Source organism: Coregonus clupeaformis, chromosome 26 (assembly GCF_020615455.1).
Source record: "Coregonus clupeaformis isolate EN_2021a chromosome 26, ASM2061545v1, whole genome shotgun sequence".
NCBI classification, from domain to species: domain Eukaryota; kingdom Metazoa; phylum Chordata; class Actinopteri; order Salmoniformes; family Salmonidae; genus Coregonus; species Coregonus clupeaformis.
This window is the reverse complement of record NC_059217.1, coordinates 18,782,835-18,925,648: the sequence shown is the minus strand read 5'-3', so window position 1 is coordinate 18,925,648 and position 142,814 is coordinate 18,782,835. Positions and strand designations below refer to the sequence as shown.

The following is a 142,814-nucleotide window of genomic DNA, read 5'->3' as shown; positions in this document are numbered from 1 at the left end:
GCAAATAAAATATCGGTGATCTGTTCTCAATCGTGTAAAAATGTTCTGTAAAACAGGTGAGTTAACTAAAGTGAGAGAAATTACGTTAAACGTTCAATCGCTAATAATGTAGGCGAAGGGAATGTCAATGAAAACATCATCATGCACTGACATTTGGGTTGCTTATTCCAGTATGCATGATTATTGCACGATGCAATGCCATTGCGTGTCCTTTTGTTGGACGATTGATTGCCTTTGTGCATATCTAATATCTGGCATTGTAAATCTGACAGACAGTCCGCAACAGTTATACATTTGTCCACCCTACCCCGTTTATTGCAAATTGATTACACATGCTTTGTCTGACTGCAGCCGGTTTCTTCTTCCTATTCCCCACCTTGATTTTTAATTATCAACATTTCTACTGGGTAAGTGGAACTATTATTGGAACAATTTCACTGTGACTGTAATTCCATCTATTAGAAACGGGTCTTATTTCTAGTATGGAATATTAACTAAGAAAAAGTACAATAGGCTAGCCTATTGTAGCCAGTGATTCTAGCTGACTAAACTCAACTGCATGGTGAAGGAGGAAGTCGTTCTAGACCAGTACCCGACGGTCAAGGTCCAGTTGTGGATTCATCACGTGCAGCTGTGGAAACAGTAGCGCGCTGACAGTTACTCTCTTGTGATCTATGTGAACATAACTGGTACCATAGAACCGTATTCGAGCAGCTGGCCAATTACGCAAGCCTTTAGTTCTGGTTAATAAAGATTAGCTGACAGTCAGAAGTTCTATGAACTAGAGGCAGGAGGATCAGGCCAGGGTGAGTGCTGGGCAGGATATTTGGTTCCTTAAATTGTCTCCTTTTCTTTACCACAAGCAGTTGAAGGTACTGGATAGGTTTTCAATGTGATCATGGAGAGGACACAAGAAGAGCTACTTAACACTATTGAGATCCACAATGTGAATATCCCAACGGCTGTGGCATCTGTCTTCTGCCCTGTCTTTCAGGTACACATGGCAGTGGCAGGTAAAAATGACTTTGCAGTTCTCAACACCGGGCGGAAAATGCCTCTCCTCGGGCTAGGAACATGGAAGAGCGAACCTGGCAAGGTAGGTGCCTCACACGTGATTGATTAACCATTAATCTTTTGGATGAATTATTTATCCCAACTAATTTAGTGTAGTATCATTATGGGCTTGCTGATGGGGTCTTTAACAATGATTGTCTTCTTGGGTTGTGCTGTATTCCAGGTGAAACAAGCAGTGGTGTGGGCCTTGCAGGCTGGCTACCGTCACATCGACTGTGCTGCCATCTATGGCAACGAGGTGGAGATCGGAGAGGCTCTACAGGAGACGCTTGGCCCTGACAAAGTAAGCCAACACCAAGAAACATGATAGCTCTGGTCCAGGGCGTTACATGCGGCTTGAGTCGTCTTCTTCTTCTTCAATGGTTGTTGAAGAAGGCTCAAGCAAACACTTAACGCCCTGGCCCAGAGTTAGGAGAATGGTATCTAAGGCTTATCAATGTAGATACCATAGACATCATCGGCAGATACTGAGAAGGACAGAGATGTGCTAGTCCACGGCGGCCGCTGATTGGCTGAATACCCGGGGCGCGAGGTGGTTGGAGTTGTCAACAAAGCAGCATGACAGAAATATGATGCCAAGTTTTTGAACTACCGGTAGTTTCTTTGAGAATATATATATATATATATATATATATATATATATATATATATATATATATATATATATATATATATATATATTAGGGCTGTCAAAAATAGCGCGTTAACGACGTTAATTAGTTGTTTGCTGTTAATTACGTCAATTTTTTTAACGCATTTCACGCATGCGCAGTGTGACAAATTATTCAGGTCAGGAAAGTGGTTGGGAGCTAGAGGCGAGATGGAGCAAGGTGAGCAAAGTGGGCCTATTGACGGATTCAAATATAAAAAGAATGATGATGGTACAGTTAACAAGTACAAGGTTATTTGCAAGATTTGTAAGAAGGAGTTTCAATTTCACGGAGCTGTTCAAGCTTGAAGTACCATGTCAACGCTCAAACATGCGTTTGCTGGGCCGTCAGATTCAGCAAGTGGTTTGCGCCAGACCACGCTGAATGTTTGCAGGCAATTAACAAAATCAACCTCAGATAATTTGACCAACACAATAGCAAAATGGATTGCAAAGGATTGTAGACCCATTAGCATTGTAGAAGACTCAGGTTTCCTTGATGTTTTGCAAGTGGCGTCTCAAGACTCATTCTATAAGCCACCGTCAAGAGCCAAAGACAAATATTATGGTGTGTAGTATGTTTCAGCTTGATTTAAAACACCATTATTTGGCTGTGTTAATAAACAGACATAATATGAAAATTATGTATCTGTGTCCTGTTATTTATCTTTTGGTATGCATTTCAGAAAAAAAATGGTTAGGATTCAGGTGTAATTGCAAATAGTGATTAATCATGATTAATCCACTGAAAATTCTGATTAATTTGATTAAAAATTTTAATCATTTGACAGCCCAAATATATATATATATATATATATATATATATATATATATATATATATATATATATATATATAAAACGATGTGTGCATTTGAACAACAGGATAAATACACCTATTTTAGATTTGCATGTCAAAAACTGAATGACCACTGCAGCACATGCTGCCACTGTTTTCAACAGATTAGATTATACTATTTAGAACGAGCAGTATTCAGACCCCGGAAAGTATTCAGACCCCTTGACTTTTTCCACATTTTGTTACGTTACAGCCTTATGGGCTCCCGAGTGGCGCAGTGGTCTAAGGCACTGCATCTCAGTGCTTGAGGCGTCACTACAGACCCCCTGGTTCGATTCCAGGCTGTATCACAACCGGCCGTGATTGGGAGTCCCATAGGGCGGCGCACAATTGGCCCAGCGTCGTCCGGGTTTGACCGGTGTAGGCCGTCATTGTAAATAAGAATTTGTTCTTAACTGACTTGCCTAGTTAAATAAAGGTAACACAATACCCCATAATGACAAAGCAAACACAGGTTTTTAGAAATGTTTGCACATTTATTAAAAGTACAAAACTGAAATCACATTTACATATGTATTCAGACCCTTTACTCAGTAACTTTGTTGAAGCACCTTTCGCAGTGATTACAGCCTCGAGTCTTCTTGGGCATGACGCTACAAGCTTGGCACACCTGTATTTGGGGAGTTTCTCCCATTCTTCTCTGCAGATCCTCTCAAGCTCTGTCAGGTTGGATGAGGAGCGTCGCTGCACAGCTATTGTCAGGTCTCTCCAGAGATTTTCGATCAGGTTCAAGTCCGGGCTCTGGCTGGGCCACACAAGGACATTCAGAGACTTGTACCGAAGCCACTCCTGCGTTGTCTTGGTTGTGTGCTTACGGTCATTGTCCAGTTGGAAGGTGAACTTTCGACCCCAGTCTGAGGTCCTGAGCGCTCTGGAGCAGGTTTTCATCAAGGATCTCTCTGTACTTTGCTCCGTTCATCTTTCCCTCGATCATGACTAGTCTCCCAGTCCCTGCCGCTGAAAAACATCCCCACAGCATGATGCTGCCACCACCATGCTTCAGGGATGGTGCCAGGTTTCCTCCAGATGTGACACTTGGCATTCTGGCCAGTGTTCAATCTTGGTTTCATCAGACCAGAGAATCTTGTTTCTCATGGTCTGAGAATCTTTCGATTCCTTTTTGGCAAACTCCAAGCGGGCTGTCATGTGCATTTTACTGAGGAGTGGCTTCCGTCTGGCCACTCTACCATAAAGGCCTGATTGGTGGAGTGCTGCAGAGATTGTTGTCCTTCTGGAAGGTTCTCCCATCTCCACAGAGGAACTCTGGGACTCTGTCAGAAGGACCATCAGGTTTTTGGTCACCTCCCTTACCAAGGCCCTTCTCCCCCGATTGCTCAGTTTGGCCAGGCGGCCAGCTCCGGGAAGAGTCTTGGTGGTTCCAAACTTCTTCCATTTTAAGAATGATGGAGGCCACTGTGTTCTTGGGGACCTTCAATGCTGCAGACATTTTTTGGTACCCTTCCCCAGATCTGTGCCTCGACACAATCCTGTCTCTGAGGTCTACGGACAATTCGTTCGACCTCGTGGCTTGGTTTTTGGTCTGACATACACTGTCAACTGTGGGACCTTATACAGACAGGTGTGTGCCTTTCCAAATCATGTCCAATCAATTGAATTTACCACAGGTGGACTCTAATCAAGTTGTAGAAACATCTGAAGGATGGTCAATGGAAACAGGATGCACCTGAGCTCAATTTCGAGTCTCATAGCAAAGGGTCTGATTACTTATGTAAATAAAGTATTTCTGTTTTGAATTTTTAATACATTTGCAAAAATGTCTGAACTGTTTTTGCTTTATCATTATGGGGTTTTGTGTGTACATTGCTGAGATATAAAAATAAAAAAAATCCATTTTAGAATAAGAATGTAATGTAACTAAATGTGGAAAAGGTCAAGGGGTCTGAATAATTCCCGAAGGCACTGTGTGTGTGTGTGTGTGTGTGTGTATATATATATATATATATATATATATTATACAAACAGTACCAGTCAAAAGTTTGGACACACTTACTCATTCAAGGGTTTTTCTTTATTTTTACTATTTTCTACATTGTAGAATAATAGTGAAGACATCCAAAACTATGAAATGACACATGGAATCATGTAGTAACCAACAAAGTGTTAAACAAATCGAAATATATTTTATATTTGAGATTCTTCAAATAGCCACCCTTTGCCTTTGACAGCTTTGCATTCTCTCAACCAGCTTCACCTGGAATGCTTTTCCAACAGTCTTGAAGGAGTTCCCACATATGCTGAGCACTTGTTGGCTGCTTTTCCTTCACTCTGCCGTCCGACTCATTCCAAACCATCTCAATTGGGTTGAGGTCGGGGGATTGTGGAGGCCAGATCATCTGATGCAGCACTCCATCGCTCTCCTTCTTGGTAAAATAGCCCTTACACAGCCTGGAGGTGTGTTGGGTCATTGTCCTGTTGAAAACAAATGATAGTGGGACTAAGCCCAAACCAGATGGGATGGCATATCACTGCAGAATGCTGTGGTAGCCATGCTGGTTAAGTGTGCCTTGAATTCTAAATAAATCATAGACCGTGTCACCAGCAAAGCACCCCCACACCATAACACCACCTCAGTGGTGCTTTACGGTGGGAACTACACATGCAGAGATCATCCGTTCACCCACACCGCGTCTCACAAAGACACGGTGGTTGCAACCAAAAATCTCAAATTCGGACTCCAGACCAAAGGACAAATTTCCACTGGTCTAATGTCTATTGCTCGTGTTTCTTGGCCCAAGCAGGTCTCTTCTTCTTATTGGTGTCCTTTAGTAGGGGTTTCTTTGCAGCAATTCGACCATGAAGGCCTGATTCACACAGTCTCCTCTGAACAGTTGATGTTGAGATGTGTCTGTTACTTGAACTCTGCAAAATATTTATTTGGGCTGCAATTTCTGAGGCTGGTAACTCTGAACTTATCCTAACTCTGGGTCTTCCATTCCTGTGGCAGGCCTCATGAGAGCCAGTTTCATCATAGCGCTTGATGGTTTTTGCGACTGCACTTGAAGAAACGTTCAAAGTTCTTGAAATGTTCCGTATTGACTGACCTGCATGTCTTAAAGTAATGATGGATTGTCGTTTCTCCTTGCTTATTTGAGCTGTTCTTGGCATAATATGGACTTGGTCTTTTACCAAATAGGGCTATCTTCTGTATACCACCCATACCTTGTCACAACACAACTGATTGGCTGAAACGCATTAAGAAGGAAAGAAATTCCACAAATTAACTTTTAAGAAGGCACACCTGTTAACTGAAATGCATTCCAGGTGACTACCTCATGAAGCTGGTTGAGAGAATTCCAAGAGTGTGCAACGCTGTCATCAAGGCAAAGGGTGGCTATTTGAAATAAAATGTATTTTGATTTGTTTAACACTTTTTTGGTTACTACATGATTTCATGTGTTATTTCATACTTTTGATGTCTTCACTATTATTCTACAATGTAAAAATAAAGAAAAACCCTTGAATGAGTAGGTGTGTCCAAACTTTTGACTGGTAGTGTATATATAGATAGATAGATACAGTTGAGATCGGAAGTTTACATACACTTAGGTTGGAGTCATTAAAACTCATTTTTCAACCACTCCACAAATTTCTTGTTAACAAACTATAGTTTTGGCAAGTCGGTTAGGACATCTACTTTGTGCATGACACAAGTAATTTTTCCAACAAATGTTTACAGACAGATTATTTCACTTATTCACTGTATCACAATTCCAGTGGGTCAGAAGTTTACATACACTAAGTTGACTGTGCCTTTAAACAGCTTGTAAAATTCCAGAAAATGATGTCATGGCTTTAGAAGCTTATGATAGGCTAATTGACATCATTTGAGTCAATTGGAGGTGTACCTGTGGATGTATTTCAAGGCCTACCTTCAAACTCAGTGCCTCTTTGCTTGACATCATGGGAAAATCAAAAGAAATCAGCCAAGACCTCAGAAAAAGAATTGTAGACCTCCACAAGTCTGGTTCATCCTTGGGAGCAATTTCCAAATGCCTGAAGGTACCACGTTCATCTGTACAAACAATAGTATGCAAGTATAAACACCATGGGACCACGCAGCCGTCATACCGCTCAGGAAGGAGACGCATTCTGTCTCCTAGAGATGAACGTACTTTGGTGCAAAAAGTGCAAATCAATCCCAGAACAACAGCAAAGGACCTTGATGCTGGAGGAAACTGGTACAGAAGTATCTATATCCACAGTAAAACAAGTCCTATATCGACATAACCTGAAAGGCCGCTCAGCAAGGAAGAAGCCACTGCTCCAAAACCGCCATAAAAAAGCCAGACTACAGTTTGCAACTGCACATGGGGACAAAGATCGTACTTTTTGGAGAAATGTCCTCTTGTCTGATGAAACCAAAATAGAACTGTTTGGCCATAATGACCATCGTTATGTTTGGAGGAAAAAGGGGGTTGCTTGCAAGCCGAAGAACACCATCCCAACCGTGAAGCACGGGGGTGGCAGCATCATGCTGTCGGGGTGCTTTTCTGCAGGAGGGACTGGTGCACTAAACAAAATAGATGTCATCATGAAGAAGGAAAATTATGTGGATATATTGAAGCAACATCTCAAGACATCAGTCAGGAAGTTAAAGCTTGGTCGCAAATGGGTCTTCCAAATGGACAATGACCCCAAGCATACTTCCAAAGTTGTGGCAAAATGGCTTAAGGACAACAAAGTCAAGGTATTGGAGTGGCCATCACAAAGCCCTGACCTCAATCGTATAGAACATTTGTGGGCAGAACTGAAAAAGCGTGTGCGAGCAAGGAGGCCTAAAAACCTGACTCAGTTACACCAGCTCTGTCAGGAGGAATGGGCCAAATTCACCCAACTTATTGTGGGACGCTTGTGGAAGGCTACCCGAACCATTTGACCCAAGTTAAACAATTTAAAGGCAATGCTACCAAATAATAATTGAGTGTATGTAAACTTCTGACCCACTGGGAATGTGATGAAATAAATAAAAGCTGAAATGAATCATTCTCTCTACTAATATTCTGATATTTCACATTCTTAAAATAAAGTGGTGATCCTAACTGACCTAAGACAGGGAATTCTTACTAGGATTAAATGTCAGGAATTGTGAAAAACTGAGTTTAAATGTATTTGGCTAAGGTGTATGTAAACTTCCGACTTCAACTGTATGTGTATGTATATATATATATTTGACTTGTGTCAGACATGTTATCCATTGTGCCACTAGCTCGCTGATGGGGTCAAGTAAAGGTGTGTGTGTGTGTGTGTGTTTCTTTGTTTACACCTGTCTCTGTATACAGGCCCTGAGGCGAGAGGATGTGTTTATCACCTCTAAGCTGTGGAACACACAGCATCACCCGGAGGATGTGGAGCCCGCTCTGCTGAAGACACTGAAGGAGCTGAGGCTGGAGTACCTGGATCTCTACCTCATCCACTGGCCCTATGCCTTCCAGTGAGTAGCTTCCATCATGGGTTCTGGAGAGGCATAATAACTAGCCTTAGTGAACATGATACAGCAAATAAATGTATAGAATTGCCAGACACCAGCAGAATTTCCTTTTAAATTAATTTCAATTTGGGTATTAAACTTGCTATAAGAATGTTTACAATGATCAATTCACATTAGTGTAACTGTATGGGCATCCTATACTGTTCAATGTTAACATTTTGCCCGTTCTTCCCCTTTCCCACAGACAAGGTGACGCTCCTTTCCCCAAGTCAGAGGACGGCACCCTGCTGTATGACGACATCGACTACAAGCTGACTTGGGCTGCCATGGAGAAGCTGGTGGGGAAGGGCATGATCAGGGCTATCGGCCTGTCCAACTTCAACAGCAAACAGATAGACGACGTGCTGTCTGTAGCCAACATCAAACCCACTGTGCTTCAGGTAAGGAGGAGATATGTTGTTCTGACTGTGCGTACATTATACCTAGCTACCAGGATTTCCGTTATGAAAATGTGGCGCCGGTCATTTGACCAGCTGCATTTTAATTTACCGGACAGTTGAGATATGTACCAGACCCATATACATTGGGTGTGTAACCTGATTAGGGTGTCCACCCACGGTGCACAGAATGACAGAAATTTCATTTATATTATGGTAATTCATCTTAACAGAAAATGCAAGTCGAGGATGCAATGAGGTGTGTCCTTACTGCACATTTTGAAGATAGTATAACTGTCCATATTTACTTTTCCTCAGCCAACAAGATGAGTAACGAACAGCAAAATCACTATCCTATGCTTAGGCGGAGCGCGACTTTCAAGTTTGGGGAAGCAAATGTCACCATAAAAATGCACCTTTTGCAGACTTATGTAAGATCGCCTACTATTCGTGATGTGTAGATTGGATAATCATAATTTAGGCTAATAATATAACTCAATCACTTGCAAAAAGACCGTTCAATTCATGGCTGAGCGCGTATAGTGTAGAGGCCTGAGCTATATCATACTTTTCTTCTTTGTTTGCATGGAAAAAACACATTTCATGCAATTTTACTACACTTTATATGACTGGAGACAGAATCTTTTTTAATATGACAAATTACAGGGTAGCCTACTCCGCCGACACTGACAAACAATCAATAAAAACGACGTCCATATAGGCCTACGAGAAGGGGAGACAGAAATAGAATATGACGTCCATCAAAACTGAAGGAGGATATGATTGTCCAAAAACAAACTTTTAAGTGGCACTGACCCAACAATGATAAAGAGTGAGTATGCGCAGTGCACACTCACCGGGGATTTGGCCGATGCTCTCCGCTAGTGTCATTAAGATAGGTTATAGGCCTACTGTTGTTCGCTCAATTAAGTTGAGAATTTTGATAACTAAAAGACAGAAGTATTTTCATTGTCTTCTCTTTGCAGCAATATCCATTTACTTTCCAAACTGTCTGGCTCCCGGACAATGAAAGAAAAATGGAAAACAAAAGAACATGAGAGAAATAGGCTACTGGTTTCAATTGCATATGGAAGTCTATATAGAATAATTGCCTCCACAGATATGGTACGATTTTGCCTAGGCTACATTGAAGCAAGGTAAAACATGCCTCATAACATTTTGTAAAACATTCAGGTTTCCAACTATTTAAGTAGCTATATGTTTTCAAAATGCATACTGCCACCAGCTCATTGCAAAGTGGTGTGATGCGCTGATGAAGCCTGCCTTCCGTTGCCTATGCATTTGAATGGTGAATGGGAAGAACGCTTCAATTACCGGTTGAGAAATACAAATATTAGCTCTTTTTAATCGTGGCCCAAAAACTATTTTGTACACATGATTGCATTTAGAATGGTTGCGCAATGATTGGGCTGACAGATGTTCTGCTTAAAGGCTCTGTATCTGTATGCTGTGCGTGTGATAAATAAGATGCATAACGAATAAACACGAGACAATTTAATTCCACAAAATTATGCAAATTAACCCATAGACCGATAAGCATGACCGGTCAAATGTATTTCCATCAACTGGTATTCCCATCAATGAATATGCTAAAAAGCATTATTTTATTGATTATTTTTTATTTATCGGCTTTTCTATTTTTTTAAAGGCCAAAAGCCGGCTATCAGCTAATGGAAACCCTCCAAGCTGAAGATCAATTGAGAAACTATTTAAAAGGTTTACAAGCTAGCTAGGAGTCGAACCTAGAATGTTCTGATCCGTAGTCAGGTGCGTTATCCATTGCGCCACTTGCCCACTGAAAGGGGTGGTGTTTGTTTTTGGTCTCTTTGTCACTACCACAACCAGTCTTCTCACAGTCCATCTCTCCTCCAATATCCTTTGTATACAACCCTCCCGTCTCTTCCTGTCCCTGTCAGAAATACAGCAAGTGTTTGTTTGTTGACGGTTAAATATTAGAACATATTTACATTTACATTTTAGTCATTTAGCAGACGCTCTTATCCAGAGCGACTTACTGTTAGTGAGTGCATACATTTATTTTTTAATTTTTCATACTGGCCCCCCGTAGGAATCGAACCCACAACCCTGGCGTTGCAAACGCCATGCTCTACCAACTGAGCTACATCCCTGCCGGCCATTCCCTCCCCTACCCTGGACCAATTGTGCGCCGCCCCATGGGTCTCCCGGTCCCGGCCGGCTACGACAGAGCCTGGATTCGAACCAGGATCTCTAGTGGCACAGCTAGCACTGCGATGCAGTGCCTTAGACCACTGCGCCACTCTGTTTTTGTTTAGTTTGGTTTGAGTTTTGCTAGCTGGGGGGGTCTTGATATGTGGCATGTGCTGTGTGTACATTATTCCTCCTTGCCTAAAGATCAGTTGGTAAAATATTGAAAAAGTTTCATCGCTAGCCAGGAGTCAAACCTAGAATCTTCTGATCCGTAGTCATCCATTGCTAGCCCGCTGACAGTTGTGGTTTATGTTTCTGTTTTTCAGGTGGAAAGTCATCCGTATCTGGCTCAGGTGGAGTTGCTGCGACACTGCCGGGACAGGGGCCTGGTGATGACGGCGTACAGTCCACTGGGGTCACCGGATCGGGCATGGAAGCATCCTGACGAGCCTGTCCTCCTGGACGAACCAGCCATCAACACCCTGGCCAGGAAGTACAACAAGTCCCCAGCACAAATCATCATTAGGTGAGTAATGTTATATAATGTTCTAGCCTAGTACTCTTTACTCAATGATAACCCAGCATCCCCATGTCATATCAAATGCCAGAAATAAAGACCCCAGTAATACATTGATTATCTATGGAATATAAACTGATATTATGTCATGAGCCTATCAGCAGGATATTGATGCCGTGTGTTCCACAACTTAAGAGGTGATCAACACATCCTCTCGCGTCTGTACAGTGAAATGGGTGTAAAATAAATACACAAACACAAACAAACACCTTGCCTTGAGCCAATCAGCGGGCTAGTGGCACAATGGTTAACAATGCGTCTGACTACAGATAAGAAGATTCTAGATTTGAATCCTGGTTAACTCGTAACTTTTTTCAACAATATCCCAATTTCTCTTTAGGTAGGCAGGATAAATATACCAGTATGATCTATCAAGACCTCCCGATTTTAGCACAATAATTCATAAAATAAATTCATAAAACACTCATATGGTCTAGTAATCAGATCTTGCTTTTCATGTAACCTATTTGGTCTCTCAAACCAAACAATGTACATCATGTCTCTTTGCTAGATGGCAGACGCAGCGAGGAGTGGTGACGATCCCCAAAAGTGTGACAGAGTCTCGGATCAAAGAGAATATCCAGGTGGATTATTGTGTTATAGTATTCTGTTTGATGACGATCTATAATTGTAAATTGCTGCACAATTAAGTCTACTACTGCAAGAAACCAAAACTCTTACTACTACTATTCCTACCCATCATAACTGTTTTCATAAGTCCCATCGTGCAATCCTGTAATATGATTTATTAGACTACCGAGTGGACTCGTAATCTAAAATGTGTGTGTATCCTCAGGTGTTTGATTTTACCCTTGAAGCAGAAGAGATGAAGTGTATAACGGCATTGAACAAAGGCTGGCGCTACATTGTACCAACCATCACAGTGAGTGGTTTTAGAGCTCCCTCTACTGGTATATTTGTGTACAATGAATGTGAGACCAGAGAATGTCATTGGAATTCTATGGGTTATGTGATGGCCAGCTCACAATGGTTAAATGTTTCATAGAGAGCTAATACTATATCTGTTGTATGTAATCAGTTGAAGAAAGTAACCAAAATGCAGTGTCTCTGTTGATATTTCACTATAGCAGTTGTCATTGGGCTAGTGGCACAAGGGATTACGCATCTGACTACGGATCAGAAGATTCTATGTCAGACTCCTGGCTAGCTCGTGACTGTTTTCCAATTGTTGTTGCAGGTTGATGGGATGCCCGTCCCCAGGGATGCCGGACATCCACACTACCCCTTCATTGACCCCTACTGAGTAAATCCCCAAATTGCTGCCCACTTTTGTGCCTTGGGAACCCCCTCCCCTTCCAAGGCTGTGTCCCAATTCGATGAAATGGCTTCCTTTCGTCACAATCCTGTGTAGACAACTGATGTCTTTTTTTAGGGGAAAGAAGGTTGGTAGAAAAAGTCCAGCTCCTGTCAGATCAGTTGTCATGGTGGTGTGGTGACAGGGAAAGAGTGCTTTATGAGAGTACTAGGACATAGCATCTGTGTGCTTCGTAAATAAAAATGTTTTGTTACTGCCCTTGTGAGTGATTTGTTATTTGATTTGCTGATTGGTAATTAAAATGCATCTTTACTTGAAGGGAAAACCAGTCTAAACAGTGTAAACACTAAACTGACCTGCTTTCTGACTCAGGCTGCACAAAAGCACTGACTTGAAATGTTTATGGAAATGCAGTGTTATAAATCATTATACAGCTGTGTTTTGTAATGTATTTAACCCATCGTTCACCATGCCCAGTACCTATAGTTGAAGTCGGAAGTTTACACACACCTTAGCCAAATACATTTAAACTCAGTTTTTTCACAATTCCTGACATTTAATCCTAGTAAAAAATTCCCTGTCTTAGGTCAGTTAGGATCACCACTTTATTTTAAGAATGTGAAATGTCAGAATAATAGGAGAGAGATTTATTTCAGCTTTTATTTATTTCATCACGTTCCCAATGGGTCAGAAGTTTACATACACACAATTAGTATTTGGTAGCATTTAAATTGTTTAACTTGGGTAAAACTTTTCAGGTAGCCATCCACAAGCTTCCCACAATAAGTTGGGTGAATTTGGCCCATTCCTCCTGACAGAGCTGGTGTAACTGAGTCAGGTTTGTAGGCCTCCTTGCTCAAACACACTTTTTCAGTTCTGCCCACAAATGTTCTATAGGATTGAGGTCAGTGCTTTGTGATGGCCACTCCAATACCTTGACTTTGTTGTCCTTAAGCCATTTTGCCACAACTTTGGAAGTATGCTTGGGGTCATTGTCCATTTGGAAGACCCATTTGCGACCAAGCTTTAACTTCCTGACTGATGTCTTGAGATGTTGCTTCAATATATCCACATAGTTTTCCATTCCTCATGATGACATCTATTTTGTTAAGTGCACCAGTCCCTCCTGCAGCAAAGCACCCCCACAACATGATGCTGCCACCTCCGTGCTTCATGGTTGGGATGGTGTTCTTCGGCTTGCAAGCCCCCCTTTTTCCTCCAAACATAAAGATGCAACGTTATGGCCAAACAGTTCTATTTTTGTTTCCTCAGACCAGAGGACATTTCTCCAAAAAGTACGATCTTTGTCCCCATGTGCAGTTGCAAACCGTAGTCTGGCTTTTTTTATGGCGGTTTTGGAGCAGTGGCTTCTTCCTTGCTGAGCGGCCTTTCAGGTTATGTCGATGTAGGACTCGTTTTACTGTGGATATAGATACTTTTGTACCTGTTTCCTCCAGCATCTTCACAAGGTCCTTTTCTGTTGTTCTGGGATTTATTTGCACTTTTTGCACCAAAGTACGTTCATCTCTAGGAGACAGAACGCATCTCCTTCCTGAGCGGTATGACGGCTGTGTGGTCCCATGGTGTTTATACTTGCATACTATTGTTTGTACAGATGAACGTGGTACCGTCAGGCGTTTGGAAATTGCTCCCAAGGATGAACCAGACTTGTGGAGGTCTTGGCTGATTTCTTTTGATTTTCCCAAGATGTCAAGCAAAGAGGTAGGTAGGCCATGAAATACATCCACAGATACACCTCCAATTGACTCAAATGATGTCAATTAGCCTATCAGAAGCTTCTAAAGACATTACATCATTTTCTGGAATTTTCCAAGCTGTTTAAAGGCACAGTCAACTTAGTGTATGTAAACTTCTGACCCACTGTAATTGTGATACAGTGAATTATAAGTGAAATAATCTGTCTGTAAACAATTGTTGGAAAAATTACTTGTGTCATGCACAAAGTAGATGTCCTAACTGACTTGCCAAAACTATAGTTTGTTAACAAGACATTTGTGGAGTGGTTGAAAAACGAGTGTATGTAAACGTACGACTTCAACTGTACATCCCACCAGCTCAACATAGTACAGAACACTATTTAGAGACTAGTATACAGCTGCAGCAGTTTTATGCTCTTGTCCCAGACAAGACTATATCCCAGCTAGACAAAGAAATATCCTGTTGGGGATATCCTGTTGCACACCACAAACCCGGACCACCTGGATGGAAAGAAGGATTCTGATTATGAGTTGTTTTGGTTGATTTTATTAATTATTGTGCTAGGTGGGAAGCTTTTTATATAAATGTTGCACTTTCAAAGGTACATGTTGATTATTGCTGTCTACCTAAAGACCAGTTCGGAAGTGAAATGTATGAGCTAGCCAGGAGTCGAACCTAGAATGTTCTGATCTGTAGTCAGCCACGTAGAATTACGTTGTCAGGGGGCGCCAAGGACTAGCCCTGTAAAAGTCCCATGGGGAGGGGGGAAATTCACACGTTTTAAACAGTCGGCTACATGCAATGGATTGATTTAGCAGTTGAATGGCATTCTTTCAGATGATTTAAGAACGTTACATTGTATCATGTTACTTTCCCTTTAATATTTTCTCCCGCGTTTAATCAAGTTGAAAGTTCAACGGAAGTGTACACGGTGTCAGCAAACGCGCCAACAAAGAATAGTGAAAGAAAGAACAGGCACTTACCCTGACATTTTCCTGGAAAATCTGTGTTCATTTAGTTAGCGACACTACGCTGTATGCTCAGTCAGTCACGTAACTAACATGACAGAGGAAACAGCAGCTGCTTCAAGCTCAGGAAGGTGAGACATTTTGTATGATATTTGTTTGTGTGCCTTCGCCTAGGTCTCGCCTATCCCTCTCTGCTGTGTTAGCTAGAAGCTAGTTAACTTGTTTTAATTGATAACTAATTAGTTACAGTATCTAGCTAATCACCAGTGTCTTTAAGCCGTTGTGTACTAACTAGCTGCCGATATAGTTAGCCGAAACTTGTAGCTAATGTTCCCATTCAAAAACAATGCAACTAACTACAAGACGTTCCGCTCCAACTAAGGCCACCCAACTAACTACTTAGGGTGCGTTCGTACCTAGTAAGTTAGACAACGTTAGCTTGGATGTTTGACTGCGTTGTGAAGTCAGTACGCTCAGATCAACCCTACTCCTCGACCAGAGCGCACTCTGGCACTCCAGATTGAATTTACGAACACACTAAATTAGCCCAATTGATGTGATTCGTGGATGGTTAACCTTAGCTAGCTAGCTAATTGTCGTTAACTGCGTTACACTATCCTTGTTTTAGCTAACGTTAATTATCAGCTACCTCAAATTGGACGTGACGATCTGTTACACATGCTAGGTAATGTTAATTTTCGTTGCCAACGTTCTCTAATTAGCTAACTTGGCTAGTTAACCCGAACTGGTTACCTAATTGGCTGCGTTGCTAATTGGCTAGTGAACTAGCTAGCAAAGCATGAAGCAATTCGTCTACTGCCTGGTACTCAAGAAATGCACGTGCTCGCTGGAGTGACATAGCAATGATGCTAACTAGGAACATTTTCCAAAGCTTTCTTTAGCTAAACAACGAACGCCACTTTTAGCTATCCAGCTCACCAGTTGTTCAACTCAACTTTGTTAATTGTCTCAAGTCTTCTTCTTCAATTAGGTTTAACGGCGGTTGGCATCCAATTTGTTGCATTACCGCCACCTACTAGACTGGAGTACAACTCCCTTATCTTTCCTTGAAAAATAAAATAAAACAAAGAAATATCCTACCGTCTAACACTACACTCACAACTTCAAAACTACTACTAATAATTAACCCCACCCTTCTCAACTATTTAAATATACTCACTCCTACCTCATGCCCTCAACCTGAAAGGATGGGACACCACCACTAAACACTCCCTGTAACTCTTACATTGACATTTTAGTCATTTACAAGACGCTCTTATCCAGAGCGACTTACAGTTAGTGAATGCATACATGTGTTATCTTTTGTTTTATTTGTTTAATTTTTTTCATACTGGCCCCCCGTGGGAAACAAACCCACATCCCTGCCGGCCAAACCCTCCCCTACCTTGGACTACGCTGGACCAATTGTGCGCCGCCCATGGGTCTCCCGGTCGCGGCTGGCTGCGACAGAGTCTGGACTCGAACCAGGATCTCTAGTGGCACAGCTAGCACTGCGATGCAGTGCCTTAGACCAAGTCTCGCACAACCAAATATCTCTGCAGCTGCCACCACAACCTCAATTTTCTTCGATTTGCATTCCATCCCTGCAGTACAATTAATAACCATTGCTATAAATGCTAAAAACCCAATCTTACTGAAACATATATCACTTGCTTGCCTATCCCACTGTACTGGTATATCTCCTACTCTCACCACTCCTCCGCCTTGACCCCTCTTCCTCAACTTTCTTCACTGCCTCCGCATATGACAACTTCTTCTCTACTCTTACCCTGGAAACCTCAACCTGCTTCTCTGGCACTGGACATGTCTGATAATTGTCTCAAGTCAAGACACGTCGAACACTTTAACGTTACCTGGATGGCTCCTATCTCCGAAAAGCAACACTTCCATTCGAAGCAGGGTAGAAGAATGGTCACTCCCATGCTGAGATTACTTGGGGGGTGCGTTGGGTCTATTGACAGTAAAATAATAAGGTTATGTTGTTCGAAGGACACTTTCACCCCTCCTGCACCGGAAAAGGTTTAACCCTAGCTGCATGACCTCTGCTAAACTATTTAGCGTTCACACTGAGTTTACCTAGAAGTTACTTTGACTAGACAATATTTTGTAGTCTTGTCTATAATTGACTGCAGGTGTCACTGTTTCAGCATGGATGAAAAGCCTGGGTCATCAAGTGCTGTGGCAGCAGACGGGTGAGGAACTGCACTTTTTGATTTAGTTGGTTTGAATTTATACAGATTTTATGACTGGGTTCGTCTTGTACCTTTTAGTCTTAACTCCACTGATAATTCATGCAATAGGTTTGTTTGAGTCTAGTACAACATTTTTATTGTAGCTGTCCTGTCTGTACCACAGCTCTGTCGATGTGATGGCGGAGGCAAAGAAGCTGATCGGTGCTGGGAACAGGCACCTGGTGATGGGGGATGTCGTTTCTGCAGTCCACGTGTTCCAGGAGGCTTGTGGCATACTGTGAGTACTGAGAACAAATGGCTTGGATCCAGGGCAGTCACCAAAGTTTCATAACATTCAGGGCTCAGTCCTGAAGACAAGGGGCTGAGGGGTTTGTGGGTCTGAGGAAAAAAGGGCATTTTCAAAAAAAATATTTTACATTTTAGTCATTTAGCAGACGCTCTTATCCAGAGCGACTTACAGTTAGTAAATGCATATATTTTTATACTGGCCCCCCGTGGGAATCGAACCCACAACCCTGGCGTTGCAAACGCCATGCTCTATCAACTGAGCTACATCCCTGCCGGCCATTCCCTCCCCTACCCTGGACGACGCTGGGCCAATTGTGCGCCGCCCATGAGTCTCCCGGTCGCGGCCGGCTACTTCATTTTTACTCTGACATTTACATACTGAGATCAATAAAACAAATGACCCATGTCTTAAATGCAGCCAATAGCATAGGCCAATGAGAAGAGTGGATACACAGATCTTAGGCCTATTCAAACAGATTCTTCCCGCAATTGTATTTTGAAATATTGCCAAATAGTTTCTAGCCGCTGCCTGCTGTTCGTTGACAGCCACAACTCAACAATCAGCTGTTTTATATTTGCCATGCAGGCCAGGCGGCCCATTTGTGATTCTTGACTGTAGACTAGGCCTATGTGCTCATAATGTGACAAAACACAATCTACAGCATTTAAATACAAAAATAAGCTATTGATTCTCTGTGGCTCTTATGCTGGTGTAGTATTTTCAATGATTTCATTTCTTTATAGAGACAGGAGTAGCCTAATTATATAATTTTTTAAATAAAATAATCTATCAGCAAGTAGCCTAGCCTACAATTACGAAAATAAATTCAATAAGTTAATGAAGCCAATAATGGTTCCAGCTATATTGTTATTGAAACGATGTAGGCCTTTTTGAACAATGCAAAAATGTCAAATGACTTGAGGGCTATGGGAAAAGTGTACAAATGTGTATTTGCATCAGTAGGCTGACTGACTGAAATGCATCAGAAAAGTATCAAAGTTCTGGAAAAGATCAGGCAAGCTCATCAGGTAGGCTATAGGCCTTGTGTGTGTGTGTGTGTGTGTGTGTGGAGAATGTATGCATTGCTTTCAATTGCTAGAATGATCATGAGCACTCACCTCAACTTATCTAATATTTCCCAGCCTAATTCTAACCAAATATCGAAACGGAGATTCAGTGAAATCCAAAATGTCCCTTGCTTGTCTCAAAGCAGCGCAATGACGCTGTCCCAATGAAAACGGTGCTGGAATTATCAGTTGACCACACATGGCAATTGCTTTACGTTTATTATAACCAGTGGTGTAGTGGTATTATTATTATTTTGTTTGCCTACCAGAGCACTATTATTATTAAGCCATCATTCTGAATGAAAGTTGGTACCAACTTCTATAAAATCATTTTAGAATATAGGCTACATCATCCAAGTTGCATGATTGCTTATGCCTACACATACTGTAAGTGGCTAATGGAAATGTTATATTTAAATCCTAAAACACCAAATTAGACCTACGTTATTATAAATGAGGCCATCACTGTCAGTCGTGAATGATAATTCTTCATGTTGTACAGGTGAAACGTCCATGCTGCATGCATGCCAATCATTTGATCCCAATCAGTTTCATGGGAATATGCATTTCGATCTTCTTGGATGATGGAAGTAAGGGTAGCTAACCAGCCAAACTAATCCACTTTTAGAGCAGATGAAGTTAAACACAGCCACCGCATGAGAAAGAAAATGCAACATTTCAGCACAATCATCCTAAATAAGAATAAGAAATTACATGGTGTTTTTGGTATAACTGTAGCCTGACATGATCATGCTATTATATTCGGGTTGTTGTGTAGAATGCTAATTCAGCTCCATTCTGAGACGTGGCAGAGCATCGCTCCGCTCTGCACCGGCAGCACTACAACCCTGTCTATAATGGTTGGATGACTTCGGGAGTTTCACGTAACCACAGCTCTATGAACTAAGTGGGGCATTCAGTTGACTACACATTTTTTTTTTTACACCATTGCAGCAGCACAAAAGATTTGGGGCTGACCCAAAATCATTCGGGGCTAAAGCCCTCGACAACCAGGTCCTGGTGATGTCCATGCTTGGATTGACTGTGGATTTGTAATGTTATGAGGGTCATGTATTGTATTGATTGTGGATTTCTGATGTTACAAGGATCATTTTAATGAATGTAATTATTTTGTTCTTTACCTGACCTCAACCAGTACTGTTAATCTGACATCGCTTGTCCTTCAGGGCTGAGCGGTATGGGGACACTGCAGATGAGTGTGGAGAGGCCTTCTTCCTGTGTGGGAAGTCTCTACTGGAGCTTGCCAGGTAAGTGGAAGTGTGATACTGTTACTGTATGCGTCTTTTGACACATTCTGTACCTGTGTTCAGTTTGCAGTTAAACTTTAGAATAATTGCTTTTATAATTGTATGGTCATTTAGCAGACCTTTATCCAAAGTGACTGGAAGAACTGTTGAGAATGAGTGACTTGTGTATTCAGTATACATGGGGTATGTATGTGGCCCATGTGGGAATCAAACCCACAACCCTGCTGCTGCCAGCACCAAGCTCTGAGTTATGAATATTTGAGTGGTGTTTCAGGGTGGAGAACACTGTCCTTGGTAATGCTCTTGAGGGAGTCCCTGAGGAGTCCTCTGAGGAGGGAGGAGAGGGAGAGAAGCCGGACAACTCAAAGTTTGAGAGTGCCGACAACTTGGACGGTGAGTAGTAGCCCATCTTAACCTGACCACCACTGTTTATGGCTGTTTGTCACTTAACTCCTAGCTAGCTAGTACAATTGACTTGTGCTGGAGCAAAAACTAACAATTGTTTATTTTTTCATTGACGTTAGTAGTAGGTGTATTCAATATGATATCAAGAAATGACAAGCCCCCTGTCAATGGGCTTATCTGACAGGGGAAGCGGGAATGACACGTTCATCCCCGTCAGCTCTGTTCAGTGAGGAAAAGGGCTGGTTCATGCTATGGTCACAGATTGAGAATTTATTTTGACATACTCTTTTTATAGCATATTGTGGAGAACAATATAACTCAAGTTTTCATGCCCCATGTATCTCTGGTGTAGACAAAACAAGGGACGAGCTTCGAATGCAGGTTTATGATGCGATGGCAGAGAAAAAAACGACTAATGGAGAGGACGGCAAAGCTGAGCCAAATGAGAAAGGGAAGAGTGAATCTGAGGCAGTGGCAGAGGGGAAGAAGGAAACCATGGCAAAGGAAGAGGGTGCTGCCAAATCTCCTGCCAAGAATGGGCATGATGAGAAGTCTGAGCCTCCTGTGAATGGGGTGGAGGAGACTCCTTTTGCTCCTGAAGATGAAGCTAGAAAAGAGGAAGCTGTAAAGGAGATTGGCGTGAAGACTTCTGAAGAGCAGAATGGAGAGGAGGCTGCGGAGGAGAAGATGGAGGAAGAGGGTGAAGGTCAACTTATGTCCTGTGTAGGAATCTGTTTGGGTGCACCACGTGGATTGGGACTGGAGGACCATAAGAATGGACGTCACACAAATGGTGGTTGAACCTGCAGTAGGGCTGTAAAGGGATTGCAACTGAAGTCTCATTTCTCTTGCTAATGGAAGTTTTAAGCTGCACTGTTGGGAACGGCCACTGTCACATTATTACTAAAGGCACAAGCTTTTCCTCTCCCACTTGTCTTTCCTAGTGAACTATCACTCTCTGGTTATATACAGTTAGTCTTTGGTTATCCTGATGTGTAGGACTGCTGCAGCTTAGGCTTACTGAATTCTCTTGGCCTCCACTCTTAGATGATGATGATGACGACGATGAAGGGGAAGGCACTGCTGAAGACAAAGTAAGTTATCCTTTTTTTTTTTTTTTATGTCCCTTTGTCACATTGAACTTATTTCGTATGAAAATATTACTTGAACTTCTAACCTTGTTTGCATCTTCCCATCTCTTGTAGGAGAGTGAAGACGAGGAAGTGGGGAACCTGCAACTGGCTTGGGAGATGCTGGAGGTTGCCAAGGTCATCTACAAAAGGTAAACACTGCCTCTTAGTGCTCCCTGTAGAACGCTACCATCACAAACTTTGTTTTGGGTATACATGATTCCAATGGACTACCTTTCACCTGTTTCCCTCTCCTTATCCAAACAGAAAGGAGAACCAGGAGGACCAGTTGATGGCTGCTCAGGCCTATCTGAAGTTGGGAGAAGTTGGCGCAGAATCTGGTATGATCTCCATGTACTGTTTCTTGCAAAATGTTTTGCTACGGCTTGCCCTACTGAACACACATAGTTATGTTGACTTTATACTCCATCCCATTTCTGATCACCTTCCCCCTCTCTCAGGTGTTAGACCCTTGCACCACACACTACAGATGTTTGTAGTTGTGTTCACTTCATATTCATGTGGCCTTCCCTCTTCTAGGTAACTACCCTGCAGCTGTGGAGGACTTCCAGGACTGCCTGTCCCTGCAGCTGAAGCACTTGCCCCCCCACAGCCGCCTGCTGGCCGAGACCCACTACCAGCTGGGCATGACCTACTGCTACACAGGCCAGTACAGCCAGGCCATCCAGCACTACAGCAGCTCTGTCAAAGTCATCGAGAGCCGCCTGGGTAAGGTGGATAAATATAATGATATGTGCCACATATCTATGCATTTTAGTATTTGAACCCCCAACCTAGCCGTTGCTAGCGCCATGTTACCAATTTGGCCATACAGGATGGGTGGAGGGAGCGGGGTCAAGGGGACTCCCCTCTGACCTTCTCCAATGGTTTTTAAGAAGGAGAGAGGACGTGACGAGTATGCAATTGAGATTCTCCCTAAGTTCTAAGGAACTGTCCAGCCCTTATCGAAGCAGATTCGGCATACTCTCCCAGCTGAGTCGGTCAACAAAGGAGCCAAAATAATCTATTTTACAGACGGCCGCTGTTCAGATCTCTTGTAGCTTACCAGCAACAATTTGGGAAAGAACATCAACTTTTTGCACTTGATTCAAAGCTACCTGCGCAGTCACTACTGCACTAGGAATGACCTGTCAACCTCTGACCTTGTTTCTGTGTCTAGCCATGCTCCAGGAGGTGATCGACAAGGCGGAAGGGGAAGACGGAGCCAAAGAGAAGATTGAGCTGGAAGAGCTGAAGCTGCTGCTGCCTGACGTCGCTGAGAAGGTGGAGGACGCCAAGGAGAGCCAGAGTATGGCAGGATCAGCCTCTGTGGCCATACAGCAGACCCTGGTGAGTCCCTGTGAGATACTGGCTAGGATCAGGGTTATGTTCATTAGTCACCAAACGGACTGAAACTGGGAGGAACATGTCCAATAAGAAATTCTCCTTTTAATTTACTGTTGTAAAATGTTTTGATACAATGTGTTCTAATTAATGACTTAGTATAGCAGGTCTACTAAATGTTTATCACCAAGCACTGAACACTGCAAGGAACAAATTCAGTCCACTTCTCAATTGCTAATGAGAAGAAAAGTTGACATGAGGATTCAGCCAGCTTGTTTTTGCCATTGATCTGTAGATGTATTCTCTTCCTTCGACTGAGCATGTCTGATCTCTTCCAGGCTGGAGCTTCTACTGCGTCAACATTCCCATCGTCGTCAGGATTCTCCTCTTCCTCATCGGCATCTGCAGAAAACGGTGGACCTTCATCTTCCTGTTCATCAGCATTCGGAACCAGTCGGGTAACTACCATCTTCTACATTTTTCTTGCACTTGGAAGGAAACCTTGTGCTAATTCAAACAAATGACTCGGATGTCATTCACTTCAGTAAGCAGGCTTGATCTCATGACCAATTCCCTTGTCCTGTGTTTCAGATCCCTGTCAGATCTGCAGCCGATGGTGCGTCCTCCTCCAAATCGGCATCTGACATTTCCCACCTGGTCAGGAAAAAGGTGAGATCCCTACCCGCTCCTACCAGTCCCAGTCTGGGGCAACAGGTGGCAGGGCTGCCAATGTGCAGATCAGGCTGATCATACCCTGGTCTATACACCATGCTGTACATTACTGTGCTCTGCTTGTAGTAGACCCCTCCTTTGTCAAATCAGTCCATGCCCCCTTTCCTAGTATGCTCAGGTTGCATGACTTGCTTGCTTGCTCTTAGTTGCGAGGGTGACTCCTATTTTAATGGTGTTTGATTACTTTGCTTTCCATTCCAATCTCCCCTTTTGTGGTTGAGCGTTATGCATGTCTAGGAGGTGTTTTGATCGGGCTTGAATTCTGATGGTTGTTTGTGTGTGTGTAGTCGTGATTGTGTAGCGGTGACTTGTGGCTTTTGTGATTGTGTGGTAATGTTAGAGTAGATTGCAGTAGAGGTGAGGGAGGTAATGTTGAGAAGTGACTTTGGTTTGTATTCCTGAACAGAGGAAAACGGAGGAGAGCCCCGTAAAGGACACTGACGCTAAAAAGACCAAGCAGGAAACTACAGTTAATGGCAGCGGCGTCCAGGAGAAAGGGTCACAGGAGGCGAGTTGATAGGCTTAACTCATTCTCAGTAGGGTTAGGTGCAGCAGAGGAAGTTGGTATTGGTGGCACATTGGACAGTGTCGTTTTTTTATTTGAATAGACTGGAGTGCTATGACATATTTGACCAAGACTCATACAGGGGGCATAAATCCTCAAACGGATTAATCTCTACAGTGGTAATGGACCCCTGACAGGGATGGCAGGTTTGTCTCTGTGGATTAAAGCAGAGTCCAGGCATTTAACATTCTGATCTACTTCTGCTGTCAGATTGGATGACATTTTTTCATTTTATTTATTTGTATAGCCCGGCAAGCTGTCCGCCTCTGTGGAATCCTCGGTGTGATGTCACTTCCTCTTGACTTCCTGATCTTCTAGCCAGCAGAGCATGCCTGCCCCTTTCGCCCACTTACACTTTTGTTTCTGTAAATATGACAATTTTTCACATGTTTTTGTATACTTATAGTAATAAAAGTTCATTAGAGTATTTGCAAATGTGAGTCACTTGTCTTTGGAGTTAATACCACCTTTTTATTTTGGTTACAGTATTACTAATTTGTCTGGGTAGTTTTAAAGTGACACAGGTGCCATTGCCTACTGACTTGAAGTCTTGCCCTGAAGTGTGATGTTTCTCCCAAGGTCTGATTCACTATCTGCAGGGGGGGATGTTGCATGTCAAGTACAAGATTGAAAAGTCATGCTTTCGCTGATCTTAATTTAAAAACCATAAAAGACAAACTTGTGCACTGCTCTTGCCAGTATCACTTTAGCTTACGTATTGGCCTTTGTCAGAGCTTCTGTGAATAAAAAAAAATTATAATCACCCTTTAGCTCCACCCACATCCGTTTAGTTTTTATTCAGAACTTGCTGTAAATGAAACTCTCCTGTATGTACTGTGAGGAGACCGGTTAAAAGACTGCAGTGAGGTGGTGGTGGTGTGTGTGAGCTGAGCCGATAGCTGGGCTGTCACGAGCTAGTTTGGGGCTGTAGCAGTCCAGATGGTCCATGGGCAACTGGAATCGGTCTGTGTTCTAGTAAGGTAGATGAGAAAATGTTTGTTTGTCATTATTAAGGTTAACCAATGATTCATATTAACCTGTCATTGACGGTATATATTAAATATTCATATGGAGTTAACCATATCGCTTTTGAAGAGATTTGGGACCAGGGTATGGACATGGCATCTTCACCTCACATGGCGCTGTCTCCTGGTCTTTGTGCCGGTCTGCCACCCACACAAATGCAGATTCCCTGGTCAGGAGCTGCACCTACCATAAAGATGTGTCATGGGAACAGGAAAAACACTAAGCATATGGTTGCTATCATGTGGCTAAAGTAAATAAACAATGTTGTGGCTCTGCAACTTACTGTTGCCGTTACTACACTGCCACAGTTGATCCACTCGTACAAACATACCAGATTTTTGTTGTAGGCTCCAATGCAATAAGAACTGCATTCAAAGTACACAACTTTAAATGCTCATATGTGCAATGTAGGGGGGGGGGGTCGTCTAGGCCACCCAGTGGGACCGGTGGTAGTAGGCACCAGGGTGCTGAGGGAGCAGAGACCCAGGGTGAAGCCTGACCACGGTAGGTTCAAGGCTCCATTCACAGACACCTGTCACAAAACCATAACAGAACTTATACAGAGGCCCCAAAGATGTTCTACCAGACTCAGTGTAATGATTTATTGATTGATCGATTCTCATTGTGTGAGATTTAACCATGGAAATAAAGAAGGAACCACAGGTGGAGAAGGCTGACCTGGAAGCCGCACTTAGGGGCGGGGTATGGGTGACTCAGGTGGGAGGGGGAAGAGCGGTGGTGCCTCATCTCCGCTGTGCTGTTTGGCCACAACATCACTGTAGGGCTCAAAGGGATTCCTCAGGCTAGCAAACACAAGCAGATGCAGACACCCAAATATGATAATATTATACATGGAATGGTTGGCTACCTTACAGACTATTTAACTGGGGCAATGTGTGAGAGAGGTTTACCGGAGTAGTGAGAGCCATGGCAGGGGACACTGGAGCATGATGGAGAGATGAGCAAAGGTTTTAACATCGCCATGAGTTATGGAGGAGCATGCTGTGGAAGTGCAGCAGTGGAATCCTGAGTCCCCACACATCAGCATCTGTGAGAGGCAACAAGGAGGGAAGAGAAAGTCCACTGTCTGACCAGTAGACTGGAGAGAGAAAGATTAAAACCTTCGCTCATCTTTCCAGTCTTTTGGCTGTAGCCCATCAGTCAAAGGCTTCCTGCTCCCTGAGGGGACACCCAACCCATCTTTTGCTGCAATAACAGCCTCCACTCCTCTTGGAAGGCTTTCCACTGAATGTTGGAACATTGCTGCGGGGACTTGCTTCCATTCAGCCACAAGAGCATTAGTGAGGTCAGGCACTGATGTTGGGCGATTAGGCCTGGCTCGCAGTCGGCGTTCCAATTCATCCCAAAGGTGTTCGATGGAGTTGAGGTCAGGGCTCTGTGCAGGCCAGTCAAGTTCTTCCACACCGATCTTGATGAACCATTTCGGTATGGACCTTGCTTTGTGCACGGGGGCATTGTCATGCTGAAACAGGAAAGGGCCTTCCCCAAACTGTTACCACAAAGTTGGAAGCACAGCATCGTCTAGAATGTCATTGTATGCTGTAGCATTAAGATTTCCCTTCACTGGAACTAAGAGGCCTTGCCCGAACCATGAAAAACATCCCCAGACCATTATTCCTCCTCCACCAAAATATTAGTCTGTCAGACTGCCAGATGGTGAAGCGTGATTCATCACTCCAGAGAACGCATTTTCACCACTCCAGAGTCCAATGGCGGCGAGCTTTACACTACTCCAGCCGACGCTTGGCTTTGTGAATGTTGATCTTATGCTTGTGTGCGGCTGCTCGGCCATGGAAACCCATTTCATGAAGCTCCTGACGAACAGTTATTGTGCTGACGTTGCTTCCAGAGGCAGTTTGGAACTCAGTAGTGAGTGTTGCAACCGAGGACAGACGATTCTTACGTGCGTCAGCACTCGGCGGCCCCGTTCTGTGAGCTTGTGTGATCTACCACTTTGCGGCTGAGCCGTTGTTCCGCCTAGACATGTCCATTTCACAATAACAGCACTTACAGTTGACCGGGGCAGCTCTAGCAGGGCAGAAATTTGACGAACTGACTTGTTGGAAAGTTGGCATCCTATGACGGTGCCACATTGAAAGTCACTGAGCTCTTCAGTTAGGCCATTCTACTGCCAATGTTTGTCTATGGAGATTGCATGGCTGTGTGCTCGATTTTATACACCTGTCAGCAACGGGTGTGGCTGAAATAGCCGAATCCACTAATTTGAAAGGGTGTCCACATGCTTTTGGCCATGTAGTGTATGTTAACAGTCTTCGTCATAATACCATCATTGAAAACAAACAATGAAAAAAGGGGCTGAGTCCTGGGTTTTTGTGTCTTTTATTTGCACATTGTAAATGAACAACACATCCAGACAACTTACAACAATCAATGGAAAAGGTCAGATGAAGTAACTCTCTCTCTCTCTCTCTCTCTCTCTCTCTCTCTCTCTCTCTCTCTCTCTCTCTCTCTCTCTCTCTCTCTCTCTCTCTCTCTCTCTCTCTCTCTCTCTCTCTCTCTCTCTCTCTCTCTCTCTCTCTCTCTCTCTCTCTCTCTCTCTCTCTCTCTCTCTCTCTCTCTCTCTCTCTCTCTCTCTCTCTCTCCAACCTAAATAAAAATGACAGTGATTATTTTACTGATTTCCAAACACTGAAATCATCATCATCAATCACCTCTGATTGGGTTCCTCCATGGGGGGAGGGTCTTTGTGGTCAGTGTAGGGAAGGAGAGAGAGAAAGTGATTGGCTGCGGAGGGCTGTAATGTTGACATGGGAAGGGGTCTATTTCCTTGAAGAGTTGCAGGGAGATTGGACACCTGTAATGACACGGTACACAAAATAGCTACTATCAATAGAATAAACTCTGAAGCTTTACGATGGACTGAACACACCAGGTCAGGATCTACAGCAGTGATTTCTACCCCAGTCCGCCTGAGCAAATAACTAAAGCAGTTCAGACCCATTTTTTTAAGGCATAAGTTACCACACTACTGGCTAACAGAGTCATGTTGAAACAGTACAATGATGTGGTCAGAGAAGGGTGGTATTTGGAGAATATAATTAAATGTACCATGGAGGGGTACTTATAGTGGCTGGTGTTGCTTGGGTCAATCTTAGCGAGGGACTGCACGTCCCTGTCCCGAGCATTGACCACCCGTAGACACAGCTCCGTGTTGCCCACCTAGAGAACACAGACACACGACTGTGTTTCATCATGTGTCATGTCATCTCACATGACTTCCTAACACATAACAGCATTGCATTTGTTGAAAAACGGTATACACTACCAGTCAAAAGTTTGGACACACCTACTCATTCAAGGGTTTTTCTTTAATTTTACTATTTTTTACATTGTAGAATAATAGTGAAGACATCTAAACTATGAAATAACACATATGGAATCATGTAGTAACCAAAAAAGTGTTAAACAAATCAAAATATATGTTAAATTTGAGATTCTTCAAATAGCCACCCTTTGCCTTGATGACAGCTTTGCACACTCTTGGCATTCTCTCAACCAGCTTCATGAGGTAGTCACCTGGAATGCATTTCAATTAACAGGTGTGCCTTGTTAAAAGTTTGTGGAATTTCTGTCCTTAATGTGTTTGAGCCAATCAGTTGTGTTGTGACAAGGTAGGGGGAGTATACAGAAGATAGCCCTATTTGGTAAAAGACCAAGTCCATATTATGGCAAGAACAGCTCAAATAAGCAAAGAGAAACGACAGTCCATCATTACTTTAAGACATGAAGGACAGTCAATACGGAAAATCTCAAGAACTTTGAAAGTATCTTCAAGCGCAGTCGCAAAAACTATCAAGCGCTATGATGAAACTGGCTCTTATGAGGACCGCCACAGGAATGGAAGACCCAGAGTTGCCTCTGCTGCAGAGGATAAGTTCATTAGAGTTACCAGCCTCAGAAATGGCAGCCCAAATAAATGCTTCATAGAGTTCACAGACACATCTCAACATGAACTGTTCAGAGGGGACTGTGTGAATCAGGCCTTCATGGTCGAATTGCTGCAAAGAAACCACAACTAAAGGACACCAATAAGAGGAAGAGACCTGCTTGGGCCAAGAAACACGAGCAATGGACATTAGACCGGTGGAAATTGGTCTGGAGTCCAAATTGGAGATGTTTGGTTCCAACCGCCGTGTCTTTGTGAGACGCGGTGTGGGTGAACGGATGATCTCCGCATGTATAGTTCCCACCGTAAAGCATGGAGGAGGAGGTGTTATGGTGTGGGGGTGCTTTGCTGGTGACACTATCTGTGATTTATTTAGAATTCAAGGCCCACTTAACCAGCATGGCTACCACAGCATTCTGCAGCGAGACACCATCGCATCTGGTTTGGGCTTAGAGGGACTATCATTTGTTTTTCAACAGGACAATGACCCAACACACCTCCTGGCTGTGAAGGGCTATTTTACCAAGAAGGAGAGTGATGGAGTGCCGCATCAGATGACCTGGCCTCCACAATCCCCCGACCTCAACCCAATTGAGATGGTTTGGGATAAGTCATACGGCAGAGTGAAGGAAAAGCAGCCTACAAGTGCTCAGCATATGTGGGAACTCCTTCAAGATTGTTGGAAAAGCACTCCAGGTGAAGCTGCTTGAGAGAATGCCAAGAGTGTGCAAAGCTGTCATCAAGGCAAAGGGTGGCTATTTGAAGAATCTCATATATAAAATATATTTTGATTTGTTTAACACTTTTTTGGTTACTACATGATTCTATATGTGTTATTTCATAGTTTTGATGTCTTCACTATTATTCTACAATGTAGAAAGTAGTAAAAATAAAGAAAAACCCTTGAATGAGTAGGTGTGTCCAAACTGTATGTAATTTACCAGTGAAAAGTTTGGACACACCTACTCATTCAAGGGTGTTTCTTTATTTTTTACTATTTTCTAATAGTGAAGACATCAAAACTATGAAATAACACATATGGAATCATGTCATCATCAACTGTTATGATATTCTTTGTCATTTTAAGACATCATTATGTATAATGGATATTCAATCAAACTTCATTCTAACCACTAGCAGTCAGCCAGACGGGTTTCTACCCTCACCTGGGGGACTGAGTTGAGCTGGCTTGGACTGAGGGAGGGTCGGACGGGGAGGGCACGTACTGGCACTCTCCAGTACCCGCTCTGGACCTGGTTGTGCTGGTCGAAGAGCTCCAGCCGTGCCCAGCCCCGGGACACCAGCCTCTGGACCTCCTGACCGTAGGTGTCCAGACCTCCAGCAGCTTGAAGCTCAACCACTAGAGACAGGGAGGGAGACGGCTGCATCCTGAAGGTAGAGATATGTACATATATATATATATATATATATATATATATATATATATATACAGTGGGGAGAACAAGTATTTGATACACTGCCAATTTTGCAGGTTTTCCTACTTACAAAGCATGTAGAGGTCTGTAATTTTTATCATAGGTACACTTAAACTGTGAGAGACGGAATCTAAAACAAAAATCCAGAAAATCACATTGTATGATTTTTAAGTAATTAATTTACATTTTATTGCATGACATAAGTATTTGATACATCAGAAAAGCAGAACTTAATATTTGGTACAGAAACCTTTGTTTGCAATTACAGAGATCATACGTTTCCTGTAGGTCTTGACCAGGTTTGCACACACTGTAGCAGGGATTTTGGCCCACTCCTCCATACAGACCTTCTCCAGATCCTTCAGGTTTCGGGGCTGTCGCTGGGCAATACGGACTTTCAGCTCCCTCCAAATATTTTTTCTTGGGTTCAGGTCTGGAGACTGGCTAGGCCACTCCAGGACCTTGAGATGCTTCTTACGGAGCCACTCCTTAGTTGCCCTGGCTGTGTGTTTCGGGTTGTTGTCATGCTGGAAGACCCAGCCACGACCCATCTTCAATGCTCTTACTGAGGGAAGGAGGTTGTTGGCCAAGATCTCGCGATACATGGCCCCATCCATCCTCCCCTCAATACGGTGCAGTCGTCCTGTCCCCTTTGCAGAAAAGCATCCCCAAAGAATTATGTTTCCACCTCCATGCTTCACGGTTGGGTTGCCCAGCGACAGCCCCGAAACCTGAAGGATCTGGAGAAGGTCTGTATGGAGGAGTGGGCCAAAATCCCTGCTGCAGTGTGTGCAAACCTGGTCAAGACCTACAGGAAACATATGATCTCTGTAATTGCAAACAAAGGTTTCTGTACCAAATATTAAGTTCTGCTTTTCTGATGTATCAAATACTTATGTCATGCAATAAAATGCAAATTAATTACTTAAAAATCATACAATTTGATTTTCTGGATTTTTGTTTTAGATTCCGCCTCTCACAGTTGAAGTGTACCTATGATAAAAATTACAGACCTCTACATGCTTTGTAAGTAGGAAAACCTGCAAAATCGGCAGTGTATCAAATACTTGTTCTCCCCACTGTATATATATTTTTTACAAATATATTTTTTGTTACCCCTTTTTCTCCCCAATTTCGTGATATCCAATTGGTAGTTACAGTCTTGTCCCATCGCTGCAACTCCCATACGGACTCGGGAGAGGCGAAGGTCGAGAACCATGCGTAGAACCATGCGTCCTCCGAAACACGACTCTGCCAAGCCGCACTGCTTCTTGACACACTGCTCGCTTAACCCGGAAGTCAGCTGCACCAATATGTTGGAGGAAACACTGTACAATTGGCGTCCGAAGTCAGCGTGCAACCTGGCCCGCCCCAAGGAGTCGCTAGAGCGCAATGGCACAAGAACATCCTAGCCGGCCTAACCCGGACGACGCTGGGCCAATTGTGAGCCACCTCATGGGTCTCCTGGTCGCAGCCGGCTGCAACACAGCCTGGAATCGAACCCGGGTCTATAATGACGCCTCTAGCACTGCGATGCAGTGCCTTAGACCGCTGCGCCACTCGGGAGGCAGAGAGTTTTGTCTTAAACCTTCTGAACAACAACACACACAACTTAAAGGCAACCTTAGCTAACAGAGCAAGAAACAAGTCTGTCACTCAGTGAGCAACAATTGCCTTTTGATCTCAGGGAAGGTGTGCTGTCACCGATGTACTCCAGCCAACATGCTACAGGTGAGATTCACAGGTACTTTTTCTTCTCAGGGTGCAGTGCTTACCTGGGCATAGGCTGTTTGACTGCCAGGGGGGCATAGTTCCCAGGGGGCACAGTGTGTGTATAGGGCTGACCCCCTACAGGCTGGCACTGTGTAGGGGGCAATGGGGTAGGCCGCCCCACCTCCTGGCCTCCAGAGTAGAGACCGGCCACCAGACGCAGAACCGTCAGCGTGACATCTAGCCCAAGCATCAAGTCATAAAAGACAGCAAAACCAGCCCTGCAAATCAACAGGGTTTAGAGTAGTTTAGCGGTACTTCATACCTGCACATCTGTAGAGTAACAGAAATGTGTCTCTAATAATGTATGTGAAGGTAATGTTTAATTTTACTCATATAGAAAAGTGAAATAGCCAACATAGATGTGCTAGTCATAATGGACTCACGCAGGGTCGTAGGGCGCAGGCCCAAGGGAGTCCAGGGGGTCGAGTACATGCCTTTCCTTGAGAGAGGAATGGGGCCTGGGCTGGGTCTGTAACAAGATCATAGGGGGGATATACTATATGGGCCTAATGTCTTCAGAGAGAACCAGATAGATTAACAGCACTATTAACATCATAACTTTACCAGGGCTGGAGGGGCATGTATCTGGGCAAGGGGATGCATGGCTGGTGGGGCAGGGAACAGAGGTGGAGGTGGAGGGGGTGGGGGCAGCCTCCGGTCCCTAGGGCCCTCTCTGGCTCTCTCTACTTCCCTGCGAAGGCTCTCGAGCTCAGCCTGAATGCTGGCCATGTAGTGGGTGTGTTCTCTCTGGATCTGATGGAGCTCGTCTTCCCGACGGTGTTTGTCTCTGGCCAACTGGATTCTGAAGATCTCTTCCTCCAGTCTCTGGTTTTCTTGCTCCACAGCCAGGACCTCTGAGTTCCCAGCCCGCTGAGGAGGCTTCACCCCTGGGCAGAGAGAAGGGGTGGTTAGAGAGGCACCAAAGTAAAGACGATACAGTACTTTTTTATTTAAAAAACAAACAGGATACAGTTCTTTGTCTCTTAAAGACAACAGAAAGACAAATAGGTGCAGGCACAGACATAAACATGCACAATATAAATAAATCACTAAAGGTGGCACCAAAGCACCAAATGTGACATCCTCTATACCCCAATGAAGGACCATGCAGGATTGACACTCACGCTTCCTCCTGCCATTGTTGTCAGCCCCAGGTTGGGCCTGCTGCTCCAGAGTGTGGGCCTCTGTCTGCAGGTCATGCATCTGGGCCAGGACAGCCGGATCAGAACCACCTGACTGCATGTAGTCCAGTCTCAGAGCTCTGTCACACCAACAGACAGTCAAACACAGACATAGATACAAATATGGTGCAGGATAGTAATACGTTGCTACTACTAACACTACAGCATCTATTTACAGACTTTATTTAACCAGGTAAGTCATTGAGAACACATGTTCTTTTTTTATAATGACCTGACAACTACTTACTTGCTCTATGATTACGGCTTCTAATATCACCTACAATGGTGCTAATAATAACGTGTACTTCTGTGGTGTTGTTCTATGAGGTGTAGCTACACTAAGACATACTAGTATTACTTACCTTATTTGGGTGGAGAGGGGTCCATCCACAGAGGATATTAGGTCAAAGACGACATTATGCCCCTTCCTGTGGTCAGGGTTGGGTGAGTCAAACCTGACCTCTTTGACCCTATGAAAAGCACAGAAGAACATCTTTATTTATATGTTTCTTTTTTTCTTCTAGTTGATAACCATGTCTGTTTATAACTTGTTATAACTCATCACTTATGTACTTTGAGTGTGTGAGATGGTCATTTGCTGCAATCTAGTGGACTCACCCAGGCTGTAGGGTAGTGATGTGGTCTTTGAGCTGCTGTAGAGTCTCTTCGTTCCTCTCCTCCCGATCCCTCAGCTCCAGCAGCAGCGTCTCCAGGTGGGCTTTGCTGCCCTGCCCTGCCAGAGCCCCAAGCTGCCATGCTATCTCTGACATACACATACTAAATGTAATCCATTACAGTTACTAGTTACCTGTCCAAAATTGTAATCAGTAAAAAAAAATTGGGGATTACCCAAACTCAGTAACGTTATCTGATTACTTTGTTACTTTTGGATAACGTTCCCCTTAAGAGACATTAGAAAAAGACAAAAATCAACCATCAAACACATTTGGTGTGTCATCATAGTGGTCACTGACTTGTGGTCAGACTCTCTCAGGTGGAATAAACTTAGACTTGAATGTCATTGAGAAAACAGAAAAGTATCAAAATTCATTTTTTTCTCGCAAATATCCTGTCTGAATAAAAAATGTATCCAAGTTATCTATTTTTTATTTTATTTTACCCCCTTTTTCTCCCCAATTTCAATCTTGTCTCAACGCTGCAACTCCCCAACGGCCTCGGGAGGCAAAGGTTGAGTCGCTTCTTAACATCCACCCGCTTAACCCGGACCGAGGTCAGACTGCAAGCGCCCGACCCGCCACAAGGAGTCGCTAGAGCGCAATGAGCCAAGTAAAGCCCCCCTGGCCAAACCCTCCCCTAACCCAGACAATTGTGCGCTGCCCTATGGGACTCCCGATCACAGCCAGTTGGATTGAACCCGGGTCTGTAGTGACGCCTCTAGCACTTAGACCGCTGCACCACTCGGGAGGCAGTAATCTATTTGTTTTTTAAGTATCTGAAATCAGATTACATGTAACTGAATACATTAGCCAATTTAACCTTTCTACATGAAAAACTGTATAAAATATGAATTCCTCCATATCTCTTTGTGTTGGAGGATCTCTATGGCCCCTTACCCTCTCTCTGTTGCTCCAGGAGGTGGTTGTGGGTCTGTATCTCTGCCAGCTGCTGGTCGCGCTGCTCTGCCATCTCTCTCAGCCTCTCCCTGTGGCCCCACTTTCTCCCAAACACCTGGACCTGGTCCTCCAGACCCTCTGTCTCAGTAGGCCATTTAGGCAGGTTGGGCATACTCTCCTGAATCGACATCCTCAGCTTATGAAACTATAATTTCAAGCATGACATTTGTCTGTCTATGATAATTCATATTCTGTAATATTGAAGGGGCTACAAAAGGTGGCTATAGGTTATATTGCATGTCTAGATGGTTGAGATTGAGCGTTGGTAAGCACCTCATTAGTAAGGTTCCTCAATGCTAGGCTGTCTGACACACTGCCCCGTAGGTTCTCTTCTTTCCCAGCTCTCCGTTCTGTGTCATTGGTCCTCCCCTGCATGTTCGGTAGGTGCATACCCCTCTGCTCTCTCAGCTACCAGGAACAATCAATGTTAGACAAACAGACACACTACAAGAGCCACTATAACAGCGAACATACTTACCCTTATAAGATCAGGGGTGCGTGCCGGCTTTGGATAGAGTCCCTTGCGCTCAGGCTGCCCTTGTCTCAGCACCACAGGGTCTCCAATGCTGCTCCCGATACAGAATAATGCTTTATGCTTCTCCAGAAGTCCAAGGGAGCGGAATGCCATACTACACTCCCGACAACTGAACTCTCCCAATGACTCCATCACTGTGTCCGTTTAATCAAGTTCGCAGGGGAACAATAAAGGCAAACACCACATATCCCAAGGGTGGAAAATTAAATATACTCCTAAATGAGCTCAACGATTATCATTAGCCTATTTACCCCTTTTTTCTCCCAAAGTAAACATAGGTATGTGGTTACTTTACTCATGTGCGTAACAGGACTGGATATGCTTCTGGTGATTTCCCTGTTTGTTGGTTACTGTCACCATGTCGATGACTGTGTTGTGTGGGAGTGGAGGACGGAGGGCCACAACACAGATTTCTCAAATCAGCTTTATAATCTTTGACTACGTAAATTGATTTTAGTCTAGTACTAAACATATCACTTCTGTATGATTTTGATTCTTTGATACAGAGAAGCAGACAACTGTTTGTCAATCTGATAAAATATTTATTACAATTTTCTTTTTCCAAGATGCAGTAGTTTCTTTCTCATACATGCCGCCAAATCTGTAAATAATGTTATCAAAATAATCTGAAATCTTTCAAAACTCACAATTTATTATATTTTTTTACAATCCACCCTGAATGTCAAGGCTGTAAGAACAATATGCAAACAAATTAAATAATCAATGTTTTACACAGCAGTACCAAATTAGAAAATAAAACAAAGAGCCTTTATGTGGTAAAGCCATCTGAACATTCCACCAGCCAGGAGAATAGTTTCAAAATCTGGTAAATGCGTAAATTTACAACAGCAGTCCCTCATGTAAGAAAGAAAACAAGTTGTATCTTAATACAAGCAGTAAGAGTATTTGGGGGACTAAGTTTACAGTCTCTATCAACCAAACAACTTGAATTTTGCATGTCTGAAAACGATGGCGAACTAAACAGACAATCAGCTTCGATGAGATAATGTTGGTTTTCTCCAGAATAAGTAAAGTAAAGTGTGACTTAACCATGCAATTGACATTACTTCTGAACTTTTGTTTTATTATTTATGCCCCAACTGGCTACATTCAAATCCGTATTGTATTAAAAGAAATGTTGGTCCATGACTGCAAATGACAGTTTTTCTACCGCTTACGAGAAATATAATAAGCAAACGAATGCCTTACACTGTTCAGATAAGACAGACATTAACATGGACCAAAACAAACCTAAATCCTTATAGAAGGGTTATTTAGGGGACTGGAAGCAATGTCAATATCAACCATTCACAATGATAGTTTCCTCTCAACACAAATGCTACAAATTGTTTCAGCAAGAGCACGTGTCAAAGCCATTTTTCAAAATAAAGTACTGATTGATGAAGTCATTTGCCAGTTAAATCCTCGTTGTTGATTTGCCAAAGCAAAAGAACAATTGTGATGTGTTGTGTTCAATTAACATTTGAGCTCCTGGGAAAAGACAAAAACAAAAAAAGGTGTCGGAAGAAAAAGCAGAAAGAAAGAAAAACCCTCAGGCAGGCAGGCGTCACCTCTGAACCCTCTGTCACACCAGTGTCTGTATGACCAGTCTCTTGTGAATGAGCAAGAAGAGTGCAATGAGCGAGGCAGCGTGGCGTGAGGAAGAAGAGGGGTGTAAAGCCACGTTAGGCGTCTGCGTCGTCATCTGATGTCTGGCTGCTACTGGTGCTCTCAGTCTCTGTGACCTCTTCTAGTTCAGGCTCTAAAGGGTTTCTCCAGGACAACAGCAGGGGAAGGCCCTTCAGAAAAGGCTTTAGGAGAACACCGTTCTGGCCCAGCCTGTTCCTCTTCAGCTAGAAAAGACAGACAAGAGAGGATTAGATTAATCTGGCCCGGGCGGGCATGTTTTGCACCGGGTGAAAGTTGATTGCATTAGTTTTGGAACAGGGCTGCCTCCTGGGCGCAGTGGTGTAAAGTACTTAAGTAGTACTTTAAAGTATTTTTACTTAAGTAGTTTTTTTGGGGGGTATCTGTACTTCACTATTTATATATATTTGACAACTTTTACACCACTACATTCCTAAAGAAAATAATGTACTTTTTACTCCATACATTTTCCCTGACACCAAATGTACTTGTTACATTTCGAATGCTTAGCAGGACAGGAAAATGGTCCAAGTCACACTTATCAAGAGAAAATCCCTGGTCATCCATACTGCCTCTGATCTGGCCGACTCACTAAACAAATGCTTTGTTTGTAAATGATTGTCTTTGTGCCCCTGGCTATCCGTAATGGTCTGGTTTGTTTAATATAAGGAATGTGAAATTATTTATACTTTTTGACTTCCTCAATAGCATTTTATTAGGTGACTTTCACACGAGTCATTTTCTATTAAAAGGTATCTTTACTTTTACTCAAGTATGACAATTGGGTACTTTTTCCACCACTGCCTGGGCGTGAGCCAGGTGCCCCGTTAAAAGCCCACAGCGAAGTTGGCTCAAAACAAAAGTGACGTTAAGCACGTGGAGTAGTATTCTGTGTGTTGTTTTCACATGCAAAAGTGATTGCTTTTGATAAAAACGCTTTATATGCCTTCCCAATGAAAACTAGTTTGGAAATTCAAAACATTTTATGGAAAAGAGATTTATGTTTCTGGATGATGCACCATGCTGCCTTTTTGACAACATGACCGAGCGGCACAGATTACTGTTAGATTTGAGAAGGGCGATCCTCCCTCACCGCTTTTGCATGTTCATGTCACGGGCCATAGACCCCGCGGATCAGCATAATCGAATCCACCAATTGATTGACAACAGAGATACCCACTTATAGGCTCACAGTAACACATTTTACAGTGCCTTCAGAAAGTATTCATACCCTTTGATTTATTCCACGTTTTGGTCCCCAATTGGTAGAGCATGGCGCTTGTAACGCCAGGGTCGTGGGTTCGATCCCCGGGACCACCCATACGTAAACATGTATGCACACATGACTAAGTCGCTTTGGATAAAAGCGTCTGCTAAATGGCATATTATATTATGAATTAAAACATTTTCCCCCCTCACCCATCTACACACAATAACCCATAATGACAAAGTGAAAACATGTTTTTTTAGAAATGTTGGCAAATTTATTCAAAATGAAATCTGTCATTTACATTAGTATTCACACCCCTTTGCTATGACACTCCAAATTGAGCTCAGGTGCATCCAATTTACTTTCATCATCCTTGAGATGTCACTACATCGGTTGCCAATTCAATTATTTGGACAGGATTTATACCGAACAAAAATATAAAATGCAACATGTAAAGTGTTGGTCCCATGTTTCATGAGTTGAAATAAAATATCCCAGAAATTTTCCATATGCACAAAAAGTGTATTTCTCTTACATTTTGTGCACAAATTAATTTACATCCCTGTTAGTGTGCATTTCTCCTTTGCCAAGATAATCCACCCACCAGACAGCTGATGAAACTCTGGGTTTGCACAAGAATTTCTGCACAAACTGTCAGAAACCATCTCAGGGAAGCTCATCTGCGTGCTCATCGTCCTCACCAGGGTCTTGACCGGACTGCAGTTCGGCGTCGTCACCGACTTTCAGTGGGCAAATGCTCACTTTCAATGGCAACTAGAGAAGTGTGCTCTTCACGGAAGAATCCCGGTTTCAACTGTACTGGGCAGACAGCATTTATGACATTGTGTGGGCGAGCGGTTTGCTGAAGTCAACGTTGTGAACAGAGTGCCCCATGGTAGCAGTAGGGTTATGGTTATGGGCAGGCATAAGCTACAGACAACGAACACAATTGCCTTTTATAAATGCCAATTTGAATGCACAGAGATGCCGTGACGAGATCCTGAGGCCCATTGTCGTGCCATTCATCCGCCGCCATCACCTCATGTTTCAGCATGATAATGCACGGCCCCATGTCGCAAGGATCCGTACACAATTCCTGGAAGCAGAAAATGTCCCCGTTCTTCCATGGCCTGCATACTCACCAGACATGTCACCCATTGAGCATGTTTGGGATGCTCTGGAGCGACGTGTACGATAGCTTGTTCCAGTTCCCGCCAATATCCAGCAACGTCGCACAGCCATTGAAGAGGAGTGAGACAACATTCCACAATCAACAGCCTGATCAACGCTATGCGAAGGAGATGTGTCGCGCTGCATGAGGCAAATGGTGGTCAAACCAGATACGGACTGGTTTTCTGATCCACGCCCCTACTTTTTTGCATATCTGTGTTCCCAGTCATGTGAAATCCATAGATAAGGACCTAATGACTATTTCAATTGACACATTTCCTTATATGAACTGTAACTTCGCTAAATCTTTGAAATTGTTGCGTTTACATTTGTGTTCAGTGTAGAAAGAAACACCTGTCTATATAAGCTCCCACAGTTGACAGTGCATGTCAGAGCAGAAACTATGCCATGTCCAAGGACCTGTCGTAGATCTCAGACAGAATTGATGATGCATATACAGTGCATTTGGAAAGTATTCAGACCCCTTCCCTTTTTCCACATTGTTACGTTACAGCCTTATTCTAAAATAGATTAAATTAATGTTTTTCCCTCAATCTACACACAATACCCCATAATGACAAATCAGGTTTAGAAATGTCTGCAAATTTATAAAAAATAAATACCTTATTTACATAAGCATTCAGACCCTTTGCTATGAGACTCGAAATTGAGCTCCGGTGCATCCTGTTTCCATTGATTATCCTTGATGTTACAACTTAGAGTCCACCTGTGGTAAATTCAATTGATTGGACATGATTTGGAAAGGAACACACCTGTCTATATAAGGTCCCACAGTTGACAGTGCATGTCAGTGCAAAAACCAAGCCATGAGGTCGTAGAGCTCCGAGACAGGATTGTGTCGAGGCACAGATCTGGGGAAGGGTAGCAAAAAATGTCTGCAGCATTGAAGGTCCCCAAGAACAGTGGCCTCCATCATTCTTAAATGGAAGAAGTTTGAAACCACCAAAACCTTCCTAGAGCTGGCCGCCCGGCCAAACTGAGCAATCGGGGGAGAAGAGCGTTGGTCAGGGAGGTGACCAAGAACCCAATGGTCACTCTGACAGAGCTCCTCTGTGGAGATGGGAGAACCTTCCAGAAGGACAAAATTATCTGCAGCACTCCACCAATCAGGCCTTTATGGTAGTGGCCAGATGGAAGCCACTATTCAGAAAAAGGCACGACAGCCCGCTTGGAGTTTGCCAAAAGGCACCTAAAGGACTCTCAGACCATGAGAAACAAGATTCTCTGTTCTGATGAAACCAATATTGAACTCTTTGGCCTGAATGCCAAGCATCACATCTTATCATTACACAGGTGCACCTTGTGCTGGGGACAATAAAAGGCCACTAAAATGTGCAGTTGTGTCACAACATCACAGATGTCTCAAGTTGAGGGCACGTGCAACTAGCATACTGACTGCAGGAACGTCGACCAGAGCTCTTGCCAAAGAATTGAATGTTCATTTCTCTACCATAAGCCGCTCCAACGTTGTTTTAGAGAATTTGTCAGTCCGTCCATCTGGCCTCACAACCGCAGACCACGTGTAACCACGCCAGCCCAGGACCTTCACATCCGGCTTCTTCACCTGCGGGATCGTCTGAGACCAGCCACACAGACAGCTGATGAAACTGAGGAGTATTTATGTCTGTAATAAAGCCCTTTTGTGGGGGAAAACTCATTCTGATTGGCAAATGTCCTTATATGAACTGTAACCCAGTAAAATTATTTATATTTTTGTTCAGTATATCTGGGGAAGGGTAGAAAACAATTTCTAGAGTGTTGAATGTTTCCAAGAGCACAGTGGTCTCCATCATTGGGAAATGGAAAGAATATTTAACTACCCAGACTCTGCCTAGAGCTGGCCGTCTGACCAAACTGAGCAACCGGGCAAGAAGGACCTTGGTCAGGGAGGTGGCCAAGAACCCAATGACCACTGACAGAACTACAGAGTTCCTTGGCTGAGATGGGAGAACCTGCCAGAAGGACAAGTCTCTACAGCACTTCACCAATCTGGGCTTTACGGGAGAGTGGCCAGATGTCAACCACTCATGAGAAAAAAGGCACATGACAGCACAGCTGGAGTTTGCAAAAAGGCATGTGAAAGACTGCACATAAGGCAAAATATTCAGTGGTCTGATGAGACAATTGTAACTCTTTGGCCTTAATGCAAAGCGCCATGTCTCGAGAAAACCAGGCACAGCTCGTTACCCGTACAACACTATCCCTACTGTGACGCATGGTGGTGGCAGTATCATGCTATGGGGATGCTTTTCAGCGGCAGGGACTGGGAGACTGGTAAGGATAGAAGGAACAATGAATGGAGCCAAATCTTTGACGAGAACCTGCTTCAGATTGCAAACAAACTTAGACTGGGGGCGAAGATATGTTCCAGCAGGACAATGACCAAGCATACAGCCAAATCAACGCTGGAATGGCTTCAGAACAAGAATGTTAAGTGGTCCAGCCAAAGCCCAGACTTAAATCCCATTGGAAATCTGGGGCGGCAGGTAGTTTAGTGGTTAAGAGTGTTGTGCCAGTAACTGAAAGGTCGCTGGTTCTAATCCCGAGCCGACTTGGTGAAAAATCTGTCGACGTGCCCTTGAGCAAAGCACTTAACCCTAATTGCTCCTGTAAGTCGCTCTGGATAAGAGTGTCTGCTAAATGACAAAAAAACAACAAAAAAATTGGAAAGACTTGAAGATTGCTGTTCACTGCCGCTCCCCATTTAATTTAACAGCGCTTTAGAAAATCTGCAAGGAAGAATGGGAGGAAATCTCCAAATCCAGATGTGCAAAGCTGATATAGACATACCCAAAATGCTCTGGATAAGAGCATCCGCTAAATGACAAAAAAAAAAAAAAAAAAAGCTGTAAATCGCCACTGAAGGTGCTTCTACAAAGTATTGACTCAGGGGTGTGAATACTTTTGTAAATCTCCATTTCATTTTCAATACATTTGCAGAAATTTCAAAACATGTTTTAACTTTGTCATTATGGGGTATTGTGTGTAGATGAGTTACAATTTTTTTTACATTTAATCCATTTTGAATTCAGGCTGTAACAACTAAATGTGGAACAAGTCAAGGGGTATGACACTTTCTGAAGGAACTGTAAATAACTACAGGTAACTGCCAAAATAAAGGAAACCACTTGAGTAAGAGGAATACAAAGTATATTGAAAGCAGGTTCTCCCACACAGGTGTGGAATTAACATCCTATCATGCTTAAGGTCATGTATAAAAATGCCCATTATTTTGGCTACCATGGCTAGAAGAAGCAATTTCAGTGACTTTGAAAGAGGGGTGGTTGTTGGGGCACGTTTGGCAGGAGCTTCAGTGACGAAGACTGCTCAACTTGCTTATTTATGCCATGGCCATCTCAGTCACCAGATCTCAACCCAATTGAACACTTATGAGAGATTCTGGACCATTAGCATGATGGGACGTTAATTCAATACCCATGTGGAGGAACCTGCTTTCAATATACAGCACCAGTCAAAAAGGTTTGGACAAAAATCAAATCAAATAAAATTTTATTGGTCACATGCGCCGAATACAACAGGTGCAGACATTACAGTGAAATGCTTACTTACACATACTCATTCAAGGGTTTCTTTATTTTTACTACATTGTAGAATAATAGTGAAGACATCAAAACTATGAAATAACACATATGGAATCATGTAGTAACCAAAGAAGTGTTAAACAAATAAATAAAATATATATACAGTGGGGAAAAAAAGTATTTAGTCAGCCACCAATTGTGCAAGTTCTCCCACTTAAAAAGATGAGAGAGGCCTGTAATTTTCATCATAGGTACACATCAACTATGACAGACAAAATGAGAAAAAAAAATCCAGAAAATCACATTGTAGGATTTTTAATGAATTTATTTGCAAATTATGGTGGAAAATAAGTATTTGGTCAATAACAAAAGTTTCTCAATACTTTGTTATATAGCCTTTGTTGGCAATGACACAGGTCAAACGTTTTCTGTAAGTCTTCACAAGGTTTTCACACACTGTTGCTGGTATTTTGGCCCATTCCTCCATGCAGATCTCCTCTAGAGCAGTGATGTTTTGGGGCTGTCGCTGGGCAACACAGACTTTCAACTCCCCTCCAAAGATTTTCTATGGGGTTGAGATCAGGAGACTGGCTAGGCCACTCCAGGACCTTGAAATGCTTCTTACGAAGCCACTCCTTCATTGCCCGGGCGGTGTGTTTGGGATCATTGTCATGCTGAAAGACCCAGCCACGTTTCATCTTCAATGCCCTTGCTGATGGAAGGAGGTTTTCACTCAAAATCTCACGATACATGGTCCCATTCATTCGTTCCTTTACACGGATCAGTCGTCCTGGTCCCTTTGCAGAAAAACAGCCCCAAAGCATGATGTTTCCACCCCCATACTTCACAGTAGGTATGGTGTTCTTTGGATGCAACTCAGCATTCTTTGTCCTCCAAACACGACGAGTTGAGTTTTTACCAAAAAGTTCTATTTTGGTTTCATCTGACCATATGACATTCTCCCAATCCTCTTCTGGATCATCCAAATGCACTCTAGCAAACTTCAGACAGGCCTGGACATTTACTGGCTTAAGCAGGCGGACACGTCTTGCACTGCAGGATTTGAGTCCCTGGCGGCGTAGTGTGTTACTGATGGTAGGCTTTGTTACTTTGGTCCCAGCTCTCTGCAGGTCATTCACTAGGTCCCCCCGTGTGGTTCTGGGATTTTTGCTCACCGTTCTTGTGATCATTTTGACCCTACGGGGTGAGATCTTGCGTGGAGCCCCAGATCGAGGGAGATTATCAGTGGTCTTGTATGTCTTCCATTTCCTAATAATTGCTCCCACAGTTGATTTCTTCAAACCAAGCTGCTTACCTATTGCAGATTCAGTCTTCCCAGCCTGGTGCAGGTCTACAATTTTGTTTCTGGTGTCCTTTGTCAGCTCTTTGGTCTTGGCCATAGTGGAGTTTGGAGTGTGACTGTTTGAGGTTTTGGACAGGTGTCTTTTATACTGATAACAAGTTCAAACAGATGCCATTAATACAGGTAACGAGTGGAGGACAGAGGAGCCTCTTAAAGAAGAAGTTACAGGTCTGTGAGAGCCAGAAATCTTGCTTCTTTGTAGGTGACCAAATACTTATTTTCCACCATAATTTGCAAATAAATTCATAAAAAATCCTACAATGTGATTTTCTGGATTTTTTTTTCTCAATTTGTCTTTCATAGTTGACGTGTACCTATGATGAAAATTACAGGCCTCTCTCATCTTTTTAAGTGGGAGAACTTGCACAAATAGTGGCTGACTAAATACTTTTTTGCCCCACTGTATATATATATTTTAGATTCTTCAAAGTAGCCACCCTTTGCCTTGATGACAGCTTTGCACACTCTTGGCATTCTCTCAACCAGCTTCATGAGGAATGCTTTTCCAACAGTATTGAAGGAGTTCCCACATATGCTGAGCACTTGTTGGTTGCTTTTCCTTCACTCTGCAGTCCAACTCATCCCAAACCATCTCAATTGGGTTGAGGTCGGGTGATTGTGGAGGCCAGGTCATCTGATGCAGCACTCCATCACTCTCCTTGGTCAAATAGCCCTGGAAGTGTGTTTTGGGTCATTGTCCTGTTGAAAAACAAATGATAGTCCCACTAAGCGCAAACCAGATGGGATGGCGTATCGCTGCAGAATGCTGTGGAAGCCATGCTGGTTAAATGCCTTGAATTCTAAATAAATCACAGACAGTGTCACCAGCAAAGCACCCCCACACCTTCATGCTTCACAGTGGGAACCACACATGCGGAGATCATCCGTTCACCTACTCTGCGTCTCAAAACGACACGGCGGTTGGAACCAAAAATCAGACCAAAGGACAGATTTCCACAGGTCAAATGTCCATTGCTATTGTTTGTTGGCCCAAGCAAGTCTCTTCTTATTGGTGTCCTTTAGTAGTGGTTTCTTTGCAGCAATTCGACCATGAAGGCCTGATTCACGCAGTCTCCACTGAACAGTTGATGTTGAGATGTGTCTGTTACTTTAACTCTGTGAAGCATTTATTTGGGCTGCAATCTGAAGTGCACTTAACTCTAATGAACTTATCCTCTGCAGCAGAGGTAACTCTGGGTCTTCCTTTCCTGTGGCGGTCCTCATGAGAGCCAGTTTCATCATAGCGCTTCATCAAGTTCTTGACATTTTCCGTATTGACTGACCTTCATGTCTTAAAGTAATGATGGACTGTCATTTCTCTTTGCTTATTTGAGCTGTTCTTGTCATAATATGACTTGGTCTTATACCAAATAGGGCCATCTTCTGTATACCACCCCTAACTTGTCACAACAACTGATTCGCTCAAATGCATTAAGGAAAGACATTTCACAAATTAACAAGGCACACCTGTTAATTGAAATACATTGCAGGTCATGAAGCTGGTTGAGAGAATGCGAAGCGTGAGGCAAAGGGTGGCTACTTTGAAGAATCTCAAATATACTTTAGATTTGTTTTAACACTTTTGGTTACTACATGATTCCATGTGTTATTTCATAGTGTTGATGTCTTCACTATTATTCTACAATGTAGAAAATAGTAAAAATTAAGAAAAACCCTGGAATGAGTAGGTGTCCAAACTTTTGACTGGTACTGTACTTTGTATCCCTCATTTACTGAGAGAGCGTTTTCCACTTCCATCTACAAAACACCAAATAATGGAATTTCTCGTGGTTAGAATAGTGTCGCATCCCTCCAATAGAGTTCCAGACACTTGTAGAATATATGCCAAGGCATTAAAGCCGTTCTGGTAGTAGGACTGGGCGGTATACCGTTTTTACTATATACACTGGTATTGATGCACAGACCGGTGTGGGTTGTACTTTACCTTCTATAACGGTATTTGAATGTTTGGTTTGTTAAATGTGATACGCCGTGTGTAACGTCCATTTTTATAGTTTACTCTGCTACTTGAATCATCTCGCTCTCTCCATGCCGCTTTCCACACAGGCCTAGCCCCACCCCCTGTCACTCGGAGCGCATTTGTTTTTGCCCGACCACGAGACACTTGCGTTCAGTCTGCATGGTCAATGCAGCACATGCAACAATGTTGACGACTACGATGCTGTTTCCACTTTGCTTCTTAATATAAATCCACTGGCGTTCTATAATTATGCAATTCGTTTGTGTTTCTTACATCTGCAAACAGCTAATTTGTCTTTTCTTAGCAAGTCGTGCTAGCCGCTAATGCTAATCACTAGTTAGCTGGCTAACTAGCTAGCAAATGTACGGAGTCAGAGTAAACGTAGCTAGTTTTACAGCCTGATACCAGTGATGGTGGAGGCCTAAATCAGAATGTTGTTTGTGCAACAGTATCTTCTAAATCAAAAGAGGAATAGGCGAAGCATGAATATTAGTTACTTTAAGTAGCTAAGAGAAAACACTGACCAACAGTTTGGTTCCTACCCGGTCACAATAACTCCACCCTGGCATTTTCCAAAGTTGCCATATCAAAACACTGTATTCCAAGTGCCCACTATTATCTTCCAACTATAGAATTTGAATAATTTTATATGATTCCAACAGTTCACCCAATTGTTTATCTAAATCACAAGTCATATTGCAATTGCAACATTTGGTTAAAAATAAAGGCCTAGATTTTTTGCCCATATCATGCAGCCCTACGTGGCAGTGTGGAAATGATCTCAAATGAGTGCAGGAAATGCAGAACTTTGGGGGGGGGTTAAGTTGAATTGAACAGTATATAACAATCAGAATGGAGAGAGACCCATTGAAATCACTTAGAATGTATGTGTTGCCACCCTAAGGTCATGCACTACTTCAAGCAAATGTAGAACTTTTATCATTTAAAAAACATTAAATACTGTCATTCCGTAACAAATGTGAAAAATACCGTAATATTATATTTTAGCCATATCGCCCAGCCCTATCAGACGGCTGTGATGACCCAGCGCCCTATTAAAGACAGTGTTAGTGTTTCTTTTATTTTGGCAGTTACCTGTATGCACAGCGCCCTATTAAAGACAGTGTTAGTGTTTCTTTTATTTTGGTAGTTACCTGTATGTATAGCTTTTACCTTCTTAGTTTTATCTTGAAATTCTTTGAGCTCCTCATCAGTGAGGGGCAAGAAGTTGACATCATTCTCTGGGTACTCCTGCCAGCCCATTGCTTTGAGCAACCTACCAGAGGAGGCAGAGATCATTGGTCAAACAAGGTGGATAGATGTTTGGTGTTTGAGTCACTGATGCAGTGTGAAGGGAGAGGGCATGTGCATGTGGGTGCGACACACCTGTGTTCTGCCTCCAGCATGCTGGACAGGTGATCTGTGTCTGTGTTGCTGAGAGAGTGAGAGATCCCATTCTCCGGAACCTCTCCTCCATTCTCCTGAGATTCTGGAGTGGCTGAGGGGCTGGTTGAGGTGGGCCCGTCCCCGTTCCTCTCATCCTTCAGGCCTCGGAGGAACTCACTCTTGCGGTCGGTGCTGCGATGCATCAGCTTCAGACAAGGAGGGGTGATGCTGGAGGGAGGCTGAGGGGTGAGAGGGGTAAAGAAAGGAATGGAGGAAAAAGTATTTCCCCAATAAAGTGTATCCTATCCGATCAATGCTAGAGTTGGTGGTTGTGGAATGGTGATTCCAGGTCAGTATTTAGTCTAACTTCCTCTCTGGTCCAAGTAAGGATTCAGGCTCTCACCTCCTTGGGGCTGACGTGGGTCGAGGGCGTGACAGACGTTATCAAAGGTTTTGTCACAGAAGCAGCAGGGTTGGTGAAGGATGAGTCCTGGCCAGAGAAATTAAAACTGGTTTTGGTTTCCCTTCCGTTCGACTTCCATGGACCAGTCTGCAAAGCGAGAGCGACAAGCTTGGTATATAGTGCCAACCTTGGGTAGGGCAATTGTTGTAGCGATGGCCTATCTTGGGTGAGGAGGTGGCTGTAGTGAGGACCTACCTTGTTTGGGGCCATAGAAATATAATTATGGAGGGGCTTTTCCCATTCTAGTAATTCCATTTCCATGGTTGGGGCAGTGACTGTGGTGAGAGCCTACCTTTGTTGGGGCGGTAGCTGGCTTGGTCATCAGGTTCTTGTAGACACTGGGTCCAGAGACAGGGGTTTTGGTGCTGTTGGTTAAATGGGGTCTCGTGTTGGCAAAACCAGCAGAGAAAGCAGCACCAGGGTCTTCCTTGGAAACCTTCTTGATGACCAGCATCTTAGTCATGGTCTGCTTGGCACCAGGAGGGTGCTCTGTGGGGGATGAATTGACCAATCCATGAAACAGGCTTCCTCATATTAAGTTATCTATTCATGATAATCAATACCTATAACATGTTAGAGATTGGAAGAGCTTCTTACCCCAAACTCCTACAGGAGTCCCTACAGCACGAGACTGGGCCACTGGCTTCCCACTGCTCTCTGGGTTGAGTGAGGGCTGTGGAGAAAAACAAAAACCACACAGTAGTTAACACACTGCTTTGGTACCTGATAATACCATGTCTGTTGTAGTTGAAAAATATCATCATCATCACAAAGCAGGTTACTATTCAAGCTAAAACAATATGGAGAATGAGGCGGCGAGGAAGTGGGGAAATACAAGGAGATAAAGGTAGGGCACTCACAAAACCCTCCTCCTCAAACTTCAGCTTGTCCTTTTGGCCTCCTTCATTAGAGGGGAGAGGGCCTCTACGGGGATGGAAGGTCCCGTTGCACTGGCGGAGGGCCCCTGGTCTCTCCCTCTCACCCACAGGTCGCTTGGGGTGTCGCCCTTGCTGGGGTCTCTCCTGTCCCCAGGTACCAGTGTGCCAAGTGGGCAGACCCCTTCCCAGACCCCCCTTGGCCATGCCAGAGTCCACAGAGTCATGCCACAGCAGAGAGAGCTGATGCCACCCGTCTCCTTGCAACCAAAGGTTAATAATTTAACGGACTACATAATCCAACATACCATACACACACTGGTAAACCCTGTTTGGGTGTAGGTAGTGTGTGTGTGTTACCTGCAGGAGCTCTGAGGGGGTCGTTGTTGAAGAAGCCGTCAGAGGAGTTATGGCGACGGCGGCTCACACCAGGCAGAGCATCACCACGGGCAAGGTGCTCTCCATGCCTCTCAAAGGCTGCATGAGACTGAGAAAGAGGGGGAGAACAAGAGAGTGAATCGTGTGTGCAGTAACCACACTCAGAAATACCTCACAAGCTATTAAACACTATACCAAACTCAACATGCTATATGGCACCATGAATACAGTACTAACACCACCAAATGACCAAACCAGATGCTACTTTCCCTGAAATCTGCTGAAATCCTGCCCAGACATTACTGCACTGGATGGCTTACCCTCAATGCTACTAAGAAATCCAAGTCAAAAGCTTCTTAAATAAAGAAAAAATCAAAACGACTGTCTAGAATGTCATCCCATTTTACTTTGAGACATGATTTTAAGAGCTCCAGAACATCTGGGATTGCTATAGTGATTTGATCAGTTATTTAACCAGTACATAAGGAAAATATGTCTTGAACAGAAGGTACAACTAGAGAGTAGTGATATACAGTACTGAGTACAGTATGCATGTAAAACAGCTTTTGCTTAATTTTGGCCTCTACTGAACAACAGAGAAGGCAGCCATGACTATAACTGGATTATCACAGTATCACTTGGGGTCAATGTCCGTCTGTAGGAATAGGATACAGCAGCTTAGCTGTCCTGCCCTAACTCCAGCCCCTCTCTGGGCCTTGGCCTCACCTACCTTAGCGGGCTGAGGCGTGGAGAAGTTAAGCCAGGCTGGAACAAAGTCATGCTGCGCCATATGTCCAGTGTCTCCGGTCAGTAGAGCGAGGCATGAAACCTCATGGCCAGGATCTGGAGAGGCAAGGATGGAGGGATATCACTACCAGACATGTGAATCAGTATCAGTACCTCAGAGGATTTGGAGTTTCATGTGATATAATAAACAGGCTCCTTATAGTATGAGATGAATGAATTATGATGTATGAGTAATGATTCAAATGGATCTACACTGCTGCTATTTGAAGTGTGTGCGAATGTGAACTATGCCAAACCCACTTGTTAACTAGTGCCATTTTACTTGAGGATAAACTCAGCAAACCAGGAACATTCCCAGAACATTAGCTAAGATTCCCATTAAGTTCTAGTTAGGGTTTTTCTAACATTAGGATGATAACATTCAAATAATGTATTTGATAACAATTCCACTAAACATCTGTAACAACCACCACAGAACATTCCCTCAACTTTCATTAGGTTTCCAGGTAATGTAATAACACAATGTACCAGTAATGTTTTTAGAACATAATGCCACAAAATATGAGAGCAACATTCTTGCAACATCAGGCGAATGTTTTATGCAAACATTCTTGTGTTATGAGAATATTTCCTGCAACATATCAAATGTTCTGGGAACTTTCACAGAACCAATTTTAGTTTGCTGGGAAGAGAGCTCTAGGCCACTGACTGTACCGTATTACATCTTGACCAGGAGCCTATAACAAGTGCCTTCTTACCCAGAGTAGTCAGCTCTGTAGTCCAGTGGCATTCCTCTCAGTCCGTGTGGTGGTGTTGCTTTCCTCTTGGTGCAGCTGGCCCAGCCCTTGTGTATGTTCAGAGGCAACCCAGGAGGGGGGGGACCACTCAACAGCCTGGAAGAGACTGATCGCCTGGTAGAGAGAATCTCCAGTTTCCAGGGTGAGGCGATGAGCGGTAAGGGGCTTCGAGAAGGGGAGTGAAAAATAACCTGACATTCTCATAAACTCCCTATCATAGAGGTTTTATCGCTAGAGAAAGTAGTGGACATTTGGTTCTATGCACACATTAATCTTAACCTCAGACACGCCAAACCCAAGCGGTAGTGTTGGTCAGATACCAACATTCATTCAAAGCAAACACTCATGTAAACTGACTCAGTTCTTAGCTGTCAAATTATATTTGAGTCATACAGAGGCAACTTTCCTCAATAAAAGTTCACTCACTTTTCAAAAGATATCTAACACATTTCTGACTTTTACTAGCTTGTACAATCCTGACTTTGCTGTAGCATCTGACAGAAGAGATTGTTGCTGAAGATTAAGTTTGATCAAATGTATTTGTTTTAAGGCTTGGCATAAATTTGTTTTGTTTAAGTGTTCTTTACTTCTCAGTTATCTTTTCAAATGACTTCACACCTTTGCAGCAGATCAACACTGTTGAAAGAGAAGTAACAACATTTAGGCAAGAGAATGGCAATGGGCAGTTAAGAGTTATGTAATATATGGCTAGTACCTAGCAGGCTCGGTTGTAAACAAGCATTAGCTACTGCTAGCAGGACAAATTGAATGAGTAAGCCAACGAATGATTACGCATGGTGCAACTTTCAATAGTATTCTAGCTATAAGCTAGTTACATGATAAATACACTGTATGCATTACTTGAAGTGATGACAAATTAGCCTCAAAAGCGTACCTGTCAACGGCCATGGATGATAAATGACAGTTTAGCTGGCTTATAAATGGAGCTAGCAGCAGGCGAAATCAACGGTCAAAATGGCTACCTATCTAGCGCAACAACAGGGATAAATGGCTCACGCCATTTATAATGCCTCACAAATACATACATTACATACCTGTGAGCGGAGCGTGCCTGTCTTGCAACTGCAAATATATAATTTGAGCTGCCGTATTTGAGTAAGTAAATTTGGATTGTGAGATCCCACTTGTTCAGACTTTAATTTCGTCAGATTTGGCCTACTCGTCCTAGGCTGCGTTCAGTGCTTACTGTTGTACATAACGACAGGTTGAAAAACGTTTGGTTGTGGGTTCAAAATGCACTGCTGCCCTTTAAATACGTCACTCGTCGCGTCAAGCCACACCCCGGGCCACACCCACCGAACGAATCAAACGTATCTCAGGCTGTTCAAGACGTTTTGGGAAAACGTGTCGTTCAGTACAAACCGTTCTGCAACGTAGAAAACGTTCAAGCGACCTGAACGCACCCCATGAGTTATAGATCTGTCATTCTCATTGAAAGCAAGTCTAAGAAAGGGTAAATCTGTCCTATATGCACTATATCTATGCTTCCCGTTCTTAAGTTTCCCTTTAGCCTCTTTCACTTTTGGTTTTGTACACCAGGTTCAAACAGCTTCAAATACAATATTTTTTATTATTTAAAATATATTTCACAGCGGTTTAGATAGTACATTGCTTGTTTTTTCACATAAACTTAAATTAGGCGAACTATACACATTTTAGCAACCAGGAAATGGTGGAGCGATTTCTGCATAATGTGCTTTTAAATTTGTATTGGTGGATTGCAACCAACCTATTCCTCTATTTCTCTTATCTAGCCCTGTGTTTCAGCCAGTGGCGGCTGGTGGGAGGAGCTATAGGAGGACAGGCTCATTGTAGTGACTGGAATTGAATGAATGGAACAGTATCAAACGGTATCAAACCACATGTTTGACTCTGTTCCATTAATTCCATTCCAGCCAGGGATGTAGCTCAGTTGGTAGAGCATGGCGTTTGCAACGCCAGGGTTGTGGGTTCGATTCCCATGGGGGGCCAGTATTAAAATAAAATAAAAATGTATGCACTCACTAACTGTAAGTAGCTCTGGATAAGAGCGTCTGCTAAATGACAAAAAATGTAAAAAAATATAATAAAATTATAATGAGCCTATCCTCCTATTGCTCCTCCCACAAGCCTCCACTGGTTTCAGCCTACTGTTCTTGAGTATGAATTCATTACACTTTGTATCAGCCAGCTTCTGGTGAGGTGTGCAGAAGGGCACGAGACAAAGGAATATGTAGCACTGGGGAAACTGTACTGCAGGGATGGAACGTAAGTCTCAGAAAATGGAGGTTGTGGTGGCAGCTGCAGAGAGGTATTTGGGTGTGCGAGACTTGACATCAGAAGAGTTACAGGGTGTGTTAAGTGTCCCATCCTTTCAGGTTGTTGACCTGAGGTAGGATTAAATAGATGTAAATAGTGGAGTAGGGTGGTGTTTTTTTATTTGTGTAGTGTAGTGTAAGATGGTAGCGTATTTGTTTACTTATTTATTTTCTCAAGCAAAGGATAAGGGAGTTGTACTCAAGTCTAGTAGGTGGCGGTAATGCAACATTTATTGGATGCCAACCGCCGTTAAACCTCATCGAAGAAGAAGAAGTTTCTGGTGAGTTTTTTGCTTTCTCATAGGTCGCTGTATGGACGGAAGAAATAGACTTGCACACACAATTCAGCAGGGTGCATCTCTGACCTCAGAGACACCGGCTTTTTACTTATAACAACAACAGAACATTCCGATTTGAGAAACAAGTAAGAATACAAGAATCACTGTAAACTCTGTGTGAAACAAGCAGGTCATACTCTCACTCCATATTGTACCAAAGATATTTATAACTAACCCAAGATAGTTCATCTGTTGCAATTGAGATGGTTTGGGATGAGTCGGAAGGCAGAGTGAAGGAAAAGCAGCCAACAAGTGCTAAGCATATGTGTGAACCTTCAGGACTGTTGGAAAAGCATTCCAGGTTAAGCTGGTTGAAAGAATGCCAAGAGTGTGCAAAGCTGTCATCAAGGCAAAGGGTGGCTACTTTGAAGAATCTCAAATATAAAATATATTTTGATTTATTTAACACTGTTTTGGTTACTACATGATTCCATATGTGTTATTTCATAGTTTTGATGTCTTCACTATTATTCTACAATGTAGAAAATAGTACAAATTAATAAAACCCCTTGAAAGAGTTGGTGTGTCCAAACCTTTGACTGGTACTGTATGTAAATAAGATATTTCTGTTTTTGTTTTGTTTATAAATTAGCAAAAATGTCTAAAAACCTGTTTTTGTGTTGTCATTATGGGGTAATGTGTGTAGATTGATGAGGAAAATGTTTTATTTAATCCAGTTTAGAATTAGGCTGTAACGTAACAGAACGTGGAAAAAGTCAAGGGGTCTGAATACTTTCCAAATGCACTGTAAGTGTTCACAGCATGTTTAAATGTGCTTTGAACCAGAAAAACTCAGAAAAACTATCTCCAGGATTAAATAAGTAGTTTACAGGTTCCAAACATGTTCATGATAAAATCTGTACCTTCATATTACAGTGAAACACTTACTACACTTTTAATACATAGAAATAATAGAGAGGAAAAGTATCACAATTTATATTCGGGTTATACCAACAGGCCATGAGTCCAGACATTAGCTGTGTTCGAATACTCATACTAACCACACTAACCATACTATTAGTGACGTAAATTGACTATGTAGTATGCTTATTGGTCATAGTATGGATATAGTTAGTATGTCAAAAGTTCCCGGATGTCGTACTAAATTTGCCAAAATACGAAGTATACAAGCAGTGGACACTATTTACGTGCTTTTAGGGCCCATAATGCAATTCTTCAGAAAATGGGCATGGCTTCACAACATTTTCAGATTTGAAGAAAATGGCGGAAAATATGCAGCCGAAGTCCGACGAGAGCGGATGCAAATTCATTGCTTTAACTAATTATGACAAATGTTAAGAAAATGTTGAGCAATGTAATAAAGTAATAAATAAGTTACGTTACATGTTATGTTGGCTGACAATTTGATAGCTACGCTATCCTTACGAACCGCATAGCATTATAGTATGTACTGGTATGTTAGCTAGTTACCGTCCTAACGTTAGTTGGCTACTAATACATCAAACTTACCAGGCAGTATATTAACTATATACTATCTAACTAACTACCCAACATTTATTGATTTGATTATTCACGTAATTCTTAGCTAAGTGATGCTGAAAAGAAAGCTCTGCTGTTGGGACAGCTTTATGTAGGCCCTAACAGTTTGTGGGCACCTTTTGTCACCGTTATAGTGCAATTAATGCATTGTTTAGTGTTGTGTTGTGTTGTGTAGTGGCTTTGCTGCCATGCATCTAAAGAAAAAATGCTATGAAGCCCCTAAATAAGATCTGGTGCAACCAATTACCTTCAGAAGTCACATAATTAGTTAAATAAAGTCCACCTGTGTGCAATCTAAGTGTCACATGATCTGTCCCATGATCTCAGTATATATACACCTGTTCTGAAAGGCCCCAGAGTCTGCAACACCACTAAGCAAGGGGCACCACCAAGCAAGCGGCACCATGAAGACCAAGGACCTCTCCAAACAGGTCATGGACAAAGTTGTGGAGAAGTACAGATCAGGGTTGGGTTATAAAAAAATATCCAAAACTTTGAACATCCCACGGATGGAAAGAATATGGCACCACAACACACCTGCCAAGAGAGGGCCGCCCACCAAAACTCACGGACCAGGCAAGGAGGGCATTAATCAGAGAGGCAACAAAGAGACCAAAGATAACCCTGAAGGAGCTGCAAAGCTCCACAGCGAAGATTGGAGTATCTGTCCATAGGACCACTTTAAGCCGTACACTCCACAGAGCTGGGCTTTAAGGAAGAGTGGCCAGAAAAAAAGCCATTGCTTAAAGAAAGAAATAAGCAAACACATTTGGTGTTCACCAAAAGGCATTTGGGAGACTCCCCAAACAAATGGAAGAAGGTACTCTAGTCAGATGAGACTAAAATGGAGCTTTTTGGCCATCAAGGAAAACGCTATGTTTGGCGCAAACCCAACACCTCTCATCACCCCGAGAACACCATCCCCACAGTGAAGCATGGTGGTGGCAGCATCATGCTGTGGGGATGTTTTTCATCGGCAGGGACTGGGAAACTGGTCAGAATTGAAGGTATGATGGATGTCGCTAAATACAGGGAAATTCTTGAGGGAAACCTGTTTCAGACTTCCAGAGATTTGAGACTGGGACGGAGGTTCACCTTCAAGCAGGACAATGACCCTAAGCATACTGCTAAAGCAACACTCGAGTGGTTTAAGGGGAAACATTTAAATGTCTTGGAATGGCCTAGTCAAAGCCCAGACCTCAATCCAATTGAGAATCTGTGGTATGACTTAAAGATTGTCACGCTCTGGCTCCGGGACTTTGTATGTTGAGCCAGGGTGTGTTCGTTTCGTTGTGTTTCTGTTTGGTTGGGTTGTCTATGTGGTTGTTTCCTTGTTTGGTCGTGTGACTCCCAATCAGTGGTAACGAGTGTCAGCTGTCGGCTCGTTATCTCTGATTGGGAGCCATATTTAAACTGTGTGTCTTCACCTTGTGTTTGTGGGTTTTTGTTCCTGTACAGTCATTGTCACTGTGGACTTCACGTATCGTCATTTGTTTTGTGGTTTTCGTGTTGCACTTTAATTAAATAAAGTCATGTTCGCTCAACGCGCTGCGCTTTGGTCCACTCCCTCATTAGACGATCGTGACAGAAAAACCCACCGTAAAAGGACCAAGCAGCGTGTCCAGGAGCAGGCAGACTGGACAAGAGAGGAGCAGCGGCGTCAGCAGTGCCATCGTCGGACGGACGAGAGGCACCCCCAATAATTTTTTAGGGGGGGGCACACGGCATGGGCGACTGGGCAGCAGGAGGCTGCCACAGGGCGTATTGGGCGATTAGGTGAGGAGGTCACCAGGTTAAGGGAGCTACTGGCGAAGAGGGAGCAGGAGTTAATGTTGCAGAGGATGGAGCTATTAGAGGCGATTAGGGAAAGGGTGAGAAATGAGGCACGGCGAGAGGAACTCGGTAGGCAGCTGAGGGAGCGGAGGGTTATGATGAAACCCAGTCCCGCTCCTCACACCAAGCAAGTGGTGTGCGTCACCAGTCCGGTCCGGCCCGTTCCTGCTTCCCGCACTAAGTGTACGGTGCACGTCGCCAGCCCGGCCCGGCTCGTTCCTGCTTCCCGCACTAAGTGTACGGTGCGCATCGCCAGCCCAGCCCGGCCTGTTCCTGCCTCTCGCATCAAGCCTACGGTGTGCGTCGCCAGCCCTGCCCGGCCTGTTCCTGCTCCTCGCACTAAGCCGACGGTGTGCGTCGCCAGCCCAGCCCGGCCTGTTCCTGCTCCACGCACAAAACCTACGGTGTGCGTCGCCAGCCCAGCCCGGCCTGTTCCTGCTCTACGCACAAAGCCTACGGGGTGCGTCACCAGCCCAGCCCGGCCTGTTCCTGCTCCACGCACAAGACCTACGGTGTGCGTCGCCAGCCCAGCCCGGCCTGTTCCTGCTCTACGCACAAAGCCTACGGGGTGCGTCGCCAGCCCAGCCCGGCCTGTTCCTGCTCCACGCACAAAACCTAGGGTGTGCGTCGCCAGCCCAGCCCGGCCTGTTCCTGCTCCACGCACCAAGCCTACGGGGTGCGTTGCCAGCCCAGCCCGGCCTATCCCTGCTCCACGCACCAAGCCTACGGGGTGCGTTGCCAGCCCAGCCCGGCCTATCCCTGCTCCACGCACCAAGCCTACGGGGTGCGTCGCCAGCCCAGCCCGGCCTGTTCCTGCTCCACGCACAAAACCTACGGTGTGCGTCGCCAGCCCAGCCCGGCCTGTTCCTGCTCTACGCACAAAGCCTACGGGGTGCGTTGCCAGCCCAGCCCGGCCTATCCCTGCTCCACGCACCAAGCCTACGGGGTGCGTCGCCAGCCCAGCCCGGCCTGTTCCTGCTCCACGCACAAAACCTACGGTGTGCGTCGCCAGCCCAGCCCGGCCTGTTCCTGCTCCACGCACAAAACCTACGGTGTGCGTCGTCAGCCCAGCCCGGCCTGTTCCTGCTCTACGCACAAAGCCTACGGTGTGCGTCGTCAGCCTGGTCCAGCCTGTTCCTGCTACTCGCACCAAGCCAAGGGTGCGAGTCGTCAGCCTGGTCCAGCCCGTTCCTGCTACTCGCACCAAGCCAAGGGTGCGAGTCGTCAGCCTGGTCCAGCCCGTTCCTGCTACTCGCACCAAGCCAGGGGTACGAGTCGTCAGCCTGGTCCAGCCCGTTCCTGCTACTCGCACCAAGCCAGGGGTACGAGTCGTCGGCCTGGTCCAGCCCGTTCCTGCTACTCGCACCAAGCCAAGGGTGCGAGTCGTCAGCCTGGTTCAGCTCGTCCCTGCTACTCGCACCAAGCCAAGGGTGCGAGCCGTCAGCCTGATCCAGCCCACTCCTGCTACTCGCACCAAGCCAGGGATGCGAGTCGTCAGCCTGGTGAGGCCCGTTCCGGCTCCACGCATCAAGCCTAGGGTGCGTATCGTCAGCCAGGTCCGGTCCGTTCCTGCCTCACGCGCCAAGCCAGGGGTGCGCGTCGTCAGTCCAGATCCTACCAGCTGGGTCAGATCGGACCGGGGGCGCTACGGGGGGATTGAAGAAGGGTGGTGGTCAAGCCCGGAGCCGGAGCCGCCTCCGAGGAGTAATGCCCACCCAGCCCTCCCCTGTTTGGGGTTTTTGAGGCGCGGTCGCAGTCCGCGCCTTTAGGGGGGGGTACTGTCACGCTCTGGCTCCGGGACTTTGTATGTTGAGCCAGGGTGTGTTCGTTTCTTTGGGTTTCTGTTTGGTTGGGTTGTCTATGTGGTTGTTTCCTTGTTTGGTCGTGTGACTCCCAATCAGTGGTAACGAGTGTCAGCTGTCGGCTCGTTATCTCTGAGCTTTATGGCTTTGGGAGCCATATTTAAACTGTGTGTTTTCACCTTGTGTTTGTGGGTTTTTGTTCCTGTACAGTCATTGTCACTGTGGACTTCACGTATTGTCATTTGTTTTGTGGTTTTCGTGTTGCACTTTAATTAAATAAAGTCATGTTCGCTCAACGCGCTGCGCTTTGGTCCACTCCCTCATTAGACGATCGTGACAAAGATTGCTGTACATCAGTGGAACCCATCCAACTTGAAGGAGCTGTAGCAGTTTTGCCTTGAAGAATGGGCAACAATCCCAGTGGCTAGATGTGCCAAGCTTATAGAGACATACCCTAAGAGACTGGCAGCTGTAATTGCTGCAAAAGGTGGCTCTACAAAGTATTTTGGGGGGGGGGTGAATAGTTATGCACACTAAAGTTTTCTGTTTTTTAAATCTTATTTCTTGTTTGTTTCACAATAAAAAATATTTTGCATCTTCGAAGTGATAGGCATGTTGTGTAAATCAAATGATACAAACCCCCCAAAAATCCATTTTAATTCCAGGTTGTAAGGCAACAAAATAGGAAAAATGCCAAGGGGGGTGAATACTTTCGCAAGCCACTGTAAAGCTGTTTATTTGAGTATTCAAACAGATCTCATTTGAAAGGAAACAAGCACTCATTTATTTATATTTTTTTGTAAATTGTTTGTTGCAGAAGGTAAAGTTTAACAGGCAAGAGTCTATTTCGTTTAATTAATTAAAAACATTATTGGGTGTATTTACCGACGGCCTGTATAAGTCCGGAAAAATACATCAGTTATTGTCTCGTTTATTTAAATATTTTATTCTGCCTGTAAATCGCTCTCTCTGCGACACAGATTGAGTTGCTATGTCTCTTCCCATGGAGGCTTCCCCATTTAGAGGAAAAATGTAGCATTTAGTGTGCTGCAGGAGTTGTATTCACTATGCTCTCGGCCGGGCCAATGTGGACCAACCGGAGTTCCGATGGAACAATTGTTTACTTGCAGAGGACTATAGAGAAGAAGTGGCTACTCTTATCAAACAGAATGGGGAAAGCACCCTCACCTACCTTCTCTTTCTCTCCACCACAGGCTGGACGCCGTTCCGATGTGTTGAGAGTATCACCACCATGTTAACACTCCTTGACTGAATGGCCAATGCCTTCCAGAAACCCCTCCCCAAAGAAGACTCCCGCTACCCTGGAAGATGGAGCAGGACCGGGGATTTTGTTGGATTTATCGGATGATACTGTCACCAATCCTGCTGCCCAACCATGGACGCACGTCACCCACTGTAGGCCAAATGGAAGGAAGCAGCCTGTGGCGAGTGGGGCTTCTATGGCGTTGGGAAGCCAGACCCAAATCCAGTTGTTGAACAGTTTCGCCTTCCTGGCTTCGGAGGTTCCCAAGCCATCATCCCCTATCCAGACTCCTTCCCAGGGGGATTCTGCCTCGGACTCGGATCCTCCACATTCTTCGGGGGGACTCTGCCTCGGATCTGCTGCGTTCCTCCTCTTACCGGAACTCGAGGGTGTCTGATGCACCGGCTCCTCCGTCAACCACAAAGCACTGTGGCCGATTATTTCAGGCCCTGTGCCATCGCTGGGCCGAGGCTGTGAAAGATTCAGCAGGCTTCTGGCATGGCATTACACATCTGGCTAAAAGACTACTGTAGATCTGTTGGCATAACTTTTATAGATAACTTCGACACCTTTTGGAAACAGAAGATGCTCTACAGGAATGACAGTCCATCCAAATCTTCTTGGTGCCTGGACCCTGTCCTCGCATTTCAAGGCCACATTGAGACAATTACTTATCAGTGACCCAAGCCCTGCTCAGATAATCCCTACCATTGTGTCGCTGAGCTGTCATAGTGCTGCTGCAAATGTACATTTTCCCAGGGGTGTTGGCAGTCATAATGAAAGTAGCCTAATGTGTGTTCCTCTAAATGCCTCTGTCAATCTGAGAGCTATTGTAAACAGTATGCATGTGCCTATGAACCTGAGTGATACTGTTAGCACTGAGATGTTTTGCCCGAATAGGAAGCCCACAGTTAGCAGTGGACCCTGCACTATCAGCTCAAATATAAATATAGCTGTCATTCCAGTGTTAATACGAAATTGTAACTATTTTGCACTATGGCCTATTTATTGCCTTACCTCCATAACGTACTACATTCGCACACACTGTATATATATTTTCAGTTTTTTTGGGGGGACTTTGTTTTGTTTACCCCATATGTAACTCTGTGTTGTTGTTTTTATCGCACTGCTTTGCTTTATCTTGGCCAGGTCGCAGTTGTAAATGAGAACTTGTTCTCAACTGGCTTACCTGGTTAAATAAAGGTGAAATAAAAATAAATAAATAAATAAATGTCTACCTCTAATAAGCCTCCCAGTAAAGCAATAAAGACAATCAAGAATCCCATAAAAGCGCTAAAAATAGCCCACATTAACATATGTAGCCTAAGAAACAAGGTTCATGAAATTGATAACTTGCTAGCAACAGAAAGCATTCATATACTGGCTATCTCTGAAACTCACTTAGATAATTCATTTGATGATAAAGTGGTAGCAATATGTGATTATAACATCTACAGAAGAAACAGGAATGCCAATGGAGGAGGTATTGCTGTTTATATTCAGAGTCATATTCCTATAAATCTTAGAGAGGATCTCATGTCAAATGCTGTTGAAGTAATATGGCTACAGGTTCACCTGCATCACCTAAAGCCTATTCTTGTGGGAAGTTTCTTTAGACCACCAAGTGTTAATAGTCAGTATCTGGATAACATGTGTGAAATGCTTGATAATGTATGGAATATCAACAGAGAGGTATATTTTCTGGGTGACCTACGTATTGACTGGCTTTCATCAAGCTGTCCACTCAAGAAAAAGCTTCAAACTGTAACCAGTGCCTGCAACCTGGTTCAGGTTATCAGTCAACCTACCAGGGTAGTTACAAACAGAACAGGAACTAAATCATACACTTGTATTGACCACATCTTTACTAATGCTGCAGAAATCTTCTCTAAAGCAGTACCCACACCCATCGGATGTAGTGGTCATAATATAATAGCCATATCTAGGAAAACCAAAGTTCCAAAGACTGGACCTAAAATAGTGTATAAGCGATCATACAAGAGGTTTTGCAATGATTGCTATGTTGAAGATGTGAAAAATATTTGTTGGTCTGATGTGTGTAATGAGGAACATCCTGACGCTGCACTTGAAGCATTTATGAAATTGCTTATTCCATTTACTAATAATCATGCACCCATTAAGAAAATTACTGTAAAAACTGTTAAATCCCCTTGGATTGATGAGGAATTTAAAAATGGTATGGTTGCGAGGGATGAGGCAAAAGGAATGGCAAATTAGTCTGGCTGCACAGCCGATTGGCAAACGTACTGTAAACTGAGAAATCATGCGACTAAACTAAACAAAAATAAGAAGAAACTGTAGCATGAAACAATAATAAAATGCTTTGGAGCACCTTAAATGAAAATTTGAAAATTACTGAGGATGATAGCGGACTATATTGCAACTCATATTTGCCATCTCTTCAATCTAAGCCTATAGGAAAGTGTGCCCCCTCAGGCCTGGAGGGAAGCAAATGTCATTCCGCTACCCAAGAATAGCAAAGCACCCTTTACTGGCTCAAATAGCCGACCAATCAGCCTGTTACCAGCCGTTAGTAAACTTTTGGAAAAAAATTGTGTTTTACCAGATACAATGCTATTTTATTGTAAACAAATTGACAACAGACTTACAGCAAGTTTGTAGGGAAGGACATTCAGCAAGCACGGCACTTACACAAATGACTGATGATTGGCTAAGAGAAATGTATGATACAAAGATTGTGGGAGCTGTTTTGTTAGACTTCAGTGTGGCTTTTGACATTATTGATCATAGTCTGCTGACGGAAGAACATATGTGTTATGGCTTTACACACCGTGCTATATTGTGGATAAAGAGTTAGCTGTCTAACAGAACACAGAGGGTGTCTTTAATGGAAGCATCTCCAACATAATCCAGGTAGAATCAGGAATTCCCCAGGTCAGCTGTCAAGGCCCCTTACTTTTTCAAATATTTACGAATGACATGCCACTGGCCTTGAGTAAAGACTATACTATACACGTCAGCTACTACAGCGAGTGAAATCACTGCAACACTTAACAATAGAGCTGCAGTTAGTTTCAGAATTGGTGGCAAGGAATAAGTTAGTCCTAATTATTAGAAAAAATAAAAGCATTGTATTTGGGACAAATCATTGACTAAACCATAAACGTCAACTAAATCTTGTAATAAATAATGTGCAAATTGAGCAAGTTGAGGAGACTAAACTGCTTGGAGTAACCCTGGATTGTAAACTGTCATGGTCAAAACATGTTGATACAACAGTAGCTAAGATGGGGAGAAGTCTGTCCATAATAAAGCGCTGCTCTGTCTTTTTAACAACACTATCAACAAGGCAGGTCCTACAGGCTCTAGTTTTGTCACACCTGGACTACTGTTCAGTTGTGTGGTCAGTTGCCACAAAGAGGGACCTCGGAAAATTACAATTGGCTCAGAACAGGGCAGCACGGCTGGCCCTTAAATGTACACGGAGAGCTAACATGAATAATATGTCTGTAAATCTCTCATTACTTGTTTTTGTAAGAAGTGTTGACATGCTGAATGCACCGAGGTGTCTGTTTAAACTACTAGCACACAGCTCAGACACCAATGCATACCCCACAAGACATGCCACCAAAGGTCTTTTCACAATCACCAAGTCAAGAACAGACTATGGAAGGCGCACAGTACTACATAGAGCCATGGCTACATGGAACTCTATTCTACATCAGGTAACTGATGCAAGCAGTAGAATCGGATTTAAAAAACAGATAAAGATACACCTTATGGAACAGCAGGGACTGTGAAGAGACACACACAGGCACAGACACACATACACATGATAAGACATGCACTCTACACACACGTGCACATGGATGTTGTCTTGTAAATATGTGGTGGTGTAGTGGTGGCCTGAGGGAACACACTGAATGTGTTGGGTAAGGTGTTATGAAATGTAATGTCATGTAGTATTTTAAACTGTATGTAACTATCTTATGTTGCTGGACCCCAGGAAAAGTAGCTCAGCAGCTAATGGGGATCCATAATAAATACAAATACAAATCGTGAAAGCTCCAGACCAAACATTCACTGACTGTGAACAACCACAGTGAGTTTAGATTATATGCTGGTGTTGATAACTGTATCGGCAAAGTAAATACAGTATATGCCCAATTGGGATTCTGTTAAATTCATAACATGATACACGTGACAGTGAGATATATGACTGAAGGTTTACGTCTGATGGCTCTTCTCTGCCTCTTCCTTGCTGATGTCCATCCCCAGGTCGGCAAGGGACTGCTTTAACTCCATGTTGCCAATGCGTCCTGTAAGAAAAAACGAAGTCAGTTCTGGACAAAAGAGACCTGCTTTCTCTTGAAACTGAAAAATATAAACGCAACATGTAAAGTGTTGGTCCCATGTTTCATGAGCTGAAACAAAAGATCTCAGAAATTTTCCATATGCACAAAAAGCTTATTTCTCTCAAATGTTTTGCACAGATTTGTTTACATCCCTGTTAGTGAGCATTTCTCCTTTGCCAAGACTGCTGAGGAGTATTTATGTCTGTAATAAAGCCCTTTTGTTGGGGAAAAACGAATTCTGATTGGCTGGGCCTGGTTCCCCATAAATTAGGGCCTAATTTATTTATTTAAATTGACTGAATTCCTTCTATGAACTGTGACTCAGTAAAATCTTGAAATTGTTGCATGTTGCATTTATATTTTTGATCAGTATATAATAATTTCCATTGAATCAAATCATTTACTGTATTTTAAGTATTGATATATTGTTTTTATCAGGGGCGCAACTTTCACTGGGGAAGGGGGGGACATGTCCCCCCACATTCAGAAATTGCATTTTTGGCCCCCACAGTTTTATCATTGGAGTGTGATACAAAACAAGGCAAGGGTGTGCTTTAGGACCATGCGGACGCCTCCGAGCGGTCGGGTAGGCTGTTTGGAGTGTTTATCTGACTGGATTTAGGACCACGTTGACACCACAGAGCGGGCTGACAGGTTGCGTGAAGGCAAAGCTTCTGGAAGGCTGGCTGGACCAGCACGGGAGAGTTGAGCATAGTTCAGTGTAAGCGTTGCACTCTTTCACGGAGTTGTGAAAGGAACAGAAACTGGCTACTCTTTAGTTGACTTATGTAGCTGGCAAGGTAACTGCTGTTTAACTTAACAGAAAAAAAACTAAACTAGTGTTTATTCACAGTGCTGTGCTACTATTGTAACTGACATGTAACGTTAGCTAATGTTTCATCCCCTCTCGACTGAGGTGAATGAATAAGCTACGCTAGTGAGTATCTACCACAGCCAGGTCAGCTCTAGCCTCTAGTTATCGGTCAGATAGCCATATGAGGTGGCTATTATTACTATCTAACAGCAGTTGTTTGTATGGACGTGTTTTGTAGCCTTTGTTTAGTCACGTTTCAGAAGTAAATTAACTTGGAAAGCTTTTGCCAGTTGATGTACCGTTAGAGAGAGAGAGCTGGCCAACGTTGGCTTACATGAACTATTATTTTTGCCTCAATCAAACTAGACCTGAATCAAACAACGAAACCATCGGCCAAACGTTTTTTCAGTGCAATGTGAGTTGTATTGGTCAGTATGTCAATGTAACGTTATTGATGTGTCAGTTTCCCTAGCTAATTCCCTACTTTTCACACTGACACAGTAATACACAGCTCTAACGTTACAGGGTGCACAGTAGAGGTCTGTGCGGGACCGATTTCTTCATCCCGCTCCTGCCCGCACCCACTGGCGGGTTTGCCGATGACACAACAGTGGTAGGCCTGATTACCGACAACGACGAGACAGCCTGTAGGGAGGAGGTTAGAGAGCTGGCTGTGTGGTGCCAGGACAACAAACTCTCCCTCAACGTGATCAAGACAAAGGAGATTATTGTGGACTACAGGAAAAAGAAGAGGACCGAGCACGCCCCCATTCTCATCGACGGGGCTGTAGTGGAGCAGGTTGAGAGCTTCAAGTTCCTTGGTGTCCACATCACCAACAAACTAACATGGTCCAAGCACACCAAGACAGTCGTGAAGAGGGCACGACAAAACCTATTCCCCCTAAGGAGACTGAAAAGATTTGGCATGGGTCCTCAGATCCTCAAAAGGTTCTACAGCTGCACCATCGAGAGCATCCTGACTATTTGCATCACTGCCTGGTATGGCAACTGCTCGGCTTCCGACTGCAAGGCACTACAGAGGGTAGTGCGTAAGGCCCAGTACATCACTGGGCCAAGCTTCCTGCCATCCAGGACTTCTATACTAGGCGTTGTCAGAGGAAGGCCCTAAAAATTGTCAGTGACTCCAGCCACCCTAGTCATAGACTGTTCTCTCTGCTACCGCACGGCAAGCGGTACCAGAGTGCCAAGTCTAGGTCCAAAAGGCTTCTTAACAGCTTCTACCCCCAAGTCATAAGACTCCTGAACAGCTAATCATGGCTACCCGGATTATTTGCATTGAATTCTGGCAAAGAGTATGTTCTTTTTTCTCAGCATGTCTACAGATTCTCCCTTCTCTCTGTTTTTGTTTGCTTGGAAATGTTGATACTGGAGACTGTTATCAGAAGAAACTGTGTAACCTAGCACTTATAGTGGCTAATAAATGCATTGCCATTAATTGGAAGGTTGGTTATCCTCCCACAATGTATGGAATAAATGTCAAGTTATGTACAGTATCACTAGATTTGTTTTAAGATTAAGGGTATACTGTGCAACTTTCATAAGGTCTGGATGCCTGATATGGCATACTGTATGACAAAAGCTGTCTGTATTGAAAACATGCCCACGTCAGGGGAGAATTAGGCAAATCCTAGCTGCTGGGCTGTTCAGTCCTGGCCCTGGGGGTCTGCTGTACTGTTGTCACTCTGACCTTGGCCTAATACACCTGAAACCAATAATGAATGCTTCACTAATATCCTAAAGATGAGTGGGGTGTGTTGGATTGGGGCGCTACAGGGCCATAGACCCCTAGGGGCAGGACGGGGTGACCCAGCTTTATTTTGTGCAAAAAGAGCTCTACAGTACTATTAGGTCTATGATATGAATTATATGGAGGATGTACTGTTTCTGTATGTTAATGTATAGGTGTATGTGTGTTTTCATTCAACTTTTGTTTTCCAAACCTTTCCCTTGAGACAAAAAAGAGATGGGAAGGAAGTTATGTTGGGGAGAGAGTTGAGTTATTGACTAGACTGGTGGGGGTCGGGCGTGTAGGCGGCTCGGGTTGGCTGGGCAGTCTGGCTGAAATTTGATATAGAGGATGTCTTAAAGGCAATCAAAAGTTGTCTTTGTACTTTATTTGTAAGAGTTGTTAATTTGTTAGGCTATTGGTTAAAGGTGCAACACAATACTGATTATTGAATTATCATGGATTTAGTTCAGTTTTATCAATCATTTAAACATATTTTAATAATCTCTTACCTAGCTTGATGACTGTGGGCATTTTTGCTTACTTTTTGTTCTAAATAGAGACGTCCAGAAGGGTCATGGGTCATATTAGATTGTGTAGAAATGTAGGAAAAGTGCTTTAGATTCCCCCCAAAATGGGAGGGCCCCCAGATCCCTTGCCAAGTTAAAAAGTTATAGTCAGTCGATCAATAATATAATAATACTCTTAGCAAAACTGTTTATTTTTACATTATGTATAATCTATGAGAATAGAAAGGTTCAGAACTTTTGTGAAACATCACAGCACAGTTGAAAAATATATGGCAAATAGAAATCAAAACTGGATGGTGTTCAGAGATAGATGGGAGGGGTTGAGTGGAGCTGAAGGATGGGACTAAAAACAAACAAAAGATAACTATTGTAACATATACTATGTCCGTAAAATGTATATAGTATGTATAAGCTGGAAGTAGAAGCCTAAGTGTTTTTGTCCATTAGTTTACTCCAATTAGGGGAGGGATGGTAGGGTTAGGGGAAAATAATAAAGGAAAAAAAAAAATATATAATATATATTTACAAAATAATATATGGGGGATTGGAAATGATACAGACAATTACATTAATGGGAGCCACAATCTATCTGCAATATTAAAGCTGATCTACCCTTTATATAATTTTTTTTACAAACAGTGTATAGATTTTTTTGTCCCTTGCACTTCTAAAACTGTGAGGACAGACGCTGGGAGACAAGAAGCAAGTACAGGGAGTGAACATTTAATGGAAAAAACAGACAGGAACAAAACACGGACAGAGTCTGGAGTCCAGGAGAGTCCAATGAGCGCTGATGCGTGTAACGATGGTGACAGGTGTGCGTAATGATGGGCAGCCTGGCGCCCTCGAGCGCCAGGGAGGGGGAGCGGGGGCAGGCATGACAAAAACCAAAGTTGCGCCCCTGGTTTTTATCCAGACTCTTGAAAGTCAGTCGCAGTTTCTTGTTCCTTCAGGTACTCATTAATGTCAAGACTTTCGTCTTTGACCTGGTCTCCAGATGAAACAATTTTTTGGGAAGAATAAAACAAAAATTAATTTACAATCCATCACCAGTGTACATTTTTATATTTTTTTGTGTAGACATTCCTAGCTTGAAATAATAATTGGACAATCTCTCCAAAACCCTTAGATAAGACACTTTAACTGGAGAGTCGCAGTTGGCTGCTCGCCCTTCAGCTGGACTGTTGTGCCACCTACTGTTGTTGTTTTTTAGAAAACATTGAGGATTCCGGTTCCGGTGGCATGCATTGAAATGCGTGGCTTTTTCGTGGCTTTCTTTTACTAAATAACTATGAATTAACTGACTCATTTTCAAATAATTGTCAACATATAACATCACATTAAGGTGTGCGATGTTCACTGTATTAGAAGGAACAGGTCTGTTTCACTCTGGCATATTCTGTCCGTTCACAATTCACCTGCTCTCAACACCCAACAACAGAAAGAGTTGGCCACTACTATCCGAGAGACGGTTCGTTAGGAAATGACCTCTGCCCTCAACTTGCAATTAAAACCGATAAATGAATCTCTTGCACTGCTCACTTCTAAAGTGGACACCTACTCAACTAAAAGTGGAAAGTTTGGAGACAGCATACAATGTATTATTTGTTTTTGTATAGACAATTTATTTCATTTTTTCATTTTTTCATCTTTAACACATAACAACCAACACATTAAACAAAACAAAAAAACACAAATAGAAAATACAAATACATTATTTTTTCTGATAAATAATATGCTATTTCATGGCCATGATATTATTTTATGTGCCATTAAGGAAACACAAGAATTGTTCCCATATCTTTTTGGAGTCTGTATAATTTTTCTCCAGCCTCTTTGCTAAATGATTTCAAATGATGTTGTTTTTATCAACATATTCATCCACTCCGTTGGCTCATTGGAGCTTTTCCAAAGTTTCACGACTAGCCTTAACACTAACACAATACCTAAACATAATATTTACAATTCTGTCTGGTTAATCCCTCTTATTTCAGACTCGTCACTCAACAGACCCAGTCTTGGTGACCTAGGTACATGGAATCCAAGACCATCTCCCATGCACTGAAGTAAGGCTTTGTCCCATAGGGGGTGCACAACTGGGCATTCCCACAGTGTTCCCACAGGAGAGTTCCTTTTGCCCCTCCACATCGCTAATGCAGGAGGTTGGTGGCACCATAATTGAAGAGGACTGGCTCGTGGTAATGGCTGGAGTGGAATTAGTGTAATGGTATCAAATACATCAAACACATGGTTTCCATGTGTTTGATGCCATTCCATTTGCTCTGTTCCAGCCGTTATTATGAGCCGTCCTCCCCTCAGCAGCCTCCTGTGAATTCGCCAACACACATCATCATGTGACAAACCCAACCTATGTAACCTTAGGGGAGGGAGTAAAATAAAATCTATTAAAAACGTTAAATTGTATACCTTTTCCCTTGGCTTCTCTGACATTTTGGCCAATATCTGAAATAATATACAATCATGTCTTCTGATCTATCTCACATTGTAAATCCCTTTGCCACACAATTCTCAAGTTTTTACAGGTGTCATTTTTAACCTTTAACAGCATTTTGTAACATAAAGAAGCTAATTTTACAGAGCTTGGTAGTAAAGACAATTTTTCTACAACATTGTTGTCTTTTTTCATAATGGCACCACCTAGTGTGACAAACAGCTTTAATTTGCATATATCTTCATACACATTATCACAAAGTTTATTCCCTATTTCTTCAAATGACAAAAATACCTCATTCTTGTGCAGGACTCCAAAGAATGAACCCCTTCTCTTACCCATTTCCCCCACATTATTGACTGCTTTCCCACACAAATAGCAGGATTATACCATACAGAAGCATATCTTTGTCTATGTGGAGACTCTTTGATCCTTTTATGTGTTGACTACCACACTGCCCTAGGCATAGAATTGGATTGACGCCCTGAATATCTGTATCATTGGCTATTTTTTGGGATAGAATATGTAACGGTCCGAAAGGAGCTGTCAAACCACTTTCCAACCCAACCCACCTCTCCTCAACTTCCTCTCTCCTCCAGTGCTTAGCCATTCTGAATAGCTCGAAAGCCACATTGTACAGTCCAAATGTGGGAGTCCTAACCCTCTTCGGTATGCATTTTCTGCATACTGGTGAGTGGTCTTTCCCCCTCCGGTGTAAAGTCTTTAATAATACCATTATACTGCTTAAACATTTATGATGGAATGCATATCGGTAGCATCATTGAAATGTAATACAATTTAGGAACAACCATCATTTTAATTAATTCATTTCTCACCATAAACTAAGATTTAACAACTTCCACTTGTCCATGTTTTGTTTTAATTTTTGGATAACTGGAAGCATATTGATATCCACTATCTTATCCAACAGCGGCCAATGTGACAGAGGGGCGACTCCATGACCTGGAAACATCGTGAACTGAGCTAGAAGGGAAAATCAATCTCCTAAAAAATAAAAATAAATCACTCTTATGTCATTCGCTTAAATTAAAAGTGTGGGTCATAGGACTTGAAACTGGTGTGGAAGCGGGCAACCGAACTTCCTTCATGAGCAATATTTTCTATTAACTGTTTGGGCAGAAGATGCTGGGTCCCATGCGGCTGATAAACATTGCGCACATCTGTATGATTGGACGAATCCAGTTTTTAAGTCAAATGGCAAATTGTTCGCCTCGCAGCGGAATCGGGGGCTCTGACCTATGCGGAGAAGAGGATCAGCATCTACCCAGACCTGAGTGCTGAAACAGAGGGCAACCTACAACGAGGTGAGATCACAGCTATGCAAGATAAACCTGAGATGAGGTGTTGTGAGAACTCGATCAGTAGGAATAGCGTTTATTTGAAAGAGCGCTCGGTAAGCCACACCCCAGTGGGCAGACCTAGGCATGTTGCACTGGGATACGATTTAATATGAAGAAAAGCCTCTTAATTTACAATGGGTCCGCTGTGTTTCTGTGTAGCTTGGTTATGCTAATATAGCCAATTTGAGACTAGTGTATTGCAATTAATTTCGTCTTTGACTTAGTAAGTAAAATATATTTGAGTAAACAGAGAAACAACAACAAACGACAGTTTGCAATAGAACATACCAGAGGGGGGCATCGTTTACTAGGCTACTTAAATTATTGGGACCATATAGTTACCACCAGGTGTTTGGAATATATTGAGTTCGTTGGCAAAACAGACTATGGGACGCCTTTTCACACGGATATTTATTTGTCAAAGGTCCGCGGTGGGTCTGTGTAAACTATGCGATTATATTGGAGACAAGTTTATAGCAGTCAATGTCATCTATTCATTTACTGTTATAGTATTTATAAGTAGCAGCCATATCAGCCAGGGAAATTATTGTTGTCACTTTATGATAGAACATTTCGATTTTTCTGCCTGACTGTGGCACGCATTACCTGAATTGTTAGGATTTTTTTGCCATCCATCGAGTTAGACTCAACCATTACTTCCATGGTAATAGTCCGCGTCCCGGTAATAGCCCCAAAATTAATCAATCAAAGATTCTCCCGCTTCTACAAAGAATTGAACACCTGATTTTAAATCCACACAAAGCCACACTATGTTATTTCTAAAAGATTTAAGAACTCCTCTTCTCTAAACAGAGGAAGCAAGCTTGCTGGGAGCCCAAATCTCTCACAGTGAACTCAAAAGGCTTTTGGATAGCATGAATAAAGACGAATCACCTGGATGGGACGGTATTCCTCCTGAGGTCTATTTAATAATAATATGACATTTAGCAGATGCTTTTATCCAAAGCGACCTACAGTCATGTGTGCATACATTTTTACGTATGGTCCCGGGGATCGAACCCACTACCCTGGCATTACAAGCGCCATGCTCTACCAATTGAGCTACAGAGGACCACAATGTTGGAATCAATTAGGTCCACTATTGCTTGAAAGATTAATACAGATGTTCATTTGGGAGAGATGTGAATTCAGAACTAATTTTGCTTTTATTAAAACAAGTTTTAAATGGTCTGTCCTCGGTTGCAACACTCACTACCGAGTTCCAAACTGCCTCTGGAACATCAGCACAATAACTGTTTGTCGGGAGCTTCATGAAATGGGTTTCCATGGCCGAGCAGCCGCACACAAGCCTAAGATCACCATGCATAATGCCAAGCGTCGGCTGGAGTGGTGTAAAGCTTGCCGCCATTGGACTCTGGAGCAGTGGAAACGCGTTCTCTGGAGTGATTAATTACGCTTCACTATCTAACAGTCCGACGGCCGAATCTGGGTTTGGCGGATGCCAAGAGAATGCTACCTGCCCAAATGCATAGTGCCAACTGTAACGTTTGGTGGAGGAGGAATAATGGTCTGGGGCTGATTTTCATGGTTCGGGCTAGGCCCCTTAGTTCCAGTGAAGGGAAATCTTAACGCTACAGCATACAATGACATTGTAGACAATTCTGTGCTTCCAACTTTGTGGCAACAGTTTGGGGAAGGCCCTTTCCTGTTTCAGCATGACAATTCCCCCATGCACAAAGCGAGGTCCATACAGAAATGGTTTGTCGAGATCGGTGTGGAAGAACTTGACTGGCCTGCACAGAGCCCTAACCTCAACCCCATCAAACACCTTTGGGATGAATTGGAATGCCGGATGAGAGCCAGGCCTAATCGCCCAACATCAGTGCCAGACCTCACTAATGCCCTTGTGGCTGAATGGAAGCAAGTCCCCACAGCAATGTTCTCTCTCTCGATGCAGAAAAAGCTTCTGATATACTAGAATGGTCATATCGCTGGTCTGTCTTGGAACATATGGGAATTGTCTACAATTTCATTAATATGATTAAAATCCTATATGCCAAACCCTCAGCCATAGTTATCACAGGCAATATCTGCTCTGCTACTTTCAGAATCACTAGAACCAGCAGACAAGGCGATCCAATTTCGCCTTTGCTATTCTTATTATCCATGGAACTCTTGGCCCAGGCAATTCGTCAATCGAAGGAAATAAAACCAATTATTTCCCTAAAACCTACTGATCACTTCATCTCATTATATGCAGATGATATTTTACTACAGCTAGACAATGTATCTCAATCGCTCCCAAAAGCATTGAAGATTGTTGATAAATTCAGCTTCATCTCAAGTTATAAAATGTATCTAACCAGATCAGCCCTACAGGTCCCCTGTAGCTCAGTTGGTAGAGCATGGCGCTTGCAACGCCAGGGTTGTGGGTTCGTTTCCCACGGGGGGCCAGTATGAAAATGTATGCACTCACTAACTGTAAGTCGCTCTGGATAATGACTAAAATGTAAATGTACTGCCTCTCAAGACCCCAATGGTGGACTCCATCTCTACTTATGGAATTCCAATCATTTCCCATTTTAAATATCTGGGAGTAGATATATTTCTTTCCTTAGATAAAACCATTGCCAGAAACTTTAACAGAACGCTCAAATCAATTCAATCCGACCACAGTAGATGAAATAATACCCCTTAAAGAATGTAAACTACTCTTTGGTCCTATTATTGCTCACCAGAGGTGGGACCATGTCACTATTATTAGAGTCACAAGCAAGTCTCAAGTCCAGTCCCAGGTAGAGCAAGTCACTATTATTAGAGTCACAAGCAAGTTTCAAGTCGAGTCCCAGGTAGAGCGGATCAGTATTGAGTCAAGTCATGCATTCTAAGAGCAAGTCATGTCAAGTCCAGTCACACGTTTTTTTATGTCAAGTCTCATGTCAAGTAAAACAAATGTATACAGGCAATGAGTACATTTACATGCACACTAATAATTCCATATTAAACTGATTATGGCAGTAGGCAGATTATGCAATAGTTATGTAAACACCTTACTCTACTTATCTTAATTGGCCTAAGGTCAAAATCCAAGTAAGCATATGCCGATTAAAACACCTGGTTTTCTGAGCAATCTTTCGAATTATTAGGACATGTAAACACCCTAATCAGCTTTCCAACGATGCATTTGATCTGCACATTTGCTAGCACCAGCCTAGTGAACCTCCCTCTTTAGCACGAGTGAAGTGTGTTAGGAACAACTGAATGTATGCGTCTTTTAGAAGTAGTTTTCACATACAAACGTTATATGTCCGAACTCAAAATCAAATGTGCTTCCCAAAAATAACCCTGTGGTAGAACGTTTATTTTGATTGCCGATTTTCTGCATTTTAGAGTGCCATCAGGTAGCCTGATTTCAGATGTGTCCATGTAAACAGGATTATTTTGGAAATCATTCTTCTTGCAAAGCATGTAAACGTTTTAATCGAAGTATTATATTAATCTGACTATCCACAATAATCACATTATTGTGTGCATGTAACCGCACTCAATGACTTATTCAACTACAAATCTTTGTCTATTTATTAAGGCTACCAGACAGCCCTTTTCATTATTTTGTCTACAACACATTTTGATTGTGTAATAATATATTTTAACATCAAATTCCAACTGCAAGCTTCATAAGTAAATTATCAATCTCAAGCAATTTTGACATACCAAATGACTTGTAGGCCTATGCTAGTAATAGTTGCTTGATGCCCCATTGCTGGTGAGCTTGCAAAGTAAATGGTTCATATTCTTGATCACCAAACAAGTTTTTGAGCTGCATATTCATTTATGTCAATACTCCCTCCCTACAATTTGACCCGATCCTATAGCTGTACAACAAATCAGCAAAAGGAGTTGTTGAAAGCTTGGGAGGCTGCGCAAATGTAGCCTCCCACTGGGCACATATGTCAATTCAACATCTATTCCACGTTGGTTCAGCATAATTTCGCTGAAATGATGTGGAAACAATGTTGACTCAACCTGTGTGTGCCCCGTGGGCTGTCATTACAGCCATAAATGGTGATGCATTTTCCAAACGCAAGATTCAGAAATAAATTGCGGTTTACACCTGCATTTTGAGCTGAAAGTCATTCATTGCAGCAATCAATATGAACTAGGGATAGCATGTCACATTGCAGCCTGGTCTCATAGACTAGACGTAACATAGTAAATCAATTCTATGTCCTCAGCATGGTCTGTATGGTCCTCTGTAGCTCAATTGGTAGAGCATGGTGCTTGTAATGCCAGGGTAGTGGGTTCAATCCCTGGGACCACCCATACGTAAAAATGTATGCACACATGACTGTAAGTTGCTTTGGATAAAAGCGTCTGCTAAATGGCATATTATTATTATTATTTCCGGGACACTGTCATTAGTATGATATATATTACCTTTGGTATGGTTACTAAAGATAAAAGGTTATTAAGGCAAAAACGAAAGTAGGGTGGGTGGATGGGTGGATGGATGGATGGATGGGCTCGGCGTATAACACGAACATCTAACAACCCAAAGGTTGCATGTTTAAATCTCATCACGGAAAACTTTAACATTTTAGCTAATTAGCAGCTTTGCAACTATAGTAGATATAAAGTAGTAAGTACATTGAACAAAAATATAAACACAACATGTAAAGTGTTGGCCCCATGTTTCATGAGCTGAAATAACATCCCAGAAATGTTCCATACGCACAAAAAGCTCATGTCTCTCAAATTTTGTGCACAAATTTGTTTACATCCCTGTTAGTGGGCATTTTTCCTTTGCCAAGATAATCCATCCACCTGACAGGTGTGGCATATCAAGAAGCTGATTAAACAGCATGGTCATTACACAGGTGCTCCTTGTGCTGGGGACAATAAAAGGCCACTCTAAAATGTGCAATTTGTTCACACAACACAATGCCACAAATGTCTCAAGTTTTTAGGGAGTGTGCAATTTGCATGCTGACTGTAGGAATGTCCACCAGAGCTGTTGCCAGATAATTTAATGTTCATTTCTCTATAATAAGCCTCCTCCAACATCGTTTTAGAGAATTTGGCAATTACGTCCAACCGGCCTCACAACCGCAGACCATGTGTATGGCGTTGTGTGGGCGAGCGGTTTGCTGATGTCAATGTTGTGAACAGAGTGATCCATGGTGGCGGTGGGGTTATGGTATGGCCAGGCATAAGCTATGGACAACGAACACAATTCAATTTTATCAATGGCACTTTGAATGCACAGAGATACCGTGACGAGATCCTGAGGCCCATTGTCGTGCCATTCGTCCGCCGCCATCACCTCATGTTTCAGCATGATAATGCACGGCCCCATGTTGCAAGGATCTGTACACAATTCCTGGAAGCTGAAAATGTCCCAGTTCTTCCATGGCCTGCATACTCACCAGAGATGTCACCCATTGGGATGCTCTGGATCGACGTGTACGATAGCTTGTTCCAGTTCCCACCAATATCCAGCAACTTCGCACAGCCATTGAAGAGGAGTGTGACAACATTCCACAGGCCTCAATCAACAGCCTGATCAACTCTATGCGAAGGAGATGTGTCACGCTGCATGAGGCAAATGGTGGTCACTCCAGATACTGGCTGGTTTTCTGATCCACGGCCCTACTTTTTTTTAAAGGTATCTGTGACCACCAGGTCAATATCTGTATTCCTAGTCATATGAAATCCATAGATTAGGGCTAATGATTTTAAATTAATGTATGTTGCGTTTATATGTTTGTTCAGTATAGGTGACCTGGAACGTGCCATGCAGCCTCCTACAAATATAGGCTACCTGGAACGTGCCCGACAACTTCCTCCGCCTCTGACTGTATGGTTAGCTACTGCTATTTAGAATCCTTGGGACGTCCATGTCCATGTCCATGTCCTAAATCCTAACCTCTACCCTACTCTAACGTTAACCCTTACTAAACCCTAACCTTAACCCTTGCCTAACCATTTAAAATGTTAACTTCAATGGGGTGATATCACAGTTGGGACGACCCAGGGATCCCGTATAGGAAGGACCCCGACTGTAGAACGAACGTTGTCACCAGTCATCGCCGCTGCTATGAGGTGTGTTGAGATTACTAAGGACTGACGTCCATAGTTAAGAGGTTCAACTAAGAGGTTTATGGATTTCATGATGATGAAGAAAAAAAAATTCAAGTTTAAAGTGGATTTCGAGCTGGACGAGCTCTCCTCCGTCCCCTTTGTCAATGGTGTCCTATTTTGTAAAGTCCGACTCCTTGACGGCGGGTTCTCCGAGGAGTCGTCTCGGTGAGAATGCTAACTGTTAGCTAGCTAATCAATGCTAGATAACGTTGTATTAGCTTATAGTTGTCATATCTGTTACATAAAAACTTTTCAATATTAGCCATAACGTTACATTGCTAGCTAGCAGATAAAGGACAATGTGGGTACAGGTTGCCAAGCTAGTTATTGTTGTTAGTTTGCCTGCTAGCTAGCTAAGTTAGTTAGCTGCCAGGCTTAGTCTAGCAAGAAGCAACCATCACCCGACAAGCACTCAGTGCACAGCTTCGGCTGTAAAGAATGCCAGGCTGGATCTGCAGCATGCATAACTAGAAAGTTAGCTACTGCCCAATAACCCTGTCGTTAGTATAGACAATAGATGCCTGTCTGCGTGGATGCTGGAGTGTAGAGTCACAGGTAACTCTAAAAAACGTTTGATAAGTGTCAGTGTCAGTGCCACAGGAGGTTGGTGGCACCTTAATTGGGGAGGACGGGTTCATAGTAATGGCTGGAACAGTATAAAAGGAATGGTTTCGAACTCATCAAACACATGATACCATTCCATTAACTCCATTCTAGCCGTTATTATGAGCCGTCCTCCCCTCAGCAGCCTCCTGTGATCAGTGCATGCGTGCCACGGTGAAAGTCCAGGCTGCCGACAGTACTTAGCACCTCTGAACAGTGTTGCCAGTCAATCTCTTTTGTGTTCACACAGCAAAGACCTTGAAGTTGTCAGCCACTCATCCTTGTTAAAATACTCCAAACCAGACAGTGGCAGTAGCATTGTTTGGCAATGCATGTCAGTCCGCATTGCTTATGTTCTAGATTCCAAGCTATCTGTGCTAATGTTGCTATTTTGTCGAAAGCTCTTGTTGATACTAGCTAGATGGCCACAGCTATCTAACTACTTAGCAAAATGACGAAGAAACCATTTCATTCACTCTCCACAATCCCATGCTGCCAGTGCCAGCCCATAGCCAAATGTTTAGCTAGTTAGCCAACATTAGCATATTCGCTAGCTAGCACAACACAGCACTGCACAAACTCGGCAGCTAATACAGGCAGCTGTTTCATTGAAACTAGCTAATCCATTGTGATTTATTTATAATGTCAATACTAGCTACAATGGTTAGCTAGCTTGGAGGAAATATTTAGTGTTGTGTGCATTGCGTCTGTGCACTTAACTAGCTACCATCCCGTAGCCTACATTGCATATGAAGTGTGACTGGCTCATCTGTAGATGTACGGAGAAAATGCCCTATTTTTGTACTTTTTTGGCTCCCCCACATGGGTGTTCGTGCTCTCTGATTGTCTCAAAGTGAAGTTGTTGGCCACTGACGAGCAAGTAGAATCGGTAGGTTCGTCGCTACCTGGTCAGCACGCAGCAGGTACTGCTTTTGTTCTATCAAGAGAATGAACTGTCTCACACTGTAATAAGTACCTATTGGCAGCAGAGCATATGAGCGGAGTGGAGCGGTGAGAATCTCAGCTCCTCGCTCACGGAGCTGTTCACCCCTCCGCTCCCCCACTCAAAGCCACATCAGGCCAGTCCGCTCATTATCGCTCAGCGCTCAACGCAGTTTGCATCGCGCTCCACTCAAATCGCCCCCCGCTCACTCAAAAAAAGGAACAAAATCTGCATGTATTTCACTTTTAGCTTAAACCACAGCCTTACTTTATCTTCCCGAATTTGTTGCATACAGACTCATCTCGGATTATCCATTCTGTCTTGAAACGGGGATCTAACACTGACGCTAAAATGAGATGTTAATCAGTATAGTATATTCCATAGCGAATTGACACGTTGTTTGCCAATGTTTCTGCAAAAGCAGCGATGCCCATTGGAAGTGCAGCGTGAGTGTAATCGGTGAGCAGGGATTTGATTTTTGTGACAGCAGGGAGGATCATCCCCAGGTTCCCCAGCTCCTTCTGCATTTTGTCTGTGAGATCTGCTAGTGGTGTCAGCACACTGACAAGGTGCGTCAGCTGCCGTACTTGATTCAGGGTGATGTTAGTTAGCAACATTAGACTTGAGTTTGTTTTGCCATAACGGGTATTTTTGGAACAACCGGATGAACGACTGAATCATCCGCAGCTGGCTGCTCCATCGAATGGCGCAGGCATTTGTGGGGCGGACACCTAATTGGTCGGTTTCCTCTGTGCTCTTGCGTACACTTTTCACCAGGTGCCCGACTTTCACTAACAGCCTATTAATGTTGTCGTGCTCGTTAAAGGCGTTTTTGATCGCCAGCTGAAGCATGTGAATGGGGCATCTCAGATGTAAATTTTTCTTGGGGGGTGTAGCCCGGTTGAGCTGCGCTGGCGAAGTGTTGCATCCCTTCGCGTTCTCCTTTACTCAGCGGTTCATAGTCCATGAAAATCATTTCAAAAAATGCTACATCCAGCTCTCTTTTTCTCTCCCTTGTTATGGTTGGGCCTTTGCGTGCAGTGAATAAACTTTTGAATTCCTCAACTCTTTTCTCTTGTTGCTGCTGCTGCTCCTCTCGCTCTATAAAATACAAATTCATGGACGACACAAATTAAATTAAACAGATGGATTCTGGGTCAGGCTTGAGCATGCTTCAGACTCGTGGTGTGAGCGAGCGAAATTCGAGCGGGACATAGGGCGACGCTCCGTCCTTTTAAAAATGCCGCTCTGCGCTCTGTTCAAAATCCGTCCGCTCACGCTCCACGCTCGCTCCCGCTCCACTCCGCTCATATGCTCTGATTGGCAGTGAGATTCTCTGTGTGTTTCATGCTTTACCTTGGAAAGCCATCTCATAGTGTAGCTCTAACGCCACATTAACCTCATACCTGAGTCAGGGAGGAGAGAGGAAATGTGGTGATGCTAAATGTTTCCAGAAATCCTTCAGCAGAGTCAATGTGGCTTGCTGTGTTCTCAGTTTTAGCTCAACCCTCCAGCCCTACACAGATTCACAATGACATCATACTTTGCCTCAACTTTTTTGATTCCTTGATTGATAAGAATCTTAGATTTTACAGTTTCACCCATTCAGTAGTGATGTGACAGCAGAGCTCTTCTTCCTGATTCATGGGCATGATGCTGCATCTCTTTGTGCCAGACAGGAAACAGGGCCTGAGTCAGGTCATCTGAGAAGGTCTGGCTAGGGTCAGATTACCCAACCTCTGGAGCCTGGCCATAGCACAGCACACGTCCCCAAAGCTTGTCAGATTTGCAGACGTGAGATGGAGTTTAGCCTGTACACTATGCAAGGGCTGTGGGCAAGCTTTAGACTTTAATTTCTAAATGCTTTGCCTTTGACAAATCCTTCTCTTAATCTGGTGAAAACTTCCTTTGATTGAGTGGTAGGTCTACGTATGAAAGAGAGCCTCTGGGCAATTCCACGTTAAAATAATTATACTTTAATTCAGTTATTTTTTACTGTAAAATGTATGCCAAGCAAAAAGCATTGATTTTAACATTTAACAAAATATACAACTTTATGCACAAGGACTACTTTTAACTTTCCACTGACAAATTTACAAAAATGAATTTAGTGGAAGTGTGCAGATGCAAACTTTGGTAACGGAATTACAGTAAAATCTCCCTCAGGTTTTTATGCGACCACATTTTCTAAAAACGTATATCTGCTACGAATTAAGATCCAAAGATGTCTGCAGGAAGAATGGGTGTCAGCTATGACATGGCACCTTGAGTTTGAAAAAATATATTTTGGTTATTGAACCACAGTAAGTGAAGTGGATTTACACCTGGTAACAGAATTACACCATGGTCCCTGATCTGTACTACCCAGATCAGGGACTCATTCTCTTCATGTTTCTTAAGTTTGGACAGCACAGTACACCTTAGAGTACAGTGCAGTACAATACGGTTGAGTACAGTAGTGTAGTACAGTACAGTGTCGGCAGGTAGCTTAGTGGGTAAGAGCGTTGTGCCAGTAACCGAAAGGTCGCTGGTTCTAATCCCCGAGCCGACTAGGTGAAAAATCTGTTGATGTGCCCTTAAGCAAGGCACTTAACCCTAATTGCTCATGTAAGTCGCTCTGGATAAGAGCGTCTGCTAAATGACTAAAATGTAAAAATGTAAAATGTAGTACAATATACTGTACTATACTCTACTTTTCTGTATTGTACTGCACTCTACTGTGCTCTACTCACTGTACTTTACTATCCAAACTTGTGAAACATACGTCTATGATAGGTTCAGATTCGGTCTGGTCCATCTGTGGACGTTAACATCAAGGCCAGGGTGGACTGCTTTTCAACGTCCATGGACGTCCGGTGTCGGTCGGTGCTCAGTGAGTGAGGATGCTGGTTAAAGTAAATGGAAAGATGGGGCTCAGGGGTAGGTGTCAGTAAGAGCTGTGAGAGGTGACATTAACTGGAGAGTGAGAGAGGGAGGGGTTGTCCAGACTGCCTGTTATGAGCTGGACATACAGTGCATTCAGAAAGTATTCAGACCCCTTCACCGTTTCCACATTTTGTTACGTTACAGCCTTATTCTAAAATTGAGGGGAAAAAGTTTTTTTTTATCCATCTATACACAAAACCCCAAAAGGATGAAGCGATAACAGGTTAAGACATTTTACAACATTTATTGCAAATAAAAAACAAATACCTTATTTACATAAGTATTCAGACCCTTTGCTACGAGACTCAAAATTGAGTTCAGGTGCATCTGATTGCATTGATCATCCTTGAAATGTTTCTACAACTCAAATAAGCAAAGCGAAACGACAGTCCATCATTACTTGAAGAGATGAAGGTCAATCCGGAAAATGTCAAGAACTTTGAAAGTTTCTTCAAGTGCAGTCGCAAAAACCATCAAGCACTATGATGAAACTGGCTCCCATGAGGACCGCCACAGGAAAGGAAGACTGCAGAGGATAAGTTCATTAGAGTTAACTGCACCTCAGATTGCAGCCCAAATAAATGCTTCACAGAGTTCAAGTAACAGACACATCTCAACAGCAACTGTTCAGAGGAGACCACGTGAATCAGGCCTTCATGGTCGAATGGCCTCCACAATCCCCCGACCTCAACCCAATTGAGATGGTTTGGGATGAGTTGGACCGTAGAGTGAAGGAAAAGCAGCCAACAAGTGCTCAGCATATGTGGGAACTCCTTCAAGACTGTTGGAAAAGCATTCCTCATGAAGCTGGTTGAGAGAATGCCAAGAGTGTGCAAAGCTGTCATCAAGGCAAAGGGTGGCTATTTGAAGAATCTCAAATATAAAATATTTTGATTTGTTTAACACTGTTTTGGTTACTACATGATTCCATATGTGTTATTTCATAGTTTTGATGTCTTCACTATTATTCTACAATGTAGAAAATAGTAAAAATAAAGAAAAACCCTTGAATGAGTAGGTGTGTCCAAACTTTTTAAATCAGAACATCATTGAAAATAATAAATAATATAATAATATAATTATGGCTTTATTTTCCCTCAGCATGCATTTTTTTTCACTATTCTAAATGTCTAAAGAATCCATATGTTCTGGAATATGAACACAGAAATACTGGACATTTTGAACTCTTATTATGGTGGTGATTTGACAAAACTACAATCATGGTCTTGAATTGGACTCTCATTTGCTCTGGTCTTGAATCAGTCTTGAATACAACACTGGCGTGAGATGCAACTGAATTTTTTAGGGTGAGGAGAGAGAATGGAAGAAGCTTACCTTGAAGCGCTGGGTATCTTGTTATGACATGCGTTATCTGAAATAGGCCCACAGAATTATACCTATGGAGGAACTTTGAATGTCTTTGAACTTCAAAGTTGGTTTAACATTGGACCAGAGCAAACGTTAGTTAGCTTTTTTGGTCATGTGAGATTGATGAGAATGATCCATTATGGTCATTTTTAGATCTACAGGGTGAAGTTGGTCATTTCATAACGAGGACGGCAATCACTTTTTCCAGGCACGCTTCATGGCTGAAGCAAGAGGAGAAGAGAAGATCACTCCATAAAAATGTCTAAACCAGCGCTGTCCAACCCTCTTCCTGGAGATCTACTGTCCTGTAGGTTCAGTCCAACCCTAATTTAGCATATCTGATTCAGCTAGTTAAGGTCTTGTTGAGCAGCTAATAAGTAGAATCAGGTGTGTTTTAAATTAGGGTTGGACTGAAAACCCATAGGACGGTAGATCTCCAGGAAGAGGGTTGGGCAGCCCTGGTCTAAACCATTGATTTTGAGATGGGGGTGAAATCCAAACTTGTGATATACAGTGGGGAGAACAAGTATTTGATACACTGCCGATTTTGCAGTTTTTCCTACTTACAAAGCATGTAGAGGTCTGTAATTTTTATCATAGGTACACTTCAACTGTGAGAGACGGAATCTAAAACAAAAATCCAGAAAATCACATTATGATTTTTTAATAATTAATTTCAAGATTTTTAGAATGGATAATGAATGTGTTATGCAAGAAATGTTAGAGAATCGAATCGCATTGAATCGTTTCAAACTAAAATGTATCGTTCCTGTATCGTATTGGAGCCTATGTATCTAGATGTGTATCGAATCGTCTTGAAAGGAACAAAAATGCGCATCCCTAGTAAGTGCCTGTTGATATGATTCACTGTGAGTTTATTTCTAAGTAAAAACATTTAAAAGCCTTATGTTAGATCTGTGAGGGAACAACCACAATGCACCATTCTCCGCAGGTATTTTTTAACCGAGAGAGCAGTTCTCAGTGCTCTTTGTGTTTCTCGTTGAAAATCACATTTTCCTCATTAACTTGTTTATCTAAACAGCACGTGATTCGTTCCTCGGAGAGAAACCAGATCTATGATTCATTTTTTCTCTCTCCCCTTCTCTCTTGGCCTCTCATCTTGAGTGTGTCATTCTTCCTGCATTGTCTGCCAGACAGAAATGCCTGGTGCCCAGTTTTATTAGGTCTCTATGGTTACCAAAGTTCATGAAGTTGCTGAAAAGAATAGAAAAGAAACTATGTAGCCTACAAAGCAAAGTTTTCTCTAAAGCAATAACCCCTGAAAAGGGGTAGGCTAGGTTGGTATCCTGACCTGTTACTATGGTGTTGCTGGGATCAGGCTTGGCCACAACCTGTAATTGGATTAGAGGAGTTCTAGACTACGGTCCAGCTCATCGTCTACTATGTCTAGTTATTTAGGGGCATTTCCATGTAAAAGGACCCATGAGCACATAGCAGCACATAACATTTTGTGTCACATGAAAGTTAAGCGTCTCTATTTTTGAGAAAATAAGGCATATATAAATGTAACCATTTTCAGTCCTAAAAATGTGGAATAAGCGAAGGCTTTGATTTCTGGTCAAACAGATGGAAAAGGGGTCTTAGAAAACATCTATCAGGAAAAAGTCTTAAAAGGTAATAGAAATGCATCAAAACACAATATAGACCCCTACCAACTAATATCAACATTTATATTTAGTTTTACAGAAATTATTTGCCTTCTGTAAGTTTAATAAATATTGCCTAGTGTCTTGTCATTCTGTTTCCAAAAACCCACACATCTTTAAGATATTTTCACATTTCTCTCCCTCGTGAGGAGGGTAGATAATGAAGATTCCCAGAAGTAACAAGTAAAGGTAGACCTACCAATTATTTATAGTGTTTTTTACTGATAAAACTGATGATTGTGTTTATTGGGCAATTCCACTGTAACGGATTTAGGCAGAGACTCTGATTTTTCACTTTTAAATGTATGCCAAACAAACAAAAAACATAGATTTTTCAAAGTTTAACAAACCATTCAACTCTATACACAATGACTACTTTGAACAATTTACACAGTAAAAAATAAATAATAAAAAAAAAACTGGAAAAACTGCAGATGCAAAGTTTGATAACAGAATTACGGTAAAATCTCCCTCAGTTTTATTCTGTTACCAAACTTTGTACTTTGTACTTACTTTTTTTCACTCCAATGTGTCAAAACTCTTTATTGTATGGTTAAAGGTGCTACACAGGATTTAGAAAATGTATAATTTGCCTTGTAATTTCAGAAAATGTCCATAATAAATCTGCGGTAATAGTGGAATGATAGTGTTTCACAGTATTACTTACCCGCTAGTTTTGTGATTGGCTGTAATATTCGCCTATTTATTTCTCCCACCGGAGCGGCATCTGTTGTCAAAATGGGAAAGCTGTTTTATCTAGTGGAATTCGGGTCAATCAAGCAGCCAATGTAGAAATCGACCTGTCATTTCCTGGTTGCAAAAATTCTACATTGTTCGTTCAATTTCAGTTTATGTGAGAAAACGAGCACTGAATAGTGCTGTGAAATCTTTTCAGTAACAAAAATATCATTTTTACAGCTGTTTGATGCTGGTGGACCAAAATGTAAACGGCTCAAGCGTGAGTCTCTGCCATGTTACGGGGAAATGGGGTTTAGGGTAGATTTGTTTTGAATGCAGCCTCGTGCTTTTGCAATTCACCTAGCTTCCACATAGAGGAGAAATTCTAAGTGTAACTCATTTGTGATTCACCACCTCGATTCGGTCTTGTGTAGCAAAATGTTTTTTGTTTTACTTTGGATGAAAGTAGAGACTCAGAGCTAGAAAATGGTATATCATACACTGCAGTTGAGGAACAATTTGAAAGTAATTCTGTTTTGAAAGTTGATAAACTTGTAACCTCACTTTTGAGAAAAGATTTCAAGACTAAAAGTGGTGAAAGTAGGCTCATCGCGCTCTAGCGACACCTTGTGGCGGGCTGGGCGCCTGCATGCTGACTTCGGTCGTCAGTTGAACAGTGTTTCCTCCGACACATGGGTGCGGCTGGCTTCCGGGTTAAGAGCGTGGGTGTTATGAAGCACGGTTTGGCGTGTCATGTTTCGGGGGACGCATGACTCGACCTTCGCCTCTCCCAATCCCGTTAGGGAGTTGCAGCGATGAGACAAGATTGCAATTGGATATCACAAAATTAGTAGCAATATCAAAAATAGTAAGTATCCAGATATTGTATAAATATTTTATAATTATTAGATGATTCCTACCCAGACAATCTTGAATTGATTGGACATGTGAAAGAAATTCTATAATCACCCCCCAGCCACATCTAGCTAAGTGGATGGGTCACTATTGTCTAGACATGTACACATGTTCATGAAATACAATAGATGGTCGTAATCACCCCCAGACACACCTAGCTAACTTGATGGGTCATGTAATCATCTGGCGAAGTGGAGTCCTTTGTTTAGACATGTAACTAGCTAGCTAAACAATGAACTGTAATTCCCAACCCATACAGTACGAGCAATACAAACTGATTGTCATAGCTAGCCAGTCATTTGAGAAACCAAGGCTATTTAGTCTTCCAATAAGAATGCGCTGGTTGACAGAGTCGAAAGCCTTGGTCAGGTCGATGAAGATGGCTGCACAGTACTGTCTTATCGATCGCGGTTATAATGTCGTTTAGGACCTTGAGCGTGGCTGAAGTGCACCCATGACCAGCTCGGAAACCGGATTGCATAGCGGAGAAGGTACAGTGGGATTCGAAATGGTCGGTGATCTGTTTGTTAACTTGGCTTTCAAAAACTTTCGAAAGGCAGGGCAGGATGGATATAGGTCTGTAACAGTTTGGATCTAGAGTGTCACCCCCTTTGAAGAGGGGGATGACCGCGGCAGCTTTCCAATCTCTGGGGATCTCAGACGTTACGAAAGAGAGGTTGAACAGGCAACTTGCCCATGCCCCCCCTGCTTCTCCTTCACACAAATTCAGACAGCTGATGTTCTGAAAGAGCTGCACAATCTGGACCCTTTCTTTCTAAAACTAGCCGCCGAAATTGTCGCAACCCCTATTACTACAATTTCGGCGGCTAGTTTTAGAAAGAAAGGGTCCAGATTGTGCAGCTCTTTCAGAACATCAGCTGTCTGAATTTGTGTGAAGGAGAAGCAGGGGGGGCATGGGCAAGTTGCAGCGGAGGGTGCAGAGCTGGTGGCCGGGGTAGTGGTAGCCAGGTGGAACGCATGGCCAGCCGTAGCAAAATGCTTGTTGAAATTCTCGATTATTGTAGATTTATCGGTGGTGATGGTGTTTCCTAGCCTCAGTGCAGTGGGCAGCTGGGAGGAAGTGCTCTTATTCTCCATGGACTTTACAGTGTCCGAAAACTTTTTGGAGTTAGTGCTACAGGATGCAAATTTCTGTTTGAAAAAGTTAGCCTTTGCTTTCCTAACTGCTTGTGTATATTGGTTCCTAACTTCCCTGAAAAGTTGCATATTGCGGGGGCTATTTGATGCTGATGCAGTACGCCACAGGATGTTTTTGTGCTGGTCAAGTGCAGTCAAGTCTGAGGAGAACCAGGGGCTATATCTGTTCTTAGTGTTTGACAGTGATGAGGGGTGGTCGTTTTAACCGCGGACCCGTTACGGACGCAAGGAAATAAGGCAGTGATCACTGAGATCCTGGTTGAAGACAGCGGAGGTGTATTTAGAGGGTAAGTTAGTCAGGATGATATCTATGAGGGTACCCATGTTTATGGATTTAGGGTTGTACCTGGTAGGTTCGTTGATAATTTGTGTGAGTTTGAGGGCATCTAGTTTGGATTGTAGGATGGCCGGGGTGTCAAGCATATCCCAATTTAGGTCACCAAGCAGTACGAACTCTGAGGATAAATGGAGGGCAATCAATTCACATATGGTGTCCAGGGCACAGCTGGGGGCTGAGGGGGGTCTGTAGCAAGCGGCAACAGTGAGAGACTTATTTCTGGAAAGGTGTATTTTTTTCTTTAAAAATTATCACACTTTTCAGTTTCTAAATTTTTTTTAAACAGAAAATGCATTATGAAATAATGACATAAAAATACTGAACATTCAATTGCCAAAATATTGAAAGTATTCCATTATCTCTGTCAGGTCCACATTGGGTAGACATTAATAGAAAAATAGGAAATTACTATGAAATAATACAATGTTTTAGTAGTATATATTACTTAGTTTTTATTTGATGACTTTATAATTTTTCATTCCTTAGTCATCTCATCTCTGCTCAGGCAGTAGCAGCCAGCCAGCCAGACCATCTAAAGTTATCTCTGTGCTCCCCATACTGTACTGTCTTTAGTCATCCTTTTTAGCTAGACTAGCTTGCCTAAGTATGCTGCAGAGTTGTCTGACAAAATAATTTTACTAGTTCTTTAAAGTAGATAAGGCATACTTTCACAAGCTGTCTCTATCCCTCTCATCGACGTGTACATTCCTCTCTCATGCTGTCTGTGTGTATCTAACCTAACGTAAAAGTGAATACGTCTCTGTCCGAACCGGAAAGAATAGATGCAATGGATTATGGTCATTGTAGTTAATTACCACATTTCTGCGCTGAACTAGGTTGAATATTTACTTAATGAAAGCTACTACTCCGTTCAACCCAGTGTCCCACATAGTTCTTGACATGATTTATCTCGTGAATGATTTGATTTCTCTCTAGAGAAACGGCGCGTTGGGCTCACAAAAAAACAGACCTAAATGGAATTCTAGTTATTGAACCGTCGTCGTTCAATTAGTTGTTTAATAAAGGGGGGGGGGATTTTGGTTAATCGCTCAACACTATTTACCATGACAGACAGCCTTTAAGATAAAACGATCCCTCTGTAGTGGACTAGGATTGTCAAGTTCAACCCTATCCTAATAAGTTTCGAGTAGCCTCGCTTGCATGTAGTATGTGTGTGAAACAGTTTTTTGTGCTGCTGTTTATGACATTCCAGGGAGACACTGATATCGTGTACTGTGTATTAATATGTGACTCTTTTTATTGGTTTCTCCCTACAGGGAGCCGGTCCATGCTAACTGTGTGTGCTGGAAGAAGAGCTTCTCCTTCCCCTGTAAAATGAGTGCCACTGCTGGGACGGGCGTGCTGGACCCCTGTGTGTGTCGTGTGTCTGTCAGGAAGGTATGGACCTCAGACTCCTATTCAACCTGTCTATTCTGTTCCTATAAATGTTGCTACATAGATTGGCATAAGGCCTGCCTCTAAAGTTTACTGGTAGCTGCAAGTTGTCTATTTCCTTCATTGTCACTGTTAACAAATGATTTTATGATTTCACTCTTATTTGATAGGAACTGAAGGGTGGGAAGACGTATGCAAAGGTACTGTTTCAGAGATGGATTCCTTTTAACACTCCCCTTGCTTTCTTTTCAAACAAATAGCTAGTTGCATTGAATCATCTCTGCTTAGTGAACAGATGGCTCTCTCTGCCTACAAGTAGAGAGTTGGTGTCATACGTTAATGTATTAATGCTGTGTGCCTTTGGTACACAGTAAATTATTTGCTTTAGTTGTGAAGTATTTAACATTCAAACATTATCTCATGCACACTTTCAGGAAGTGAAAAACATGATTTAACACTACACTCCAGCCCATATTAAGGTTAATAATTTGGCAGATTCTGATATGCTCATAAATTGTAACACAGTGGCTTTACAGTAACATTCTATACATGACGTCAGAGCTAAGGGTCTCAGTTTTGCAACGTTGTATGGGATTCAACTGACAGACGCTTTAAACGTGAGCACCACAAGCAAAAGGTAGATGCCCCTTCCTTCCTAGTAATTTGGCTACTTTTCATTTTTCATTTTCTGAGTGAGGGGAATGCTGTAAGTCAAGAGGACTCGATGTGCTCTTAAATATGAGATGTTGAGGATTATAATAAACACCACTTTGATGTCATACAAGCAAACCACACACCCGTGAGTCCAAATGTGCACTTCACATTTCCATGTTATTAAAACTCATGTCATTTACAGTATCAACTGTTATGATCGCCATGTTTAATTTAAAGTTACAAGAATGACATGGCTTTATACACTGGGTTGTTCTGAACAGTATGAGCCTATGTCTGTCGTATTGTGAACAGAATTAGCCGTGGAACACGCACCTGAATGCACTCATGACCAGGGGTTTCGTTCTGAACAGAACAATTATTGTTTTCGTTCCGTTCCACTCTTCCGACCAGCGAAAGAAAGTTCTGAACCGGTTCGAACCCCCCAAAAAGTACAGGTTTATATTGTTCCTTTCTGTTCCTTTTTAAACTTCTGAATTATTTTTTATTTTTTTTACATTTAGCTCAACATTCAATTACTTCAACAATCAGTGCGGATAGAGCAGCTCGCTATGGAGTGGGCAAGCTATAGTTGTTTACATGCGTGATGGAAAGACAAGTGTAGGGCGTGAGATGCAACTGAAATTTTACGGGTGGGGAGAGAGCGAGAGAGGGTGGAGGAGGAGGCTTGGCTGGGCATCTTGTGATTACATGCATTATCTGAATTAGGTCCACAGAATTATACCTATGGAGGAGCAGCTTGTATGAAGGAACTATGAATGTCTTTTGAACTTCAGAGTTGGCTTAACGTTGGACCAGAGCTTGCTAGCTAACCAGCTTGTCTGTGCAGAGGGGCACCAGAATTAAAAACACGTCTTATTTCTTGTAGTTAATATATCCAATGTGAAATGTGCTAACTATAGTATCCCTAACTAGCATTGAAAAAGTAAATCCATTCTTCTCTAATAAAAAAATCTCCCTCCCTAATAAAAAATCTCTCCCTATCTTCTGAATTATGCTTGTAACGTCTACAGTAGCCTATGCTTTAGAGGGGGAGGGGCAGGTAGCCTACACACACACACTGGCAAAGATTTTCAGCTGGCAGGCAGACACTGGAAGAAGTTTCTGATTGACAGAGGGAGGGCTTTGCGTAGGCTCTTTGTTGTGGTTTTTTTGTGGGGCTGGTATATCCAATTAAAGTTGACCCTCCAGAGACTAAAAATAGTAACTTAGGTTTTTCTTTCTTCTCCTAGAAGTTTAAATCAATAAGGCAAGAACATGTATTAGGCTACTGTTCTTCCTCTGGTTTCTCTATAGAGACACTGAAAGGTTGAGGTACAGGAAGAGACTCGTAGGGTAGAGAAAAACAACACAGCACACAACACCACCCTGCAGCTCTGTCTGGAAGTTAACCTGATCCTCTCTCCCCAGCTTGGCTTTGCAGACCTGAACCTGGCTGAGTTTGCTGGTTCTGGGAACACGACGCGCAGATGTCTACTGGAAGGTTACGACACCAAGAACACCCGGCAGGACAACTCCATACTAAAGGTACTGATGGGGAGAGATGGGTTTCTATCAATTACAGCAGAGGTTCCCTACCTTCTTTTCTAAGTAACTTCCCCTTTTTTGGGGGGGGTTAGTGTTTATTGAGATGGCCTATATTGAATACAGCACCAGCTTGTATTATTTTGTTTAACTTGACGGACCTAGGAACATTTCGTTGTTTTGGAGCACATTTCCAGCAATTGTACGTAGTTTAACAAGACTCATTACATATTTTAGATGGGCTATTTAATAATGGATATGGAAGTCTAGACCCGATTTCCTCAAATGTTATTCCACTAGCAAATAAGTTTTATTATGATAATTTATATGAACCCTCAATTTAATTATACACTGAGTGTACAAAACATTAGGAATACCTTCCTAATAATGAGTTGCACCCAGAACAGCCTCAATTCCTCGTGGCATGGACTCTAAAAGGTGTCGAAAGCGTTCGACAGGGATGCTGGCCCATGTTGACTCCAATGCTTCCCACAGTTGTGTCAAGTTGGCTGGATGTCCTTTAGGTGGTGGACCATTCTTGATACACACGGGAAACTGTTGACTGCAAAACAGCAGCGTTGCAGTCCTTGACACACTCAAACCGGTGCGCCTGGCACCTACTACCATACCCTGTTCAAAGGCCTTAAATGTTTTGTCTTGCCCATTCACCCTCTGAATGGCACACATACACAATCCATGTCTCAATTGTCTCAAGGCTTAAAAATCCTTCTTTAACCTCTCTCCTCCCCTTCTACACAGATTGAAGTGGATTTATCAGGTGACATCAATAAGGGATCATAGCTTTAACCTGTATTCACCTGGTCAGTCTGCTATGGAAAGAGCAGGTGTTGCTAATGTCTATTTACACTCAGAGCGCATATTCTCTTTTACAGAAAGTGAATACCGTAAAATTTTAATATAGGTAAATTCCATCCAAAAACTATCTTTTGGTATTTGTTTCATTAGTCCATTGTTGATATAGTCCCAATCAAGTTTTCAAGATGTATAATACAGCCGGTATGATGCATTTTGCATCAAAATATAGAAATACAGAATCATTCAAAATCATATGATGCAAAATACATCATACCGGCTGTTTTTCTGTATTTTGATAGTTATATATTTTGAAAACTTGATTGCTGACATTTTGGGACTATATCAGCAATGGACTAATGAAAGAAATACCAAAATATCGTTTTTGGGTGGAGTTTTCCTTTAATAGCCTGGGCGTTTTTTTGCTTAAATCACTGAACACAACAGGCCATTATTAGAGACAGGCTTCTATTTGAGCCAGGCGTCTATTTCCTTAATGCACGCAGCTTTTGCTTAATTGCCTAGTTAATTGTTTTAATTCCAGCATTCACTTCCAGCATTTTAATCAATTTCTTCATTTCCTGCACTGATGTGCTACCATTTACACACTGTCATGTTTCTTTTATAATAATAATAATAATAATAAAATAATTAGTCATTTAGCAGACGCTCTTATCCAGAGCGACTTACAGGAGCAATTAGGGTTAAATGCCTTGCTCAAGGGCACATCGACAGATTTTTCACCTAGTCGGCTCGGGGATTAGAACCAGCGACCTTTCGGTTACTGGCAGAATGCTCTTAACCACTAAGCTACCTGCTTTTGTCTTAGTATGCCTAAATATTTTTTATTAAAATAATAAAATAAAACATTCCTTGACAGAATTATTCTCCTCTTTGATTGTGCATTTTCAACAGTTCTACTAGAGGGCGATCGGTCGATTTCTAGGGGTCTGTACTCCCGAAGTTGTTGACTTTTTTTTTGCATGCCAGTTAGCTAGCAGTTCTCAGCTGTTAGCAGCCAATGGCTAGCAGTTTCATACTGGCGATTAAAAACAGATGATTGCCCCCAAAAAATCGAGTCAGTACTGAATTTTTTAAATGTTATAAATCAAACAGTACACCTCGTAAACAATTCATGGTAATCCATGGTAACCTCGTAAATATTTCATTTAGACCCGCCACTTTATTAGAAACAGGTGTTTATTTGCAGAAATGTTTGCCATTGCCCGGCTATTAAAAGGGACAAGTGACCATTTGAGACTCAGCGTTTAATTGAAGTTTTACGGTAGATCAATTGATAGCGACAGAGTCACATTGTATTAGATTACTTCCCAAGCAAAGTACAGTTTCTTTGACTCCTCGACTTTAGAAGGTCATAACTCAGCTTCTGAATATCATAGACAAACCAAAGATATTCCCATGTACCCCAAATCCTCACGCATTTTACAGCTTGTTTCTAGCAGATTTATACATAGTTTTAGATCGGTTTAAGCAATCGTGAATTGTATAAAAAAATAATAATAATCCACTCAAATCAAGGAAAGCCCCCCACAAACATTGGCACGCCCTATAGGGGGCACGCCACCTAGGTTGGGAACCCCTGAATTACAGTACAGCAGTCTTAGCTGCTTTTGTCTAGCCTGGTCCCAGATTTCTTTGTGCTGTCTTGCCAACTCCTATATTCATTGTTATTCACCATAGGAGTTGGCAAGACACCACCCAAAAAAATCTGGGACCAGGCTAGGTTGTGTGTCAGTGTCAATAGAGCTTTAAACACTTATTTTTCACTGTAACAGGTTATCATCAGCACACAACTGATGTCCGGGGACCCCTGTTTTAAAACGTGAGTGCCATGCCATCACAATATTTTTCATTTTTAACTAAGGCCCATTATGATTTGGTCTTGTCTAGATGGGAGACATTTTTTAAATGCAATTGGAGAAGATGCATTGAGGTTTCTCGTCTTAGCTCTACAGCAAACGCATTCAGATTTGCATCGAATTTTCCTTTGAGACCAATGTTTATCCGCCCCCCTACACTGCAGTAAGGATTCCTTCCTGCTTCTCTCTGACAGGCTACAGTAGTGGGGGTGGGTTTGAGCAAAGATAATGATTTCTATATTATTTATTAAATATAGTGCAGAAACATGGGTGTCATTCTGATTGTATGTGAGAGAAAATGACATCATTTCAAACTAAGCATTCAGTGTCCTACATTTCAGGTTCCATCAAACGTTATACTGTTAAGTATAGCAGAAGGAAAAGGTTTGCACATATTGTTTAAAACCAAAGGCATAATCAATGGGTTGGAATGTTGTAGATAGAAATGTAGCCTAATCTTGCACAGAGAGAACATTTCCCACTTGCACATGGCAGAGAATCATTTCTGTTCTTGCGTATCTATCTGTTATTTCTGTGATGCATCCCTCTGAATAAGCTCCAGGTCTTGAGGACTTTGCCTGTTTGTTTGAGGAGTGTGTAGCACAGGGATCAGCACAGTGTTGTGACGTGACTTTCATTAATAGGGTGACTGTTATTTATCGAATCAACTAACTATGTTTAATTGTCACTCGATTAAATTAATCATGTAACAATTAACTCATTAGGAATTTGGGGAACCACGGTAAAAGTTGTTTAACGAGTTACCATCTCCCGAATTAAACTCTTAGAATATATAGATGTTATATATCGATAACAGTCACTTATTAAATAATTACCTCTTATCAGTCTCATTCTGAACGTCGCATAATCCTTGAACCTGAAAGAACCCTAACCTTATTGATGAATCAGCAATACACAAATTGGCTTAATTATTTATTTACTAACTAATTAAATAATAACACAGAATACAAACACACACACAGGTTATTGATTACTAATGTAATACAATGAGAACAGGTCCCTAGTGGACTGGACTAACAATAGCATGAATGCTTGGGTAGAAGGAGGGCCAGGATGGAAGGGAGAGACAGAGATTCAAACTATCGTTGTTACTTTGGAGACTACGCTCACAGTAATCATAATACTTATGCACCCTAATAACCGCTCATTCAGATTAGAAATGCAACATGTATTTACGTGTAGCTGTCTTCGATAGTTGAGTTGATGATGTAGGACTCTGGTTTGCCCACCAGAGATCCCAATGTCCTTGGTAGAGTTTCTGGTCTTAGTGGTGGTTAGATTATATACTTCAGCGTACCCTGTAGTTCGTAGAGTTGATATGTTAGAATAGATACTTCAGACGTACCAATGGTTGTCTGAGAGGGATTGTCCTTCCCAACTCGTGTCTTTTTGTGAAAGTTCTCTAGATGACTATACATGCCAGCTGCAGGCTGAGATGATAAGGTCTAGTGTGTTGTCTTCTTCACCTCGTGTAGAGGTTGACAGTTTCAGAGTTTCATATTTTTGCCATATTCAGTTCGCGCTGCATGTCGGCTGGTCTGTAGAGTGTCAACCATTTTAAGCCGTGTAGCTTCAGCTTCACACTTCCTGGTCTGGTAGAAATTCAACCATTTGCAACATCCGGCTTATACCGTAATCTACTTGGTCTGAGGTGAATTTCGTCACGATGGGTTTTATACTTGAGTAGAAAAGGGGGCGTTTCATCATGTTTGTGCTCATCTGGGCGTGGCCACTGACTGAGAACAAATCAATATGGAAACAATAATCTCATCTAGAATGCTAAAATCACATTGTTATCTTCACAAAAGTATTATTATACTTAATCATTTGTTTTATACAACAATTAGATGCAAACCTCATAACTGGGAAGTGTACACCCCCAGAGATACAGTTATGTTGTTCCACCGTCTTTCATGACCTCACAACATAGTAACGAATTTGACATGATTGTTCTTTAAGTCGCCACTGACCATTTCCCAAATTCTTTTAAGTAGGAATATTGTTTCATTATCCACTTTTGGATGTTGGAGTCTTGGTGGAAATACTTCCTTTGTCTCACAGGCAAATTCCCTCTCCCAATACTGCATGGCACGGAAAAGAACGTTTCTGCAAGGAATTTATGACCAGTCATAAAACTGGCCCCCAGGAGAGGGGGTGTTCAAACCTTTTACATGTGATAAAGTTGTGACAGGAGCAAGGGACATGCTCACCAAGGAAGGTCCCGCACGCCCCCACGACACTAACACAGGGACATTTTGGACATTTTGGCCTGTGTAGACGTTGGTGTGGGAGCGGTTCCAAGAACGTGAGGAGGATGGCACCCAGCAGCTGTGTCTGTGTAAGCTAAACTAGAGTAGATAAGGGATGGGGTGATGAGTTGCTGAGTTAGCTGACCAAGTACCACACCACACGGCATCATTCAGTTTGAGGCTAGAACAGCGGACTAACATCCAGGGTAGGTCTATAGTCTCACTGTCTCTAGGGCGTCTGGGTGAGTTTGAAGTTGATTCCGTCTATTTTGAGAACACACACCCAGTGTCACAGGGATGCCTGAGCTTGCCTGACTGACTGATACTCTACTTAGGCACCTTTGAGAAGAGTGGGGTGATGGGGTGGGGCAGAGGGGCTTAAGAGGCCAGGGTGGATTAGGGATAAAGGGTGGAAATTAATATGTTCTTCAGCCATAGTCTGTGTTGGAACATCTCAAGGAATGCCAACTGTCCCTGGAGCAGGAGATGACCCCCAAATGTGCTATTGCGTTGGGCAGATGAGACTGTCTTTGCCAAGATGTTTATATGAGCAATGAAAACACTCAGCACCAGAGCAAATCATTGACCGAGCTTTCATTAAACACCACTTGCATGTAGTGATGGTGCTGACAAATACTTACAACGCTTTCCATAATCATATTTTCAGTCATTTGTGTTGCTGTGCATGAACCAGCCCCCCATGTTTGTCTTCCACAGGCCTCCGTCCACAGGCACATTCATCGGCGTCCAGCGAGATGCAGAGAGCCTTCTGCAGGAGAGGAAGGGAGGGGACACTCAGAAGGCCTTCATGGGTAAGATTAACTACTCTTTACTGCTCTTCTGCTCCCACAGCTCTCACCACAGTGGGTTTATATGAATCAGTTAGTGTTCCTCAGTGCAGGTCTTGGAGTGCATCATGAATATAGCAGCTTTTAACAAACAGTCTGGCAAATGTCAGATACTGTATGTCATTTGAATTCCATGCTGTCACTTGTCCACTCAGGCTTTACATTGTCATTTATCAGGTGCCCTTAGCGAGTTCCTCAATGAGCTTGACACCTTCATAAGCTAATTTCCTGACTATGGTTCACCGCTCTTCGATTCATATCTTTCCACCTTTCTTTCCCTCCTTGCGTCTTTTGACCTCACTCTTTCGAAGTCCCCTCCCACTCACAAGGCAGGCAATACGCTTGACTTCATATTTACTAGAGAATGTTCGCCTACTAATCTCACTGCAGCCCCCCTCCAGGTCTCTGATCACTACTTTGTTTGTCTCCCTCTCCTCCAACCCTAGCCACTCAGCCCCTACACAGATGGTCATACACCATCACAATCTTCCCTCTCTCTCTCCCACTACTCTCTCCTTTACTATCCTATAATCTCTCCCTTCTGCTAAATCATTCTCCCTCCTGTCTCCTGATTCTGCCCCTTCAACCCTACTCTCCTCCCCTTCCGCATCCTATGACTCGCACTGTCCCCTTTTCTCCCGACTGGCTCGGCCCTCCCCTCCCGCTCCGTGGCTGAGTGACTCATTGCTCCGTGGCTGAGTGAACAGGGCTGCGGGCAGCTGAGTGATAAAGGACTTCCGGAGGACCTATCATGCTTTCACTCCCTCCTCTCTACCTTCTCTTCCTCTGTATCCACTGCTAAAGCCACTTTCTATCACAAAAAACGCTAACCCTAGAAAACAACCTGCCTGTTCGACCCCATACCCTCCTCCCTTCTCTGGAGACCTTCTCCCGTTCCTCACTTCCCTCATCAACTCATCTCTGACCACTGGCTTCAAAATAGCCAGAGTTTCTTCCCTCCTCAAGAAACCAACACTCTACCCATCTGATGAAAAAAAACGACAGAACGATATCCCTTCTTTCTTTTCTTTCCAAAACACTTGAGCGTTCTGTCTCTGACCAACTCTCTCGCTATCTCTTTCAGAATGATCTTCTTGACCCTAACCAGTCAGGCTTCAAGATGGGTCACTCAACCAAGACTGCTCCCATCTGTGTCACGGAGTCTCTCTGCACTGCCAAAGCTGACTCTCTCCTCTGTTCTCATCCTCCTAGATCTATCCGCTGCCTTTGACACCGTGAACCATCAGATCCTCCTCTCCACCCTCTCAGGGCTAGTCATCTCAGGCTCTGCACAGTCTTGGAATGCATCCTACCTGGCAGGCCACTCCTACCAGGTGACGTGGAGATTATTTGTGTCTGCACCATGTACTCTCACTACTGGTGTCCCCCAGGGCTCGGTTCTAGGCCCTCTACTCTTTTATACACCAAGTCACTCGGCTCTGTCATATCCTCACATGGTCTCTCCTATCATTGCTATGCGGATGACACTCAACTACTTTTCTCCTTCCCCACTTCTGACACCCAGGTGGCGACACGCAACTCTGGGTGCCTGGCAGATATCTCAGCTTGGATGTTGGCCCACCACCTCAAGTTCAACCTCGACAGAGACTGAGCTGCTCTTCCTCCCAGGGAAGGCCTGCCCTCTCTAAGACCTCTCCATCACGGGTGACAACTCCACGGTGTCCCCCTCCCAGAGTGCAAAGAACCTTGGCATGACCCTGGACAACACCATGTCGTTCTCTGCGAATATCAAAGCAGTGACTCGCTCCTGCAGGTTCATGCTCTACAACATCTGTAGAGTACGACCCTACCTCACACAGGAAGAGGTGCAGGTCCTAATCCAGGCAACTCGCTGAAGGCTGGGCTCCAAGCTTGTACCATCAAACCCCTGCAACTTATCCAGAACGCTGCAGCCCGCCTGGTGTTCAACCTTCCCAAGTTCTCCCATGTCACCCCACTCCTCCGCACACTCCACTGGCTTCCAGTCGAAGCTCACATCCACTACACGACCATGGGTACTTGCCTACGGATCAGCAAGAGGAACTGCCCCCTCCCTACCATCAGGCTATGCTCAAACCATACACCCCAACCGAGTACTCCGTACTGCCACCTCTGGTCTCTTGGCCCTCCCACCCATATGGGAGGGCAGCTCCCGCTTAGCCTAGTCAAAGCTGTTCTCTGTCCTGGCACCCCAATGGTGGAACCAGCTTCCCCCTGAAGCTAGGACAGCAGAATCCCTGCCCATCTTCCGAAAACATCTGAAACCCCACCTCTTCAAAGAATATCTTAAATAATCCCACAGCAAATCAGAGGCAAGAGTATAGGCCTATTAATCAAGGCGCTTCTTCTTCTGTTTGACAATTAAGCCTCATTGGTGTAAAGAAACCCTGCCAGCTACTAAGCTGCATGCCTCTCAGTAAATACAGACCTGGAGTGAAGAACACCTAGAGTTCTTGTATATAAATTACTGTATATGGAGCATTCGTTACTGAACATCGTTCCTCAGTCTCTGTGGTTGATTAATGTGATTGATCAAAGTCTATTTTTCTCCCTGGCTGCAGTAACTTCAGATGATTTTGTTCTGTACTAATAAAAATCTCCTCTTGTTGAGTCACTCCAGTCATAATGGAATGGCAGACTGAATGGCTGTATAACCTGCACATAATTTGATTTCCTCAATCTTTAATCCAATACAAGCCTCACCTGATACAGGAATGTGAATCTGTCTCTGTCATTCTGTGCACGTGTCATATCTAACATGTATAGAAGAGACCATTCTTCTCCTCTTCTCTCCCCTCTCTCTTTCCCTCTCTCCCTCTTTCTCTCCCTCTCTGTTTGTGCAGTGTTGTGTGCTCTCATCCCCAGGAGGCTTCAGAAAGCACTGCTCTTTCATGTATAATTCAGGCTGGTTCTTTGCTTCTCTCTCCGATCTCTCCGCCGCCAACTCCAGGGGGTAGACTCTCACATGGTTATTGGTTAAAAATAGGAACAAGCTTCTGTGTGTGTGTGTGACGTCCACAGTGTGAAAGGGATTTGATAGAAGTTGTGTTGATAAAGGGATGACAGACTACTATGGACCACATATAGGTTTCCACTTCACTATTGTCTGTTTGGATGCTTTCACAGTGGGCTGGCCCTAGTTCATCTCTTCACTCTGAATACTATAATAGGAATATTACTGTAATCCCAGTCCACTCTCAACCCATTCCCAACTCCTATCTCCTGTTTTTAAAATTTGACAGAGAGCCGGGAAGGAAAGTGTTCCTCTGGTTCCGATGAACTTGGGGGATCCCGCCATTCCCGAACGTCCAGCTACGCTAGTCAGCAGTCTAAAGCGTCAGGTAGGCTCTACTTACATGCAATGTAAAATATATACAACATGTACCGTGGGGATCTATATCTTGTGTATCTCACCCATGCTAACATACAACACAACTAGTCATCTTTCAAAAGTCTCAGTAAGCCTCATTACTTGCTTACATTCAGCTCAGCTATTGTATCATATTTTCCTTCTATGCCTATTGCATGTTTTTCTGCTATGTTCTTTTTTTTGCACTTACTAAATGCAGTCTAAGGGGGAATTTTGCTTCACTATTCACTTGAATCTTTGCATGCTTTGTGTCTGTGCAGTGCTTCACCCTAACCTAGTTTACTTCTGTCTCTAATCTCTCTCTCTAATTAAAAAGAGTATTCTACATCAGTATCCCATAACCAGACACGCATACGTTCTGGCTGTCTGTCTGTCTGGCCAGTTAGTTACGTGAGCGTCATGATATTGTCTCTCATAGTGTTTTTTTTTTTTTTTGACATGTTGCCGTGAGGTCGCCTAGGCAGAGAGCTCTTGTACATTTTTTGTAAATATTTTTTATAGCATTTTCCCCTACAAACGTTTTGTTTATGAATTAACTATTGATTTAGCTAATTATAGTCTGAATAGTTTGAATACAGCGTGTTTTCAAGACTGAAGTTGGCGGTTGGTTTATGGCTAGTTAGCTGGCTAGCATGCAATGTTTTGACTCGATTATGCCAACTGTCCGGAGGTTAAGGATGGAGAGAAGCCCAAATACAGAGGTGTACAGAGATGACCATGACTGTATGGAGAACTAAGTTATAAGCATAGACAAGCGCTGACATCATCCACGTATTCCTATGGGAAAAACCCATGGCGCATGAAGACGGAAGTATTTTAATTTAAAGCCTGCCATATTGCTGAATGGGGCTGAATGGCACCAAAACATTGCTATCATGATGAAAGTGTCCGTAACAAGCAAAGGATCATCGTCGACGTAGTCGTTTTCATCCTGCTTGAGAGAGTCAACCATGGAGCTTCCTCGTAGCCTGCCGGCCCGTGATTGGTCTGTGTCAGCACGTGGTCCTGTGTGACGACAAATGTAGTTGTCAGAATGGATCACTATTTATTGAAATATCATGATTTGAAGCGAACTTTAAAATAATTCACCGTGGGGATCGAACTTGATCATAATAAACACATTTTCAGGCCAAAACGGGTGGCTAAATTGTTTTTCTTTGGCCGTTCTGGTAATCGTAATTTACATAGGCTTTCTAGGGCAGACCAGGGCTTTTGGCACCGCTAGGTTGTTACGCAGTAGCCGACCAGCAGAGCGTGTGACTTCATGCTCCAGCCCGGACACTGGGGCCTGGTTAGAAGGCTTCTCCTGAATTACTATTGAAGTCTGGTGTGCTTTCTGGCGCCTCGTGACTGCCATAGCATCGCCCAAATGTGTGCTGCATTTTGGTAGTAGTGAAGAGTAGCTAGCTAATAGTCCAGTGGCTAGTACGGAACTCTTAACTTCATTTGACTGAGTCCTACTACGAAGCCACAGACGGTGTGAATGGTGAGATGACAACATGCTGCATGCTGCCTGCCTGCTCCCGGCTCTCCCCTTTGACTACCTCCTCCCTCTGCTGACCTCAATGAATCCATTAACTTTCTCAACCTTCAGGCTCTTGACCGTCTTAATGTTTTTATTTTATTTAATTGCTTGTTTTTGGTTGTTGCTTTACAGCACTTTAACATTTATTTTATATAATGAATAGCGCTATAAAAGTTGAATACATTATTGTTACTCCACCTCTAAAAGGAAAGCGCTCAGGCAGCTCGATCACTCCAACCATTCTCCTTTTATCTCCATTCCACCACTGACTAGTACGTTTTCACCCTGACATGCCCCCATGCTCCTGTCACAGGTAGATCAGATCCCCTATAATGAAGGGTCTGTAAGGAGGTGAGGAGTTTACTCAATGGCCAACTCACTCTGATAAACCCCCTCCTACCATCGCTAAGGAGGTAGCTTCCTACGAACATTAAAGCAAGAGAAAAGTCTGTAGAGTAGATGTACAATATTCCATTTTCTTCATAGTTTGGAGGGTTGGTTTTAAAGCTGTTTGTTTTGAGACATTTCAGACACACATATCCTTTCCACGTGTTTTGTTACAGTGGTTGGTTGGTAGTGACCCTGTTGAGAGTGTAGTATGTGGAAGGTTCGTTCTCTTCACCGTAGCCTAACTAGCTAGCGTCACATTGAGACCACAGTGTCTTTGCATTAAGTTTCCTGCCGACATGAATACCATGTAAATGTGTGGGCGCTAGGCTAGCGTCCGTCCCTCTGCTGCTTGATTACGCTGCAAGGCTTCAATCTGCACCACTCTGAGTCCTAACTGCCTCTTCCTTTACAAAAAACTGCTTTGTAAAATGTTGGTTAAAATGAAGAATCGTGAATGATTGATTGCACAGTTGTGATATTATAAATGAAATAATTGCAATGGTGTGTGTGTATATGCAAGGTTGTGAGTCTGTGCTTTGTGTGTTTGTGAATGTATGCACGCAGCTATGCCTTTATGTTCATACTGATCTTATTGACAATTTGAATGTGTCTGAATGCTAGTCTGCTGCCTCAAACTAACCTCTTTGCCCTGACCCCTGTGTGCACCTGACCACCCCCCTCTAGGCTACAGCACGGGTCACTCCCGCTCATCCAGCCTGTCAGAGTGTACCCACCGCAGGAACACCTCTGTGGGCAGTGCCTCCACCGGCATCGCCAGCATCCCAGAGCCCAGCGACGACAATAGGGACAGCAGGGACCAGAGGGAGAGCAGGGATAGGGAGAGAGGAGACCGGGAAGCCAGGATGGGGATGATTCCCCCTACTGCTGGGGCTTCGGCCTGCACAGCCCGTACTGAACACCCCACTGCCACTAGCACCACTAGTTCCTGTAAAGGCACCCCGGTGAAGAGTGCCTCATCCAGCGAACGCCTCAACAGGTGAGACTGAGAGACTTCCCTGATCACGATCTTAATGCTAATGCTAGCTTTAAGAAATGTATTCTGTAACCTCATGTTGATTAAACAAAGGATAAATAAATTGACAAACTCACACCTGATCAAGCTGCTGTGCTGAGACAAAAGAAATTGAGCCTAAGGCAGCAAGAGTACATTACATTTAACATTTTAGTCATTTAGCTAGGGCTGACCCCAATTAGTCGACTGGTTGATTGTTTATTCGATAGGCTGTTGGTCGACCGAGATTTCTTTAGTCGAGTGGTCTTATATCATTAAGCCAAATTAGGCTGCAAATTAGTGCAGCACGAGCGCCTCCACTGCTAGCTCAGGTTTAACCCAAACCACCTTGGACCTGAAGCCCCCCATCTCCGAAAAAAGAAAAAGAGAGATAACCGATGGTATCGTGGACTTCATTGCCTTGAACATGAGGCCCGTCAACCTGACAGAGTGCGTGGGGTTTAAGATGATGATGATGATGATACATCTTGGTGCCTGGTTACACAGTTCCCAAGAGAGAAACTATTTTGCATGCTTTGACTGCGAAATATGATAACACAAGGGTTTTGGAGTCTATCAAAAACAGTCGGGCAGTAAGTTTTACAACCGACATGTGGACCTCACTGAGAATGGAGTGTTACATGACCGTCAATGCACATTTCATTACTGAGGCCTGGAAACTGCAGTGTCTTGTGCTGGAGACAAAATAAATGGAGGAGAATCGCACCGCAGCCAACATTTTGCAGAGATTTGGGGAAGTTGCCGTTGCATACGAAATCCCAGGATGTAAAAGGGTCGCTGTGGTACATGACAATAGCACAAGCATGGTTTTGTGTGCAGATATATTGGAGCAGGAAGAGGAATGGGCAGACGTAAAAGGAGTCAGATGTGCTTGATCTCACCACAACGCAATGGAACATGGCAGAGGACATTTAGAATGTGCTGAAGCCGATGGTCACCCTGACTGAGTTGCTGTCCGAGGAGGACAACACATCCTTATCTGCATCCATACCCATGCTGGCTTGAAACGCTGCCACTTGGCCGTAGTGGAGGACGACAGCCACACCACTAAGAGTCTAAAAACAAAGCTGGTGGGGGAAACTGAAAAAAGATGGCAGCTCAACGACCGACTACTTGAGAGTAGTCTATATGTCCAAGCAGCAGTCATAGACCGACGCTTCAAGCTGCTTTCGTTCGTTGACGATGCAAAACAAGACAACGCCTACATCAACGTGTCCCAGCTGGCCGACCGTTTGAGCGCGGCGCAGCCAGACGAGCCAGAGCCCGCTTAAGGAGACGAAGAGGAGGAACCCGCACAAAAAAAAAGAAGAAAACTGACAAGGAGCGGGAGATGGAGATGCTCATGTGTGGAGATAATGGAGAGAAAGAGGATCAAGGGGATAGCAAAGAAGAAATAGAACGAAAGTCTACGCGGGACCGCTAGCTTGGTGGGGAAAATACGAGGACAGGTATCCGAAGCTGGCCAGAGCAGCTAAATACCTCCTCTCCATCAGTGTATCTTTTCCAAGGCAGGGTTTATAGTCAATAAAATGAGGAGCTACCTTCCTGAAAATGTTGACAAATTTGGTGTTCCTGTCTCATAACTTGAAAAGCTTAGGGATGTAGGCTATGGCTATTCAGTGTGAGTAAGTAGGCCAGTCCAATACAGTTGACAGATAGAGAGATGATAAACGTATTATGCAGGCTGCTAAATGTTTGGAATTGTGCAATAGCCTATGCTCATGTTTTTCTGGTAGCCTGGGACTATACAAACCATTTTATGTTCAGCATTAGAGTTAAAAGCTGCTGTTGAAGGCGGTTTAAATAGCCTAGCCTACTGTTGTGATAGGCTCCAACTCTTCATTTAGGCTAGTTTGTTATTCATTTATTTTGTTTGTTATTAAACATAATGAATTTACTGTTCAATGTTCAGGTATGTTGATAATATATTTACTGTAATACTGTTCAACTATGTTGATTGAATACTAGGCCTACTGGCAGTAACTGCTGCTGTTTGTCATTTATTTTAATTAAGTACAATTTTATTGTTTGTTCAATTTGTTATGTTCTTAATAATTTAAAAAAATATATATGCTTCCTTAAACCATCTACTCTTTATTTTATAGGCTCTATGATAATTTTTATTTGTTTTGCAATATATCATATTTGAGAGACATAGGCTATTCGTGTTTGGAGTCAGTGATATTCTTAGCATAGGCTTTGGCTGTTTTAACCTAGGCTACTGTATGTTTAATTCAGATTCACTACCATGAAATAGCCATTATAAAGTTGTTACCTTGTTGTTGTGGTCAAATAAAAGTATAGGCCTGTGGTGTATAGTCAGGAGACTTGAATCAAGATTGCAGTTGAAAAATAAATGTTTGGGTTTACTCCCTATAAGTTTACAATTCAAAGGTTTTGGGGAAAAGGGAATGGGAAGGGAACAATAATCAAATCAAAATCAAATGGCGTTCTCTCTTCCGGCAGCCTTCTGCCATGCCAAATATTAATGTTTCTGTAGCACACACTTCCCCACTCCTGCCATAAGCGCTGCAGTGGTGCTCTCCAATGTGCTCAACTGAATCTTCAGTGAGTGTTTTCTCCCGCGTTGGGTTGGGAAGGAGGGTAGGTTCGGGAACAAGGTTATCTTGATCTCTGGATCCCTCTGAGTCGTGTCTTAATGATTTCATCAAGCAGTGCACTTAAAGCATCAGACCAACTCAGTGCATAATATAGTTGATTTTATTATAACACAGGGTGTGTCTATATATGGAAAAATACACGTTTAAAAATTTCGACCAATTGATTGGTCAAAAGAACAGACTCTAGGTCAACCAAGATTTTTGTTGGTCGGGTACAGCCCTATATTTAGCAGACGCTCTTATCCAGAGCGACTTACAGGAGCTATTAGGGTTAAGTGCCTTGCTTAAGGGCACATTTACAGATTGTTCACCTAATCGGCTGGGGATTCAAACCAGCGACCTTTCGTTTACTGGCCCAACGCTCTTTGCCGCTAGCTTACCTGCCGCTCTGTACTGCACTGTATGTCAATGACATTTCTGACTTATTGGACCAGTCTCTCTTGTTACACAACATTCCCAGCATCACTCATTTCACACAGATAAGATAACACCTGAACTTATTTTCTGAAGAGGTAGTGCATGTATCCTGGTGTTGTAATGTGATCGTATGTGTTTTAACTTGATCCTGTATGTCCCATCAGGCACCTGGTGAAGCAGTGTTCGATGGAGGGTCAAATGATGAGGGTGGAGGCTTCTCGAGTGGATGCTGATGACGTGGTTGAGAAGATCCTCCAGGGTCAGGACTTCACCCCCAACATGCTGGACTCCAGCCATGAAGGTAACTAACTAACCATGGAAACCACAGACCTAGTCAGGACAGGTTATAGTGTAGAAGGTCCTGCAGAGCCAGGACTTCACCCCCAGCCTGCTGGACTACAGCCATGAAGGTAAAACCATGGAGACCACAGACAGTCGGGCCAGGTTACAGTTTTGGTAGAGCCACTTCTAGAGGTGCACACCTAGTCTGAGACCAATCCAGTTTTGATCTTAGAGGTAGACTTACAACTTTTGGAGCACTTCTACCTCTAGAATGATGGGTCTGAAATTAATGTTGAAAGCATGTTTGTAAAGACCTGTGGTATTGGAATGTATTAAGGTATATTACACATTCATTTGTATTCCATCCCAGTAACTTCTTTATTCACATTACTGTATAAATGTTACTTGGACAATTGTCAATACAAAAGGGTTGTAATGCAGTTGCCTCCACCTTAGTGACCTCAGTAATGTGGAGCAGATTCTTACTATGGTTGTGTGGGTGTGGGAGCGTAACCTATGCAGTAGGGGTTGATGGAGTTTCTATCAGCATGTGTTAATGAATCTCTACAGAGGAAGGAATGTATCCCTGATACTCTTCAAGGTTCCCCTTGTCCTCTACAGAAAGCAGAATGCTCCAGTCAATACTGGATTATTTTTTAGATTGCCTAGCAACCTGCCTCTCCTTATGAGGAGTGTTGGTGTTCCATCTGCTAAATAAGTAAAAGCTGTTTCATCACAAATGCCACTCAAAGCTGTGTGTGTTTCAGAGGAAGGCCTGCGGTTGTTTGTTGGTCCCGGAGGTAGCACTGCCCTTGGAAGCCATCACCTGCCTACCAGGTAGCCTTTAACAGAGTTACACACACAATGAAGCAACTTTAAAATAGGATCACATACACTACCAGTCAAAAGTTTGGACACACCTACTCATTCAAGGGTTTTTCTTTATGTTTTACATCGTAGAATAATAGTGAAGACCAAAAAGGTGTTAAACAAATCAAAATATATTTTATATTTGAGATTCTTCAAATAGCCACCCTTTGCCTTTATGACCGCTTTGCACACTCTTGGCATTCTCTCAACCAGCTTCACCTGGAATGCTTTTCCAACAGTCTTGAAGGAGTTCCCACATGCTGAGCACTTGTTAGCTGCTTTTCCTTCACTCTGCCGTCCGACTCATCCCAAACCATCTCAATTGGGTTGAGGTCAGGGGATTGTGGAGGCCAGGTCATCTGATGCAGCACTCCATCACTCTCATTCTTGGTAAAATGGCCCTTACGCAGCCTGGAGGTGTGTTGGGTCATTGTCCTGTTGAAAAACAAATGATAGTCCCACTAAGCCCAAACCAGATGGGATGGTGTATCGCTGCAGAATGCTGTGGGAGCCATGCTGGTTAAGTGTGCCTTGAATTCTAAATAAATCACAGACGGTGTCACCAGCAAAGCACCCCCACACCATAACACCACCTCCTCCATGCTTTACGGTGGGAACTACACATGCAGATATCATCCGTTCACCCACACCGCGTCTCACAAAGCCACGGCGGTTGGAACCAAAAATCTCCAATTTGGACTCCAGACCAAAGGACACATTTCCACCGGTCTAATGTCCATTGCGTGTGTTTTTTGGCCCAAGCAGGTCTCTTCTTCTTATTGGTGTCCTTTAGTAGTTGTTTCTTTGCAGCAATTCGACCATGAAGGCAGGTAGCTTAGTGGGTAAGAGCGTTGTGCCAGTAACCGAAAGGTCGCTGGTTCTAATCCCCGAGCCGACTAGGTGAAAAATCTGTCGATGTGCCCTTGAGCAAGGCACTTAACCCTAATTGCTCCTGTAAGTCGCTCTGGATAAGAGCGTCTGCTAAATGACAAAAAAATACAAATAATTATTAATAATAAAAAATAAACAAATATTCACACAGTCCCCTCTGAACAGTTGATGTTGATGTTTCTGTTACTTGAACTCTGTGAAGCATTTATTTGGGCTGCAATTTCTGAGGCTGGTAACTCTAATGAACTTATCCTCTGCAGCAGAGGTAACTCTGGGTCTTCCATTCCTGTGGAGGTCCTCATGAGAGCCAGTTTCATCATAGCGCTTGATGGTTTTTGCGACTGCACTTGAAGGAACTTTCAAAGTTCTTCACATTTTCCGTATTGACTGACCTTCATGTCTTAAAGTAATGATGGACTGTCGTTTTTTCTTTGCTTATTTGAGCTGTTCTTGCCATAATATGGACTTGGTCTTTTACCAAATAGGGCTATCTTCTGTATATCACCCCTAACTTGTCACAACACAACTGATTGGTTCAAACGCATTAAAAAGGAGAGGAATTCCACAAATTAACTTTTAAGAAGGCACACCTGTTAATTGAAATGCATTCCAGGTGACTACCTCATGAAGCTGGTTGAGAGAATGCCAAGAGTGTGCAAAGCTGTCATCAAGGCAAAGGGCGGCTATTTGAAGAATCTCAAATATAAAATATATTTTGATTTGTTTAACACTTTTTTGGTTACTACATGATTCCATATGTGTTAATTCATAGTTTTGATGTCTTCACTATTATTCTACAATGTAGAAAATAGTAAACATAAAGAAAAACCCTTGAATGAGTAGGTGTGTCCAAACTTTTGACTGGTGGTGTATATTAATGTATAAATACATTTATTACATAAAATGCTTATTATTTAACCCACATTCACTCCTCACTCAGGTACTTAGATGATGGATTGTGATTTGCTCATGTGTCCTGTTTTAGGGTTGGTGCCGGAGCATATGAACAGGTGGTGATTAAGCGTTAGGCCTAAACTCCACCAGGAAGAGGAGTGGCACAGCTGAAGTCCAAAAGAATGATCGATGGTTTTTATCTCTCTTTAATTTCAGCAAGCACATTTTATCCAAATGAACTGGCCTGTGTCAGAAATTGACTGCAAAAGCTTCTTCTGGTGTTCGTACAGACTATGTGCACTGTCTGTAGTCCCATGTTAGATTAGCTACTAGCTCAGTAAAGTCAAGAAGAACATCTGGAGTGGGATGTTTTATAGGTAAACCTGACCTTTTCAACTGGAGTTCAAAGATGAAAGTGGATTGGTTCTGTGTTTGTCGCCAGAATGAAGGAAGCTTTTGCTGAAGAGGAGGGGAGGATGATGCCTTTTCAATACATTCCCTAGTTTAAACTAGTTCCCAGTTTTCATTCCTTTTGTTTTTCAACTATGTCGCTTTTTATTTGGAACTGCCTTTTAATTTTGGATTTAAACTTTTATGTCCACCAATAAGCTGCTAAAAGGTGTTTTAGGTGTGTGTGTGTGCGTGTACGTGTGTGCGTGTTTGCATTTCTGTGTGTGTGTGTTTGTGTATGCGTGCCTATATTCTCTGGTAAAGTGTTAGACACTTCTGTTGTAATAATAGTAAGGCTACAACAATCCTGCAGTATACAGGGCTGAGGGCTGGGAGTGAGACTGCAGGTTATAGACTCTGTACTGAAGGTGACCATGCTCTGCTGTGGTCTGAGTGGGAACTGATCTCATTACTGGCAAAAATAGAGACCACCTCAGAATATAACCTCTCTGCCCTTTTTATACACTTGCTGGGAAAAAAATTGATAGAGCGGAAGAGGGGAGAAGCTCTGAGTGAGGTCAAGCTTGTTTTTAGCTCTTCTGAAAGAAGCAGACTCTCAGGTTAGAATATCAGGGTTCCAATCCGGATGGCTCTTTTTTTGCAGCGATCGATGAGTGCTGTTTAGAAACGGATGGAAGTCAACAGTTGTGATTCTTCTTGCCAAACTGATGTAGGTACAGTACGTAGTTCCATATGTAGGTAAAGATATTGGCTAAAGGACAAGTTGTCAACAATTATACTGCCATTGTATACACTTGTTATGATGATATGTTTTTTTGACAAAATGCCAGGCTTTACATTAGATTAGGCTGGTGATGACTCTGCTATTTGTTGTCTATGAACTATTTAATGGATTGAGCCTACGTCTTGAATATAGTCTACTATGTCGATGACATATACGGTTCTTAAACTGACATTGAAAGAAATGTGTATACACTACATGATTTTGTGATGATGAATCTTGTTAATCGGTTTGTTTCACTAAATGGAAATAAGAATACATGTTCAGAAAGTAAGTTAAGATATATAATGGCGTACATACTGTACCAGTCAAAAGTATGGACACACCTACTCATTCAAGGGGTTTTCTTAATTTATGCTATTTTTTACATTTTAGAATAATAGTGAAGACATCAAAACTATGAATAACACATATGGAATCATGTAGTAACCAAAATAGTTTTAAACAAATCAAAATATATTTTATATTTGAGATTCTTCATATAGCCACCCTTTGCCTTGATGACAGCTTTGCACACTCTTGGCATTCTCTCAACCAGCTTCACCTGGAAGTCTTTTCCAACAGTCTTGAAGGAGTTCCCATTATATATGCTGAGCACTTGTTGGCTGCGTTTCCTTCACTCTGCCGTCCGACTCATCCCAAACCATCTCAATTTGGTTGAGGTCGGGGGATTGTGGAGGCCAGGTCATCTGATGCAGCACTCCATCACTCTCCTTCTTGGTAAAATAGCCCTTACACAGCCTGGAGGTGTGTTAGGTCATTGTCCTGTTGAAAAACAAATGATAGTCCCACTAAGCCCAAACCAGATGGGATGGCGTATCGCTGCAGAATGCTGTGGTAGCCATGCCTTGAATTCTAAATAAATCACACAGTGTCACCAGCAAGCACCCCCACACCATAACACCTCCTCCATGCTTTACGGTGGGAACTACACATGCGGAGATCATCCGTTCACCCACACCACGTCTCACAAAGCCACAACGGTTTGAACCAAAAATCTCCAAATTTGGACTCCAGACCAAAGGACACATTTCCACCTGTCTAATGTCCATTGCTCGTGTTTCTTGGCCCAAGCAGGTCTCTTCTTCTTATTGGTGACCTTTAGTAGTGGTTTCTTTGCAGCAATTCAACCATGAAGGCCTGACTCACACAGTCCCCTCTGAACAGTTGATGTTGAGATGTGTCTGTTACTTGAACTCTATGAAGCATTTATTTGGGCTGCAATTTCTGAGGCAGAGGTAACTCTGGGTCTTCCATTCCTGTGGCGGTCCTCATGAGAGCCAGTTTCATCATAGCGCTTGATGGTTTTCACGACTGCTGGTTGAGGCAATGCCAAGTGTGCAAAGCTGTCATCAAGGCAAAGGGTGGCTATTTGAAGAATCTCAAATATAAAATATATTTTGATTTGTTTAACACTTTTTTGGTTACTACGTGATTCCATATGTGTTATTTCATAGTTTTGATGTCTTCAATATTATTCTACAATGTAAAAAAAAAAAGTAAAATATAGAAAAACCCTTGAATGACTAGGTGTCTAAACTTTTGACTGATAGTGTACATGTATTGTATGTGATCATCTCAGTGTCTCCTGTCTAAAGCCATACTAGAGGTTAACTGACCTTTATTATACTGTATTTGCTGATTTCTGCACAAGTGTGTGTCTTCAATGTATGGTATTTTAACTGTGAATGAATCTGTTTTATTTCTGTTCGTGTAGATGTCTATCTGCACGTATATTGTTTGTATGATTTTTGTATTTTTTTTCAGCAAGTTAAATAGTTCTAAAACAAAGCTTGAAAACAATTCCACGTGGTTCCACAATCACATCTGTTTGAACTACAGTGTTGTGGTGCAAGGTTTGTTACATCTGTACGTTTGTGTAAGAAGAGCACAACCACCTGTGTGAAAATAGGGGCGGCAGGTAGCCTCTAGGTTAGATCGTTGGGCCAGTAACTGAAAGGTTGCTGGTTCGAACACCGGAACCGACAAGGTAAAAAAAAATAATCTGTCACTGTGCCCTTGAGCAAGGCACTTAACCCTAATTGCTCCAGGTGCGCTGTACAATGGCGACCCTGGCCGTGACTCCACTCCCTGCGGGTGTCTCGGGGGAGTTGGGATATGCCAAAAAACTAAACATTTCTATTGTTTGGAACAGGACAAATATAAGCACCCCCCAAATTATTATTATTATAATTGATTTGTTGTGCCATCATTTACCTCATTTGAGGCAAAAACAGAACTGATGATCCAGAACATGATAAAAACGAATAATATGAGAATTGTATCCTGAGCAAGGCAAACCCTCTTCCTCTTGAGTAGAAACCTGTTAACTATGTTTCTTCAGTCAAATCTGTTTCAGTACCTTTGCTAGACAGGTAGCCTAAGTTTGTTTCCGTTCCTCATCTCAGTCGGTATCTAACATGTTGTAACAAACAAACATGGTTTATTTTTCTCTTCTGTGAAGCTGTGTACTAAGGAGCTATAACCTGTATCCTCCTGTAAAAGTGACTGTCAGTGTCGACAGTGTCCCGTGTTCTCAGTAGCAGACCTGTCTTTTTGATCAACATTTGCTTCCTTACCAAGTGTACTGTATGCTTTTCCTGTGTACCATGCACTGTTGATGATTTGATTAAAATATGTATATTTCAAAATGTCAATTGTGTGTGTGTGTGTGTGTGTGTGTGTGTAACCAGGCAATGACCATTATTCTCATATGACAACATTTTATTGGGAAATGATTCCTTCCCCATTGAGGGATATGGTCTAATCTGATGGTCTCTAGTTCTAGTACTGGATATTGACGTTGTTTAAAAGGTTAAGGGCTGGATTCAATCCGCAGCTCTGAAAAGCTGCGCCACAGCGCGATAGAAATTTAACGGCAATGTTCCCGCATTAGTGGAGACTGTATTCAAGGTAAACGCTGAATTATATTGGCTAAATCGGAAATTACCGTAAAATTTAAATTGCACTAGAGCACTGAACTTCAGCGATACGGATTGAATCCAGCCCTAAAACAGAGGTGCATGAAAATCTGCACCATTAGTACATCAAAGAATACGCTCCTTACATGACAGGTTATCCAAGCTCTGTCTCCCAGTCCTCATTCTCCTCACTACACTAACCAAGAACTGACCTGTCCCTGTGTTATCACTATTCTCATTCCACTCCATATCTTCATCATAGTCTTCCTCGCAATCCGCCAACACCACGGCTGTGCCATCGTTGGTCCGCTGTACTCTTGAGTCCTCCAGTAGAACCTCTTTCAGATGCTGGACTGTCCCACTCAGAGCCTGCACTCTGGGGCAGGACCACAACCTGACCAGGGGGACACACACCGACTACCTTTCTCTGTAGGACTCCTCCTGCCCCCTGTCTATTTTACCGTCTCCCTCCACCTCCTCATTCTCCACCTCAAACCCTCTACCACCTTCCTCCACTAGCTCCCTCTCCTCCTGTCTGACTTTCCATTCTTTCTCTCAAACATCCCTCCTCTCCTTCCTCCTCTTCATCTGTTCAGTCTTCCTCCCCCTCTCCAGCGTCTCCTCCAGCCACTCCTCAGGGTCTCAGCCCAGTACAGGACATCGTTTACCAGGGTCCTCTGGAAGATGTCACACAGGCTTGGGTACACCACGTCGTATAGCTGGAGTACAGGGGAGGGAGAGAAGAGCGAGAGAAAGGATGAGAGGGACAAGCAAGAGATCGGTGAGGGCAGAGGGGCAGATTCCTGTCTTATTCTCATACTGACCACAAGTGAAGTGACACAAAGTTTGATCTCGTTGATTCTGATCTCACAGGTAGTGAGACAGGAGAAAACAACATGGGAGTAAAGACTCAACATCTGTGCCTCTTCTCTCAAGTCTGTATGGCAGATGCTCCTCTGTGACATCACTTTGCTAATGTGGTGCGTAACCTCCCGATAGGCTTGGGCGATACCCCGGTATACGGTATAAAAGGTATATTTTGAAATACCGATGGTATGGTTTTCAATAGTTTTTTTATATATGTTATTTTTTGGGGGGGTGGGGGGGTTGGGTGCCTCGTGGGGGTGCATTATACACCACTGCTTAAACTAGAAGATAAATATAACTAAGAAATCTAAGATGTGTCAAATTATATCTAGCTCAGGGCTCCAGCTATGCATTTCGTTTGTTAACTTGCTAGCTAAGTTGCTAATGTCAATATCAAGCTTCTTGGTTACAGCAGAGGCATTCAGAGGCACTCCAAAAAAATTGTGTGGAAAAAAGAAAAGAAAAATATAGCTCCCCTTGTGTGTACTTACGGTAATACCATATACCCTGGTATAGTACAGAAACGTTATGAAGTATGAAAATCAGCAAACCGCCAAACCCTACCTCCTGACTTCATCTGAGCACAGAACCCGAAACTCTCCTGCTGACCTCGTTTATAAACCGTGTGTATGTACAAAATATACCCCAAAATGTGTGTGCCAGTTTTCACACAAAAGTTGCTATTTATACAAATGGGACTTGAAGTGAGAATGTGCTCACCTCCCCGCAAACTTTAGACCATGCGTACGCACATCTGCTAGTGGTTGAAATATTGTATTTCAAGCTGGCAAGTAAGTATTTTGTTCAAATTGAGGATATGATGAAAAGCTTATTCATAAAAATAAATGAAAACATATTAACAAGAATGCAACCATTTGCCATTAGTGAGAAAAGTGAAAATCTGTGTTTTATTTATGGAATCTAAAATAATTAAACATAGGAATCTTATAATTAGAGAGAGGAATCTTTTTCCTATTTATTTCATTTTCATAACCATTTTAGAATATTGTATATTCCTCACCTTTTCTGGCCGTGCTGGGTTCATATTCCCGAAGGGTCCATACAACAAATTACCATGCGCATCGCTCATTTAATTGGACCTAGTAGCATAGTAAATAGATAGGCTATATGTATTTCAAGTTTTGCAAAATCATTGGCAGCGGAGTTTATAATACCTGTCGGTATACAGTCGAATTCAACAGCTTATCTTTTACATTGAAGTAGGCCTAGGCATTAAGTTTGAAGTTTTTATTGTCATGTACACAAGTACAGTGAAATGCCTTTCTTGCTCTTTCCCAACAATGCAGTAATGAAATACTGCATTGTAGTACTATACTATAAGTAGTGCTATAAAAATTAAAAAGTCAAGTAGAACAAAAACACACATATAGAACTGTAACTACTGTAATTGCATTTTTTAGTAGCCTTCCCTACAATGTTTCAGAATTCGCAGGCAGTCCATCATATTCAGTGGTGGGAAAAGTACTCAATTTTTCCAATGAGATAATTGTTTTTCATATAAGCTTTGCACAGTAACTAGCCATGCCCTGAGTGAGCTCAGAGCGGGTCAGCATAACGGAATGCCCCTTTTTACCCAGAGTGTATAAAAGGTTAAGAAATTAACATCAGACCAGAAAGCGTGGAGCGGTGGCTACACTTTTCAAATGGTTGAACCTCATCCCGAGGTGAAGAAGATCACTTCCCAGACTAGACCCGAACATTGCCAGGCTGCAGCTGTGCATGTAAAGTGCTTCAAACTCTGACTAACCACACGAGGTGGAGAAGAGAAGAAAGCTCCCCTCTCAGACAATTACTGGTACAGCTAAGTAGCTGTTCTAAAGAAACACCCACTACAAACCAGGACAACTAAGAAGAAGGACATTGTGACCTCTTGTGGACAATCAGAGCCTTACAAGTGAGCTGAGGGAAGACTCAGCCAAAACCCCCTTTCCCAGAGGGGTTCGACAGAGATAGACGACGAACAAAGACATCCACACATAAACACATTCATGATTTCTTACTCCAAACGGGCGGTGGTTCGTGTACAAAGTATTATGATTACTTTGAGGGTAGTTTCCAAATGTATCAATGATAAGTGCTTATTTCTCTCTCTCTCTCTCTCTCTCTCGGTAAACAAGCAGTCATGTTGTTGTTAGTCTGCTAGGGACTTTTTCTCATGTATTAAGTGTGTATGTTAATTCTGTGTTATTATTTAGTTAACTCGTAAATAAATAATTTAACCAATTTGTGTAGTACTGAATCATGAGTAAGGCTGGGGTTTTTGCAGATCCAAGAAGGTTGCGACCGTTCAGAATGATGATATGATACGTTATGAATTAATATGTTGACTGTTTTATGGATGTGATAGGTAAAGACTCTTTAAACAACTTATCCCGTGGTGCCCAATATTCCTAATGAGTTAATTGTTACATGATTAGTTTAATCGGGTAACAATTAAACATAGTTCGTTGATTTGATAATTAATGATTAACATCAGATTAATGAAAGTCACGTCATGACATATTGGAGCCCTCGTGCAAGAAATCTAAAACAGAATTAGGCCTTACTGTTGAATTCAGTCTATATGAATTGTGTAGCACATTACGTTATACACCAATAGAGCTGTAGGCAGGATTAGCGATGAGTATGTGTGTGTGTTTCCCGTTTGACCAAGATTCTAGAGAGGTTGACTCCGCTGTTGGATACCCGACACAAAGGGTAAGGGTGTGTAGGGTGAATTAGTACATTTCTAGTGCTAGGACATATGGGCCAGCCAATTATGGAAATGTGAGAAAAGTATTATATCTCTGTCTCTCGCGACTCAGGAGCAAGCAGACTCGGTCAGTCTTAATTTCTTCAGCTAGGACATATGGGCCAGCCGATTTAAATACATTTGAGAAGATATATTTGTTTGGCCGAAGCGAAGTTATTATCTCTATCTCTCGCGTTTCAGTAGCGTGAGTAGACCACGGTGAGTATTTCTTTGTTACCACGTGTCCCGGTAAACATTGCTAGCAAGAAACGCCGATTGGGTTGAACGTGAGACGTCGTTAGTAAACCTGGTCCCATATAGAAGGGGACCCTGTTTGTGCTTGAAAGTGAACATTCTTGTACAAGAACGGCTAGCTTTGCATTAGATGCTAAGCTAACAAAGGGAGAGCAGACATTTTCCTTTGTTCACAGCGAAATCCCGCACCTTGGGCGACGGAAGTCCCGCCTTGTGGGAATCCTGTGTGAGTTCAGCTCTCAGGGGTAAGTGACCCCTTGTGGTGAAGAATAGCCAGTAATTGTCTTGTAAAAAACAAAAAAATGTCCAATGTGAGGGCCAACGTCTTCTCACATTTGTAACAACTGGTTACACTTATGATATCCAGCCAATCTCAACTGATTGGATATCGTTGACTCATTCAATTTTACAAGGAAGTTAAATTGCCAAACAAATCTTTTACCAGGTTGATTATTTAGATAAGGTCCATTAATTCCTTCCAACCAATGAGACATTTTAAACTTTTCCACATTAACCTAGATACAGCGACGCTTTCAGGTTGATTAAAGTTTAATTCCCAGATAGCCTATACAGGTATGATTAATCCTTAACAGTGCTTAATCAATTAACTTTGCTTTTGCAAATTCATTCACGTCCAACTCCCACATTACTGATCCAGTATTGATGATTCATTAACGTCTATAAATAGATTGAAATCGTTTTTGCTGCTTCCAACCACACAAAACCCAAACATTGAAAAAAAAACGAAAAATTAAAAAGATTATATTAACTTTTTTCATAATGTGCAAGCTATCAGAGGGGGTGGTCCCCATTCCCCCGCTAATTAGTGAATCCTCACCCATAGAAAGATTGATCGCTGACCTCAGCAGCAATATAAACTTTAACTATGCCATTAGTGGAAAAACTGCAGAAATTGCGACAAACGCCCTCCAAAATAAACCATTGGGCGCAGGCCTTGTAAAGGTTATCTCCAGTTTAGCCCTGATGTATGGCCATCAGCAGAGATTGACATCGTTCCAGCACCGCAGTGCACAGCAGAAGCATGAGCAAGAAACGGTTGACATGAAGGGACAGGTGGAGAGAACCGGGAAACTAATGACAAAAGCAGAAAAGGAAAAGATACTGCTAGCCGAGGAACTGCGTTTGAAAACGGAACAATTAAAAGAAATGGCAAAAACATATGACGATGAATGAGCAAAAACTCTATAACAAAATCGTCTTCTACAGGAACAACTCGATTTAGCTAAAAATAAATACGACGAAGTCTACGCCACACTAGATAAATCTGACGAGTTATCTACAAACGGACACGCAACTTGATAACCTGCATGCAGTTTTGATGAACGTTACTCAAAGCAATGATGTTCTAGTCCAAATGCTGCAGTCCGAAGACGATCAGTTAATGAACACAATGACCAAGTTGGATGACAAAACAGCTGACCAAATGAATGATGAGAGAACCCAGGTGATGAAGATGGCAAAATGTATCTCTAAGCAAGCAGAGGAAATCTCATCACTGAATCTCTCGCTCCGCACTCAACACCTCTACCTGCAAACCCTGACAGATAAGTATGAGGCCGAACGGAGCAAGTGCGACACTCATGTGTCTAAATGAAGTACCCTAAGCGCCCAAGTGGACTCTGCGATGCAGCAGAATACCACTCTTAGGTACCATCTGGAGGTGCTACAGCATGACTACCCAACCAAGCTCGCAACTGGAGCTTGGTACACAATGGAGTGAAGACGACATAAGGTTTCATACTTTGCCTCTCTCAGGTGTCCCTCATTCTTCTCCTCTTGGCCATTCGGCACAGAATAATATGGCGCCAACGAAGCCAAAGCTTGGCTTCTCCTCTTGGCCTTTTGGCCCACATTTTCCCACAAGATGAAGCAAACCCTCCCTGCGCACTTGGCATGGAACGCCTTGACAAAATCATCAAAAACTTCTGCACCTTTGACCCCGTTCCAGGGAAGCCAAACGACACTGAGACGTTCTCAGCAGACATAGAGGATGCCTTGGATGGCTACCCGAACGCTACGGGTACTGACAGGCTTTACCTGTTGAAGCGAACGTTGAATAGACACGTGACAAGGTTAATCTGTCTACAGCAGCAACACGTGCAAGACGACTACGCTAAACTTGCCACAGCTTTGAAAATAGAATTCAGTGGTTCTGTGACTCGCAAACACAACAGCTCGCTGGCTAACACTTTCAAACAAGCTCGGAATGAACACCCACAAGCATACTATCATAGGCTTCGTTCAGCTTACTTTGGCCTACTCACTGAAACAGGAATGGAAGATCTATTACCGTTCAAATAAATGTTTCTGACAAACATGTGTCCTACAGCCCACGTTGGTTTGCCAATCTCAGAACTCAGAGAGCTTGCGAGTACAGCTTTTGAGGCATCAAAAGTAAGCCGCGCTAAGAGCCCTGACAACTCGGTTTTGAAGATTGAACAGGAAAAGTCACTCCAGTTAGAGAGTGCATTATCAGGGATAGGAGTGTGTGACACTCTGGCTCTATGGACTTTTATTTTGAGCCAGGGTTGTTATTTTTCTGTTGGGTGTATTTCTATGTTTGCTTTTCTGTTGGGTTGGTTTCTATGTTTGGTCATTGACTCCCAATCGGAGGTAACGAGTGTCAGCTGTCGGCTCGTTATCTCTGATTGGGAGCCATATTTAAACTGTTGTGTTTCACTGTGGGTTTGTGGGTTTTTGTTCCAAGTTCTGTCAGTGTTACAGAGGACTTCACTATCGTCATTTGTTGTTTTTTGTGGTTGCTTTATTTAATAAAGTCATCATGTTCACTCCACGCGCTGCGTATTGGTCCGCTTCCTCAGACGATCGTGACAGAAAAACCCACCACAAAAGGACCAAGCAGCGCGTCCAGGAGCAAAGGGTCTGGACATGGGAGGAGCTGTTGGACGGAAAAGGGTCCTGGACGTGGGAGGAGATCCTGGATGGGATGGATCGCCGTCCATGGAGCGAAACGGTGGAGAGGCGACGGCGAGAGGAGCAACAGCGTCGGCAGGGCTATCGTCGGAAGGACGGGAGGCAACCCCAAAAAAAATTTTTGGGGGGCACATGGCTTAGCGGCTGGGCAGCAGGAAGCTGCCACAGGGAGAAAAGGAGAGAAGGCTAACGGAGTACGGGAGCCATTGGCGAGTAGAGGGAGGGAAGTGTTTGTGGCACGGCGTGAAAGACTGATGTGTGTTGCCAGTCCGGTCCGGCCCGTTCCTGATCCTCGGTTGAGGCCATTGGTGTGTGTTCCCGGTACGGACCGGTCTGTTCCTACTCCAAGCACCAGGTCCACGGTGTGCTACGCCAGCCCGGCCCGGCCTGTTCCTGCTCCACGCACCAGGGATAGGTGCGCTCGCCAGCCCGGCCCGGCCTGTTCCGGCCACTCGCACCAGGGATACGGTGCGCGTCGCCAGCTCAGCCCGGCCTGTTCCTACTCCACGCACCAGGGATACGGTGCGCTTCGCCAGCCCGGCCCGGCCTGTTCCGGCCACTCGCACCAGGGATACGGTGCGCGTCGCCAGCCCAGCCCGGCCTGTTCCTGCTCCACGCACCAGGGATACGGTGCGCTTCGCCAGCCCGGCCCGGCCTGTTCCGACCACCCGCACCAGGGAGACGGTGCGCGTCGCCAGCCCAGCCCGGCCTGTTCCTGCTCTCCGCACTAGGCCTTATGTGCGTCCCCCAGGGCCAAGCATGCCCTGTTGCTGCTTCCCGCACTAGCCCTGAGATGCGTGTCCTCAGCCCGGTACCTCCAGTTCCGGCACCACGCATCAGGCCTACGATGCGTCCCCAGGGCCAAGCATGCCCTGTTGCTGCTTCCCGCACTAGCCCTGAGATGCGTGTCCTCAGCCCGGTACCTCCAGTTCCGGCACCACGCATCAGGCCTACGGTGCGTCCCCAGGGCCAAGCATGCCCTGTTGCTTCTCCCCGCACTAGCCCTGAGATGCGTGTCCTCAGCCCGGTACCTCCAGTTCCGGCACCACGCACCAGGCCTACGGGTGCGCCTCAGACGGCCAGAGTCTGCCGTCTGCCCAACGGGGCCTGAACTGTCCGTCTGCCCAACGCCGTCTGAACTGCCCGTCTGCCCAACGGGCGCCTGAACTGTCCGTCTGCCCAACGCCGTCTGAACTGCCCGTCTGCCCAACGGCGCCTGAACTGCCCGTCTGCCCAACGCCGTCTGAACTGTCCGTCTGCCCAACGCCGTCTGAACTGCCCGTCTGTACTGAGCCTGCAAAGCCGCCCGTCTGCCATGAGCCTTCAGAGCCGTCCGCCAGACCGGGAGCCGCTAGAGCTCTCCGCCGGACAGGATCAGCCAGAGCCTTCCGCCAGACAGGATCAGCCAGAGCCTTCCGCCAGACAGGATCAGCCAGAGCCTTCCGCCAGACAGGAGCCAGAGCCGTCCGCCAGACAGGATCAGCCAGAGCCTTCCGCCAGACAGGATCAGCCAGAGCCTTCCGCCAGACAGGATCAGCCAGAGCCTTCCGCCAGCCAGGATCCGCCAGAGCCGTCCAGCCGGGATCCGCCAGCCAGCCAGGATCCGCCAGAGCCAGCCAGCCAGGATCCGCCATCTAGTCCGGTACTGCCCCTTAGCCCGGTGCTGTCCCTTATCCTGGTGCTGCCCCTTATCCTGGTGCTGTCCCTTATCCTGGTGCTGCCCCTTAGTCCGGTGCTGCCCCTTAGTCCGGTGCTGCCCCTTAGTCCGGTGCTGCCCCTGAGTCCGGTACTGCCCCTTAGCCCGGTGCTGCCCCTTAGTCCGGTGCTGCCCCTGAGTCCGGTGCTGCCTCGTAGTCCAGTGCTGCCCCTTAATCCTGTGGGGGTTTAGTTGGGGGTGGTCATTTGGAGGAGGCTACGTAAGCAGGTAGTGACTATGGTGAGGTGGGGACCACGACCAGTGCCAGAGCCGCCACCATGGACAGACGCCTACCCAGACCCTCCCCTAGACTGTATGCTGGTGCGCCCGGAGTTCGCACCTTTAGGGGGGGGTACTGTGACACTCTGGCTCTATGGACTTTTATTTTGAGCCAGGGTTGTTATTTTTCTGTTGGGTGTATTTCTATGTTTGCTTTTCTGTTGGGTTGGTTTCTATGTTTGGTCATTGACTCCCAATCGGAGGTAACGAGTGTCAGCTGTCGGCTCGTTATCTCTGATTGGGAGCCATATTTAAACTGTTGTGTTTCACTGTGGGTTTGTGGGTTTTTGTTCCAAGTTCTGTCAGTGTTACAGAGGACTTCACTATCGTCATTTGTTGTTTTTTGTGGTTGCTTTATTTAATAAAGTCATCATGTTCACTCCACGCGCTGCGTATTGGTCCGCTTCCTCAGACGATCGTGACAGAGTGTTGAGAGATGACGCACAACAACTGTATCTACCACGAAACCATCATACCAATAACCATCGCAGTCGAAATAACTATAAAGTACGTCGCCAGCGAAACGACTACCGCTACAATCAACCTGATCGCTACGTTCCTGCACCCAACCCACACAAAGTGTCAGAGCACAAGGGTAACAAAGGGTTCAATGACGATCAAAACGTAGACTGATGCTCTCTAGAAGTTCTGCTATGAGAAGTACTAAAGCGAGAAAAATTTGAGAAAGGGGAAAAAGATAAGTCACTATGACTAGACGTGGAATTGCCGGACAACAGGTCAGCCGGAATTAACACCCTTAGCGAGGACGTAAACAATCAACTTACTCCTGCTCTCAATCGAGACCCTATCCAGGGCCCGCTCGATCAAGAAACAAGCCCACAGGCTTTGACTATAGACTCAGATACAAATGTTGTAACACACAAGGTAAACAACATCACAATAGCCAATTCCACTCAAAACCCGATAAGTTGATCTGTTTTCACCATGAACACAAATGACACATCACGTTGTTGTGAACAACCACTCCACTTTGCGGGGAATATGACCACAAAACGCAACTCTAAGAGGCCACACCTGGAAACAGTCCTGAAGGACTGCTTAACCCGTGATGCGCTAATTAATTCAGGCTCGACAATATCTCTCATCTCTCAAACCTTGTTCAATGATCTCAAAAGGGCTCTGAACCCAGCTAAATGTTGGTTAAAAACGGAACGATTCGTTTCACTCCGACTACCTCGCCTCTCACATTGAGACTCATGCTGAAACTACACTTCCAAGACATATCGCTTGTTCACCCTGTGTATGTTACCAGCCTCGAAACTGAACACTTGCTACTCTGAGCAGACTTGATGGATCGTTTGATCCCACTAATGGATTGGAAACCCAACCAAGTATGGTCACAGATAACTGTGCCGTCTTCTCCTAACGCTGGCTGCAACACAGTCATCCACAAGGAGTATCTGTCGAAAGTACCCCTTGGGTAAAAGACGTTTTGACACCTCTGTGCAGAATCTGACTCAAGCAGATATTACGATATATTGTCACATTCAATCAGCAAACCTGATTGACTATTCTTTTCATGATTTCGAGCCAGCAGTCTCTGTGAGTGACTAATTTCCCTCCTCCTTGGAGTCATGCGATACTGTAGCTAAGATTAACTTCTCTTGTCCTTCAGACACTTCCGCAAGCACCGCGGCCATCTCAGGAAACAAAGCATCAATGTTCAGAGTGGACTCTGCTTCCGATGATACCTTTTCCGCTTTGAGGGGGACTGAAATCCCTTACAATGAACTGACCGATGACTCCCACTGGTGAAACACTGCGATATCGCAGAAAGATATCCTCGTCTCAATTCGCAGGTACTGGAACGGTTGCCACACGCGGACGATGTGGTGACTGGCAGTCCATGACAGCCACTGAGCGTTTTGAAGCACAAACACCAGGAGATTTGGTTGAAAGGTTACGGACAATCTACGAACAACGCGGCTGCCGACAACTCGTACAAAGGGTCCGACCTTTTCATTTGTGCCTTGGACACCAACACCAACCGCTGGTGGGGGGGTCCCGAGACACAAAGGGGGGGAGTACTAGCCGAGACCTATGACGATCCTGGTCGAGGCCAGTGGGGGGTGGGGGGTCGAGACTACATGCAAAACTGTACGAGGCCGCCCGATCAGGAAACAAATCTAGTTGTAAACTTCCCCACGAGAACAGAAAGGAGCGGACAAGCCCCTCGACGGGTATAACCTTAGAATACATCTGAGATATCACTGAGGTGTACCACACTGGTCGTAAAAGAAGTCCAGTGGACTTTCCACCTCCAAAAACAAAAACGGTAACAATAATCATTCCTTGCCATGTGTAGTCTCAACAACAATGCAACTAGTAAAATGCTCTAATCATGTGTTCCGGTAGGATAACATTTCGGAATAAATCGGTAGGAAAGCTGGTTCCCATGGGTACCAGTACCAATGCCAGCAACAGTCCAGCCACACTCAGTAAGAAGGTTAGAGACCTAACAAGTCGAATTGCCCTTGATAACAGCGACAGAGGAGTTGGTAGTCACTCAGATTGCAACACATGGAAGGGAATCTCCCAAAACACTCTTCTGATGGTTAACACACATGCCACTAATAAATAGAACCCTCCATTCAGGAGGAAAGTTATTAGAAGTCATGAACCATGATCACACCGCGTACGACTGGTTCATTGCTAATAGAGTACTTCCGTCGTGAGGTTAGCTCCTCCGTGGATAACATAGCTATGAAATAGACTCCTTCATACCTATCGCCACTACAATGGTGTAAGACACATTGACTTGTAGTAAAACCACTACAGGCCCCCATGGCATATGGTTTGTGATTCTTACTGACTTTCTGTCATTGACATGAAAATTATCTGATGAAGTCAGACTCATTCTGAACAGGTTGCAGCCTACCAGGATAATTGGTTTTCTTTCCCTTGGCATGTGCGTTTGTGTAAGCATAAACGCACATGTACAACAGAACATTTTAATGTGGATTTATGCTAGGATCACTTAAGGGTCCGAGCAAAATACCAGCTGTGGTAAAGTTGAAAATATACCCTGAAGCCCCTTTGACTCTACAGCTACATTAATCACCAGTTTCTCCCCAGAAGTCCATAGGTCATCCCTGTAGACCAGGGTTCTTCAATTCCGGTCCTGGAGGGCCGAAACACCTCTGTTTTTCATCCTCTCCTTCTAATCAGGGGCTAATTCAGACCTGGGACACCAGGTGAGTGCAATTAACTACCAGGTAGAAATAAAAAACAGAAGTGTTTCGGCCCTCCAGGACCGGAATTGAAGAACCCTGCTGTAGACTGTCCGAAGCTAATACCTTACAGCTGTAGACTTATCATGTAGTTATCAACTTAGGATAGTGCCCTTAACAACACACCACTAAGTAGGACCGCCCTAGATATGACATTAGACGAAATGCCATGATAGTCATTTAGCCAAGACAATGGATGTACAGTGGGGAGAACAAGTATTTGATACACTGCCGATTTTGCAGGTTTTCCTACTTACGAAGCATGTAGAGGTCTGTAATTTTTATCATAGGTACATTTCAACTGTGAGAGACCGAATCTAAAACAAAAATCCAGAAAATCACATTGTATGATTTTTAAGTAATTCATTTGCATTTTATTGCATGACATAAGTATTTGATACATCAGAAAAGCAGAACTTAATATTTGGTACAGAAACCTTTCTTTGCAATTACAGAGATCATACGTTTCTTGTAGGTCTTGACCAGGTTTGCACACACTGCAGAAGGGATTTTGGCCCACTCCTCCATACAGACCTTCTCCAGATCCTTCAGGTTTCAGGGCTGTCGCTGGGCAATCCGGACTTTCAGCTCCCTCCAAAGATTTTCTATTGGTTTCAGGTCTGGAGACTGGCTAGGCCACTCCAGGACCTTGAGATGCTTCTTACGGAGCCACTCCTTAGTTGCCCAGGCTGTGTGTTTTGGGTCGTTGTCAGGCTGGAAGACCCAGTCACGACCCATCTTCAATGCTCTTACTGAGGGAAGGAGGTTGTTGGCCAAGATCTCGCGATACATGGCCCCATCCATCCTCCCCTCAATACGGTGCAGTCGTCCTGTCCCCTTTGCAGAAAAGCATCCCCAAAGAATGATGTTTCCACCTCCATGCTTCACGGTTGGGATGGTGTTCTTGGGGTTGTACTCATCCTTCTTCTTCCTCCAAACACGGTGAGTGGAGTTTAGACCAAAAAGCTCTATTTTTGTCTCATCAGACCACATGACCTTCTCCCATTCCTCCTCTGGATCATCCAGATGGTCATTGGCAAACTTCAGACGGGCCTGGACATGCGTTGGCTTGAGCAGGGGGGACCTTGCGTGCGCTGCAGGATTTTAATCCATGACGGCGTAGTGTGTTACTAATGGTTTTCTTTGAGACTGTGGTCCCAGCTCTCTTCAGGTCATTGACCAGGTCCTGCCGTGTAGTTCTGGGCTGATCCCTCACCTTCCTCATGATCATTGATGCCCCATGAGGTGAGATCTTGCATGGAGCCCCAGACCGAGAGTGATTGACCGTCATCTTGAACTTTTTCAATTTTCTAATAATTGCGCCAACAGTTGTTGCCTTCTCACCAAGCTGCTTGCCTATTGTCCTGTAGCCCATCCCAGCCTTGTGCAGGTCTACAATTTTATCCCTGATGTCCTTACACAGCTCTCTGGCCTTGGCCATTGTGGAGAGGTTGTAGTCTGTTTGATTGAGTGTGTGGACAGGTGTCTTTTATACAGGTAACGAGTTCAAACAGGTGCAGTTAATACAGGTAATGAGTGGAGAACATGAGGGCTTCTTAAAGAAAAACTAACAGGTCTGTGAGAGCCGGAATTCTTACTGGTTGCTAGGTGATCAAATACTTATGTCATGCAATAAAATGCAAATTAATTACTTAAAAATCATACAATGTGATTTTCTGGATTTTTGTTTTAGATACCGTCTCTCACAGTTGAAGTGTACCTATGATAAAAATTACAGACCTCTACATGCTTTGTAAGTAGGAAAACCTGCAAAATCGTCAGTGTATCAAATACTTGTTCTCCCCACTGTATATAGAATATAGTCCAATTAGATGATTAAGGTGTGGTAACTATATTTTGAATATCTTTTGTTTGTGTTTTTATTCATTTTTGTTTAATTTTCTTTTACACTTAGGAAGTGATAGAGCCACAAACAAAGTCCCCATACAACCACCAGTTAGTGCCACAACGCCGCTCATTTGGGGAAGAAATTTAATTATGTATTTCATGAGTGTTGTGCTTTATTAACGTCTGTCTAAGTTGCTGCCTAGATCCACTAGCCTAGACAACCGGACGACGGGTCCGGAACGACTATCCACAACCAGGACATCCACTAGCCATTCTTGTGGTGGTCTGGAGCTTGCAGAAATCCTACCAGGGTAAACCACTAGAGGGGGACCGCTACGATGATCCACAAACCAGGACATCCTGTGGTCATTTTTATGATGGATTGCGACTTGCAGAATCCTTCCAAGGTTGAACCCACCAGAGGGGGACTGTCATGACTGTCCTGTGTGAGGTTCCAATGGTTTAGATCAGCTTGGCAATGGTTGACAGTAACCAGGCCTCTCCCACCCACAGAAGAGAGGAGGAGGGAACTGATGTGTTTTTTTTTACACCTTACAACCTGTCATACATTTCAGGAGAGGACTCTCTCTCTTTACCCTCGAAAGTATTATGATTACTTTGAGAGTAGTTTCCAAATGTATCAATGGTAAGTGTTTCTTTCCCTTTGTCTCTCTCTCTCTCTCTCTCTCTCTCTCTCTCTCTCTCTCTCTACCACTCCCTCTTTTGGCAAACAAGCAGTCATGTTGTTGTTAGTCCGCTAGGGACTTTTTCTCATGTATTAAGTGTGTATGTTAATTCTGTGTTATTATTTAGTTAACTATTAAATAAATAATTTAACCAATTTGTGTAGTACTGAATCATGAGTAAGGCTGGGGTTTTTGCAGATCCAAGAAGGTTGCGACCGTTCAGAATGATGATATGATAAGAGGTTATGAATTAATACGTTGACTGTTTTATGGAAGTGATAGGTAAAGACCTTTAGAGTTTAATTCGGGAGATGGTAACTCTTTAAACAACTTATTCCGTGGTGCCCCAAATTCCTAATGAGTTAATTGTTACATGATTAATTTAATCGGGTAACAATTAAACATAGTTGAGTCGATAAATAATAGTCATCAGATGAATGAACGTCACGACACATGCATGGCCTAATAACGGCAATAGTTCCCAATTATACAGAAAATAAAGGGCGTTATTCTCTACATAAAAGGTGAATGGAGGCATTTTCCAGGCAGCGTTTTAAAACACGTTCATGACCGCAGAGTCTTCTGACAGTTCTGCTTTATAAAGGAAAACATGCGTATGTATGGAATGCGCCAAGTTTATAAATCTCAATATTGTTGTACTTGCGCAGACTTTTAGAAATGGCGCATGCAGAAATGTTGTGTGAAATTCAGGCAATGTTATAAATGCCCATGGCAGTGAGGATATACAGTGGGGGAAAAAAGTATTTAGTCAATCAATCAATCAATCAATTTTATTTTATATAGCCCTTCTTACATCAGCTAATATCTTGAAGTGCTGTACAGAAACCCAGCCTAAAACCCCAAACAGCTAGTAATGCAGGTGTAGAAGCACGGTGGCTAGGAAAAACTCCCTAGAAAGGCGAAAACCTAGGAAGAAACCTAGAGAGGAACCAGGCTATGAGGGGTGGCCAGTCCTCTTCTGGCTGTGCCGGTGAAGATTATAACAGAACCATGCCAAGATGTTCAAAAATGTTCATAAGTGACAAGCATGGTCAAATAATAATCAGGAATAAATCTCAGTTGGCTTTTCATAGCCGATCATTAAGAGTTGAAAACAGCAGGTCTGGGACAGGTAGGGGTTTCGTAACCGCAGGCAGAACAGTTGAAACTGGAATAGCAGCAAGGCCAGGCGGACTGGGGACAGCAAGGTGTCATCATGCCCGGTAGTCCTGACGTATGGTCCTAGGGCTCAGGTTCTCAGAGAGAAAGAGAGAACGAGAGAATTAGAGAGAGCATACTTAAATTCACACAGGACACTGGATAAGACAGGAGAAGTACTCCAGGTATAACCAACTAACCCCAGCCCCCCGACACATAAACTACTGCAGCATAAATACTGGAGGCTGAGACAGGAGCGGTCCGGAGACACTGTGGCCCCATCCGAAGAAACCCCGGACAGGGCCAAACAGGAAGGATATAACCCCACCCACTCTCCCAAAGCACAGCCCCCGCACCACTAGAGGGATATCCTCAACCACCAACTTACAATCCTGAGACAAGGCCGAGTATAGCCCACAGAGGTCTCCACCACAGCACAAACCAAGGGGGGGCGCCAACCCAGACAGGAAGATCACGTCAGTAACTCAACCCCACTCAAGTGACGCACCCTCCCAGGGACGGCATGAAAGAGCACCAGCAAGCCAGTGACTCAGCCCCTGCAACAGGGTTAGAGGCAGAGAACCCCAGTGGAGAGGGGAACCGGCCTGGCAGAGACAGCAAGGGCTGTTCGTTGCTCCAGAGCCTTTCCGTTCACCTTCACACTCCTGGGCCAGACTACACTCAATCATATGACCTACTGAAGAGATAAGTCTTCAGTAAAGACTTAAAGGTTGAGACCGAGTCTGCGTCTCTCACATGGGTAGGCAGACTGTTCCATAAAAATGGAGATCTATAGGAGAAAGCCCTGCCTCCCGCTGTTTGCTTAGAAATTCTAGGGACAATTAGGAGGCCTGCGTCTTGTGACCGTAGCGTACGTATTGGTATGTACGGCAGGACCAACTCGGAAAGATAGGTAGGAGCAAGCCCATGTAACGCTTTATAGGTTAACAGTAAAACCTTGAAATCAGCCCTTGCCTTAACAGGAAGCCAGTGTAGGGAAGCTAGCACTGGAGTAATATGATCAAATTTCTTGGTTCTAGTCAGGATTCTAGCAGCCGTATTTAGCACTAACTGAAGTTTATTTAGTGCTTTATCCGGGTAGCCGGAAAATAGAGCATTGCAGTAGTCTAACCTAGAAGTAACAAATGCATGGATTAATTTTTTCTGCATCATTTTGGACAGAAAATTTCTGATTTTTGCAATGTTACGTAGATGGAAAAAAGCTGTCCTTGAAACAGTCTTGATATGTTCGTCAAAAGAGAGATCAGGGTCAAGAGTAACGCCTGAGGTCCTTCACAGTTTTATTTGAGACGACTTTACAACCATCAAGATGAATTGTCAGATTTAACAGAAGATCTCTTTGTTTCTTGGGACCTAGAACAAGCATCTCTGTTTTGTCCGAGTTTAAAAGTAAAAAGTTTTCAGCCATCCACTTCCTTATGTCTGAAACACAGGCTTCTAGCGAGGGCAATTTTGGGGCTTCACCATGTTTCATTGAAATGTACAGCTGTGTGTCATCCGCATAGCAGTGAAAGTTAACATTATGTTTTCGAATAACATCCCCAAGAGGTAAAATATATAGTGAAAACAATAGTGGTCCTAAAACGGAACCTTGAGGAACACCGAAATGTACAGTTGATTTGTCGGAGGACAGACCATTCACAGAGACAAACTGATATCTTTCCGACAGGTAAGATCTAAACCAGGCCAGAACTTGTCCGTGTAGACCAATTTGGGTTTCCAGTCTCTCCAAAAGAATGTGGTGATCGATGGTGTCAAAGGCAGCACTAAGGTCTAGTAGCACGAGGACAGATGCAGAGCCTCGGTCTGACGCCATTAAAAGGTCATTTACCACCTTCACAAGTGCAGTCTCAGTGCTATGATGGGGTCTAAAACCAGACTGAAGCATTTCGTATACATTGTTTGTCTTCAGAAAGGCAGTGAGTTGCTGCGCAACAGCTTTTTCTAAAAATTTTTGAGAGGAATGGAAGATTCGATATAGGCCGATAGTTTTTTATATTTTCCGGGTCAAGGTTTGGCTTTTTCAAGAGAGGCTTTATCACTGCCACTTTTAGTGAGTTTGGTACACATCCGGTGGATAGAGAGCTGTTTATTATGTTCAACATAGGAGGGCCAAGCACAGGAAGCAGCTCCTTCAGCAGTTTAGTAGGAATAGGATCCAGTATGCAGCTTGAAGGTTTAGAGGCCATGATTATTTTCATCATTGTGTCAAGAGATATAGTACTAAAACACTTAAGTGTCTCTCCCGATCCCAGGCCCTCGCAGAGTCTGTGCAGATCCAGGACAGCTAAGCCCTGGAGGAATACGCAGATTCAAAGAGGAGTCCGTAATTTGCTTTCTAATGGTCATGATCTTTTCCTCAAAGAAGTTCATGAATTTATTACTGCTGAAGTGAAAGCCATCCTCTCTTGGGGAATGCTGCTTTTTAGTTAGCTTTGCAACAGTATCAAAAAGAAATTTTGGATTATTCTTATTTTCCTCGATTAAGTTGGAAAAGTAGGATGATCGAGCAGCAGTGAGGGCTCTTCGGTACTGCACGGTACTGTCTTTCCAAGCTAGTCGGAAGACTTCCAGTTTGGTGTGGCGCCATTTCCGTTCCAATTTCCTGAAGCTTGCTTCAAAGCTCGGGTATTTTCTGTATACCAGGGAGCTAGTTTCTTATGACAAATGTTTTTCGTTTTTAGGGGTGCAACTGCATCTAGGGTATTGCGCAAGGTTAAATTGAGTTCCTCAGTTAAGTGGTTAACTGATTTTTGTCCTCTGACGTCCTTGGGTAGGCAGAAGGAGTCTGGAAGGGCATCAAGGAATTTTTGTGTTGTCTGAGAATTTATAGCACGACTTTTGATGCTCCTTGGTTGGGGTCTGAGCAGATTATTTGTTGCGATTGCAAACGTAATAAAATGGTGGTCCGATAGTCCAGGATTTTGTGGAAAAACATTAAGATCTACAACATTTATTCCATGGGACAAAACTAGGTCCAGAGTATGACTGTGGCAGTGAGTAGGTCCAGAGACATGTTGGACAAAACCCACTGAGTCGATGATGGCTCCGAAAGACTTTTGGAGTGGGTCTGTGGACTTCTCCATGTGAATATTAAAATCACCAAAAATTAGAATATGATCTGCTATGACTACAAGGTCTGATAGGAATTCAGGAAACTCAGAGAGGAACGCTGTATATGGCCCAGGAGGCCTGTAAACAGTAGCTATAAAAAGTGATTGAGTAGGCTGCATAGATTTCATGACTAGAAGCTCAAAAGATGAAAACGCCATTTTTTTTTGTAAATTGAAATTTGCTATCGTAAATGTTAGCAACACCTCCGCCTTCGCGGGATGCACGGGAATATGGTCACTAGTGTAACCAGGAGGTGAGGCCTCATTTAACACAGCAAATTCATCAGGCTTAAGCCATGTTTCAGTCAGGCCAATCACATCAAGATTATGATCAGTGATTAGTTCATTGACTATGACTGCCTTTGAAGTGAGGGGATCTAACATTAAGTAACCCTATTTTGAGATGTGAGGTATCACGATCTCTTTCAATAATGGCAGGAATGGAGGAGGTCTTTATCCTAATAAGATTGCTAGGGTGAACACTGCCATGTTTAGTTTTGCCCAACCTAGGTCGAGGCACAGACACAGTCTCAATGGGTATGGCTGAGCTGACTACACTGACTATGCTATTGGCAGACTCCACTAAGCTGGCAGGTTGGCTAACAGCCTGCTGCCTGGCCTGCACCCTATTTCACTGTGGGGCTAGAGGAGTTAGAGCCCTATCTATGTTGGTAGATAAGAGGAGAGCACCCCTCCAGCTAGGATGGAGTCCGTCACTCCTCAGCAGGTCAGGCTTGGTCCTGTTTGTGGGTGAGTCCCAGAAAGAGGGCCAATTATCCACAAATGTTATCTTTGGGAGGGGCAGAAAACAGTTTTCAACCAGCGATTGAGTGCTGAGACTCTGCTGTAGAGCTCGTCACTTCCCCTAACTGGGAGGGGGCCAGAGACAATTACTCGATGCCGACACATCTTTCTAGCTAATTTACACACTGAAGCTATGTTGCACTTGGTGACCTCTGACTGTTTCATCCTAACATCGTTGGTGCCGACGTGGATAACAATATCTCTATACTCTCTACACTCGCCAGTTTTAGCTTTAGCCAGCACCATCTTTAGATTAGCCTTAACGTCGGTAGCCCTGCCCCCTGGTAAACAGTGTATGATCGCTGGGTGATTCGTTTTAAGTCTAATACTGCGGGTAATGGAGTCGCCAATGACTAGGGTTTTCAATTTGTCAGAGCTAATGGTGGGAGCCTTCGGCGTCTCAGACCCCGTAACGGGAGGAGTAGAGACAAGAGAAGACTCAGACTCAGACTCCGACTCGCTACATAATGGGGAAAACCGGTCAGCCACCAATTGTGCAAGTTCTCCCACTTAAAAAGATGAGAGAGGCCTGTAATTTTCATCATAGGTACACGTCAACTATGACAGACAAATTGAGATTTTTTTTTCCTGAAAATCACATTGTAGGATTTTTAATGAATTTCTTTGCAAATTATGGTGAAAAATAAGTATTTGGTCACCTACAAACAAGCAAGATTTCTGGCTCTCACAGACCTGTAACTTCTTCTTTAAGAGGCTCCTCTGTCCTCCACTCGTTACCTGTATTAATGGCACCTGTTTGAACTTGTTATCAGTATAAAAGACACCTGTCCACAACCTCAAACAGTCACACTCCAAACTCCACTATGGCCAAGACCAAAGAGCTGTCAAAGGACACCAGAAACAAAATTGTAGACCTGCACCAGGCTGGGAAGACTGAATCTGCAATAGGTAAGCAGCTTGGTTTGAAGAAATCAACTGTGGGAGCAATTATTAGGAAATGGAAGACATACAAGACCACTGATAATCTCCCTATATCTGGGGCTCCACGCAAGATCTCACCCCGTGGGGTCAAAATGATCACAAGAACGGTGAGCAAAAATCCCAGAACCACACGGGGGACCTAGTGAAACCTGCAGAGAGCTGGGACCAAAGTAACAAAGCCTACCATCAGTAACACACTACGCCGCCAGGGACTCAAATCCTGCAGTGTCAGACGTGTCTTGATGTTACGTGGTGCACAGGGTGCTGGTGGGAGAGAGTTAGAATGGACGAGGAGGAGACACATAAAAAACAAATTCTGGGAAAATAAAGATTCAGTTGGCAGTTTTTCAATGCTTTTCCTATGTCATTTATATAAATCGTAAACATAACAGGCCCTAAAATGGAGCCTTGAGGACCCCCTTTGGTGATATTCAGGAAAATGTATGTTTGACTGCCCACATTGATAGACTGACCTCAGTATGGGTTCCCTCTACATAGTATGTGAATGTGTGTGAAAGACCATGTCCCTTACTACCTGCGCGTGTGTCAGTAACACCAGTAGATGGTCTGCTGCAGTATCCGTCGGAGGCAGCTACAGTGACATGGTAGATCTGACCACAGCTGAGTCCGGTGACATTACAGGAGGCTGGTCCACTCAGGGCCTGGCAGGTGGTGGTGCGTCTGTCGCTGTCCTGCAGAGTGGCTGTGTAGGAGTCAGCCCCCGAGCTCTCTAACCACCACACAGACATGGTGTTGGCAGCACAGTCCATCACAGTGGACACACTGGCAGGAATGCAAGGTACTGGAGGGGAAGAGGGATAGACAGGAAGATGGTTAGATTTGGGGTTAGGTTGACTTTGCAGTGTATGTGTGTTATGAGTGTTCACCATTCTTAGAGGCAATGGGCTAGATTTTGTTACATTGCTGTGTGTGTTTATATATCTAAGCCTATAAAGTATCTAAATTTTCCCATATGTGTGTTGTGAGCGCACCTGTCTTGAGCTCCACGGTATCACTCATAGGGCTGGTGCAGTCGCTGTCTTGTGCCACCACGGTAGCGGTGTAGTGCTGGCCGCAGTGCAGGCTGGTGAGGTCACAGTGGCTCTCGTGGGACATGCATCCTGCAACATGTCCGTCGGTGCCAGTAGCCTCCACAGAGTAGAGCTGACCCCCCAAGGCTGCTGTTCCAGGTCATAATGGCCTCATTACTGTTGCAGCTCACACTGGCCTGCAGGCTCTGGGGTGTGCAGGGGACTGTGGGGAAGAATGGCACTCTGTAAATCGTTTTCATTCAGCAACACTGTAAAGTCATGACTGAGAGATGTTTATAATGGAGGTGCACATAACAGGTGGTAGCAACCAAACACTGACAAATGCCATCAACAAAATACACACTTCACTAGGCCAATATACTGCTAAATATCTATTTTATCTACATCCATACAGTATAAGCAGGATTGAAGCTAATTTCTACGTTAAATTACAACCCTCATGTTTCGAGTGCGTCAGTCTCTCACCTGTCTCGGACACCACAGCGTTGCTAGGTGCGCTGGAGCACTGTTGGTCTGAGGCGGTGAGGGTAAAGATGAAGTGTTGACCGCAGTCTGCCCCTGGCTGTCTGTCGCCATGGCAACATAAAGCTCGACACCCACTGACTCCTCCCACACTACCCAGGCGGAATCTGATAGGCAGTCCACCTCGGTGAGGCGGGGTGTGCAGGGTGCTATAAGGAGAGAGGGAGCAGTCGTTAGAGAGCAGTGTGAATGTGTGTGTGTGTTTGTGTGTCAGGTTCTATCATTAGTATTTGTGCAGATCTACAGACCTTGAACTGACATGTAATTACAGACAGCTCACTGATTGACTAATTGATTGATTCATCCCTACTTGTCTTGACCAGCTCAGAGGGGGTGTTGACACCAACACCGCCGTCCCGTGACGGGGTGACAGTCACGTTGTACTCCATGCCGCATGACAAGGTGCTGAGGTCACAGCCCATTCCCTTAATGTTGCAGCTGTAGTGCTGACCACTGGGGTCTTCAGCCGTAATGGTGTACAGGACCCCGGCAACACTGTTGTCCCAGGTTACCGTGAAAACGTTGGTGGCACAGTCCACCACGGCACTGACTGCATCTGGAGGGCAGGGAGCTGAGGGGAGGGGAGAAGAGAAGAGGAAAGAAGAAAAGAGTAGAGAAGAAGAGAAGAGAGAGGCAGATAAAATGATTATTATAAATATTTTGATGTACTGTCTCTTTACAACGAAATACTATTTGCTCTAGTAGTCATAAATATACTGTATCACTGAATACCGCTAGTGCTATGTATGGCCATTAAGTATTGACCATCTTGTGTTTTTCAGTAGAGAGGTCAGGTCAGGCATACCTGCTGTAGGGGCTGTTGCACGCATCGTCATGAGCGACCACCACAACACTGTAGACCGCACTGTATGTTGGGAACCACGCAGGTGTTCACATTCGTGTCGCACACGGTCAGCAAACCCTGCCTGCTCGTCACTTTGGCGTGGTAGTGGTTGGGGGCGTCGCCGCTCTGTTGCCAGGTGATGGTGAGGACACCTGATAGGCAGTCCAGGTCATTCTGCACGTCCGTGAGAACGCTGGGAGCTGGGAGGAGAGAGAGGGGGGTCAGAGGTCAGAGAGGGGATCATCAAAGGGATAATCTAATGGATTGTCAAAAAGATCTTCAAGCCTAAATGTTGAAACCAAAGTTTATTTTAAAGAGTTATATCTGTTCCAATAGTATAGATGTGTGATGATGTGTTCTTAACAGTAAGAAGAACAGTAAGAAGTGGACTTTTGCTTCAAGTGGAGGGATTTGTGTATTACAAGATCTAGTCCCAGACAGTCTTCAGAGCACCCAAGACCTAGTCCTAGACAGTCTTCAGAAGAATACCTACCGGTATGGACGACATGGACGTTGCTTTTGGCTCCTACACAGTTCTCATCCACTCCGGCAGCGCAAACCTTGTACTGTCCACACAACAATCCTGAGATGTCACACCCTGTAGTACTGGTGTTACATGACAACCGGTGGCCCTCGTTGCTCTCGGCGACAGCCATGTAGGAGACGGAACCATGGGATGCTGCCCAGTAGACTGAGATGTTGTCGGAGCTGCAGGAGGACTGAACACTGAGGGCTGTAGGGGGGCAGGGGGCTGAGAGGTAGAGGAGAGAGGAGAGGAGGGTAAGTCGGTACTGGGTGTAGGGTGATAGGGATTCACCATTTCAGATGTAAGCCTATTGTTTTGATAGTTTGGGGGTTTACAAAAGTTGTAGTTTGCCAGGCTTTTGTGTGAGCAATTGAGTTGGTCTTGGATGTACAGTATTGGGTTTAGCATTTAGGCATTTTTGTAAAAGATTACTTTAATTATTGGATGCAAGTTTACCTGTATTGACTGTGACCCATTCACGGGCAGGCTGGGGCAGGTGCGTCCCTCTCCCCTGACCCTGTACCTCTCTCCACACTGCAGATCGCTGATATTGCAGCCAGGGGTGCAGCAGGTTAGGCAGTACGTGATGTCAAAGCCCTCTGCCCAGGCGTTGTAGGTCAGGGTGCCATTCCCTGATGTCCAGGAAATTACATTTACGTCATTTAGCAGACGCTCTTATCCAGAGCGACTTACAGTTAGTGAGTGCATACATTCATTTTTTTATTTTTTTCATACTGGTCCCCCGTGGGAAACGAACACACAACCCTGGCGTTGCAAACGCCATGCTCTACCAACTGAGCTACACGGGACACAGATCTGTTCTGAGCTGTGTTGGTGCTGCAGTACAGAGAAGCCTGCAGGCTGATGTGGGGGCAGGGGACTGGAGGGAGAGGAGGGCGAGAAACAGGTTAGTGTGTGTATATGTTTTTTAGAGGGAGTGAGAGCGCAATTAACCAGAAAATACAGGTTTAGTTAAGCATTAGGTTAACATTCACATAATATTTTTGTAAATTACAGTGAACTGTCTGATAAAAGGTTCTCTGTTGGTTGATCTAAGAGTACCAATGTGCTGGAGTTCTTACCAGTGCTGGTGGTGATGTGTTCGCTGGCCAGGCTGACACAGATGTCGCGGTTAGCCAGCACCACCATAGTGTAGTCCTGTCCACACGTCAGATCAAGGACGGCACAGTTGGTGTCTGAGCTGGTACAGGTGGCATTGTGCCCACCGCTGCACTCTGCATGCACGTTGTAGCCAGTGGTACCGCGGGCTGAGTCCCAGGTCATGTAGGTCTCGCAGTCTACATCGGCTGTCATGTGGGTGGGGACACAGGTGGCTGGAAGGGGTGAGAAAGGGATGTATTGGATCAGGTTGTGTGTTGGGTTTTAATACTGTCACAGTGAGATATAAATATAATTCTACACATCCACCTATTCCACCCATCACAGACCTATTGACTTGAATAGAGAAACATGTTCTAGAAATTATATTTCTATGGGCACATTTCCATTGTGTGGCCATTGAGTCCAGGGTTAAGAGGAATAAAGAGGTGTGACAAATGATTGGGAACCAGAAGTGGCTCCATGCCCTAGTAAGATTACACTGTGATATCCAAGGAAAGTTAATTAGCCTACACACAATATGCTATACAAAATAAAGCATTTTTTATGTATTTGACACATTTATTTATAGACATGGTAGGACCCAATGAACAGCGTTCCACAGTAAAGTTTCTCTCTACCATATCTGTCTGTGTCTCACCTGTGAGCAGGTTCATGCTGGTGCTGAGTTCGCTCATGCAGGTGTCAGTGAGGCCCTGTACGTTGAGTGTGTAGGCCTGGCCACAGCTCAGAGAGCTGAAGGTGCAGTAAGAGCCGGTGCTGTTACAGGACCTCATCACTCCCTGCCAGTCCACCCCTTACACCATGTGGATCTGGTCCTGCGTTGTCCCACGTCACCTCGGCTATGTTAGTATTGCACTCTAGGCTCACCGCAGGGTTCTCTGGCTTACAGGGAGTTTAGGGGAGGGAACCAATACAACAAAAGTATTGGTTAAAAACAACCCAATTTGGGTTATTTGGTAACCCAGCGCTGGGTAAATATTGGACAGAACACATGGTGGGCTATTTTTACCCAGCCAGTTGGGTTACCTGATTACCCAAACATGGGTTAATTTAACCACCAATTGGGTTTCTATTTAAAAATAAAAAATAAAAATTTGTTTTACTTTTATGCTGCGTTGACCCAGCAGCTGGGTCTTTTTTAATGTAATCCATAGGTTATTTTCAGGTGCTGTGACCTATTAGGGGCAATCTCAATTCATCGAGATCAATCAATCGATCCAATAATCAACAATTGTCACTGTTTTCCAGGGAGTTCTGGATAACCCTTACAATATCCATGTCTTCTACATTAGAAAAAATGCTGGGTTGTTTGGATGACCCAACTGCTGGGTTGCTGGCATTTGGACACTTAGTTGGCTTGTTTTCCTTAAAAGGAGAAAGGGTGGATTGTTGATGCTGGGTTATTGATGCTGGAGGCGTGGCTCAGTAGGGGCGTGGCTTCCAGATCATTGCACAGTCTCATGGACTTGCCAGACTGGATGAATAAATTAACCAGTGCATCTTCTCTTTTTCAAACTCATTTGAATTAGGTTGCCATGTTTATGCTCTTTTCTTGAAAACTGCTAAAGTTGGTTGTCCTGACGTGCAGCTACTGGTTGTCGTTGACCTGCAGCTACTAATAGCTGTTGACTGTCTCACCTTGTCTTTATCCTGAAGTTGTTTGTATGATACTTTGTGGGTGCTGTTCATATTAACTTTGATGTTGGTTGGGTTTTCCCTTTTATCTCTATTCCACACACATTGCCATCTTCTGAAACTACAATACATTTGCTTTTGTCCTTTCCAGCAATTCTACCTTTTGCTGCCGCAGATGTTCACGCCTATGGTTCATGCTCACGCGCCACGTTCTAGCTCGGATTTCTTCCCTGTTAGCTACTGATAGCTAGTGATAGTGATACACAAGCTAAGCCTATTTGAAACATCGCCATCTACTGGCAGCATTTACCTGCCAGATTCAGAAGCACGAAAACCCCATTAGATTTTTGCCCATAATTTAAAAAGGTTTTTATTTAATTTTAGTTTGTTTTGCAGTCAACGATAATAGTTTCAGTATAGTTTGTTTTTCAAACGTTTTTCTTAATTATTTTATTTCAGTTTACTAAATAGTTTTTCTAATTGTTGTTTTTATTTTAGGTTCAGTTTTTGTTTACTATAATCCACACCGATAGTTGATGTGTAAAATGGGTGGTCTGATTTTTAAACCAGAGCCTTACCTGACTGGATCTGGTAGTGGTGATGGTGGCACAGTTGATGTTGGCGGTGGTGACATCGATGCTGTATGTGATGCCACAGGTCAGGCTGCTGATGGTGCAGGCTGTGGAGCTGGTGTTACATGTGAGGTGAGAGCCGTCATTGCCGATGGCCAAGGCCGTGTAGGAGTCGGGGTTCCCCTCACTCTCTGACCACTTCACTGCGAACGTGTTGGCACTGCAGTCCAGGGCTGCTGCTATGTTGCCTGGTAGACAGGGGGCTGTAGAGGGAGAGACAGGGGTGGAGGTGAGAGGGAGACATAACTGTGAGACTGGTGCTACTGTAACATGTAGTGCATGGTGCGTTATCTATAGTGAATGAAAACAGGGTTGAGTAACAGTATGGTCATCTGATGTAAGACAACTGGCCAGATAAATGCAGGGTGTGTGTATGTGTTTCAGAGGGTTAATGTACAGGTGGGTGTGTTGGTAGTAAGTGTTCTATAGAGGGACGATGTGTGTTTTCTTCTATGTGTGTCTGTCAGTGTGTTTACGCACTCTACCTAGTCTTCCTTTCAGACCCCTAAACACTTGTATGGCCACAGGGTGCATCCTGATGGCTTATTGGATTCCTTTTAGTGAGGGCCAGTAGCTAAACAAATAAAGGCAGCCATGTCTCTGTGTTATGACCTCCACCACTGTGGTCACAGCCGGCATGAAGTCAATTATACATTTACAGGTAAACATTTTAACTTCAAACATTAAACCAAGCAGAACTAGGTAGGACAGGGAATCATATACTGTACCTTGGGACTCTGGTCTAGTGGTGTTATCTCAGTGAATTGTGCAAGGTGTTGTAATATCAGAATCAATACACAAATATATGTGTATGTGCGTGCATGCATTCCTGCCTATCTGCCTGCGTTTGTGCGTGTGTGTACGTGCATGCATATGCCTGTGTGATTGAGTGCTGGGTTTAGTGAACTTGTCGTTCCATCATCATGATGGCACTGACCTTCTCTCGACCAATGTGTTTTGGCTAATGCAGTTTTCAGAGACTGGAGAAATCAATTGCTCAGTCAGGACAGGAGGTGGGCTTGCACACTGTAGTCAGTTTACTGAGCACAGCCTATCCCCTCTTGATTTGATTTGATTTATTAGGATCCCCATTAGCTGACATCAATGGTGACAGCTAGTCTTACTGGGGTCCGACACATAACGAACAAGACATTACAGACAAAATACAATTGACATACATTTAGAAACATGAACATGTCGTGTGTGTGTGCATATATCAGTTACACATACATGTCAGTACATACAGTCGTGGTCAAAAGTTTTGAGAATGACACAAATACTAATTTTCACAAAGTCTGCTGCCTCAGTTTTGATGATGGAAATTTGCATATACTCCAGAATGTCATGAAGAGCGATCAGATGAATTGCAATTAATTGCAAAGTCCCTCTTTGCCATGAAAATGAACTTAATCCCCAAAAAACATTTACACTGCATTTCAGCCCTGCCACAAAAGAACCAGCTGCCATCATTTACATTTTAGTCATTTAGCAGACGCTCTTATCCAGAGAGACTTACAGTTAGTGAATGCATACATGTTTTTTTGTGTTTTTTTCATACTGGCCCCCCGTGGGAAACGAACCCACATCGCTGCCGGCCAAACCCTCCCCTACCTTGGACGATACTGGACCAATTGTGCGCCGCCCATGGGTCTCCCGGTCGCGGCCGGCTGCGACAGAGCCTGGACCTCTAGTGGCACAGCTAGCACTGCGATGCAGTGCCTTAGACCACTGCGCCACTCGGGAGTATATGAT

The 142,814-nt window shown here is 43.6% G+C and overlaps 7 protein-coding genes and 1 non-coding gene across 21 annotated transcripts in view; 4 read left to right on the top strand and 4 right to left on the bottom strand.

The window, feature by feature from the left end:
• The window catches only part of LOC121540471 (aldo-keto reductase family 1 member A1-B), a 13,029-nt gene extending 262 nt beyond the window's left edge, over positions 1 to 12,767 (top strand). Inside the window, exons 1-9 of one of the 2 annotated variants that reach the window (XM_041849367.2) lie at positions 1 to 806; positions 995 to 1,096; positions 1,238 to 1,357; positions 7,881 to 8,032; positions 8,274 to 8,469; positions 10,983 to 11,182; positions 11,745 to 11,817; positions 12,030 to 12,116; positions 12,432 to 12,767. The exon at positions 1 to 806 is cut by the window's left edge and continues 69 nt beyond it. In XM_041849367.2, coding sequence (XP_041705301.1) covers positions 1,001 to 1,096; positions 1,238 to 1,357; positions 7,881 to 8,032; positions 8,274 to 8,469; positions 10,983 to 11,182; positions 11,745 to 11,817; positions 12,030 to 12,116; positions 12,432 to 12,497 — 990 coding nt within the window. In that variant the 5' untranslated portion in view covers positions 1 to 806; positions 995 to 1,000 and the 3' untranslated portion in view covers positions 12,498 to 12,767. The remainder of the gene's footprint in view (positions 807 to 994; positions 1,097 to 1,237; positions 1,358 to 7,880; positions 8,033 to 8,273; positions 8,470 to 10,982; positions 11,183 to 11,744; positions 11,818 to 12,029; positions 12,117 to 12,431) is intronic. The other variant, XM_041849366.2, reaches the window with a different exon arrangement.
• A 2,198-nt stretch (positions 12,768 to 14,965) lies between these two features.
• Positions 14,966 to 24,644, top strand: LOC121540469 (histone-binding protein N1/N2). 6 transcript variants are annotated; one of them, XM_041849361.2, is made up of 15 exons: positions 14,966 to 15,327; positions 17,350 to 17,409; positions 17,573 to 17,686; positions 19,953 to 20,033; positions 20,308 to 20,426; positions 20,791 to 21,138; positions 21,486 to 21,532; positions 21,644 to 21,720; positions 21,836 to 21,909; positions 22,109 to 22,297; positions 22,749 to 22,918; positions 23,251 to 23,370; positions 23,504 to 23,581; positions 24,051 to 24,152; positions 24,457 to 24,644. In XM_041849361.2, exons 1-15 carry the CDS (start codon positions 15,290 to 15,292, stop codon positions 24,493 to 24,495), a joined length of 1,656 nt encoding a protein of 551 aa, XP_041705295.1. In that variant the 5' UTR covers positions 14,966 to 15,289; the 3' UTR covers positions 24,496 to 24,644. The 6 variants fall into 6 exon arrangements, with proteins under 6 accessions (XP_041705295.1, XP_041705294.1, XP_041705297.1 ...); XM_041849360.2 differs by having other exon boundaries at positions 20,791 to 21,144; XM_041849363.2 differs by having other exon boundaries at positions 17,328 to 17,409; positions 20,791 to 21,144.
• Positions 22,523 to 22,660, top strand: LOC121541005. Its single transcript, XR_005995649.1, has one exon. It is a non-coding gene; the product is annotated as a small nucleolar RNA SNORA16B/SNORA16A family (small nucleolar RNA).
• Positions 24,645 to 27,861: 3,217 nt separating the features above from the next.
• On the bottom strand, positions 27,862 to 32,584 carry LOC121539933 (coiled-coil domain-containing protein 17-like). Its single transcript, XM_041848581.1, has 4 exons — positions 32,375 to 32,584; positions 30,330 to 30,552; positions 28,326 to 28,436; positions 27,862 to 28,071 (listed from the first exon to the last, which is right to left on the bottom strand). The coding sequence occupies exons 1-4, from the start codon at positions 32,560 to 32,562 to the stop codon at positions 27,925 to 27,927; spliced, it is 669 nt and encodes a 222-aa protein (XP_041704515.1). The 5' UTR covers positions 32,563 to 32,584; the 3' UTR covers positions 27,862 to 27,924.
• A 112-nt stretch (positions 32,585 to 32,696) lies between these two features.
• Positions 32,697 to 35,317, bottom strand: LOC121539864 (coiled-coil domain-containing protein 17-like). Its single transcript, XM_041848512.1, has 6 exons — positions 35,128 to 35,317; positions 34,172 to 34,316; positions 33,916 to 34,023; positions 33,497 to 33,633; positions 32,937 to 33,313; positions 32,697 to 32,841 (listed from the first exon to the last, which is right to left on the bottom strand). The coding sequence occupies exons 1-6, from the start codon at positions 35,315 to 35,317 to the stop codon at positions 32,752 to 32,754; spliced, it is 1,047 nt and encodes a 348-aa protein (XP_041704446.1). The 3' UTR covers positions 32,697 to 32,751.
• Positions 35,318 to 36,354: 1,037 nt separating this feature from the next.
• On the bottom strand, positions 36,355 to 52,609 carry LOC121540468 (vasculin-like protein 1). 7 transcript variants are annotated; one of them, XM_041849352.2, is made up of 12 exons: positions 52,358 to 52,607; positions 51,729 to 51,938; positions 51,264 to 51,467; positions 50,489 to 50,601; positions 49,741 to 49,867; positions 49,366 to 49,640; positions 49,103 to 49,178; positions 48,798 to 48,994; positions 48,446 to 48,592; positions 48,043 to 48,281; positions 47,830 to 47,932; positions 36,355 to 37,575 (listed from the first exon to the last, which is right to left on the bottom strand). In XM_041849352.2, the coding sequence occupies exons 4-12, from the start codon at positions 50,546 to 50,548 to the stop codon at positions 37,408 to 37,410; spliced, it is 1,392 nt and encodes a 463-aa protein (XP_041705286.1). In that variant the 5' UTR covers positions 50,549 to 50,601; positions 51,264 to 51,467; positions 51,729 to 51,938; positions 52,358 to 52,607; the 3' UTR covers positions 36,355 to 37,407. The 7 variants fall into 7 exon arrangements, with proteins under 7 accessions (XP_041705286.1, XP_041705288.1, XP_041705290.1 ...); XM_041849354.2 differs by having other exon boundaries at positions 51,890 to 51,938; XM_041849356.2 differs by having other exon boundaries at positions 51,921 to 51,938.
• A 24,859-nt stretch (positions 52,610 to 77,468) lies between these two features.
• On the top strand, positions 77,469 to 111,548 carry LOC121540467 (protein FAM102B-like). Of its 2 annotated transcripts, none has more exons than XM_041849351.1 (11): positions 77,469 to 77,661; positions 89,572 to 89,692; positions 89,860 to 89,889; positions 91,772 to 91,888; positions 94,495 to 94,541; positions 97,566 to 97,660; positions 100,939 to 101,037; positions 103,666 to 103,978; positions 107,217 to 107,353; positions 108,102 to 108,171; positions 110,081 to 111,548. In XM_041849351.1, exons 1-11 carry the CDS (start codon positions 77,657 to 77,659, stop codon positions 110,121 to 110,123), a joined length of 1,077 nt encoding a protein of 358 aa, XP_041705285.1. In that variant the 5' UTR covers positions 77,469 to 77,656; the 3' UTR covers positions 110,124 to 111,548. The 2 variants fall into 2 exon arrangements, with proteins under 2 accessions (XP_041705285.1, XP_041705284.1); XM_041849350.1 differs by having other exon boundaries at positions 77,469 to 77,865.
• Positions 111,549 to 113,902: 2,354 nt separating this feature from the next.
• Positions 113,903 to 136,443, bottom strand: LOC121539932 (fibronectin type III domain-containing protein 7-like). The gene is made up of 4 exons (XM_041848580.2): positions 136,247 to 136,443; positions 135,722 to 135,983; positions 135,265 to 135,531; positions 113,903 to 114,821 (listed from the first exon to the last, which is right to left on the bottom strand). The coding sequence occupies exons 2-4, from the start codon at positions 135,843 to 135,845 to the stop codon at positions 114,790 to 114,792; spliced, it is 423 nt and encodes a 140-aa protein (XP_041704514.2). The 5' UTR covers positions 135,846 to 135,983; positions 136,247 to 136,443; the 3' UTR covers positions 113,903 to 114,789.
• Positions 136,444 to 142,814: the final 6,371 nt, after the last annotated feature.

Bases quoted from the DNA above. Each gene is read 5' to 3' on its own strand.
- LOC121540469 (XM_041849360.2), top strand. From the start codon at position 15,290: ATGACAGAGGAAACAGCAGCTGCTTCAAGCTCAGGAAG. The intron at 21,910-22,108 runs GTATGATCTCCA...TCCCTCTTCTAG, and splicing joins AGAAGTTGGCGCAGAATCTG to GTAACTACCCTGCAGCTGTG. The intron at 24,153-24,456 runs GCGAGTTGATAG...TTATTTGTATAG, and splicing joins AGGAGAAAGGGTCACAGGAG to CCCGGCAAGCTGTCCGCCTC.
- LOC121539933 (XM_041848581.1), bottom strand. From the start codon at position 32,562: ATGCTTGGGCTAGATGTCACGCTGACGGTTCTGCGTCTGGTGGCCGGT. The intron at 30,553-32,374 runs GTAAGCACTGCA...CTCTACCTTCAG, and splicing joins GTCAAACAGCCTATGCCCAG to GATGCAGCCGTCTCCCTCCC. The intron at 28,072-28,325 runs GTACATTTAATT...GTGTCATTACAG, and splicing joins ACTATAAGTACCCCTCCATG to GTGTCCAATCTCCCTGCAAC.
- LOC121539864 (XM_041848512.1), bottom strand. From the start codon at position 35,317: ATGTCGATTCAGGAGAGTATGCCCAACCTGCCTAAATGGCCTACTGAG. The intron at 34,024-34,171 runs GTGAGTCCACTA...TGCTTTTCATAG, and splicing joins ATCACTACCCTACAGCCTGG to GGTCAAAGAGGTCAGGTTTG. The intron at 33,314-33,496 runs GTGAGTGTCAAT...TAAATAAAAAAG, and splicing joins CAACAATGGCAGGAGGAAGC to TACTGTATCGTCTTTACTTT.
- LOC121540468 (XM_041849352.2), bottom strand. From the start codon at position 50,548: ATGGCGCAGCATGACTTTGTTCCAGCCTGGCTTAACTTCTCCACGCCT. The intron at 49,641-49,740 runs GTAACACACACA...TTTGGTTGCAAG, and splicing joins CCCCCTCAGAGCTCCTGCAG to GAGACGGGTGGCATCAGCTC. The intron at 48,282-48,445 runs GTGAGAGCCTGA...CTCACCCCTCAG, and splicing joins CCCACGTCAGCCCCAAGGAG to CCTCCCTCCAGCATCACCCC.
- LOC121540467 (XM_041849350.1), top strand. From the start codon at position 77,720: ATGGATTTCATGATGATGAAGAAAAAAAAATTCAAGTTTAAAGTGGAT. The intron at 77,866-89,571 runs GTGAGAATGCTA...TTCTCCCTACAG, and splicing joins TTCTCCGAGGAGTCGTCTCG to GGAGCCGGTCCATGCTAACT. The intron at 89,890-91,771 runs GTACTGTTTCAG...CTCTCTCCCCAG, and splicing joins GTGGGAAGACGTATGCAAAG to CTTGGCTTTGCAGACCTGAA.
- LOC121539932 (XM_041848580.2), bottom strand. From the start codon at position 135,845: ATGTCCCACGAGAGCCACTGTGACCTCACCAGCCTGCACTGCGGCCAG. The intron at 135,532-135,721 runs GTGCGCTCACAA...CTTCCCCTCCAG, and splicing joins TACCGTGGAGCTCAAGACAG to TACCTTGCATTCCTGCCAGT. The intron at 114,822-135,264 runs GTAGTAAGGGAC...CCTGTACTCCAG, and splicing joins TGTTACTGACACACGCGCAG to CTATACGACGTGGTGTACCC.